This window comes from Pelmatolapia mariae, linkage group LG4, assembly GCF_036321145.2.
Source record: "Pelmatolapia mariae isolate MD_Pm_ZW linkage group LG4, Pm_UMD_F_2, whole genome shotgun sequence".
Classification (NCBI taxonomy): Eukaryota; Metazoa; Chordata; class Actinopteri; order Cichliformes; family Cichlidae; genus Pelmatolapia; species Pelmatolapia mariae.
Genome location: NC_086230.1, coordinates 9,346,147 through 9,477,500, shown reverse-complemented (window position 1 = coordinate 9,477,500; position 131,354 = coordinate 9,346,147). Strand labels below are relative to the sequence as shown.

The window sequence follows — 131,354 nt, the reverse complement described above, 5'->3', positions numbered from 1 at the left end:
TGCTTTCAAACACTCTCATTACACATCTAACCAGAAATAAACTGAATCCTGATCTGTTCTCAAAGTGCTTTTACTGGCACATGGGGAATAACTAGTTTACATGGACTGAAAATCAGCAAATGAAAACAACATTGTTTTCATTGTACCAATCTAGTATTCCTTGGGAAAGAAACAGAAACAAAGTTAAAGTTGGACGCATTGTGTAAAAGGTAATGAAGAAAAAGAAAAATCTTTATCATTTCTGGAGTAATGCATCTAGGATATAACTGTCAATAATGGAGAAAAAAATACAGAACAGTCAATCTTTTTAAAATCATTAGATAGAAAGGACCCTGTCATGATTAAACTGATTTTATTATACATACATATATAAAAGTAGAGAAGGAAAGCTCTTTCACATCAAGATGCTATTTATACCAGGTTTAATTCTCAGTGCACTCTTCCTTCTAAAGAATGGAGCGTAAAAACCACAGCTCTGTTGTGCAGTAAACAGACGTGACAGTTTAGACAATTGTATCTATTACTAACAACTGTTGCACTTGAAGCAACAAGATTAGGCTAGTTGCAGTCCAAGTCCAAGGTGACTTTTTTGTTGTGCCAGTGAATACAGGTCACCATGGTCATATCAATTTTTGTGGGCTATCTCCTATGCTATGCACAGTGGGAACAAAAGTTGAGGACACCCAAAAAGAGAATAAATTATAACTTTTGGTTTAAATACAGCTGTCAGTGTCTTTATGGTGCATCATCAGGGAATGATGTGGAGATGAGAAATAGAGAGACCTAATTACAGCTCTCTAACTTAACACTCAGAGGGGATGACTAGTGAGAAAAAAAAAGGAAAGGCGCAGGATCAGGAGGAGAGAGGAAAAACAAGAGAAAAAAAAAGTGTGACAAGAGAGACCAAGAGAGCAAAATAACTAGCTAGCAAGAAAGAGACGGAGAGGGAGAGAGAGCACTTTGAAGATTCACACTCCTTGTGATCAGCTTAGGAAAAGTCCTCAAGGGCAAATCACATAAAATGAGGCCATTTCTTTTTCAGAGCAGAGAGGCTATGTTTTCTTCTGCAAAGTGCACACGTTCTTTTTTATGTGGTACCCTGTGAATTCACTGAAGGCTGCATCCAAGGGTTTTTCAGAAATATCTGCGACAACATCTAACCTGCACCTGCTGTGCCACTGAAATGGTTGAGGGCATACAGAGAGAAAAAAAAAAAGATCAATTATATTATGTATTGTTAGGATAGAGTGATAAGGGTATTGATGAAGGCTTTTCCGTTTGTGGAGAAGGTGACATCAGTAATCAGTCAAGAGATTTGAGCTGGCTTCATTACTACTTTGGAAGACTGATTTAATGAGCCACACAGATTGCCTTTGCTGATTACTGAATGACTGAGCTAATGTGAGTCTATGATGGCCACATCTTTAGGGTATACGCACATTTCTTTTAGCAAATACAGACGTGTAAGGAGGAAGTACCTATATAAAGTAAGCATGGTCAACACTACTATGTCTTTATAAAGGGGACTTTTAGTTCACGGCTACAAACCGGAATGAGTGTCCATCCCCTGCACTATCAACCATTTTAATTTCAGTGCAGTTTACTTTAAAGGTCTGCCCTTTAATAGTTTTATAACAACTTACTTTAATTAGCCACTTTTGACAGCTTCAGATAAACCGTGTACTACTGTGCAATTTATTACATTTAATGATATAGTATTACATTTATGATTCCCTCCCCCCCCCAAAAAAGTTGCACTAACCTACTTTCTGCTTTCAATCACACAAAGCAAATGCCACGTGTCGCCACATTACGTGTTGTCTACTCAGTCCCAAATACTTTGTCAAGTAGCTGAACATCAGTTGTGAAAGTGTGACTGCTGCGTATGGTCTACAGATGGCTCTTAGCACAGACAATTTATTGCACTAACAAGTTACTATCAAGCAAGGCCACAGAGAAGAGGGAAGGAGAGTGCCAATACAAGAGAGCAGATTTCAACTCAAGTGTTAGCTGGAGGCATAAGAGACTAAGTACACCATGGTCATTTGGGCAGCCATCAGCTCAAAGTGTGTACTCGCTGGGTCAACTGTATGTGAACTGTTCAGACCTGCTGTTGTGTATTGACTCTGAACAATGACAAAGGAACAAGACAGGAAAAAGGCTAGTTCAAACACACTTTCCTCCATTACTAAGTTTAGGCAATATTTGCTCATATAGACCCCCCCCCCCCCCAGCCTTATCTCTATCCATTGGCACCAAACAAATGTGTGCTGTCACAAGAGGAAAGTGGTAACTAATGTTGACTCCCTCAAGCTGACCGCTGACCCTTTTTGACTGTTACATTATGTCATTCATGAATGCAGTAATGCGCCTCGCTCTTCCAATGACTTGAAGAATTTAATATTGGTTGAGCCTTAGCCTCTAGAATGCTTTGAATAAAATAACTTTACATTGCATAGATTATATTTTAATGTCACTAATGGGATTTTTGCTTTGCAGACACCAGTTACAAATTGTACTTTAAAGAAACAATGATAAATTGACTTAATCGACATAACATTATTGAGAACCATTTGAAATTGAACAAAGAACAGAAAGGCAGAGAACCAAATAAACATATTTATCCAATCATTCTCTACAGAAATTCAACACTTAATCAGAAAATAGCCTGCTCCTGCACAAATCTGATCTCAATACATGCAGTCTCTGAGACGACACAGAGATCCTACAAGTCTCTGGCAGTGTAAAAGTCGGATTTCTATTAAAACAGCATGAATTTATTGACCCTTAAGCTAGTCATTGTAAACCAGTGCTGAATTTGACTAAGATGGCCAAGAAATACACAGTAAAGCGCGGCCAAGCTAAACCTAATGATGGAAAATAAAATAAAAATAGTATTTGGATTCTGAGAAATCTTACAACAGCTCATCAGTTTTTAAGTTAGACTTATCATTTCAAAATATTCAAGCATTAAAAGATAGCACTGATATATTTTGTTCTCCATTTAGTGGTCAAGAGGACAAAAGGAAATCAATTCCCTAATTTGCGACGAGGGTGTCATTAAGCAGCAGAGACTGTAAGAAAGCAGTCAAGTAACTGGCTAAAAGCTCCATCTTCCTTAATTATGTAACTCCTAAAAGAAGAACAGGTTGTTACAGAGGGGTATTAATAGAGCAGTTTTTGAGAAAAAAAAAAAAAGAGCACAGGCAAATAATTTGACAACAATTCTACAGCGAGTATGGTGAGCACCTAGGTTTATCTATGTCAGAAAGGGCAACGCCTGTACTTTTCTTTGTAAACTCAGTGTTACAGTGTAATACATGCACACTGTGCTGCTGGAGTTTGCTGTGGAAACACAGGAAGTTGCTGGGGGTTGGAAGACACATCAAACAGGATGTGAAAACAGCTAAGCTTTAGTATTAACAAATCATATAGATGCATGGACATGCTAATAGGCCAGACTAGACAACTTTACCACAGACTAAGCCAAGTATGATTTAAAATAGGTTTGGGGCACTAGGACAAAGTGGGTGGGTGGTGACAATCCAGTTCTTTGAATAGAAAACCACCTTAATATTCAGATGACATCAAAACCAAATGTTGTGATCTAAATACACCCAAAATTTAGAACTTATGAGTAAACAATAGCTTAAAAATATTTAGAGAAGACCTTCATGTAGCTAGCGGAAACTGACCTGATAAGGGAAATATATGAAAATGTGGTGTGGAGTGTTCACTGACAAATGCCAAAACTAACTCATTCTATTCACAAAGTTTCTTTCTTTCAAAAGAAAGTTCAAACTGCAGCATATATCATCAACCCTACGTGTCAAAAAGTCTTTGAATGCACACTCTGTATTTGATTTCTCAGCATAATAAAATATTAGTCCTCTCTTTTGTTGGCAGATACAAGACATACAATTTAATTAATGCCTGAAATGTGATACTGACAGAGTAGCATAACTTGAACTCAGCTGCCTACAGATTTAAAACTTATTTAGTTATTTAAAGTGTTGTCAGAGCATATTTTGCAGTTGCAGTTCAAGGATATTTTAATGGGAGACAATTCTGCAAACTAGGAGGACGGGCAAGCTTTATTTATTTATTTACAGAAGAAATGAGAACAAGTGCGCAGTGCTCAGGGCAATGACCAGATCTGACTGTAGCCTCCTCATGCATGCTGCTTTGCCTCTAGATGTAATTTCTGACACAGAAAACTGACTAAAAGAATCCTGTGTGTGTGTGTGTTGAAAAAGTAAAGAACACCAACATCTGTAACTGAGACAAGAACCACAGTTAAAAATGACACAAAAATGCTGGAAATACAGTAAGCTGTCAGATATGGTATCTTCCCCTTTTTTGTCTATGCATGATGGGAAAATCACACTGTGAGACCAAGCTAGTCTGCACTATGCAAATTTGTCATGGGCCCACACACAGCACACTTGTACTGTGAGCCATTTTACAAATAAAATCATGCCAGAGAATTATGAATATCTGAAAACACCTAAGCATGGGTTTAAGTCTAAACGACTAACCTGTCTGTACGGTCAGATAAAGAAAAGTTGTAACGATGAATTGCAAGGCTAAAACAGGAAGGTTGTTGCCACAGCTTCGTCTGCCATTTGTTGATAAGGAGCAAATAATAATAAGAATAAAGAGTCACAGCCTTCACTTTAACAGACAGTAGTTTATAAAATGCATTTAATTTTAGGTTGCTTCTTTAAAAGAAAACTCTGTTTATTACAAATAAAACAAAAAAACCCCCTGCAAAACAAATGTTCTGTGAAGAAACACTGGAAGGGTAGACCATGTCTTATGTCACTCTATTTCCCAACTTACTTACCTAGAAAAATGAGACAACTCAATGTTGGTGTATGACTCCATGCTGCAAATTACTCAGAAGCCTAATAGGGAACCAGATGGGCTAAACACAGTGATCGCTAGTTGGCTGACAGTAATAGAATCTGACTCCTAAATATCTTTGTGACAGTGGACAAGATAAGACTCCTTTTAATGCGATTAATATTCTTAAATGGGTTGCTGTAACAGTATCAAGAATGCAAACAGAAATAGCCTAACAAGGGGCCAGCCAGTTTGTGCATTTAAAAAAAAAAAAAGTAGTATGACTGACCATAGTAAACCACACTAGCGAAAAATAATCATTCCTAATAAATTTGCATCAACACACAAAACTGAATAAGCTTTTTTTTTTTTTTGCTGTAGTATGGCATCATTCATCACAACTTTCATCTAGTTAGAAAACTTTAATTTGACAGACTGATTTGAAAATTAGCCATTGTGCCAATTGAGTTAAAAAGTCAGCACATGTGGTGGGTGTTCAGGCCAAAGCACCAAAGGTGCATTTAAAACCAGTGGAACAATTCCCAACACTGGGCTAAATGCTGCCTGGACAAAAGCTGGGAAATATTTTGAAGCTGATTTGATAAAGATAAAAGTCGTTTTATTCAAAAACTGATTTTGAGATTCTTTTTCCAAAGGCCACAATGTAAAAATACAGGCAAACCATCTCTGCAACACCATCATATTAGATGTGTATTAATGTTATAGCAGCTAGTACTAGAATTTACCAGTAACATTAAGTCAAACAGGCAATTCAGTAAAAGACTACAAATTTTTATTCCAAGTATATCTGGAAGTACTGCACCCAGAGCTCATACACCACTAGATGATTATTTTGACATTTGTGGTTAAGAATATTTCCTTAGATGAGACGCTGTTTAAAAACGCCAACGTGAGGCCACCATCTCCGAGTGATACTGAAAATGGTGTAAAGTTAAGGATGCTACATACAAGCAAAGCCTTAACACAGGGCTGCTCTCTCATGAGTGGGACCCTTTGTCCTTAGAGCAAAGCTGTTTAGTATTAGTATCAGCAGCCAGATAGCACTGGTGATGGAAGCAATGGAGCCCCAACTAATATAGTCCACCTCAGAAAGGCTCTCTTTATATGTATGAAGTATGCTGTGTTGCATCAGGCAAATCAATGTGTTTAACAGTTTAGACCCGCTTCTCTCTCTTTTTTTTTACAGTAATGTTACCAATTATGACGGGAATTTGGTATTAATGTTTAAATAACTGTTATGTAATCAAACTGTTTGACTCAAGGCTGAGAGTAAAGATCAGAGTGAGGTAGTCAGAAAGAGACAGACCAACTTGCGCATCTTCATTTCACTAAAATGACTGTAGCTAATGCAAAACAGTAGATAGTTTACAGACTGACATAAGGCTGGTTGGTCAGTTATGACTGCAAAGGCTGATCTTCAAGGACTTGGGACTATCCTACCTACACTTAAAAGACAATGACAATATGCACAACATCCTGCTCTTACAGGTTTAACATTGTGCCACTTGCATAAAACAAAAACAGAAAAAAATTTAGGACTGATTACTAGCTCAATTAGGGCTGTTTGATATAACGATATATATCGGATGACGATATAAAAACGTCAATCGTTTCATTTTACGCTATGGTTTGTTTCGTGGTGTCGCAAAATAAACTGTTTACGGCAATATTTTTTCATTATTTTGATGGTCACTGTAGTGGCTATATTAATTTCTTAAAGTTCTCTCTTTCTCTTATATTTAATATAACCACACTACAGACAGACAAGCGCTTATTTTTATGCGTTGTCGTTAGCAACAACGACGGTAAAACCACCGCGTGTCCGCTTGTTCCACATAAACCTTTCACAATAAAGCTCAAGATCCTGTTGAGACTTTTCAAAATAAACTGAATCACGTGAAAGATGCAGAGTGGTTACGGATGAGAAGCAAAAAAGAGCCGCCAGGTGCTAAAAAATAAACCTTAGACTCAAACGTTAGAACAGGCTTTTCCCCGCAGCACGCTGTGTAATAAATACTCACCAAGAAAACGCGGCCGTTACAACCTATGTCTAAAAATGTATAGTTTCATGCATCAGTTAAAACACTGAACCTCCAGGTACGCGACGCCCAGCTGGAAACACTTCACGCAAGTCGAGCTGCCCGAGATTCACAGAATTTACAGAAAATGTTACATTTTTGTGATTTATATCGTTATCGGACGATAGATGTCTTAACATCGGGATATGAGATTTTGGTCATATCGCACAGCCCTAAGCTCAATCACGAGTACAGGCTTAACTGACGGTTATCAACGGCAGCCACATAGTTACATCGTTAATATCCAGCAGGCTCTGGAGTGGAAAAATTAAATCTAATACTGGATTCTTGGACTAAAAGAGATTGTAGACAACTTAAAAGAAAAAAAAGATTTGAGGACACAAGCTGAGACCACTACCATTAGACTTCTGTTAGACTGACCCGGAGCAAGGCTTTAAGGCTGGAGCTGATGAACCGGATTTGCACAAACCAGTGACAGCTGCTCCACATCGAGACTGTGAAAGCACAAAAATGTGTCCAGTGTGACCCTGCTGAGTGCTACACAAATATCCTGAATTGACACTCGGCCAAACATGGACTGGGGTGTGGCCTCCACACCTAGAAGCCAAAGATGACGGCCTCTACAATTCAGTGGCAGGACAGGGCCTTTCCTTATCAGGAGAGGCCTGGAAAAACGTTCAGCTGACTATTGGAATTCTGTTGCCTAAAAACACCCACAGGGTCCACACAGAAGAGGATGGACAGGGGTGAAAAGCCAAAAGTATTACAGCTAGAGACCAGTATGACGACCTAATCATCTTTTTGTGACAAAGGCTAGTTCAGGCTGCAGACACTCTTTAAATCCAAGGGAACAGCATAAAGATGGATGAGTAGACAAAGCCTTTAAAAATGCTCAGTTGGTAACATCCTGCCACTGGATAACATCCAGGACTGCGGCATTCAAATTCCAACTTTCAAGGGCCAGGCCAAGGCAGCAACATGGACTGCGTGAAGGTGGTAAATCTCTCATCAAGTCCTGGACAGTTGAGAGGCTCATCCATCACTCTGAAAAATCCCAGTAAGCGGTACAGTGCACGATGAAGTTATTTTCACACTACAGCAGAGATGGTGAGGACAAAAGCGATGAGACAACCCAACCCTGAAAAATCCCCCCCATCATAAGAAGCCAGAACCCTGCTACAGAGATGACTGTGGTGAGGTCAAGTAAACAAGAAGGCAGTTCTCAGTTGAGAAAAAAAAAAAGAAGAAAAAAAAAGCAAAGAAGTTCAAACACTACGTGAAGCACCGGATCACCCACCTCTCACACTGTGACACAGTAAGAGAGGGAGGTCTAGTTGAGCTCCAGCAGTGCAATCAGTGCAGATTCTCTGAGGCTCTTTTCTCAGTTCTGTTGTGGCTCTCTGTCAAATTTCTGTAGTAAGTATGTCAGCTCACCATGACACTTAAGCTAAATTCTGCTAGTATATTTGGCTAAATTTGTTTGACAAAAGGGCTTGCAGCAACTGCAGCCCAAGTTACACAAGCATCAGATATTTTCCAAATGAAAACTAGGCAAATTAATGGGAACGATCTTGATGAGGACAGCATTCCAAAACAACCATGTAACATTTAAAAAGCGCTTTCAAAAGAGTTTACTCAGCACAGTCCACACTGAAATAAAGAAATGTGCTCAGTGACATGCTCCTCCACAGGTCACATAACTTAAGATTATATACAATCATTACTTAAATTCCCAGAGGTAATACCAATTAATCTCATTTCAGTAGTCATATATGCATTTTGAGATTCTGGGCTCACTAAAGCTTAACAAAGCAAGTAAGACATCAAATAAAGTGGAACATGCCTCCGCGTGTGCGAGGGTAATTCAGTGAATGACAGGAGTATGTTCCAACCCCTTTATCGCAAGTTTCCTGATGGGGAAACATTTAAAGCTGAGACTAATGTACAACTACTGAGGTGAGTCACAAAAGAGGAAAAAAAAAAAAACTGGATAAAAGAGGATGAAAGAAACTGTGTGTGGGGGGGTATCTACCAAAAATCATGCCAATTCATTCATTCAATTCCACAAAAATTAATAATTGGTCCTATGGGCAAAGCAGCCAACAAATGATTCAGATGAAATATGGACACTGCTAGGGGCAACATTCATCCTGACTTTCTGTCCGCATTTTACAGTCCTTTTCTGTTGAGACAAACTGTATTACGTTTATTTCTGTAGCCTTTATAGCTGTGCACTTACAGTATAGTACCCCATGGTCATCAACTAGTGTGGAACAATGAATGAGAACATGAATAGTTTTCTTTAAATTTCGAACCTGCATACCCCGTGGGCACAAACGTCAGACATTTTATATTCTTCAAAGATATAAATAACATATTTTATGCATTATGAGGAATGGAAAAGTAAAATCTAAGGTTTGAAAATTACAACAGAAAAAGGAAGAAGAGAAAACAAAAACCCCAAAATAAAATGTTGCCATATGTGTTTGATTTTTCTAAGTGTCTTTTACAGAAGTACGTGACTTTCCCAGTCACTAATGCATGTATTTAATGTTTAATTATGTAAACTGAAAGAAAAAAAAAAAAACATTTCCTATTAATTTCTTGGATGGAACTCATCCATCTGGTGAAAAGCTTGAGATTTCTTGACAAGACAGCTGGCAGTAGAAATTAGTGAAAAAGTTCAATAATTCCTCGTCTCATATGCAAATTTAATAGAACTTATATTTAGCTCAGTGTTTCCTAATCCGACTTTCTCTCTCCCTCTAGGCCTCTCCCCTCCTGCTGTGATAAGAAGTCTTTTCAAGACTCTCTGCTCAAATCTCTTTTTCAGGGAAAAACGGCACCCATTCCCCTGACAGAACCGTCAACTTGTCTGCCAAAGCTGACTGCAAAGTAAATCTAAATAATAAAACAACAAAATAAAAAAAAACTCAAACAAAACAACCCCCTACCCCCAATAATAAACTACAAAATTTGGCATGTTGCATGATATTGCCCCTAATTTCATTCCACCTATATCACAAAGCAAAGCAGACCTTGCCCACAAAAGCAATTTACTGTGATGAGGAAGACTTGACCACAGGTTTATATTACTAGTCCATAAAAGAAACCTTTACAGCTTTTATCTCTTATTGTGACTTCTCAAAAGTCACATTGATGATGTCCATTTACAATAATTGTCTCTTTGTTGGCGTTTTCTCTACCATTAGAGGGCTCTAACCTTACAATATAAAGTGCCTTAAAGCAACTGTTGCTGTGATTGGGTGCTATAGAAACACATTTAATTGAATAATTCATGATTTTAAAAATAGCAGAAACATTTAAGCATAAAGGTTATGCCATCAAATGTAATTACCAAGCATATAATCACATGATAGTGGTGAACTTTGGATATTGGGCTACATCCCAAACTACCTGATGTGTTAGATTTTGTTTCCTTCTATAATAGCCCACTACTGCCAAGATTTCGCTTTATCGGCACTTTTACTCAACAGTGCCAGTAATGGATAAAAACAAAACCTTAGGGCAAGAATACACCTTAGAGTTTCATAATTATGAGCAAAACAGACAAATCTTAACATTTAATGCTCAAATACTTGTCACTGACCTTGAGGACATCTCCACGCTTGAAACTAAGCTCATCATCAGCAGTAGCTTTGAAATCGTATTTGGCAATGGCCTCCATGGTCCTTATAGCGTGCTGTAAAACTGCTTATCTGCAGCCGTTTCAGTGACTGAAGAGAAAAAAAAAAACCTAAAAACACGTATCCAGGCTTCTGTGATCAAATGCTTTCTCTGCGTCTCTCCTCCTGTCAATGACCCGTTCCCTTAGGTTTGAGACCTCACATAAAGGTGGCAGAAAGGTACCTGCAAAAAAACACAAACCAAAAAAACCTAATGTGAAAAAATAAAACTAAACAGGCAAATGTTAACCCACGAAGCAAAATTAAAATGGTCTATATCGCATTTTTAGTCTTTAAATTTTCACTAAAAATGCATACTGGACATAAGATTCAACTTTATCCCCATTTGACTTCTGAACAGTCTCCAAAACACAGCACAATTTCATGACCAGTGGCAAAGCTCTAACCAGAAATTATCAGAGGATAAGGGAACAAAGTTCACTCTATCGAGTGTCAATTTCAACAGACCTTCCAGACAGCCAACCACCTGGCCGGATCAAAGATAAGACGGTGGTTACTTAAGCAGAGATGACAGTGATACGCTGGCTAAACCTACGGCTATTTAGTTAAACAGATAAAGTTAAGCTATCCAATTAAGTTGCTGCTAATATGCTACCATACAGCCCTGATGGGCTTTCGCTAATACAACCGTGTGTCTAATAAGGCCTTTAAACCTGACAGTCCACCAGATGACCACAGAGGAACACCAAACGGATGAAAAATCATTTTTTCCTCTTTTGAAAATCTGCATTCCCTTTTTACTTTAGAGAACCTAACTGTTAGGCAATAACAAACGACACATGACATATTTTTCTAGAGAAAACGAATTGCCGTCACGGGCTCATTAAGTCCAAAACGTTACTACATTCGCTTTCGTTTGTGTCTTTTTACAATAACAAAACGTCAAACAACTCATTGCCAGTCAGCGTTACCGAAAACAAAAGAACAAAAGGCATCGTCGCTGTCAGAGGTGGCATTAGGCTTAGTATTAAAAAGGGAAGCTTGAAGTCCAAAGGCAGATATAAACTGTAGCTAACCTTAAACATGACAACCTTCTCACACGCCCATATTATTGTGAAAATTATGTGGAATTTTTCCATTTCAAAAAGGGCATGAAGAGCAACAGAGTATGGTTTTATACAGCTTTTTTCGTTTTTTTAGTCGCGCTCGAGTGAATCGATTCCGTTCCAACCAACAGACTGCGCCCACTGTTCTAGAACGCTACAGCTAGCATGCCGGCTAACGGTCGGACAACAATAACTGCGATGCAGTATGGTTATCAAACCCGAACCTCAATTCTTCCGCACCGGACCATCTGACATCGACATCAATTAAAGCTCGTGGCTGGTCTGAAATAAGTGTGGGGTGTTTCTTAGCACCCGAGGCCTAGTTGCTAGTTTCACGCTAGCAAATGTGGAAAGGAAGAAAACATCTTTTTTTTTTTTTTTTTTAAACATAGCGCAAGCTGTTATTGCTACTGCTAGCCCAGCTAACGTTACTGAACTTCACTAAAACAGCGTCATGAAATAAAACAGTACACAACTTTTGTGTCGACAAAACGCGTACTGAAAACTCACCACTTTAGATATTCCGTTTCGATAGTGCCACTGTATAAAAAACCAGCAAAACTCTGTCGTGTAATTATCCACTCCCTGCTTCCTCTAGAGGCAACCAGCAAGGTACGTGTGGTGTCGCTTACACCCGTCCTAGAAGCCTAAAAAACTAGCCACTAGCATAAGGTTTATGACGCTCATTTCCGCTTCCTTCCAAAGAACTGGGAGGATCTGCCTCCGTGTACGTAAGCTCCTCCCTGCTAGTCTTTTTCAGTGTTAAGGAAAATTACTTTTCGCAGAGACATACTAATTGTTAAGATTCACTCACTCTAAATCGCTCAATTTCTTTTTTTTTTTTATCAACAGCTAAATATCACCTATTTGTACCACGTGACTAAGGCACTGAGATCAGTTTAGCCAAGATAACTTTTAAATAATCTGGCTTAACTAAACCTAACGTCAGCAATTACACCAGCTAATCACGTGAAAATGGCACTCTGAAAGGTTATCCAAGAGGCAGTGACACCACAGCATGGGCAGAACCAAACTGTTTTCATAATCCTCAAAAGAAGAACAAACTATAACACGGAGAGAAAAAGAGGAAATAAAATATGTAATCCGAGCTGAAAGAAACTCAGCTGCAACCAAAGAAAGGAAAGCTGGCAAAAGATGACAACTGTGCAAGCCAGTATTATCACTAACATCACTACCTGTGAACAGATCGGACTTAATGGATTCAGCCGCTTCTACTGAAAGAAAAGCTATAGGAAATGTCAGTAAACTTGTCCACAAGGAATCCATGTGACTACCTGATAGCCAGGCTGCAGTTTGTGAGATTAGGCAGAGCTTTGTCTGATTTGGTGACGGTATAGTAGCTCTACAGGAGACTCTGCTGTCTCCATTTCTGTGTAGTTTGTACACAGACGTTCAGTACAATTGCAGGTCATGGCATTTATAGAAATAATCTGATGACAATAATCTGATTCTGGTTGGGTGTATTAGTGATGAGCAGGAGAAAGAGGAGTATAGAGTACTATAGGATGATGTGGAGTGGTAGTAAGTGGTAATAAGACCAGACAGGTGATCGACTTCAGAAAGAAGAGGATGGCTACATGAATGTTGATGTGGTGGAGGTCTAAAAGTACCTGGGCATCCACACTGACAACAGGCTAAACAAAGAAGCTGTATAAAAGAAGAGGATGAGATGGCTCTTTCCTGTTGAAGCTGAGATCATTCAATGTATGCAGCAAAAATGATGACCACCTTCTCTAACACTGATTCAGCTCCACTGCCACATGCTATCACAATATATCTGACAGAGAGGCACCTACCAGATAATATTATCATCATCATTAATATATTATTATTCATCATCTCAGTTGTGTAACAAACGAATACTCCCAAAATGGGATAAAGATTTATCATCATCATCATGTCTTGTGGACTATATGTTTATCCTTATTCTTTGAGCTAAAATCTTGTGGTGTCTAATGATCGTGAGATGCCAAAAAATCATAATTGTGGTGAATAGAAGGCATTTAAGGTCAACAAGCCTGCAATACTTTAGGACTCTCATGTAGAATTGAAATGGTTATAAAAAGCTTACAGGCAGCAAAAAAATAAAACAAGCGATAAAGTCCCTTATTATTGATCCTAATGGAAAGCTAGAAATTTGAGACCATCTCACTGACAACTCATTGATCTGTGGGCTCTTCTGGGAATAACTACAGTGTTTTCAGAGAGACCTGATTGGTCAGTAGGCATTGGATTTGTAAGTGTTGATCTGTTATCTTGAACATAACCTGCTCCAATGAGTGAATTACCTTTATGGCCCTGAAAACTTGTGATGTTGTCTCATGTTGTCTTGAGTCTCTCTTTCAGTCACAGGCAAGCTGCAGGATGGCTATGCATTAATTCATTCACAGACTTTCATTGAGTTTTTCAGCTGTGTGTCCTGGCTTAACTTTATAGCTTGGTCATCTTCTAGTTTACTTTAAACTGCCTACCCGATTGTCAACACCATATCTGACAAGACAAAAGGACTGCCAAATATGTAAAGGCAGAGAAGTGAACATGTTCATTGTAAACTAAACATTTACCAACGCCACACCCTAGTTCGTTCCCCCTTGCCACAAAACTGTCACCCATATCTATCATTATCCTACAAACTACAATTAACTACTATCACTGTTAACTATAGTCACATACATAACACATTTCTCACTTAGATGCATTTATGTCCATCTGATTCAGTCTGAAATGGGAAATTAAGAACACAGATTCATCCATTTTAGCTGCAGTGTAATAAATTAGACTACTAGGTTAAAGTAGGACACATTAGAGAACGCAGGAATGCAAAGTTCTCAATATTATGTTCAAGGATCCATATGGCTTCTGGCATAAAATACGATATGTCTAAACGCCATCTCATAAAGCTTTACTTGGCTAATTGCTGGAATATTTGGTCTTCTGTTTTCCTGTTTTCATTTCTTGCACATCTGCTTTTAATCCTGGCCATTGACAGCAGAGGTATTAGAACCTTGACAATGCTGCCACCTAGTGGGAATAAACAAAAATGGGTTCTTTCTGTCTTTAACCACGCAAGGGTTACTACCAGAAGTACTTAGCCATATGTTAATACCGCACAGTTGAGATAAGAAATGTGCATATCTTTTCCAAATATTATACAGCAAACAATATGGAGAGTGGCACTGTTCAGTTGGACAATTAATTAGACTGTTTATAACAGATAACCTATCGTGTGACCTCCATCATAACGGCATTGTGAATGATAAAGCTATGTGGTCGGACGGCTAACGCTTTTTAAAAGAAAATAAGGTGGAATGAAGCGAGGAAATCGCCCATTAGGTATTCACTCAAGAATGACTTCCAGTATTACTCACACTGGCGGCGGAGAGTATAGCTCACAGCTGTTCAGTGGGTGACGACACAAAATTAGAAATAAGAATGATGATTTTTTTTAAGGGTCTCCGAGTTGCGGAGTACTTTATCTCGCTGTTACCAAATATCAGACTCAGAGCTGACGGGAGCGCGCGCGTTTTATTTGTCGCGTGCCCTGCTGAAGTGTCTTGGACAACAAAAACATGCGCGCGCGGCTGAACCTCTGCTATCAAAGCCATAAAGCAACAGTGTAAGCTGTATTTTTGTATGTATATGTATATTTAAAATATGCGTGTTTTCTCAAGCTCATCTATCTTCTTTGCCATAAACTGATATATAAGTTATTTTAGAGTATATTCGTATTATTCTTCGAGGCTGGATGGAGGACTACATTATGAATTCATCTTCTTCGTACCTCAGCTCACCTGACAATCTGGAAAAAGGTAGGATTTTCTTCTTCTCGTTTTTCTGTTGAATTGGGCACATGCATACAGATTTATCACCAGAGATTAAATATTATGTTGTTCATTTTCATGTAAAAAGTAGTTATTGAGACTTTGAAAACAAATGAATGAAAAAAAAAGTTATAAGGAAAGAAAGCTGATGGAGAACATTATGTTTTTGTCCTTTCTACCAGATCATGAGCAGTACAACAATGTGCTCATGCCCAGCATCTTTGGTGTTATTTGTTTCTTTGGGATCACTGGGAACTGCATTCTCATTTACACCATTGTGAAGAAGACCAAGTTCTGCTCTCATCCATCAGTGCCAGACATATTTATCTTCAGCTTGTCCATCGCAGACCTCCTCTTTCTCCTTGGCATGCCTTTTCTCATTCACCAGCTCGTGGGCAATGGCTCCTGGTGCTTCGGTGGCACCATGTGCACTGTCATCACAGCGCTTGATTCCAACAGCCAGATCGTCAGCACGTACATTCTGACTGTCATGACTCTGGACCGCTACTTGGCAACAGTCCACCCCATCCGCTTCAAACACGTTCGAACCCCCTTCGTGGCAGGGGCGGCAGTGGCGCTGGTGTGGGTGTTTTCTCTGGTCTCCATTACTCCGGTCTGGATGTACACTGGACTCATGGGTCTCAAGGACGGCTCGGTCGGCTGCGCCCTCCTGCTCCCAAACCCGGCCACAGATACATACTGGTTCACCCTGTACCAGTTCTTCTTGGGCTTTGCTCTCCCTTTAGTGGTCATCTGCAGTGTCTTCTTCAAGATTCTTCAAAATATGTCAGCCACAGTTGCTCCACTACCCCAGCGCAGCCTCAGGGTGCGTACAAGAAAGGTGACCCGCATGGCAGTGGCCATTTGCCTGGCCTTCTTCTTATGCTGGGCCCCTTATTATATCCTCCAGCTGGCCCACCTCGGAGTACAGCGGCCCAGCTTTGCTTTCCTGTATGTCTACAACATCGCCATCAGCCTGGGCTATGCCAATAGCTGCATCAACCCTTTCATCTACATTGTGTTGAGCGAAACATTCAAGAGGCAGTTCATTGTAGCTATTCGGCCACCCCACAGAGGCTTCAGAGTCGCCCCTGCTCAGGCTGAAGGCTTGAGTTTGAGGGTGGCGCCAGAGAGCTCTCATCCATCCCGCTCGCAGTCGTCGCGGGAACTGCTCCAAAACATGGTGCCCGTCACCGTGGCTGTGCACTGAGATTGACAGCTATCTGGTCACCCCTGACCACTGCTAACTACCACCCCCAGCAACGAGCCATCTGCCAGTACAGACGTCTCTCTTTTTTCCTTCCCTCCTCGGAAAGCACCCGCTGTTTACATCAACACGTGACAAGAGGAGGAATTTCTATGCCACACACACTGCATTAATGCGCCAAGTGGTGATATTACCGGTGAAGTTTGGAGACGTGTTTATGTTTGTTGTGAGGAATAAATGTATCAACTGTAGTCGCCATATTTTTAAAGAATGAGAATGAAAAAAGGAACAATAGGCAACTTGCAGCTGACATGTGCCATTTTTAAAAAAAAAAATCTGACTTTGTGTAAACTATTCTTGGTTCAGTATGGTATCTGTGTAAAGGTTTGATGTAAAGCCAACTTCATCACACAGCTGCGTTGTACTTAATGTGTCTTAAATTACTACATCGTGGTAGCAGAAAAGTGCAGATTTGTCACTGTTTTGTGTTGTGCACTGTAAGTTTATCAATGTTGTGGTGGAGAAGAAAAAGCATGTGAGCACATTTAACACATTTTAAAGGTCAAGCCAGCTGCACCATTAAAGGATAGCACACACGGCTGAGGGCAGATATGGCAACTAATGAGACAGTATGCAAAAAACCCCTCTAGCAACACTTGGAGGATGAGCTACTCCTCTCATGCAATCACCGACGACAGACTGCACGCCTTCACTGACAAAGAAAAAGGATTTGCAGACTTAATACTGATCTTCTCTTTGTGTGTGCTTGAATGTCATTATTCATGCATTTCCAAATGTCATTCTGCTATACCTTAGTGACTGTGTGACTTTTTTTTTGGAGGCATTTGTCTCCACGCTAGCTTTGGAGACTCTCACTGTGAATTGGCTGTTGCCATGTGCAGCCTGTCTTACTGTAACTGCTAACTCTTACCTGCTACTGGAAAACTGTGTTTACTGTGCTTAACTGTGAAAGCTCTTGTCTCACCCAGTGGGTGGGTTTGTTTTACTCTAATCAGTAATAAAATGAGTGTTTGAATTTATCAGTGTGTGATGGATTGTCTTCAAAGGCTCGCATTTTGCGCCGTAAGACCAGACGGGACATCTTGATTGCAGCTTTTTTTCTTTTAAACAGATCTTGCGATTTTCTAAATACAAGGGTGAGAGAAATGTGGATTTCAGTTTCAGTTTCTCACTTCAATGGTTTGAAACATCCTCTAATTATCAGTAGTGAAACATCCGAAGAAAAATGTCAGTTTTGATGAGATTTTTTCAGCCAAACTGTAGCTGAAATTAACAGAAACTGTAACAAAACATCTTTATTGTTTTGATCCTCGATGGCATAGGAAACAAAGTAATAAAGTAATATAAAAAAGTAAAAGAGTAAATGATTATGATAATATATACTCGGTGGACTCTTTACTAGGTACACCTTGCTAGTACCCTTTTTTGTCTTCAGAGCTAAATTCATTCCTGAGAGGTTTTGGTCCATCTCAACATGATGTGAATATCCCATTCTAACACATCCCAAAGGTGCTGGACTGGAATCCGGTGACTGTGGAGGCTATTTGAGTTCAGTACAAGTTCAAGAAACTGGTTTGCGATGATCTGAGCTTTTTTGACATTGAGTGTTATTTTCCTGGAAACAGCCATCAGATGATGGTCACACCGTGGCAGGGCTGGACTGGGACAAAGAATCAGCCCGGGCATTTTGACTAGTGACCCGCCCACCATGGTATTATAGGAAAAGCCATAAAGCCTTTATAATAAACTTAAACCTACACCATCCTCCCTATTCTGGTATTCTAAACAGTACTTAGCAAAAATATGAAAACAACCTAATTTATAATTACATATACCTCACTAATAGGGTTGCCAACTCCCAGCAAAAAAAGAAAAGAAAAAAAAATAGGGAACCACTCCCCCACCCTCTGCCTCAAGATGCTTAACTGACAAAACCGATTTTAATTTAATGCACGTATAAAACAAATGCACAGAAATCTATTATTTTTCTCCAGTAATTAAATAGATTCAACATTTTTCTTCAACAGAATTGCAGACTGCACAGATGGTACCTTAACAAAGGAAAGAATACTATAACTTACTCGGGTATATACTAGACTTAATATTTACTGAATACAATAATGGATTTCTATACATTATACATCAGATGAAAACTTTGGTTGTAAGATTCAGATAATTGTTTATTAAAAGCTAGACATTTTAAATAAGAATAAGAAAGAAAAGTATTTCTTTGTGCCCCCCTTTCCCTGTTAATGCCCTACCTGCCCCCCTGGCAAAACTTTGCTAGACCCGCCCCTGCACAGTTACCAGCTGTCAGCTACGTAAAAAAAGGATCCTGGTGTTATTTGTCTCTCAGAAACAGTTTATAACTTCCCTTCAACTCATTCATGTCACCTAAAAGGTAAACCTGTTTCTCCATCACCTGTTCAGCTCTGATGATTCAGTAAGGACATCTCCTGGTTTCATCTTCATGTTTCCCTCTCACCACATATACAAACGGTTATCATGACCAGCAGCTTTACAGCTGTGGCTCCAGCAAACATCAGCTGATACTAGAAAGTAATATTAAATAAATTCTAACAACAGCTGATCCACCTTAAACGTGCTGCTGTTTAGCGCGACCTCCGCTGGTTTCCTGTTTCTGGCGCAAAGTGGGCGATAAACAAACAAGAGAGAAAAGCCGATCAGCTGATCATTGATCAGTTTCATGATTGAATTAGCAACTTTCTAGCTGAAGTAGTACGGGACAAATCGCGTTCCTTTTCAACTCAACTTTAAAGTTCGACCTCCTCGGCTGTAATTGGTCCAGCCCAGAGTCGATCATGACCAACTGGCCAATCCACCACCATTCATTTATACCGTTAAAAAAAAGAAGAGAAATAAAACCCCATCGGCCCATAAAAACGAAAAATCACTAGCGGCCCACCGGGCAAATGCCCGGTATGCCCGATGGCCAGTCCAGCCCTGCACCGTGGTCATAAAGGTATCGACATGATTAGCAACAATACTCAGGTGGGCTGTGGAGTTCTCCATCTGAATGTCATAGCAGAAATGGAGACTCATCAGAACAGGAAACATTTTTGGTGAACATGCCTAAGCTGTAGCCTCTAGTTCCTGTTTCCCCTGCAATCTATCAGAGTTTGACCCGTTGTGCGTTCAGAAATGCCACGCTCAAAGTCACTTGAACACCTTTCTTCCTCATTCTGATGCTCAGTTTGAACTCCAGCAGGTCATCCTGACCATCTTTACAATCCTAACTTCAATGAGTTGCTACAATGTGATTAGGTGATTAGATATTTGTGTCAAAGAGGAAGTTGACCAGTATACCTAACAAACTGGTCATGACAGTGTTCCAAGTATTGGTAGCTGCATTCATTATCTTAAACCCCCGCCTGCAGAGTGGGATAAAGCTGTCATTACATCTCATTTAAATGGTAATTCCTTAATTATGAGACACACACACTTCATAATGAAATCTCAAGGCAGCCTATTTACTGTCAACACTACTGACAGATTACCTTTGACTATGGTTATAGCCCTGATGACAAAACTGCGTGGCACTGCTAATGAGTGTTTTTCTGCCCCTGCGCGTCTCACCTCCTAAGATCAGCTCCGCGTTTATCTTGCCATGTTGCAAGTGAACACGGCGGGGGCATTTTGAATTTAAATTTCAGTTAAAGTCTCCAGAGGGACTTAATTACATGAGCTGGCGTAATAACACTGGAGGGGCCCTAAATGAATTCATAGATTATCGAGCTTTAGAAAGAACTTCAGACTCTGATTGCAAGACTTTTGTCACACAGATCCACTGAACGGGAAAGCACACACAAGTCAAAGTAGTGTTTTGGTTTTTTTTTACTACAAAGGGTAATGTGAGGATGAGTGAATCTCCAAGGCTAAGGAGCATCGGGTTACTGGATTGACGGAGGGAGTCATTTCAGGAAGGGGCTTATCAGCAAACAAATTCTCAATAGCCAACTAGATGAAAGGATGCTTAAAGAGCAATACTGATAGAGAGAGAGAGTGCTGGGGCTACTCGAGCAGGGGCTCAAGTTCAGGCTGAACCAGAATGACAGAATCTGCAGGGGCTGCAGAGGGCAGCGTGATGTTTTTGCAAAAATATGTTATTTTCTCTGCTCTAACTCCTGTGAATGGCGGATTCAGACAGAACTGCCAATACTTGTAACTCTTGCTGTGCCAACCTGTGCGAAGCTCACGTCCTGCTCTGCATTCACTCAGACTCGATTAAATGTCAAAGTTAACGCTGTAAATGTAATGTTAGTGTGAAGAGATTGGTCACAAAGGGACAAAAACCAAAAAACACACAGAGATGTAAAGTGGTGGAAAATAATCCCATTGAGGTTGAAAAGAAACAGTAGGAAATTCAAAATGACAGAGAGAAAAATCAGATGGCTGTGTCCTCTTCCAGGGGCCTGTGATTTCATGTTTTCCATCTATAAGTGTATTTTTAGCTCAGCAAGTATGAAAATGGCATTGAGTCAAACAGAGCCATTGCTATGCTGCACAATGGATTGTTCATGAACACAATGTGGGATTGTTGTGCATGTATCCTCACACCCACTTTCACTGACTAGAAGTGCCTTCAGAAAATAATCAACTTTTATTTTCACTTCCTTGGTGATTGGTCGTTATTTAATTTAGGACAAATACAGGTCATCTTCAGTACAGGATAAAGGGTTTAATGTGGATTAAATGAATCACAGCGCGTTCCATGCTGAAGGGTTCATGCAGACAACTTTGTTTCCACAGATTTCGAATGTCTGGCTAATTGTAATTTCATGTTTCACTCGATATAACCTGCCTTTGAACCCATTCTAAACCAGGCACAATATGCACATTGTTGCTCACTCGCTATCTTGCCAGTGGCATTAGTCATCACCTTCAAGCCAAAGAGATGGAGGAGAGTGGCTAAAATGCACACAGCCCACATAGATTTCTATAAATGTGTCAGAAGTGGTACTAACCTGTCAGTGCAAATGTGGCAGATGGGATGATTTCGATGCTGAGAACACATGATCGTATGATGGAAGTAGATGCTGGAACATTGCTTAGGGGCTCCTGCGTGTGCCCACCTCCCTTTTGATTTACACTGACGCAATTTTATAAATTTCAAAAGCAGCTATAGCCACAGGAGAGTTAACCTCCCCCCAAATTTCTGCCTCAGCAACGGCAGCAATTACCCTCGTTATGATGAGTTTTGTCCACCTCCTGGCCTCAAACAGCCTTTTGATGCACCCTGTTTTATTATGCTCTGTATCAGAGCACAAGTGTGTCTTTGTAGCTATTAGGAAATTGATGTAATGCCATGCTATTTAGCCTAACAAATGACACGTGGATTGCAAAAAGAGGAATAAAAGACACGTTTTTTTGCACCCTGATCGTCCTCCTGGCAGGTGAACTTTCAGAGCTGTATTATTCCACGTCTGTTTGATGTGACACACTGACACGGGGCTGGATATCATCTGGTTTTAATGCAGCGTTATAATAACAAGTGTGCAGGATCTGGGTGTAAGTCTATATAGTAAACCTAGTCTTTTGAAATGAGCTTGTATAATATTGTTCGCTCTAAGTGACATTTTGGGAAAAACTTCTATTGGTATGTTTCATTTCAAGGGTTTAAAACTGGAAAAATGTCAAAAAATACTAAAATTCAACGAAAGAACCCAACTATAATGAAAGCAATGCCTTGTGAAGGTGTGAAAATGTCAGAGTCATAAAAAGCCATCACTATATGACTCATTTAGTATTAGAGCTGTATTGTTCCACCTTTCATGTAACACACTGGTGTGGAGCAGGAATTCGTTTGGAAGTCATTTTCACTCCAATATTGCAGCAACAGGTGAGCATGAGACTCTGAGCACAGCACACTGGCTCAAAGTCTTTTTAAAGCTGGTTCTTTAAGATGTGCTGATAAAAAAAAAATGCTTGGAATAAATTACAACTTTAATGAAAAACTTTTCAGGAATAATTTAACATTTGGGGAAGTATATTCTGTTTGGTATGCTTCATTTCAAGGCTTTCAAATAGGAATAAGTGCATAATTAAATGAAATAAATATGTATATAAGAATGAAGCACTTGCTTCTGTGAGTCTGATGAGAACATTGGTACCACTCTTTTTTATCTATATTTTTATTAGTTTATGGAGGATTTACATTAAAAAGCTAAAGAAAATAAAAGCAAACTTGTTTTCTTCATTGGGTTTATTGAGTTTGATATTTTGGGAGTATTGTTTAAATGACAGTATATTAAAGGCGAAGAAGCAGAGGGGGGACTGCTCGTCACACCTGATCAGAACTGTGCAGATTTTATGATTATTTGCAGGCATATGGTTAATATTAGCAGTACTCACCTTTTCCTGGGTGACTTCTCAGCAGGATGTGGATCAAAAAAGCAAAAGGAGCTCAGCACACGAGGTGTTTCTAATATATGTAACTGATTAACCCCTTAATGCCTACTGTATCATATTTGATACATATAGTTTTTTGTGAGTTTTTGAGGCATCTACATCATTGCTGTGATTTTCCCCCCCATTAAAAATCGAAATAAATTGCACAATACATTTTTAAGCAATTGTTACAAAAAAAGTCAGATGTAGCAAACACGATACAAATATGGAAATTAAAATTGAATTATTTTTTAAACTAATTTGTCAGATGGTTCATTAACTAGAATTTTATGGCAATTATTTTATATTTCAAGCTTTAAGGGTTTAAATCACAAATGTTATTGAATCATTTAGAGGAAGTTGTACAATTTAAATTTTTCTTTTCTTTGTATGATACTTTGGTTTGGTGTTACCTTGTGTGGATAATGCCCAGACTTTGTTTATGTATTTAAATCTGAAATTTTCTTTCTCTAAAAATCCAAAATTGTTTTGGGCTTCTTGTCACTTGTTTTATTTAAAAGCTTGAGTTGCTTCAGACTATTTATACAAACTATAATCACCATATAAAAATTATTATACAACAATGGAAATGAAGCTACCAACAACTTTGTAAAGTATTTACATAAAATATACTTTGCTGGCTGCAATATGATGCTTATTGCAGAAAAACCAAGAATACATAAATAAATGATAAGCCATGCTTTTTCTGATTTACCCATTGAGAGTACCATAAGGAGTCATGATTTATTCAAGCGCTGTGCTTCTGAACATCCATCAAGTCTTATTAAACACATGAGGAAACCCATCGCGATGCTGAGGTATAATACCCCATGCTAACCTATGTTGATGTAGGGTGTCTGCAGAGGTAGTTCAAACAGTTTGTCAGTCAGGCGCCACCACACTCAGGGTGATTCAAATCTGGTGACAAAATTCTGTTTCTTCTGAAATCACATGCTTGCTAGTGGAACAGAGCCAGATTTGAGGAGAAAAGAAGTCCTCATCTATCAGTCCCATTTCCCTTTGTATCCATCCTGGATAACTGCATTGCAAAGAATAACAGGAAAGTGATGCATTTGTGAAAAATGTGCTTGAGGAATAACAAGAAACAACAAGTACTTTGAAGTCTATGTTTTACACTTGTTAGTGAAGTGTTTCTGGAATCATTAAAAAAGAAAAGTTGGCATGTTCAGACATACAGCCGTGTTTTTCGCAGAGTTTACTGGGTTCTATCAGAGTGCTTGAGTGTGCATCAGGCTACAATCTTTTGATAACAAGAGTGAACATTGCAGTAACACACCAGACCCTGGCTTGTTTTCCTGCTGACATCAAAGAAAGCACCAGAGGCTGAATATGATGATTAATATTACTCCAGCACACCTCTTCTCTGTTAGCAACCATTTCCCTGAAAGGTCTTGTGGAAATGTCAAACAGTGAAAGCTGTTTTTATTTACATTTGATCAGCAGTTCTATTCAGTGTCGTGTTGGGCATCTGGCCCTCCTGCTGCAGAAGAGCATATAATTGTATAATTATAACAAGCAGAGCCTCCCTTATTTTGGTAACTTAGACATAGAAAACTTGTTAGCCTTGTTGGACAACACTGGGCATTATATTAGTCTGTGTATGTTAATAGGAATTTATTTGCACAGCAAGTCCTGTTAATGAAGTGGATGCTGTGAGAACATTTAAAGCATGTTGCTGCATACATTTGCAAAATAAGCTAATGTCTTTTTAAATGATCTTTGGTCATGGCACGAATAAGAAAGTTAATAAGAAACACAGGCCTCCTCATTTGAGATTCAGTCCATGATCCCTTTGTCTTGCAGTCTATAACCCTCACTGTTGTCCAGGGTATGCTGAACAAATGCCAAATATGCAGAGTGCAGAGAGGCTCCTGACTTTCCTAATTGGTTAATTGTTGATTCTAAATTGGCTCTAGGTGTGAACTTGAGCGTAAAAGGTTTGATTGGCGACCTTTTTGGGGTCTTGCTTGGCTTCTGGCTCTGTCACACCTGGGATAACCCCTTCACGCTACCTTCACGCTCACATAGCTGAATGTCAAAATCGTGTCAGGACAGACACAGTCTCTCTTCAATAACACAGTGAGTTTATTTACAAGGGAACAGTGCAACAATAGTCCAACACAAAGTCCACAGTAGTGATGATCCGGCTTCCTGAGTGTGCGTGAGTGTCCTCGCTAAGTCGCTCCACGGGAGCTCTCCCAGGCTCAGTTTGCCCCCTGCTTTTTCAGAGGGGTTTCTCCGCCGGTGTCTGCACACAGAAGACAACAGAAAGCCTTCCAAACAGATTACAGAGCCAGACAAGAAGCATGGAAGCCAGAGTCACTCTAACTGTGAGCTATTCAACAATATAGCGAAGACTGAAGCTCAGCAGCTCTATAATTAGTGGCTTTGACGAGGGCTCAGGAACAGGTGTGTGATGATCAGCAGGAAAATTGGAAAAGCTGTAAAACCTGTGAAAATGGAGAAAGAGCCAGGTGCTGCTAATCAAATACACCTGATTAATTGATCATCTGAAAGTGAATGCACCTCTACGAAAGGAGAATTTTTGTCAGTTTGCAGGTCTGGAACAATTGGGTCAGTGTTAATGCAATACCAACAAGGAAAGACGTCAGCTGCACATCAATCAGGGAAGGGTTATAAAGTCACGTCGAAACCATTTGAAGTCCATCATTCAGCAGTGAGAATGATTATTCACAAATGATTCAAGATATTTGGCAGTCTTCCCAGGAGTGGATGTCCCAGCAAATGCACTCCAAGGCCAGACCGTGCAATGCCTGTAGTAACTGCCAAAACCCCAAGAGCTACGTCTCAGACTCTACAGGACTCAGTTAGCAGGTTAAATGTTAAAGACCTTTTCCAAAACAGGACCTTAAAGCTTGCTGGGGTTTAAGGTCATTGCGGAAATGCTGGGGTGGGAACTTATAAGAGCTGTGCATGCATGAATGACTGCAAACCTCAATGAACCAAAGCAATATTGTAAAGAAGAGTGGGCCAAAATTCAACTTCTGTGGTTCTTATCAGGGTTGCAGGGGACTGGATCCTATCCCACCTACCATAGGGCGAGAGGCAGACTACACACTGGGCAGGCCACCAGTCTACCACAGAGGAACAGACAACCATTCGCACTCACATTCACACCTACGGACAATTTAGACTCAGGCAGAAAACTAATCTAATGACAGTCAAACCACATCTTACAGGAGAAGTAGTCAAATGTTGTCTTTACGGGATAACAAGTTAAACCCTGATTTATTCAGTCTGCATGTCGAAATGTCCTTACTGAACCCCAGATTGGCCCTGATGCATTCACTGCAGTGAGTGTTCATGCACAGTTAGCTAGAAACTGCTGAATGGCACAGAACAAAGAACTGGATGAATGTGTGTGAATGTAGCATGTGTAGAATGTGTTTTCTTTACAGGAGGATACTTGATTTTTTTTACTGATGCTTTCTCCTGATGCTTTAAGTTTTTACAGTAATACTGTAATTTCTAGAGTGTGTATATAGGGGCACTTAAGTTTTTACAGTAATAGTGTTATTTCTGCAGTAAGTTATTTTTCAAAATTATAATGTATTTGACAGAAAACAATGACCTCTTATTCATATCTAGAGATGAGTACAAGCTAATTGTGCAAATGTCCCAAATGTGTTGTAAAACAAACAATTTCTGGAAATAAAGAATTTTTATTTCATTTATAAGTTTTAGATGTAAAGACATATTAACAGACTCTCTTTAATAATTTGATCCTAATTGTGTTTCCCACAGAATTGCACTCGATTAGTGGCAGCAGTGTGTGCCCAAAAGAGGTGGCACACAAGCTTTTGCAAATATATTCATATATCATACTACAAATATTTTTAGGAAATAAATAGCAGAACAAAAATTGCCATTATTCTGAACTACAGTTAGTAATAACAATCCTTATTTCTCTCTATAGCCTCAGTCAGCTTGGCACAGAGCAAGATTTGAACCTGTTATCTACATATAACATGAGGAAACATGAGATGGGGACAGGTCAGCGGTAACTGTTTAGCATCGACTGAAATTTAACTGTAACAGAGGCGACCGCCACTTTCTTCACAGATTAAAAAATAAACATATAAATAACACATATGGATGTTGCTTTGGTGGCTTGTCTATATCTGAGATTGGGTAATTCTGATTCCAGCAGTGATTGGGAAATTGTAATGCTAGTATAGAGATTGAAAATGTGACGTCATTGAGGGGTAAAACCGCAAAGCATTGTGGGTATCCGTGGCAAGCGGTACTAGCGCAAGCAGGCTTTCAATTGAAATCAGTTACACAGCGATAAAAAGAAACAAAAAATGGCAAGAAGCTGTTGTATTATTAACTGCACAAGCCGGGCGAACGACAGCCGCGTGAAGCCGACGGGTAAAGCGATTGGTTTTTATCAGATTCCAGCGTGGAAGAGAAATTGTCCAAGCCATGTCTCCGAAGTCACGAAGAGGCGACGGATGGCCTGGACAGTAAATATTCAGCTTTGAATAAATAGTGAATTGTCCTGACAGAATATTGAGTTTCGCTTCTGTTATTACCATGGTACATTGACAAAAACATATACTTTTATTCACAGGATAAAACAGTTTTTTGTATCACTAATTGCCCAGTACGGTTACAACATACAATATTATTGTCACTGCTACATTTCTGTAATGCGTACCAGAAATTATTTCCACTACTAATTAATTCCCGTTGAGCTCAAAGTTCCTATTAATAAACGGTTAACGAATGTGTATTTATGAAGACGATTTGTGAGACTGGTAAACTTACCTTTGTTCTTACGATGGTCTTGTGTTCTACACAGTGCATTTCAAGGTCCTGTACCCATCCGTCGGTAAACTGTACCTGGGCTTGCTGCAGTGACCTGAAGTTACTAAAAACTTCATGAGTGTATGCACTCACTCCAAGAACTGTATAATTATAAATATGAGCGCGGTGAAAGTTGAGCAGCATGCTGACGTCTTTTGATCACTCTGTGTGCTCGTAAGGGTCTAACCCCTTCACTCCTTTGATTTTTTCCTCGTATCTTTTCTTTGCCTTTTCGTCGAGTCTGTCTTTGTACGGACCGGCATTGTTCTCCTTCGTTTTGTACATTCCTTTTTTGGGGAGCAAAGAAAAAGCAAGAAGGCATTGAAACCGGCAAATGAACGTTTTGCGGTGCTGCAAATGCGTGCATTTGATGCGGTACTTGGATTGTTTTGCCACCAGTTCCCGGCATGCAATGCGCGAAAGTCACGTGGTCTGTCAATCTCTATAGTCAGTATATTTGATGTAACAGTCAAATAAACTTCCACCAGCTCCCAGAATGCTTTGCTGTTTACACAATTGACTATGTGCACGTTAGCATATGCTACTTCCGGTGTGGAAACGCCTGTGGGGAGCTTTGTTTCCGGTGTCCTATTCACGCCTTGTTTACGGTCCAAAACAAGATAAGCAAATGAATGAATCAAGCGGTGATTTACATTTCTATAGATGTCTTGGGCATTTACCCAATATATCTGTAAATGATGTTCATCGACTTGTCGATATTTTCCCCCCGCGCCTCAGAGCAAAAGAGAAAAGGGATTCAAATGTTATATTTCTCAGTATCTGTAAACAGCGGTCCCTCGTTTATCGCGGGTGTTATGTTCTAAAAATAACCAGCGATAGGTGAAATCAAGTAGCCAATTTTATTTTTTGACGCGTGGACATCGTGGACATCGTGGACATCCAGTACTGCACTTCAGAGTCACACTGCTAGCGATCGATGCAGCGATTCTGTACTGTACAGGAGAGACGTCACGGAGGAGATCGTCTGCAGCCGATCAGGACGCAGGACACAATGTGATGTAAAAAAAAAAAAAGCATGCAAACTTGCACTAAAAAATCTGGGAAACAGTGAGGTGAAAGGTGAACTGCGTTATAGCGAGGGACCACTGTAATTCTGAAGGTAAGTCACAACATACCCTTCGTAAATACTAATGTATAGAAACCCTTACCTGCAATCATTCATTTTTTGTGTGGCTTTTTTTCACGGTTTGTTAACATGCTGTGTAGGTGTGTACTTGACTAGCTGATATCGACATAATGGGGAAACATCTGGTTTGACTATTGTTCACCTGTAGTTTGAATGCTGAACATTTACCTGTTTAAATCATAAGACCAGTCACTATACAGAGATGTGCTTCTGAATGTGGACGATGTGTCTTCTGATTCTGTAATGCAGTTCTGCTTGTGTTGAGTGATGTAAACAACTGATCGATCTAAACTCTTTAAACGTCAAAATTGATCATTAGATTTTTTATGACACAACAGTGATGAGTGTTCCCACCTTCTGCTCTTTCTAACTTAACGCGATCTTTCCGTTTTCGAGTTTTGGACATGATTTTGGAGTATATCTTCGCAGTAGCGATTGACCGCAAAATAAAGCTACCGGAAATGTACAACCCTACATCCGGTCTCAAACCAGGAAGTTAGCATTTTCTCGTGCACAGGGTCAATACTACTGGATTTTTGAAATACAGCCCGTTTACTGTAAAATCATGCTGCAGTTTTTACAGGAATTTGTTACAGTGTATTTATACATATAGCCTTCTTTGGTAAAAGGAGGAACTGCCAATAAGTTAGACTCCATTTCATTTTATTCTAATGCTGGTCAGTTTGAAAAACACCCTGAAAATATACATCTCCCAGTTAAAACTCAATGGAACTGATGCAACGATTTCTTCTTCTAGCACAGACTCCTTCAGGGTACAGATGTCCTGATATAGTTTTAGACATTTTTAGATTTTTAGGCTCTTTCAAAGAATATCTTGAGCATCTTGTGTATCTTTGCAACACCTAACCCAGTGAGGCTCTGTCAGTGTGCAAGAAACTACTATAACCTGGGAAACTAAAGAAAAAGAAGGCGTAGGCAGAAACAAAATGCTGCTGGTAACAGCTGTGGTGAGATGAGGCAACCTTGTAGTAATTCAAATAGTTCACCCAGCGCCATGTTGTATCAGTGTATAAAATGTTGTGTGAAGCACTTCATGGCACTTCCCTACAAGCTTTGAAATATGGCTCACACTTGGACATATTCACTCCATTCTTACTCCCCCGCAGCACACGGCATCGTGGCACAGCTGTGCTAAAAACATCCCCGCAAATCTTTTGGTACTTCAGTGTCACTTCAGTGTGAGAACAAGCGTTCATACGGTCCTCAGCGTACTTGTACTCTACATGTATTGTTGCTTAATTGGTTCGTTCAATAAGAGGAAGCACACCTGTATGAATGCTAAACCGCCATTTCCACTTTTCATGTTTGACTGTGACAGGGTTAAAATGTCCAACCTTCCACTTTATTTCTAAAGCACTTTAAAACAACATTACAGCTGACCAAAGAGCTGTACAAAAAAAAGAAAAAGAAAATAAAAATAAGAGAACAAGAATAAAACAATAAATCAGCTAGAAGTTAATACATAGGTGCTAAAGAACATTAAAAAAATAGCACAGGTACATACAAAGGGTAAAAGTTTAAGACAGATGACAACTCACACTGAGTTAAAAGCCAAAGAGAAAAGGTTTTAAAAACAGCAAAGGATATAGCCTGCCTGCTCCTGGGGGCGGCTCATTCCACATTTTAGGAGCCAAAACTGCAAAGGCTTTGTCTCCTCTGGTTTTATAAAATGTCTTTGGGACAGTCAAAAGCTGATCTAAGAGCACGTGATGGCATGTAAGGGCGAAGCAGCTCAGACAAATAAGAAGGGGCAAGATCATTAAGAGCCTTAAAAACAAATTAAATCATTTTAAAAGGGATTCAAAACTGAACAGGAAGCCAGTGAAGGGATGCTAAAACTGGGGTTATGTGCTCTTGTTTGCTTTCACCAGTTAAAAATCATGCAGCAGCATTTTGTACAAAGCGGTAGATGTGAGAGGGAAGCCTTGTGAATTCCACTTAAAAGACAATTATAATAATCCAGGCGAGAGCTGATAAATGTGTGGATCGGTGCCATCTAGACAGGATAGGCTTGGTTTTGCACTGCCGCCTCAAGTGGAAGGAGGCTGGGGTCCATCTTCACACCTAAATTGGTGATGCTGGATTTTTCATGTGAAGCCAAAGAGAAAAAGTCAAAGGCAGGGAAACAGCTGGAGCCACTGGATTTAAGAACTGTGACCTCAGTCTTTTCTTTCATTAAAATTAAGAAAATTCACCCCCTGATGTCTTTGAGACATTTAAGGAGAGGCTGAACAGAACCACTGTGTTTTAAAAGGAAATAGACTTGACAGCCATCAGCATATAAATGAAACACAATGCTTTCTAAAAATGGCACCAAGTGGTAGCAAATACAAAGAAAACAGTAGAGGACCAAGAATGGAACCCCAAGGTACCCCCCAGGGATGGGCAGCGGAAGTACAGGTAAAATCATCCATTATGACACAGAAAGTCCTTTCAGAGAAGTCGGACCTAAACCACTGCAGAGCTGGACCAGCGATGCCCACCCACTGCTACAGTCTGCTTTTACAGTCTGTCGGCTTGCAAAAGCAGGTGCGGTCTTTCAGCGGCTCCGGACGATCTGTTCGATCCCAAAGATCGATCTGGTGACGAAGATTCGTCTGCTCAACTCCATCGTTATACCTACCGCGATCTGTACTTGTGAGACGTGCAAAAATCAGCCAGAAGACTCAATGTGGCCCAACAGCGATGGCTAAGAGGGAACCTGGGGGTCTCTTACCGGGACCATGTCACTAATGAAGAAGTACACCGTCGGACTGCCACACGTCCCCTCCAGGACATTGTGACTGAGCGGCATGTGCGCTTTGCAGGTCACGTTCTACGCCAACCCCCACACCGACTGCCCAAGATTGCCATCATGTGGAACCCACCCCAACCAAGATGGAAACCAGGCCGCCCCTGTACAACATGGTGGAGGACTTTCATCGATGATTTACGCACCACAGACATTGCATGGGATGAGGGCGAAGCAGCTGCAGCTGATCGAGTACGTTGGCGTACATTTTACGCCCAATGCGCCAAATGGCGCAGGAGGACCTAACTAACTAACTAGAATAATAACCATTATGATATGACATCATCACACAGTTACTACAGATTTGTTGGCTGCACATCCATGATGTGACTCGCCCATTCCACCACATCCCAAAGATGCCCTATTGGTTTGAGATGTGATGACTATGGAGGCAAACTCATTGTCATGTTCAAGAAACCAGTGTGAGATGATATGAGCTTGACATGGTGTATCATCCTGGTGGAAGCATTAATACTCAGATAGGCTGTGGTGTTTATATGATGCTGAGTCGGTTCCAAGGTGTCTGAAGTGTGTCAATAATTTTTGTTTTTGCACCAAATTCTGACCCTGTCATCTGAATGTCAGAACAGAACTTGACACTCATCAGTGGAGGGAACAGTTTTCCAGTCTTCTGTTGTCCAATTTTGGTGAGCTTGTGCAAACTCTTCCTCAGTTTCCTCTTTACAGGTGATAGAAGTAGTGCCTGGTGTGGTCTTCTACCGCTGTAGCCCACCTGCTATTTGATATGTTGTGCATTCAGAGATGCTCTTCTGCATGCCTTGGTTGTAATGAGTGGTTGAGTTAATGTTGTCTTCCTATAAGCTCAAAGCAGTGCGGCCATTCTTTCACCCAGAGAACTGCCACATACTGGATATTTTCTATTTTTCAGACCATTGTCTGTAAACCTGAGGGACTGGTTGTGTGGGAAAATCTCAGTAGATTACCAGTTTCCGAAATATTCAGACCAGTTCATCTGGCAGCAACAACAAAGCACTTAATTTCACTTCCTATTTTGTTAGTTTGAACTCCAGCGGGTAGCCTTGAGCATGTCTACATACTTAAATGCATGTAGTTGCTGCCATGTGATTGGCTGATAACATAGTTGTGTTAACAAGCAGTTGAACAGGTGTAACTAACAAACTGGTCTCCGGAAAATGAATCTTGGTTATTATCTATAGACTGTTTTGTATGCATGAACATTTTTTTTAATTTTTAATTTAAAAATGTTATTATTCACACTTTGAGTTAAAAAAAAGAAGATTATTAAGTATGAATTAAGAGGAGCCATGCAATGCCTTTTTTTAAATAAAAGAAAAAACTCAGCTGTTTTTCATTTATTTTAAGCAATGTTGAGAAAAATGCACCACAAATAATTCTGCCACACTGACATCATTTGTGAGAAAAGCTGTGTTTAATTTGCAACCCATAAAACTCTCAGTACGTTACGCAGATGTTACAGACAGTCCGATTCAAGAACTTGCGTGTGTTGTGTCACATTCAAACCTACCAAACCTATTATTCTGTCCTTTCGTGGTAATCTGAAGCATACAGTTTTAATCTGGTACTTAAATTACATAATTACACATCAGGTACAAAATGTAGACTTTTAAAAAAGTTAATAAAATAGAATCTAGCCATTGTTCCCAAATAATGTATCAGACACATCCTTCATGTATGATCACTTAATTTGGTAAATAGTGATTTTAAACAGTGACGTCAAATGACAGAACATAAAACAGCGAGGACAGATACAGTGTGTGCAACTAACAGGGACTCTGAAAAGCATTAGTGACAAATTTAAAACACTGAAAACAGTTTATTGTAAATCAAAAGCTTATCGTCGAGTTTGAATAGAGAAAAAAAAAAAGTTATTTCTGGTTTTCTCATCCTTCCGCCCCATCGGAGAAAGCTATCACGGTGCAGCTCCAGAAATGGTGATTACTCTGAATTGAACAGACACTAAATATTCAGGAAGAGCTCCTGGTGGCTACTTTATACAATTTTCAGGGAATGCTTTGAAGCATGATTGCCATTAACACTCTGCCTATCTTCAAGTCTTCGATGAAAGAACAGCCTCGTGCACATGCGCACAGTTTGAATCCCATTATCAAGAAAACTGCCTCCAAGAAAGTGCCCCGACTCAATGTTTTTTCTTTCTTTCTTTTTTTTTTTTTTAAAATCAGTAAAATTTCAATCCAACTTGAGTGAAAAAGACATACAGTACACACTCACTCTCCCACACACTGGAGCAGCAGATGTGGAGATAAAATAAAAAATAAAAACATAAAAAAGCCCTCTCCTTTATTGCTGTGCAAGCCACTGAGGTGGTAAAAACATGTTTTCTGTGCTTTCTTAAAATTTCCTCATGATTTCCTCACAGAGCAAACCAACCACTGGAAAATGCACATTTGAGAAGAATGGGGTTTCACAGCTCCAACAACCCCCCCCCAGACCAAACCTTTAGTCATGAAAGTCCCCTTACATACTCTCCACCAGTCGAAGTACAGATGAGAACAAAATTATTATCACCTGCATGAAATTTCTAATTTTCCCTATTGCTTTTTTAACAGAGCAATCTTGATAATCCCAAAGCAAGGATATACAAAGTGGTCACAGCATTTCCAGGTGTCAAGAACTGGAGTGAGAAGTATCATCAAGAAATTAAAAGAGAGTCACAGAGTACAGAAGAAGCCTGGCAGAGGTAGGAAGCCAAAGATCTCAAAGACTGAGAGAGAATGACTTCGTCAAGTAGGGAATTGTAGTCTCAAAGACGACTATCACTTGAACCATGTACAGGAATAGACTGTGAGGTTGCAGAGCAAGAAAAACATCTGCAGAAGGGACAAGTATGCTACTGACAACTTGGAGAAATATTAAGCATACTGGAAGCATGTCCTTTGGTCAGATGAGATGAAACTAGAGCTCTTCGGCCACGGAGACACTGCTTACATTAGAGGCCTACAACCAAAGAACACCGTCCCCACAGTGAAACATGGTGGTGGGATTATTAGGCTGTGGGGATGCTTCAGTGTCTCTTGAACTGGGAATCTCATCAATGTGGAGGGAACTTTATCTTGCAACATGAAAACGACCCAAAACACACATCGGTCCTGGGGAAGAACTCCACTGAGAAGACCAAAGTGAACATTATCGACTGGCCTACACAAAACCCTACTTGGACTTGGATCCGACTGAAAATCTGTGGGGTGAACTGAAGACTAAGTGCCATGCCAGAAGGCCATCGAATCTGTAGGAGCTTGAGAGATTCACCAAAGGAGAACGGGCAGGTTGCTATCCAGCAAAAAGGATTCACATTTAACTTTTTACATCGACTGGGCTAATAATTTTGACCCTGATAGTTTTTGTGAAATAATTTTGATTTTGTGTGGAAAGTAAAATAACATAAGGATCCAAAATAAAACTAGGATGTTTGGAAAAGCTTTGTTAAAAATTGCCTGCTCTGTGTATCAGTACTTTGGAAATAGGGGAGGCTAATAACTCTGTCCTCATCTGTATCTGTTGGTTTTGCCCAATTTGTACAATGCAATGTTCCAAATGAGCTCTGGTCACTTTGGACAGATATGGAAAAGTGTACAAAAAAGAAAGTGCAACAAAATATAATATTTAACTGATAATACAGCTGGTTAACAGTGCTGTGTTAGTATAGTTTTTGCAGCGCTTTAGAACAATCTTACACATCATCGCCCATTAACTGTAAACTGTTCTTTAGTCAGTATATGCCACACTCCACAATGGACTAAAACTATGCAAATTCACCATATCAACCTCCACTTTCAAAAAAGTTGATCATAAACTCAAACATGTAGTGTAGTAACAGCAGACAGCAGTGTAAAAACAACACAAAAAGTGCAGGAAACAAATCACATTACAGCAGTATTTTCCCTTCGTAATTCATCTCTGCATAGATTTCATTTAAGACACACACAGGTGAGAACTTAGAACAGTACTATGAAGGGGAGAGAGAAGATGTACTTTGATTCGGCGATGCCTCCAGCTGTGGGCTTCTCCCGGTGCGTGGGTGTGGAGGAATCAGTAGAGAGCTCGGGTGTTCAGCAGTCATTCAAGGCTCTCACAGAGGCACTTATAATGGGAAAATAGAAGGAAACAATTAGTATTTGATAACCTGTCAAACAGGAAATCAGCATTAGCATTGGTAACAAAGAAAAAGCTGGCTTCAACTGAAATTTTGACATGTGTGGCTGCATTTGCTGGAATTTAATAGCTTACACCTGATCTGTCAATTGGAATTCATTCCACAGTTTCAATTAGTGCATTACAGCAGCAGGAATGTTTGGCCAATCCGCTTCCACTGTCATCACTTCTTTATTCATCAAAGGCAGTTTCTCATTTTAAAACCAAGCTGACATAAGAAGAAAAACATCAACCATGCTGACATTAGCTCTAATTTGTGCTTTTTGTTTTTTTAGACCAGACAAACTGAAAGGATTTGATTTACAATTCCACATAACATAATAATTAATTTCAGAGTGAAATGTGACCTTTAAAACAGGCCTCAGGGAAAGCTCCGTGCCTACCCAGTGAGGTGGTACTGTATCGCGTCCGCTGCAGAGTGGCATAGCCCGGCTTGTCCACCAGCAGGACGCGGTGAGCTGGAGGGATCGTGACTTCTCCGTTCCTCTGCAGGGAGGCGCACCTGCGAAATGTCAAATCTAGTTTCGTCTGGATGTTGCTGGAGCTGTGAGCGCGTTTGATGTCGACAGGGTCATGACTTCCAGCCTTTCCGTTGACCAGCTGGACTTTGCAGTTATGGCCATCGCAGTTGGGCCCACCGGCGCCTTTCCTCTCTTCTAGTGCTGCAGCGGTCAGAGTCCCGTTGGAGAGGGACAGCTTGGCTAAATTGCTACTCGCCAGCCTTCCCAGATCTTCATGGTCTTTCAGGCGCTTCTCTTGCCCCTTGACTGGTGACCTTGGAATGTCTTTCTTAAAGAAACCGGGCTTAAAAAAAGAGAAGAGACTTTCTTGGCTCCGACCTTCCTGTCCTCTTTGCACCCTCCTGTCCTCAGGCTGAAGGACCATCTGTAACAAGTCTTTTTGTGCCCTGGGAGTCGCCCCTATCTGGACCTTAGATCTTCTCAGTGTAGAATCTCTGCTCGGGGGTGCGCTGTGGCTGAGCTGACCGCCTAGAATGGCCCCTCTCTGTAGCTGGAACTCCAGGGTCCTGCCCTGGTCTGGCCTCGCTCTCTTAGATGATCTCCTTCTCAGAGAATCATCATCTCGAGCTTTCACATCTTTGCTGCCATTACTGCATCCATGGCCGATGTTTCTCTCTGCAAAAGTTCTGCTCTGTCCCTCTGGTATTTTGGGGGAGTAACAACTTTCAGAGCTAACTCTGTCTGTACAGCTGAGGCTGCTGCCGCTCGGTGAACTGCAGTCCTGCCCTGCTTCAAAGACTCTTCCATGGGCATTCCTTTGCGGCGGGGTAGCCACCAGCGTGATGATGGGGTCTTTGGTACATCTTGGGCGTCGGCCGGACTCGAGATACTCCACCAGCTCTCCAGATTGAGTCTGGGCAGAGTGCTTAATACGGTCTCTGGAACCAAAGGACCACCTCAGTGGGAGAACTTTGTTCAGGGTGTCCTTGGGCTTGGTTGGTGATCTCATGCTTACACTCCTGCCCTGGTACCCTCTGACAAACTGATTGTTTTCTGACCCATCTGTAGGAAAAAGCACGAGACACAGTTTAAAAAAGAAATTGACATGACGTGGATAGATTATTGTTATACCAGAATGCAAAAAATGCATACGCTTCCAAGGAGGAGGAGAGTTTAGGATGATATATTTGTAAAAATCTGGAAAAATGGACCTAGTGTGCTCATTTCCAGCTTCACACTTTTCATTTGTTTCTACTAGAGTGCCTTTGCATGATTCACAAATTCAAAATAGTCCTTATTTAAAGTTGGGGAAAAACTTATTTGTAGGTCTCCTGAGTTACACAAAAATGAACAATCTCTAATTTTCATAGTAGTTTCATTTTGATGGAGAGAGACAGAACATCAAAGAAAAATGCAGAAAAACACATCACATAAACATTATCTATTGATTTGCATGTCACTGAGTGAAATAAGTATTCAACAACCAAACCAGAGTCTGACTCTCAGAGAGTGGCTGTGTTAGATTGGTGTGTATACAGCACACAGAATACATTTCATCCATTCCAACCTCTCCACCACCAAACTTCTGTAACAATGTAACACTGTAAACTACAGAATGCACTTCTTGTGTTTTATACAACATATACAAACTACACACATTAGTCCAGATACCTACATGTTTCCACTGTTTTGGGGGGTTCATCTCTAAACACTGGCAACTCAGGAGACTCAGGGGCTTGTACGGCTCCCAGAGATCCCGGCACAGGTCCTCCTGACACCACACTGCCCCTCTTACTGCCCCCTGTCAGCCGGACCAGCCAGTGGTCAGAGGCGGACGAGCTGGTGGAACCTAAACAGAGGAATGAAATTAGTTTGTTTTGCTGCAGTCCAGTCCAATAATAAGCATGCACATTAAGAGAAAAAGACCAACTAAAGCTCCATTAGAAGAAGCAATCCTGCATCAAGATGGCAACAGATCTGTGATCGTGGGGTATTATCTATTGTCATCCATTAGGAAAAACAGACATAACGTAGAAACTATGAAAAAGAGCATCTCTGTGACTCATGTAAATAGAGACTGGCAGCAGGTCATCCTTTGTTGGCTATTAGCTACAACACAAGATGTAGCAGTGAAAATGAACACTGATAGGGCTAAAAATAGAGTTTTTTCCAGATAATGAGGGTGTGAGGTGCAATGACCCTCTCATGTTGCCTCCATTAGTTTTATATTATATGAATAAGGTGTAGCAGATTCCAGCCAACTAATAATAACAAGGCACTGTGCGGCATCTGAAAGGACTGACCTGTGACCGAGGAGCTGGCAGACCAGGGGGGGATAGTGTTTCTCCTCTGGTAGAAGAGGATGTAGGCTCCACGTGTGCACACCTCCGCCTCTGGAACTGGCTCAGCGCTGCTGTCATCATAACTGTACCACTGGCCGTCAACAGAGTTCCTGCAATAGGCTGAAATTACAATGGAAAAAGCAGGGAGACCAACTTTACACATTACTGATGTACCCAGGAGCTGCAGCGCATGTCAGTGTGGCATCATTTCTTTCAGCCGTATAAATGTCAAGGGGGATTTCTGGAAGAATGCATAGAGAGATAGTTTTATGATGTAGGAAAATCAGTTTTTCCTCAAAAATAAAATTGCAAAGAATTTGAAAATTTCACGATCTATGGTAGATATTACAATTCAAACATAGAAGTCTCTGTATGCAAATGTTTGTATCCGTACGAACAGCCACAGTTTTCAGAAAACAGCCAATTCTGCATTGAGCTGTGCTAACTCTCACTCTCTCTTGTAGTTGTGGTGTCAACAAACTCTTTGATTTCTGCTAGGCTCCGGCGAAAGGATGTCCCTGCAGTTGTTTCTTTATTTGACTAATTAATGAGTGAAAAAGTGGTACACAGATGGGTGTGTCTGTGGGAGTTTGCTCATAAACATACACAGGAAAATACACAATGCATGGGTAATTGGATCCTTAATTGTCTGTTCAGCTTTCTATTAATACCCATGCTCGGCTAATGACCAAGGCAGCTGATAATATGAATGCTTTTCTATGTCTTTGCCACAGGGTGTCCTCACTGGGCTTTTAAACAGATTGGGCTCTTGTATGGATCCTTTCTGAGACTTGGGATGGCTGAAACTGGAAGTTCTGGAACTGGTAGGAGATTTCTTTTACTGTAATTGAACTTCCTTCTTCACTACAGCTCATGTCTGGCAGCAAGTCAATTAAACTGTTTCTTCTCGCACTTGATGTAATTCTGTTTTACCAAAAGTCCTCTCAGTTAAATCCTTTGAGTTTCAATTTTTTTATTCTATTGCTTACTTGCAGTCATTTAGTTGTGAGCAGAGGAGCTGTTTAGTGCGGCATGAATCAGACTTACATCAATCAGCATGTCAGCTGGCGTCTAATGATGGTGGTGGTCATGCTGTTTGTTTCTGCTTCTCCAAGAAGATCATTTTCGGGGCTTACACTGTCAATTTTTATTTTGCGGAACACTTGCTGAGGTTAATTAAGATCCTTGGTGTCTTTTTTTATTTTGTTTAGAGTCACGCCGATGTGCAAGTTTGCCCAGACAGAGCCATTTAGCATGCACTGAAGATCTTTTTCTGTGAGGGCGATGTTATTGCAACTCCATGAGGGCTGTGTGGGAGAAATCGGTCCTGGCCTTGAAATCATTTTATTTCATCGCCTAGCTTGAGCTAGGCGATGATATATCATAAGGCTAATGCAGAAACCTGAGTTCTATCTATCCCAGGGCTTTTGCTGCTTGTCTTCCCCCGCTCTCTCTCCCAGCTTTCCTGTTCACTCTAAAAACTTCTGTCATAATAAATGTATCCTCACTTTTAAGGGAGAAAATGCTGCAGCCTTCTCTGGGCCTGAGGTAATTTAATACAGACTGAGGTTAAGTGGAAAAGTGCTCCATGGTTGTAAAAATCAAAATTTGAAATTCTTTTTGGAAGTCATGACACATCCTCTGAGTGAAAGAAAAGAAGGACCGTGCAGCTTCCTTTCAGCTCATGGTTCAAAAGCCACACACATTTCACAGGCTAATGTGTGAAGGCCCAGTTTATACTGAAAGATGTAGCCTAGGTATCATTATAACTTATAGTGCCAAAACTGCTTTTTCAGGGAAAGCCTTGCTTCTTTCAACAGATAGTGTCTGCGTTACAGCATCATGACTCTGTAGAAAAACAGTTTGGGTGAGGGGTCTGGTGTGCATGTTCCTATCAAAACTTTTTAAAAATGTGTTGCTGGCATGAAAGTCAAAGTGAGCAAATACACCGATTAGTCACAGCATTAAAACCTGGAGCTGGTGCAGAAAAAGACCGGTTTCTGGAATTTTCTTTTTTACTGATTTTCAGACTGACTTTATCTGCTACTGTCACTATCATCTGAGCACATGCCAGATTATTTTAAAGCAGCTCCTGTTAAAAAACAAACAAACATCCAGATATCCCACCAACAGTTACAGGCCCATTTGCAAACTCTCATTCATTTCTGAAATCCTTGAGAAAGCTGTTTAAGAGCATCTGGTAAGAACGTTGGTGTTATTTTTCACAAAATTTTTTAATTTTGAATCTCACATCCCAAAGCTCATCCAGTCTTCCTTCATTTGAAAAGCAACACAAATATCAGATGTTCATTGAAACCCAAATATATGGAACGTTAATTTTCTCCGGTCTTGATTATTGCAACTCAGTCAGTCTGTCTTCAGCTGGTCCAGAAGGCAGCGGCTAGACTGCTAACAAGACTTCGCAGAACCTAAAAAATCCCCATGGTGGTGTGATGTAAGAAGTAAGAAGGCCCTGAGTTCAAATCCACCATCTGGCTGGGGCCTTTCATCCCAATGCATGCACGTCACATGCACTTAGTGAAATTAGCTTAATTGGCGATTCCAAATTGCCCATAGATGTGAATGGTTGTCTGCCCTGTGACAAAGTAGTGACCTATCCAGAATCCCCGCCTCTTGCTCAGTGGCAGCTGGGATAGGCTCCAGCTCCAATAGGATAAAGTGGGGAAAAAATGGATGTATGGATAAAGCCCTACATGGTCAGGATCCTGCGTGTAAAGTAGAGCTACAGAGACCTTACAACTGCAGCTCTGATCAAGGTCTCCTAACGCTCTTATTTTAAAACCAGAGGTGATCACGCTTTTAGGGTTGTAGCGTCTAAACTAAACAGCTTCCCTCATCCTAAGAGGTCGACTGAACGTGTGATTTGTTTTTAAAAGAAGGTCAGCTTTTCTTAAATCATCTTTAATCCTTTTGCTGTGATCTGTGGCCTCTGCTTCTCCTAATACGTGTACAGGAGTTCGTATGCAGGAATGAATTTACATCTATAAATATGGTCACTTGGTTTTAACGTGTTTTTATCTAAACTGTGAGGCATTTTGTTACTGTACAAATAAAGTACAAACTTCTAAGTACATTTCTTAGAAGTTACTCAAACCTGTGTAATGTCCACCGTGCATGCCTCCGTGGTGGTTGCACACAGCATACAGATCATACAGATAGTCAGGAGGAGCCAGGTCAGGTCGTCTGCTCTGCTTCCAGCCCGGCTGCGGAGGGTGCTGATGGGCGCCGTGGCTGCGATGCACCACGTGCGGCGTCATGTCCAGGCCCACCAGGGGGAAATGCACGAATGTGGTGAGCTTGTTCCTTCGCTCACCCACCTGCCTGAAGCGCTTCAGATGGAGAATGAGGATGTCTGGCAGGGTCCACAGGCTCATCTTCACCATGCCCTGCTGCAGCTGCTTACAATGGGGGCACTTCCAGGCATCATCAGGTGCCAGCTGATTGGAAAAACAGAGAGGAAGGGAAGCAGAGACAAAACTGGCATTTAAACATTTGACAGTCTCTCAAAAATCCCTCTTCTGCTTCATATGTTTGCGAATCAGTTTTCCCCTCCTGTTTTATTACATTCTTATAACTCACACACTGGTGCAGCGAAAACCTGGAAATTCTTTCTTCCTTTGCTCGTGGAGCACTCAGCTCGACTTCGACCAACACGTACATGTAGAATCTGTTGCCATGGTTACTACTTGTGCACACTTTTCTCACTTCCCTATGTTTACCATCCTGAATACTGTGAAGTGATGAGCTGTTGCATTCAGCAAGGTCATGCACTCAAACTTTACAAAGAAGCGCTGAAGATTCTTGCTTTTCTTTTCTTTGTTTATCGCTTTGTTAATGTCACATGCGTCACGAGTAAAGCACAGCTGTTCTTTTGGCTGGCAGACAACAAAACAACCATCTGATTGCTTAAAAAACAATCTGTGAGGCGAAAAACCACCTCAAACATACGGAGAATCTCTGAAAAAACACATCCTCCGCTTGCCTTCTGTACCTTTGTAAATGTTTGCATTTGCTTTCTGGACTGCAGTGAAAAAAAAGATAATTATGATATTATGCTTTTATCTTGTTTTTATCAGGTTTAGAAAGGAATCAACACCTGCAATTTGTAAAAAGGAATTTATTTATACAGTGAAATATTGGTAAGTTGGCTCAATCAGAGGAACATTTACCGGCATAGATTGAACAGCGTCTCCCTCGAGACTGCAGCTCCACCAGCTGGTGACAAAATGCAACTGTAACAAAGTCACACAGACTAAAAAATGGATTCAGCTACTTCCTAATCTACGTCTACTCTTAATTATTCTAATAAAATGTAATAATAAATTACATTCATCTACGTCTCCATGCAAAAAACACAGAGGAAAAAAAACTATCTTCAGTGCCTTATGGATGTTTTACTGGGAAAAGAGACAGCGAGTTTTGTCTCTGGAGTGTTTGGCTGAATGCTCCACTGAAGCACATGGACAGTCATATGATTCTGACACTCCACATGATGGGAACAACCCACTTAAAAGCTGTCTAACACTGTCAGTTACTGCCCACAGAGGAGAGCACGAACAGACATTTGACATGTTGCAGTCGATAAAAATACTTCGCCTGCTTGTTTTTACCTCTTTACCACCTACCGATAGACGATAGACAAACATAACCTTTCAAAAACAAACATGTTTTTCCCGTTTCAGTCAGCGTCAGTGTGTTGTACGCTGGCATATCTACAAGCAACAGCAACTGTCTATTTTTGAACTACCTGATTACTTTCTGATTTAATACCAATACAAACACAATAACAAATTCACAAGAGAATTTAAAACATGTGGAACCGGTTCCACACTGCACTAGTTCAGTAGCAAAATGTACACTGCTCAGAAAAAGGAAAGGAACACTTTGACAACACATCAGATCTCAACTGGAAAAAACAAACTTAATGGATGTCTATACTGATATGGACTGAAATATGTGTTAGGATATAAAAACATGTCACATGGTGTGACGGAAATGAAAATGATCAAAAACACCACAAAGAGAAGAACTGACGAATAGTCCGTTTTGGCAAAATTTCATTGCAGCAACTCAAAATGTTACTCAGTACATGCTTGTATGCATGCCTGACGACATTGGGGAACGCTCCTAATGAGACTATAGATGGTGTTTTTGGGGATCTTGTCCCAGGTCTGCACCAGGATCTACCAATACTATGGCCAGTGCCAGTCATTAAGAGACATTCACATTAGTGTCCTGCTGGAGGTCATTTTGTCACTCTGGCAGTGCTCGTCCTCTTACTCCCTGTCTGTCCAGCTCTCCTAGAGTAACTGCCTGCTTCCTGTAATCTTCTTCATGCTCTTGAGACTGTGCAGGGAGACGCAGCAAACCTTCTGGCAGTGGCAGGTATTGATGTGCCATCCTGGAGGAGTTGGACTACCTGCGTGACCTCTGTAGGGTCAACGGTTATGGTTCCAGCACTTCGAGCATTAGATCTTGTTCTATTCGAGCTCTTGTCTCTTGTTACTGTTTTGTGCTTGTGGAGATTAGAAGCACTGCTGGTGCTTTGGCGTTGGTTTTGAATCCTTGGTTTTTATTCAGCCTCGGTTCCTATTCTGAGTTTGTTATTTATTTTTAGTTCCTTCAGTGTTTCCCCATCTGTTCCTCCATCTGTCACTGCAGTTTCAGCGCCTCCTCGTTTCAGTTATAGTGGCTCGTTCATTTCCTGTTTTTATTCTGTTAACTCATTTCCTCCGGTATCTTGTTTCTGGATTTTACTTCCTGTCTGTTGACTATCTTGTTTTTCTTCAGCTGAGCCTTGTCCCCCACCTGTCTCCACTTTATTGGTCAGCCCTCTGAGTATAAATAGTTCTGCCTTCTTCTTCCTCTTCGTCAGATTGTCTGTTGTACTTCCTGGTTTGCTTGTGTGGGTTTTCAATGCGGCTCCTCTCCCCTGCAAGTGCCGTCTGTTTATTTTGGATTGGTTTTGTCACTTTGGATTTGTTACCTCTGCTGGCCAAGCTATCAATTTTTAATAAAACTTGATTGTTTTTTTTAAATTCCTCATTCTGGTCTGAATTTGGGCCAAACTTTTAGTTGAATCTTGACACATACAAAACAACTTGCTAACTTCTATCCCATTGTTAGCTTCAAATGTTAAAGTGTTTTAATTGTATCTAAAGTCTTTGTCTTTCCCTGATGGGTATCAGTAAGAAACATAGATTAGATGGAAATGTATTCATTGATTGGTCTATCAACATTAATATTGTATTATATTAAGATATTAATATTTTCTTTTATTTTTGTGCACAAGTTTACCACTTTTTAAAAAAATAACAGAAATCAATTACACAGTTTAGGCCGCTGAACTAAAAGAGCATAAGCAGCAACACATCTGTGCTGTACTGTTGTTCCAAACTGTAAATCTCTATAACAGCACACAGTCTACCTGTTCCTCTTTGGTGTAGAGCTGGAAGCACTCATCCAAGGTGCAGCTGTACTGCTGTACATGCTGCTGTTGCTGATTCCTCACGCTCTCGGCATCCTTCACCACCTCCTCCTTAATGTTACCGAAGAGGCTGCGGGCACAGAGTTAGTTAAGGTTAGCGCGAATGCTAAAGTAATACTGAAACAACTGGATGCACAATGTACTGACCAGTCTTTGATTCTGTGTTCCCACTCGATAATGAGCTTCACATGTGGAGGACCTCCTGAGCCGCACAGCTTCAAAGCTCTAAAAGACATCAGGATCAAAGGTAGCTGTGAGGCATTGGTACAACGTGACATCGATCCTGTCAGCAGGACTACTTCATGTGTTTTATTTCCATCAGGCTTTTCTAACACTTGCTGCAGTTTCAAGTTATGACACATTTATCAATTTACTGGACTGTTTAAGTACATGTGCACTGATGCTTTCAAACCACTAGGTGTCAGCATCGTTGTTGTTTTTAGATGGGACATAAGCAGTTGCTGTATTGACTCCGAGAGAGATGAACAATGTATCCCCAATAAAATTAAACATAGGAGTGAATGTTTATCTGATCGAGATGTGCAATACAGATGAACATATTTGAAGTAGCTGATGTTGATTTCAGCTTGTGCTGTTAGACTGCTGTCATTCCATTAAGACAGAACCTTTAAATGTCTCCATTAAAAATCAACTTTAAGCATTTCTGAGGTGCTGTGGAAGCTGTCGAACAAAATCAAAGTTTCAAAAGAAAATTAATAGAAAGAACAGGAATCTACCAGCAGCTGTCATTTGGTTTTATGGCAATTGTGATATGTGTGACACTATGCATATTATTATTATAAGAAGAGCATTCTGTTGTCTGTACCTAGATAAAGAAGCCTTTGAGCTAAAGTCTTACATTAGGATGCTAAAACATGCTGATAGTAAGCAAGTGCAATACCTATAATTGACACCATCTAGCTAATTATGGCAGCATGCTAACATTCAATAGTTAAAGAGGCACCCACTAAAATAAGACTCAGGGGATGACTGAAGTCAGTAGGTGGTGCCAGTTCATCTGATAGTGGTTCAGTGATTTCACTCAGAACCAAAGTAGTTGCCATCCAATATTTACATCCATGCTTTAATGCTAACATGACCAAAAAGGTGCTAACAAGGCAATCTCTGTGAAAGCAGTAACCTGTGTGACATTACACACAAACACAAACAATTTACAGAGGCCAAAAGAAGTGAACAAAGTGTAGTGAAGCACTTGCACTAGCACACTCTTGCGCTACTTGATGTGGGCTGACTTGGGGACAGAACATATTTCTAAATCATTAGAGTTCAAACGCTATCATTACATGAGATTCTCGGATACAGTGTGCTGCTTTTGCATTTGCATTTCAAAAGATTTCAAAAGCATTTGCCCCCATCAGCACCATTCAGTGAGTGAATGAACTGTTCTTTGCAGCCACACAAATGGAAGTCCTTTAAAGACCTTGCCAAAATGGTCCTTTGAAACAGCAATTCACTTCTGCAACTGAAAGCCATCAGACATGCGCCTGTAAAAAAGGAGGAAATGTCTGCACATTTCAGTCACTGCTGTGAAAATCAAAGCCAATCTTTCCAGTAAATGTGATATACATAAAAAAGATGAAAGAAAAGCCAACTTTGCCTTCAGGACAGCATCAATCAGAGAATGCTAAACTTATTTTTAACCACACACATGGTGGTGTGCAGCATGTCAGCATGCTGCTTGTAGCTTTTATTTTCAAGAAACCTACTGGTTAGATCAGAGAGGAATTCATATCCATTCAAACTGATTAAATTAGACCTAATATGAGTTAGCTTATTGAAACAGGTTATTGAGGTGAGTTTGTTGGATTTCAAACATAATACCAGTCATTCCACAACTCAGGAGATATTTACAATGATCTAATAACTCTTTAGACCAATAAAATATGAATATATCTGTCAAGGTGTGTGCTGTAGTGGGCAGGATGAAGGACCCAAATGCAGGACCCGTACACGGAATGAAAACTTAAAGTGTCACCTTTTATTGCGGGGAAGACTTTCCATAAAAAATAAACTCACAAAAAAACCAACCAAACAAACAAACAACAGAAAAAACTTGATCATGAAAACTAGAAATTAAACTGGAAACTAGTAAACACAGACTAGGAAAACAAGCCAGGAACACAAAGGGAGAAAACAGCACGATGAGGATATCTGGATTCTTATCTGGAAAACACGGGGCTTTAATACACAAGGGAGTAATGAGGGAATGGAAACCAGGAGGGAAGCACAACTGGGCTAATCTGACATAACGAGACACAGGGACATAGGATATGGAATATCAAAGTAAAACAGGAAGCACAAGACAGTTTATAAAGACGCAGGCTAGACACTGAGACGTGGAAACATGACAGACTCTGGAACAGACAGAACATGAAGCACAGAGACAAAAGTAACTAGACGTGGAACACAGGGAAGACATAAAGACAGAAAACGAAGACTAAGCATACAACACGCGGGGACCAGAAACGGAGCAGAAACCTAGAAACCAGGAACAGTAAATATAATACGAAACAGAAAACCATAATTCAAAAAGTATAACTTAACCCAAAAACACAAAACACTGGGTCACCGACCCAGGACCATGACAATATCAGCCTTATAGTTTGCTAACTCAAACGAGAAGTGTCGCATTCAGTTTTATTTACATAGCTTCAATTTACAACAACAGTCACCTCAATGTGCTTTACATTGTAAGGTAAAGACCTTATAATAATAGAGAGGAAACCCCAACAATCAGAAGACCCCTATGAACAAGCACTTGGCGACAGCGGGAAGGAAAAACTCCCTTTTAACAGGAAGAAACCTCAGGGAGAACCAGGGTCAGGGACGGGCAGCCATCTGGACTGACTGGTTGATGGGAGGAAGACGGGACTTCACTTATCTGGTATAAACCCTTACCAGTTGGCTAGCTAAGCAAAACTAATAATTATCTCACAGTTCTGACTGCCCTTCCTATCCTTGATGTTCAGAAGCAGTCCTCAATGCTACCACCACCTCTTCTGTACTATTAGCATTTTCTAGATGATGGGCAGCACCTTGATTTTAAAAGACATAGTGCAAAGAGTTCAGTCCCAAACAGTTCAGTTGTATAGCTGCTCTGATGGAGTGCTGCTGGGATGGTGGTCCTTTCAGCAGGTTTTTCCAGTTCTACAGAGGACATCTGATGTCTTGTTCTTGATCACCTCTCTTAGCTGGGTTACACATTTTTGTAAAGCTCCTAGAAGACTCTGATCTCAGTCTCCTTGTATCTGACAGTGATTGAGGCCACTGCACTCCTGGGAAACCGCAAAGTTTCAGATGTGGATTTAGACCCTTCTGCCGATCTACGCCTCGCCTTAGTTTTATCACGGGAGCATACAGAGTTATTCTTGGATGTTCACAGCTTGATCTTTTTTGTGATGTGTGGAGTCAATTTCCGTACACTATACAGCCAGTCCCTGCAATTTTCCACTGGTGGACTCTAATCAAGTTTAAGTAGACACCTCAAGGGCCATAAAAGATAACAGGATGCATCTGACCACAATTTGAAGTGGTACAGAATAGCCTCTGTATTCTTTTGCGAAAGGGAGAGTTTAATTTTTGAGAAGTGATAAATTTGTAAAAAAAAATCTAATTATATAAAAATACTTTCCACACTGTCTATTCAGACATTAAAAAAAAAGTAAAGAGCTCAGGGAATACGTTCTGTGACCTTTCGCTTCATGCACGCTTTCAAATTTTTGTTTGGCATAAAAGTTGCTGCAACTGTGGGGGCTCCCCAGAGCTGCAGAGGAAGATTCAAGTTTCAACAGGAACTGCAATTAACACCCCAAAATAAGAAAAAGTCATTATGAGTGAATAAGTGATAATTGGAAGAACCAACACATAACATGGGGACTTGTTATTCCCTGATATACGCTAACTTATAAGATTCAAGTATTTTTGGCATCCTGACCTGTCGACAGCAGGGTGGTAGAGAGGCTGCCCGTCCTGAGGTGACAGGTAGCTGTAAAACACGGATCCCCCCACCACACGGATGTTGAACAGCACTCTGGTGTTCTGAAAGGGGAGCATAAAACACATGGTAAACACACGGACAGCATCAGGATACTTTATCATACAGCAGCACCTCCTGAATGTCTTTAACATCTCTCAGCGCCTCTCTATAGATACTGTAAGTGTTTTATACGTTCTGGCTCTCAGCAGTATTATTAGATAAATGCTTCTGCATGTGAAAGTCAGTGTTAGTTTGCTCCTTAAGACGTTCTCACATACACCATTTAAAAACGTAATGTGCTTTTATTTCTATGCAGTGTCAGGTAAACAAGTTAAAGCTCACATTTTCCCTCATGTTAGTGCTGTGTGGCTACATGGTTAATTCTTCATATTCAAATACACAACTCACTGATTAGCTGTTTAGCATAAATACCTGTGGCTAACAGAGGGTCGACCCTTTTGGCGTTTGGATTTCTCCACCTTTTTTCTAATAACCACACTGATGTTCACAATAGCTGCTAGTTTATTAGTTCTTTTACACTTCCTGCATACACTGCTTATTGCTTTTTATATGATTTATCACATTATTTAAAATCACTTGTTGAAGTTAAAGCATTGGACAGTATTCTCTTCTCTTATATTCACAATCTAGCACAAAGTACAGCCGGCCTCAAACAGCTGCTATTATCGCTGCAGACTTGTTGTCTGCATGTAACCACAACAACTACCGAAGCTCTGCTGCTTGGAGTTGAGTGTTATTATTCATCCAGTCAGGGTTTTGTGTACTGATCAGGCACAATGATGGCTCAGTTTGCCGAGCGCAGACCAAAAAATGTGGGATGAAATTATTTTATGAACCTAATACGTGAAAGACAGTCGACAGCTATCTTAAGGGCTTGTTAAAAAAAATCAGCTGGGATTATTTGCCAAGAGAAAAAAAAACAGGTTTGTGAAAACTTCATTTAGTCACATAAAAGCCTGTTATTTTTCAAAAAACACTTTACTGTCGCACCCTTTAACACTAAAACTATCTGGAAGGTCAAGCTTAACCACCTAGCCTCCCACCCACAGACATCACAAGTCAGAAAAAAAAGAATAGGAGGAAAAAGGGAGGTGCAGAAGTAGCAGTGTAAGAGAACAGAGACAGAGAGGGACTCAGTGCAGCTGGTAAACTATGGAAATGATCGCATGTCTAAAAACTGGGTGAGATGTCTGTTTTTGTGTCTGTTTTACCACACGGTGGGGTTAGGGGAGCAGGATTTTTGGAGGCCAACATCTGGTTGCCTAGTCACAAACAAGATACCTGAGCACTTCAGTATTGATTTTCCTCTTTGTAATCTTCTGGAGTTCTTTTGGACACCGACACATGAGTGCAGAATGTACAACAGCTTCTGTTTTCCCATCACACGATCAGTCAGTGCTTCATCTTGGCAAATAATTACTTCAGACATCACCCACTTCACCATCCCATTAGGTACATCCTTCCCCGCGGCTCACCAAAACATAGCCAGAACTTCTTAGGGAAGGAATGGTGCCTCTTTATATAAGGCGTCATTGAAGGCTAATGATGTAAATCAGTCTTTACAGGCAATTTGTTAAAAAAAAAAAAATTGAAAAAAAAATTGAAAAAAAAAACCCTGAGTGAAACTTCCCGCCTTGATATCTTTCAGACGGTGATTAGTTGCTGGCGCTTGCATGCTAAAAATGGTTCTTGGACAGCTGTTCCAAACTATTTAAAAATGCTGAAATGGAAATTAGTTTGGATAAAAAACAATGGCCTGTTTTTGTGTTATATTTAAGTTGGAGAAATGTGCTGTGTATGGGCTTGGGAGATACAAAAACAAAAATGGGCCATCGTGAAATATAGGCTGAGACCTGCACCTGACATTTTTAGCTCATGGCTTGAATCAGCATGGAGCATAGCAATTAAGTGTCTTTTTCTTAAATCCAAACCACAAACAGACTCAGACTTTTCTCTCATATGCTATTCAACCACGCTGGAAAACATGAGTTCAGGAGAAAAAAATAAAAGAGTGTTTCTTGTCCTCTGAAGCCCAAGTACATTACCCTGAGATCTGCCTTAGATCAGAGGTGCTTTAGGAATGAAGGAATGGAAAAATGAAATTGATTTCCTTTTGTTCTGGGGAAATCTGTTGCTGGCTGGCCTCAAACACAAACTCCCACACGAGGCTGAGAGGAAAAGCTCAGACCGGCAGGATCTTTCTGATGACCAGGAGCACAGTGGAGCAGACAGAACATTCCTGGAGAATATTGACGTGCTGAGCCCACCGGTGCACACGCACCCCTGGGGAAAGTTAAATGTTACTTTTGAATTACTGCCTCACAAATGCACACGCAGTACTATCCAGAATGTCAGCTAGCTGCTGAAATGCAGCAGTTAGCACTTATTGTTAGAAAGTAGCATTTTGAGGGCACACACACACACACACACACACACACACACACACACACACACACACACACACACACACACACACGTGTGTATTTATATCCTTGTGGGGACATTTCATTGACACAATGCTTTCCCTAGCCCCTTACCCTAACCCTAACCATCAAAAATGAATGCCTAACCCTGACCCTTACCCTAAACCTAACCATAACCTAATTGTAACCCTGACACTAAAACCACATTTTGAGGCTCAAAAATGCCTTCAAACTCGTGGGGACCGGGATTTTGGTCCCCACAAGGGCTGTTTGTCCCCACAAGTATAGTAAACTACCAATTTTTGGTCCCCATGAAGATGTTACACACACACACACACACACACACACACACATACATAGTAGTTTATAATGAAGCTATCTTCACTGTCTGTGGTCAGTGAAGGCATCAAACTTCCGTGTGGTGTCTAGGTGCTTTGGGCGGCCTTTCCAAAGAATTCAAAACCATTCCTGCCTGTTTATTTGGAATGCTAGATGACAAGTTTAAAACCAAAATGACTTTTTATTACAGCCTTGCCGGGCTTGTTGTGAGTTCCACTGCAAGGCTTGTGTGTACATGCAGAGCGACCACCCAATGAGTTCTTCCAACTCGAGATTCTCATGTCAAGAAGCAGAGAAAACGTCCTCTACAATAAGATACATGCACTTATATTTTTAAAGGCCCGTTTTTTTTTGACTCCTTCAACAACATCACCTCTCCTCGCACACATGAGATAATTCAGTCTGAACTCTGTCTTGAGCTGCAATTCTCCAGAGATGGCTTAGCATCCATAAGGAGTCGTGACAGAGCTGTCAAGCTTGAGATGTCTCTACATGATGTAGAGCTGTGAAAATACAAAGAGTCTGAACAGCACTACAATGCAAGATCAGTGCTGTTTTTCCCATATTCCCACGTTCCATAAGCATCATTAGTGGGCGAGGAGGGAAACTAGAGTTTTATTTCCCTAGGACATGCAGCTTTGAGCCCCAGTCTTTAAGCACAATATGGCATCAAGTTCTTCTTTAAGACCTTTAAAAAAATAGATCAAACTCTACTGTTAGAAGTTTGTTTCCTTCTGTCTATAAAGGATCCTTCCAAAGATGACTTTACCTTTTGATTGGTAGACTGTCACTTAAATTCGTAACTGTGTCAGAGCATAATCTTGACAAGTGACAAAAGTAGCATATTGGTCTGGTAACTGTTCTGTATGTGCTTATCTTCCTCCCAGCTTTAAGATGAATCTGTGAAGGCAACGCCAAAAACGAGGCAGAGCTAACAGACCATTGGTTGTGTGTCAGACAGTAAATATGAGATAAAAATGAGCTGAGAGATTCTCAGGTCAGTGTCGTAACCATAGAAGATTTGCATTCTCTGAGGAGCAAGCATGTTAATTAGACTGTGCAGGCGCCGGGCTGCAACAGGTGTGGCAACACTAGCCTGAGGACCACGCCCTACATAAGGGCCACTGTCTGGAGAGGATCGTTTGATTCCCTTTTCATTCAACCAGTCAGCTCAGCGATTGAGACTTGCTGCGTGCCTAGGAGGATAGAAGGAGTAAGTAGTAGTGAACTGCTGCTGGTATTCTGTAACTGTGTTCTCTTATTATAATAGGCTAAAAGTGTAAGCCCATGTTTTTTGTTACTTTCAGTCAGGTCTCTGAGTTTGTGTTGATGCATAGTTCTGCTAGATTGCTGTTTTCACTTTAGCTCATCCTGACAATTTTGTATTTCTGAAGTTGTGAATCTGCTGAATAATAAATACAATGTTTTTTTCACATAGCAGTTGTTTCTGCGTTTGCTTCGGTCTTAGAGAAGTAGATTTTCATGTTATGTCCTGCCCCTTAGGTTGGACGTTACCACAGTGAAACATAAATATAGTCATTCTGAGAAATATAATGTGATAAGGATATTAAAGGTATCTGAATATACATTTAAAGACAATTTTCAACAGCAAATGTGGTGAAGACGACGTGCTGAAGTTCAAACAATAAAGCATCAGAGTGAGGAAGAAAGGTAAAGTAACTTTGAAGCAGATGGGAAGACAACAGATACTCAAATATTCACTCGTTACAATCAAGGTGTGCAGAAGAGCATCTCTGAACACACAACACATTGAACCTTGAAGCACCAGCAGCAGCAGAAGACTGCCACTCCTGTCACCTAATATCAGGAAACTGAGGCTATGATTCATATGGGCTCTACAGAATTAGACAACAGACATTAGGACAACCAATACCAGGTTGTTGTTAGTTTTAATATCCAATCAACAACTGATGGGAACACGAAAAGATTCCAACTTTAGGCTTTTTTAAAAACTTTTAATATATTTAAAGTAATGAAATGGACAGTTACATGTTTTCCTGAATCCTGGATAGATGGTCATATGGGTCTACTTAGAAGGGCACGTGTCTCAACACTACGTCGTTAAGTGATGTCAGTAGCAGGAAAAATGGCAGAGAACGTGCTTTTTTTGTCTTTGCTAAAGCTAAAATTAGACAAAAGCGGAAAATATCCACTTGTGAGCATAATTCATTGACGCAAGAAAACCACATATTCTGCTGAGTTGAAAGATTTAGAGCAAACATCTGCTCTCAGCACTGCTCCCTCCTTGGCAAAGGTAGGCTTCCAGCAAACTGATCATATTCTATGAGCCTGGTTTTAATTAAACAGCTGACAGCATGGGGCGCAAAGGAGACTGCAGATCTCCAACAGAGGTACAGAAAACGCTGCACCTGACTCTTCTCTTCCATCTCTCTCCTGGCGCTTCTGAAAGAGTCTGCGCCTTTCTTGTGCCCTGTATGGCTGTTTATTGCAGCTGCATGGCACCTGCACCACGCGGGGAGAGGCACTGATTGAAAATCAGTTTAGCTGCACGATTAGCAACAGGCTTATGCACACAGTGATATGCTCAAGCACAGGAATGTGTTCAGTGCAATCATAGACTCTTTGTTTGGGGGTGTCTTGGTAGCAAAATTATTTACAAAGGTGAGTTGAGAGCTATGCAGTTATCTTTGTCCTTGTGTGCACAATACGACTGATAAATGTGTAGACAATTTTGTAAATGCATACTGAGATAACAATAGCTGAAAAGAGTGATTGTTCTTGTCCTTGTTGCTGAGGGTAACTAGCAACTGGTAACATGTAACCTGAGAGTGACATCCCGTTCTTAATCCATAGGGTTTAATGTGATGTCGTTCCACTCTTTGCAGCTACAACAGCTTCACTTCTTCTGTTTATGGGAAATTGAGGTCAGACTGATGATAAGAGACTTGCAGTCTCCGCTCTAATTCATCCCAAAGGTGTTCTTTCGAGTTGAGGTCAGGACTCTGTGCAGGCCAGTCAAGTTCTTCTTGCTCATCCGTCTTTATGTACCTTGCTTCGTGCATTGTTGTGCAGTCATGTTGGAACAGGAAGGGAGCATCGTCAAACTGTTCCCACAAAGTTGGTAGAATGAAATGATCTAATTGACTTACTAATCAGATTGGCAGACGGAGGAGTATTATTTATCATTCCAGAGAACATGTCTCCACTGCATCTGACGTCTTGTATTGGACTTGGTGATGTAAGGATGTCACAAACTTTTGGGAGATTATATAAATATATCACACAACTGTAAATTTACTAAGCTTTTGTGTGTGGAGTTTAACACTGGAAGAAAAATCACAGCTTGTTTTGTGTCTGATGTGGTTTTGACAGTTTGCATGTTTGGAGGGGAAGGTATCACCAGAACGAATGTATGATTGGCACGGGTGGACGCTCAATGCTGTGAACGAGGTGCGCAATGATTTGGTTCTGTCCTGTAACTCTCTGCTGCTGAGTGCAGAGCCGAGCACCACCTATTTCGGTTCCTCATTAACACCAGTATTTTGATGAAAGGGAGCAGAAGTGAACTGAATGTGGAGCGTCAGGGGAACGAGGAACCCGATGCCAAACAGGCAAGTTAGCTTTTTGTCTTTTTACACAATAAAAACATCTCGTATCTCGTGCGTGTCGTTTCTCAGCAGTGCAAATACAGAGCGACACAACAGATACTGAGACTCAGACACACCTGAAGTGTGTTGTCTTTTTAATGGTGCAGATCAGTTAGAACAAACTGTAACAGTTTGTAACAATGTAGCTCTCCTCTGAGTCAAATCGGCAATAAACCTGAGCTTTTTTAACCTAGAGAAGAAATTTGATGAGTTTGCCTTTATATTAAGAACACATTGATTCTCCTTCTTTTTGGGGCTGCTTCCAATCACATGGTCTGGACTGATCCCCGTGTCCTATACAGGGACGGATGCATCAATCGTCCGTGTGAAGGTTCAAAGATTACAAAAAAGTGCTGTTTGAATGAGAAAATGAGGCTTGTAGAAAGAAAGTGCTTTGAGTATGAACGGAGTAGAAAGTCAGTTTTAGATTGACCTCGGGTTGATCTAATATACCATTTTATTCCAATTTTTGTGTATTATTTTTATTTATTACATTGCTCTCCCCAGTCACATCCCATAAACAGCTCAGTGTGTATTAGTAAAGAATCCATATTCACCTCCTAAGAAATCCCAACATTTGCTCATAGAAAAGATAACACAGGGTGATTGAGACTGAGCAGGACCAGTAAATGTGATTGGCAAACAATAACGCTACACCGTAATGCATGAGTGGACAAAAGTAATGCTCCCAGCTCCACATGACTATATAAATGACTTATAAATGAGGCTCTGAGACAGAGGAAGCAATCTATTCATTCATCAGCACACAAAAAGAGGGAAACAAACAGCCTAGACGAGAGAACAGCTACGCTCATGCATCCCTTTAGGGAGCTAAACTCAAATAAATATTTATTTGCCTTAAATATATAAATTTGTTACATAAGTACGACATAAAAGGCTTTTTTTAATGAGTTGGTCAAATTCACCTGACTAGCATACATTCAGTTCATACCAAGCATATTTCCATTTAATGATTAGTTATTCAAATGCAGTAAATACACATTTTATTTTATATATTTCAATTGCATTTTACCCAAAATGATTGCTTCATGTTTTTCGAGGGCAAAGAATCTTTCTTTTTTCTTTTTTTTAAGGACACAAACCATCATTTGTCATACCAGTACACCTGACTCTACTTTGGTGTGCAGCGAGAGGACACCAGCTCGTCTCTGCTGCCTCCAGCTCTGAGCTCTGAGATCTCGCGGCTGTGAAACACAGTGTCACTGTGTTCACTGTGTGGGCATGCTTTGCTCTGTCTCGAGCCAATAAACCTGGCCTGGAACAGGTGCGCCAGCCGGCTCTGCAGGAACTCTAGCTGGTGCTTGAAACACACCCGCCTACGCACACTGCCATTAAATATAAGCTTTAAAAGCATCATAGGTGTCATAATGCGGGGGTACAGTACAATATCTTTTCTGTATTATTAATATTATTATTGTTATTATTATAATTATTACTGATTTATTGCACAGGGCTGTACTGTAGTTTCAGTTTAGTCTTTATGGGGCTTTACTATAGCTTTAGTTGTGCCTAATTAGTGTGTCTAATAATCAGTATTCGGTTTTTTTTTGGTTCCTAGACTGAATTGAACATCTCTGGCAGTTGGGTTTAACCAGGGGACATGAGTTCAAGCATCTGTTGTGCTAGAATTTCTCTACGTGAGTCTGTGAATCCCTAACCTGGCATGGATATCTCATTAGGACATGAGGAGAAGAAAAAACAAAACAAAATTTCCTTCAATCATTTAAAAAAAAAAAAAAATCTATCTTTGTATTACCTGTGCCTGAGCTCCGTTGATCATCAGGTAATAAAGCTTGCTGAGGATGCTCTGCTGCAGCTGATCCCAGGAAATAGACCGGTCCTCCCTCATGAGGAATGGAGGCCCGAACCTAAAACCAGCACAGAGGAAATTAGTGTCACGGGAGCTAAAAGATGATGAATTCAAAATGGCAACACCACCACTCAGCCATCCCATATTACCCCTTACTGACTCACCGCCTTCTTATCCTATTGTAATGTAAATAATTATTTATCATCATTATCAGTATTAGAGCAGAATTCTCATTACAGCCCATCTACAGAAGGGAGATAAGAAATGGAAAAGACCCTGTGACATGATAGATCACATGACGCATTTATTATAATACTCATTTAACTGAGGTCAACCCGCTATTGTATGTATTAGATTTATTAGCATGCACGTCCATAAAGAGACAAAATAAGAAGCAGATACACATCAGAATTGTAATGAATGAAAGAAAAGCTCTGGTGCATGTTTAAAGACACTTTGTTTTTTCATTTGCACATTTTTGCAGACACTGATGCAAAACAGTAGACATCGATCCTAAAGATTTTAACATATTGTGCCAGTGAAAGCTGGGTGAGGCCGTAGCCTCCTGCAACCCCTGAATTGGATAAGCAGTTAAGAAAATAGATGAATGGGTTTCTTAAAATAATCTGCAAAGTTCTCCACTCGACTCCACACCTAAAAAAAATCAAAAACAGTGCCTCATTCAAATGTGTCCAAATTTACCTGCACTGCTTCCAAAACACCAGCTAATTTTAGATGGCTTTGCAGGACTACCACTGAACTTGTGCCTGAGCCATGTGTGCTAAATTCCCTTCACTTTGTCGAAACAGTCACTCTTTAGCTTGAATTTTATTTTGGGTGAGAAAGCAAAGTCACAAGGAGGCAGATCAGGCAAGTAGGCACTGGTCAGTGGGTTAAGATTATGCCAGCACACTATATGCCATCATCTACAACAGGGGTCCCCAATCTCAGTCCATGAGGGCCGGTGTCCCTGCAGGTTTTAGATGTGTCCTTGATCCATCACAGCTGATTTAAATGGATAAATCACCTTCTCAACATGTCTTGAAGTTCTCCAGAGGCCTGGTAATGAGCTAATCATGTGATTCAGGTGTGTTGACCCAGGGTGAGATCTAAAACCTGCAGGGACACCGGCCCTCGTGGACTGAGATTGGGGACCCCTGATCTACAACAAGCATGCCCCTCTCCTGACGTGCTGTCTGCAGGTCTTTATGATGTGGACTCTTTCACTGAAAGCTGCTTTTCTGTTATTGCCAGCAGTATGAAATGTAATTGTCCTGCTCTATGGTTTGTGACAGACAGCCTTACCTTCAGAGATCCCAGTTTATTATTTCTTTCACACAATATTTTGGAAGTTTCATGAAAGAAATGTGAGAGTTGGGGTCATACAGAAATATCTATTATCTACTGATAGGTCTATATTTTATACTTGTGCCGACAGGTGTAAGAATTGGCATCTACAGGCAAAATGCAAAAGAACCAAATTGCTAATAGAAGTAACACATTTGGGTTTCCACACATAAAAATATCCCATCACAGTTCCAAGTTTTCACACTGGTGCTCAGAAATGTGTCTGTGGTGCTCGACTAAAAAGAGCGAAACAACTATGTGACTCCAATGTCATTTTCTTGGCGCTGCACAGTCCTCCAGCTGTCATCTGATGAGAACGAGATAGGTGGGTGGGTTGAGCAATGGCAGAGAGGCGTTTGAAGGAGAAACGGAGAGGCCGACCATATAGATTTGAGCGGACTTTCTCTCAGTCGCGTTGGCGAGCTCACCTATATTGATCTCTCTGGACTCTGTCACAGTGTCTGATGGATCTCTGTGTATAGCGCCAGATGTCAGAGTCCTCAGTCGTTTGATTTGAAACTCATCTCACTGAGTCACAGAGTGAAATGTGAGCCTTTTCTGTGACAGGGAGATAATCTGACCTTGAAGTGGTTCCCTAGAGGAAGGCTATGTATAAAACAAGTTTATTGAAGTTGATTAGGTTTAAAGGACAAAAGTGGCTACTTCCTGGATTCATTATTTCTATATATACAAAAAATATATATATAAAATAAAGAAAGGAAACATTTTAAATTCTAAAGTATGAGCCTGCATCTTATAGTATGGACAAACTGACGACACTGGCAAATGTAACATCCAATGGCAAGACACTTCCATGAGCTTAGAATTCCATTTTTCTAGTACCTCGGATAAAACAGGACGGATGAATGTTCAGCTTAAAGTGTAACCTCACAACATTAGGTTGAACAACCACTTGATGGCAGGACACCAATGGACTTATACTCTTGTATGCATTCACTTGTTAAATCTATGATAGTGTATGGAATTAAAGCTGCTTAGCCTGCCCAAAGATGCTCCTGCATCTGCAAGCTGCTTTGCAACCCGCCACCATCTCATTTCTTCCTCTGTTTTTTCCTGGGGTCTTACTTCTGCCATCCATCCGTCTATAAATCCATACACAACCACCAATTCACATTCACACCTACAACTGATTTAGGCCTGGTACCCTAACATGCATGTCACTGGGAGGAAGCTGGAGAACCCACATAGACATAAGGAGAGGGTGCAAACGCCACACATAAAGGCCCCGTCTCACTAGTGGGTTCGACCTCAGGAGCTTCTTGATTTCATGTGATCATCCTAAATGACTGGAGATGGAAATATCAGTGTTTTTAGACTACAGTGACCATGAATAAGCTACGTATGACCTGGCAAGGAGCAAATGTTGTGGAGCGTATAAAGTTAAAGTTGAGAGATGAAGTAGATGAACTCTGATACTTAAGGAAGTCATCTTCCAAACTCTTCCCATTGAGAGTATCACTCTTACTGGGACCCCAGGCATGCTCCCACACAGCGATCATTTGACAGGTCTGCTGCTGCTGCTTAGGTATGATGTCTAAGCTATTACAGAACAACTGCTGTGAGAGAGGTAGTTACAGTGAGCAGTCCATTGATGTAATTACCTAACCGCCTGCTGGCCGGCTCCTGCAGCGTTGCACACCAGCAGCAGAATTTTGACGGGGGCACCTTGGTTGAGGAACTCTGATGATAACGTCCCAGATGGGGGTAACCTCTGACCCTCAGGACCTGTGGCGTATGGGGATGATGGTAGGCTGTGATGGTACCCTGGAAGAGGATGGGGAACACAAGTCTGAGAAGTAGAGCGTGCTCAAAAGAGGCACTAAAATGAGTCAGCTTTTAACAACTTTGCATTTACAGCACCAAATATTTCACATGTTGCTCTTGAAAGGAAGCTGAACTGATTTCATGTGCCGAGAATGTGCTCACGAAACTTAACACCTCTACCGGGGAGTAAGGAGGAGAATTGAGATATATAAAGTGGCGAGACAGCAACTTTCTATTTGGGGAACAGTGATTCAGAGGGGAGAACAGATGGACCAATGGCTGCCTGCACTCTCAGCAGGAGGTATTATCTGATACAGCTTCTGTTCCACATCCCGTCCTGGTGGGGTGCCAAGAAGCGCCACTTCTCGCTCGGTCCCCTCGTGTCTGTACCAACACACAGAGGAGTGTGACCGAATGAGGGAAAAGCGGAGACTATAAGATTCCTGCTTGATGTGACGTCAGTGGAGCTGCTTCATCACACAGCTGACAACCTTCAGGCTTGGCACATAAGTAGGTGATTCAGAAATTCACAGCAATAAATCACATGTTAAATTACTTGCAGACGGTATTGATTGACCACAGCGGCTGTGTTCCCATACAACAATGTTTCATTAAACAATGCTGTTTACACCTAACACATGATTCATCAATGACAAAGCAAATGTCATGTTACTGAGACTGTTGTAAAGCAGCAAGCCTGTGCTGAAACGTGCCTCCTCTTACACATTTAATTCAACTCAGTTCAGTTTAATTCAATTTTATTCACATAAGACCAAATCACAACAGCAGTCACCTGAAGGCACTTTATTTTGTAAAATAAATTAATGCATTAATGCAGAGAAAACCTCGACAATCAGATGAGCCACTATGAACAAGCACTTGGTGACAATGGGAAGGAAAAACTCCCTTTTAACAGGAAGAAACCTCTATGAGAACCAGACACAGGGAGGGGAAGCCACCGCCCTTGACTGGTTGGGGGGGGCAAGAAGATTGGACAGCACACACACATACAGTTGAATGGTGAGGGCTTTAAGCTGTGCACTGTATGAAGGACAAGATCTCTTCAAAATGAGTCGGTCTACATTATGAACCACCACAGCTTAAACATTAAACTTCTGATTGCAGTGTCTTGACCTTGCGATTAAGCGCAATAAATATGCACAGCTTTTGATTTCCTAATGTTGCCCTAATCAAGCAAGCGGGCAATAAAACTTGTTCACTAGGAGCTTTCCATTTACATGAGGGGCGACCTCAGGGGAATGATTTATGGGTGAAAATCTCCTTTTAGATCCCCCATGAAACATGTCCGTGAAACAGCAGTGAAATTCATAAGCCATATTCTGGCTTGTCCCACTAAGATTTATGCAGGGGTGCTTGGGAGGAGACCTACCTGTCATTTGTCATTAAATCTGTTTTTTATGTTAAGCTGTCAAAAACTGAACTGTTTCGAGGCTTTTTTTAAAGCTCCTGTTGCTGCTCTCGTCATTTTTTTAAACCTTGTTTCCAGGATGAATAACAGTTCAGTGTGTGTCTATTTTACTGTGTTTTCATTCATGTAACCCGAACATGTCTATTGCCACAGGCATACTATAAAAAGGCAATTACAGTGCAGCCATGAGACATTTATAACACACAAATGTGCACCACACTAAACCACAAACCTGTTGATCCTGACCTTTTATCCTCAAAAAGCCTCTAACTAATTCTAAGAAACCGCAGGAGGCCGGCAAACTCTTCCTTCCCCTGCACTCTCAGGCTTCTTTCACTGTCAAAAAGATGAAGAGGTTGAGCCTCACTAAACACAGCCAGACTATGAGAACCCATAATTAAACACCTCTACGCCTAATGGGATATACTCTACCCACAGCAACAGCTATCCCTCCTTTTCCATTAGCAGTCTGCACAGTCGTGTCTTTGAACAGGAAAGGTAGTCAGACGTGAGCTTCAGTCAGGTAACAGATGCACATTTACAGCTTTGAATTTGTAGCAAAATATTACATAACAAGTATGTATTAATGACAAAAAATTTAAGCAATGAAAACATGATGCATAAGGAGGAAGATTGTCTGTGAAAGCTGTCAAAGAGCGATTTCAGACCTGCTTGGTGTTGTTGTCTGTCTCAGTGAACTGATGTCATTTAGGCGTAACCTTATCTTCCACAGTGATTTATTGTCACATTTAACAGATTTAATCATATAAACAAAGCAGTGAAAGGCAGTGATTTGGCTGGACAGATGTTACTCATAACGAATGCTCCATTCATTATTGGGAAACCTAATAATACCGCCAAATATTTGATTTGAGCTGAACTGTTTGTTCAACAAGACTGTAGGTCCACAGTTAGGTTAGTGCTTCTGGGTGACTGTTGTTAGTCATAACCACCATAAGGCAAATAATTACGATTCACTGCTTTGTTATACCTGCTCGCTCTCCACAGTAAACAGGGGATAAATTTAAGTGTGACATTTTCAAGCAAAGTTTAAACTAAATACATTAGTAGTAAAGCTTACTAATGTATTTAGCTTAGCTTAATTTCAAGTACATTATTGAAGTAGCTATTGACAGAAAATGGATCTACAAAGTTTTTTACTGTTCATTAAACTCATCAAAGATTTCTGTCACTGTTAATTATAGGATCTTTACCTTAGCATCTTGAGGCAACTATTTTGATTTGGCGCTGATCAATAAAACTGAATATTAAATAGAATTTTAGTTAAAACCACTAATACCAACAAACATGTGGTACAGCGGTCGAGTGGTTGAGGAAAAAAAATCATTACAGCATACTATTGTGACGTTTTGGATGGTAATGCCCTATTGATACAGGGACACTAAATAAATCATACTCTGGGAATGCTGTGAACAAGTTGGCTCATCTCACGCACCACCATCCTGAGATAAAATTAACCTTGCGTTAGCCTTATATTAAATTGACTCAAACCCCCAAAAACCATCCAACACTGGACACACTTAGCTTTGCAAACCTACCTCCTATTTATAGCCTGCATGGTTCGTTGGCATTCTGGGCAAGCAAGGCAGGCAGTGCTTGTCCAATAATATCCAAAACAGACATGAATTAAAACCAAAGTAAAAGCAATCTCATCTTAAACTGGTAGTCTTCTGTAATGTTAACTTTTTTTTATTACATGTTTGCAAAATCCTGTGAACTGCTGCCATGTTGTGGCTACAGTTGGCTAGTTGGACAGGCAATGTTAATAGAACAGGTAAGTCGAACAGCTTCAGACCACAAAAGTTCTTCCATATTTGCATCTCTAAGAAATCACTTGACAAAATGTAAAGTTGCCGTTTTGCCAATAAACCACCTTTATTTCTTATTAACATCCTTCATCCACCTGTAGATATTTACAACTAACCATGACACAGTGCTCAAGTGCTTTTTTACTAATAAGATATTTTAAAATAACTTTCTTTTTTCCTGAGCTCATTAAAAGCAGCTTATTTAGTGATACACACTCCTCACAGGACTACAAACGAATAATAGAATAAGAAGCTACATTTGGTTCTTCATTTAATCAAAGTGATTGCCACAGCGGGTAGCTCTGCATGCATTAATGTAGAGTTAACAGAACATAAAGTACTTAAAAAAAGCTCAGCCTTTAACATCTGCACCATTAAAATCAATCCATTTAACACTTGTTCTAGAAAATAATTACTTTACTTTGGGTACTTCATGTACAATGTTCCAAATATACATTTTTATGTCTAATAAGGTGTTTTGAGAGCATGTTATTCTAATTCTAATTCTAATTCTAATTCCCCAGCACTCGTCATTGTCAGCTAACATAAAACATTCTGTTTATAACCATAGAAGTAATGTGAAGATGTCCATGTAGAGTGCAGCAAGATGCACAAGGATGTTGGCTAATATAAAGGAATACAAGACAAGCAGCAGAAAATCAACATAAGGTACACTGTGGACCAAGGTGTGTTCATTAGCTCTTCTGTAAAACACTACATGCCACTGTCATGACTAGATCTGAAAGTCTACATGTTTTGAAAGCAGGAATTGTTAGAAAACTGATACCTTGGCAGATTTCATACTAGATCCTCTAAGTTTTGAGGATGTTCAGATTAAGAAAGCTCACATGATGATGTTAAATCAGTCTTTGCTGTAAAATGATGAGACATAAAACGGTAAAGAAAACGTTCAAACAAACTACAGTATGGGAGATGATGTCATCTTACCGAAACTTGGCAATAAATGAAAAAAGGCAGAAACTGTTCTATGTTTGTAACAAAAAGAAAAACGTGTGAGATGGATATATAACCGCGGAAGCCAAATATCTGTTTCCAAGTATTCTCTGGCAGGCGCTCCTTTATTCAAGTCTAACCCCTGGCAATAATCTTCCTGACAATGATATTGTGCTCATTATTTCTTGTCAGAGCACCATCAGATCCCAAACAGGAAAGACTCCTCTTCACTTAAATGTGTCAAGATTACATTTTTAATGTAAATCCAACCTAGTTGTTTACAAGTAACATTAAAGAATCTCAACATTAAGACTGATGAGACTGAAATGAATGAAACAGTATTCCAATAAATAAATCGTAATTAATAAAAGATGGTCCTAATTCTGTCATCCAGCATGAACATGTGAATCATTAGCGCAGGGTGCAATGGCGAATTTAGTATACAGGGCAGGTGATAAGCATCATGCGGGAATATGCTGCAAGAGATTAATTTTAAGACTGCAGCAGCGATGGTGGGAGTTCTGAGTGGAAAGGTCACATCATCATGGGTTTGACTTTGGTTTAATCCACAGCACACAATTTTTTCATTCATCACAGCTCTTTAGTGAGCACCTCATGCTGTCTCTAACAGCATTTCACATCTGCTGGATATAACGCTAACTTATGACTTTGAGTAGCTGTTACCATGATGTTCACTATATGAAAAAGTAAATATTAGTCAATCAAAAAACAGAAGTAACAGGGGCCACACATCAGTGCAACTGCATCAGTGCAACTGAGGATTATAAAACAAGGTTACATTTTTGGGGGAGTTTAACTGCACACCAGCTGTATTAGATCTGTTCTTAAAGTAAACACTTCAGGGTAAAATCCACACTGGTCCATGCACCGTTCATGACCACTGAGCGGAAAAATGTTTGGACTGAGTCTTTAATCAGACCCCTGGTGAGTGTTGGTTATCATATCATATAGTTAAACAACAAAATTAGTTTTGTTTTCCTTTTACCATTTATGAATAGTTAAATAAACGTCTCTCATGTATCAGACCTGTTAATGATTGCAGACTGTGCCAGATTGTGTAAAAGCATTAGAAATCACTGAAATCATTAAAAAGATAAAAGCAATAAAGTATTGTTTATTTAAACATAACACTATAGCACTAAAATAGCACAAAAATAAAAATAGCTCATACTTTGCTCATGACTTAATTTCATTTTTATTGCATTAGTAATAAGACAGAAAACATTTGTCTTCCTGGACTAAAATGAAATCAGAGATAAAATTTAACTGAGCAAAGTATCTTTACTTATGAATTGTGTACATAAGTAATTTAAACATAGAGGAGTGTACCTACATATGTTGGATATTTAATGAAAATCTGTAGATTAAACACTTCAAACAACTCATAACATGAGGTTATGCTAAAGACCTTTACACTCACCAGCCACTTTATTAGATACACTTGTTCAACTGCTTGTTAATACAAATATATCCAGCGAGCATCATTTATCTGGGGGAAAATACCTATTTGGTAACAGCAAGAAGAAGAAGAAGAAAGTGTGCAGAACAGCATGCGGCAGGTTGGCTGCAGCAGCAGAAGACCACACTGAGTGTTCCTCTTGTCAGCTATGAGCAGGAATCTGAGGCTACGATTCTTAAAGGCTCACCAAAATTAGACAGCAGAAGATTGAGAAAAATGAGTCAAGTCTTAAATTTCTGCTGCAGGGTCAGAATTTGGCATAAACAGCATAAAAGCACAGATTCATCCCGCCTTTCATACTAGCAAGAACTAGCAAAGTGTCTATGTATTGTGTTGCTGAGATGTCTACTAAAGCTAGCATGCTAACAAGCTAGTGATAGTAGCCTTGTATAATCAGGGGTGCACATAAGTGCGCAGGTGCGCATGCGCTGTCAAAATAAAAGACGACACCAGATAAGAAGTTGCAACACGCGTTTGTGTACATATAAAAGGCACTGTTTTTGTCCGCTAGAGTGGGATTTTCACGGCATATTCTGCACCACATCTCTGTGCGTTCATCATTTGTTTGAAGCCAGCTCACCTCCTGCAACCACTTTTCCGAGAATACGCGCTTCTTTTGCGGTTCGGACTCCTTCTGATATTTCTTTGGAGGCGGAGGAACACCAAAGTAATCGCTTAAAGGAGCTTGTTTCTTCGACATCTTTAAGAGTTCTAAACAAATGTCTGTCCTCCTCCAGAAAATCTTATGTACGCAAACGCGCGTTGCAATGTCTTATCTGATGCATGTCTTTTATTTTGACAGTGCATGCGCACCTGTGGACCACTTATGTGCACCCCTGTGTATAATATCCGTTTGCACCAATCAGGTTGAATGATAGGCAGTCATTGTATGAAACTCTGAATGCAAAGATGGATGAAGTCAGTCCTTCATCATCACTGAGTTAGTAGGCAGCCACTGAAGAGCAAGTAAGATGGGAGAGCTAGAGTTTGTTTTTAGCCTAACACTTAATTTTCCTGCACACTGCGTACAACATCCTCTATCTGCCCACTGCTTGCTGTTTTGTATCATTGACCCCTTTTAAAGTAAAGTATTTTTATATTTCAGCTTTGAGTAACAGAGCAAATAAAAACTTCTCTTCTGGTAGCCCATTACACTGGGTTTTGCCAGTTTTTTTCCCTCTTAGAAAAGCTGGCTAAACAGAGGCTGAGACATTACATAATATAATGTGAGATAATGTTTAGCAGAGAAGCTTTACTCAAATAACTTTATTATACCAAGGGGCCATTATTAGATGGATGCATCATTTAAAAGCAGGTTTTACTGTGACAGAGTGACACCATAATTGAAAATAAACATTACTAGCATTTTGGAAAAATAAGCAAAATATCAATTTTCTTTCATATTCCAGCAGCCTGTGCAAATGGAAAAACCTATTTTAATCAATGCGACTTCTACTGAGACTGTGTGTTTACTGGCACTACAGGTGCCTGACTACATCCTGTGCAAGCACAGACGGAGGGCCTAAGCTGCTCTGCTAGCACAGTACTCTTCACAGCCTGTGCAGACATTGTGTAAGTCAGGCAGCAAACAAACACATATCTTGCAATTTCCTTAAAACATAATAATATCTTACGTCTATTTTCACGGGGCAAACATTTCTCAGTGAATGATGGGACAGTCTCATGTGGGCAGAAAAGTGCTGAACGTCGATGTTGACTCAGCCAGTGAGAACTAAGAGATTTAGTCTGGAGACCAGACAGACTGTCACGTGGACCTCGTTTTAGGCAGCACTGCTCTGTACGGTCACTGACCGACATAAATTAAAGCACTAAAAGTCACATTTTTTCAAGGAGTCCTTCAGCGTTGACACAACTGGAACTTACAGCCCTGTAAGAGTGGACGACAGTGCAGAACCTATTTGTTTCCAACACAAATCAAAGAAACAAGGGGATACTGTGCACTAAAGGACTTCTGAGAACACATTTTACATCGCTAGCTGAGAAATAGATGAAATGAAGACATAAATCTGATAGCACAAGGGAAACCTGCACGGGGGATGTAATTCACTGCACTCTTTGTAAAGTTATATAGCTGTTAATGTGCTCCCTGAGGACCCCCTACAGGAAGGTGCATTCCCTAACGGTTTCATTAAGCAAAGTAAATTCATAAAATGAGCTTGTTTGCTTACAGACTTGTGTGCACTTGCACATTAATGTGTATAAATAATATCCATGCTGTACCACAAATTAGTTCTAATACTCAAAGACAGTGTGAGTGCTTTGTTGTGACTGAAAATAGCACGTTATATGTTTAAATCTAGATTAAAAACTGACTTGCTTCAGTCATACCTGAGATCCGTGCAGAGCCACCTCTGATGTACAGTGGGGGAGCCTGAAAGGCATAGATGACATCATTTTCAGCTATGCTAGTCAGGTCATCTTCATCAAAGAAGGAGCGTTGGAAACCAGTGGAGTAAACCTCTGTCAGGATCACCTGGAGACCAACAGATATGCACGCAAACACCAGTTGGTTCCTTGATGTACATCCTTTAACGTGGTGAAGGAAATGACTTTACTATTATTTACTTCATGTGTTGTAGCCAAGAGGAAATTCAAGCCAAAGGCGGAGTAAGAAAAGTACAATCACACCAGTTACAGTTGCTTTACTCTACCTGGTCTGGAGAAATTTTCCCCTCATCAGCCACCAACCTCCTCAGGAAGGCCACAGAGCCAAACAGCGGCACAGCCAGCCCGACCCGGAGATAGCGCTGTCCTTTGGTGCTGAACACCAGAACCACACACAAGGGCCTGCCACAGACAAAGACACACAATCAGTGACGGCGGGCAATGGGGTGGCTTCTATTTTGATTTCTGTGCCATTTCTACTGCAGCCTCCTCTACGGCCAAGAAGGGACAAAAGAAGACTTTCATGAATAAATCAATACATTTTAACATTAATAATAGATCATTAGGACTCAGTTTTATGTGTGCGAAATAATGGAATCTCTATTGCATTTTTAAAAACGGGGAGCACTCGGCTCTGACCTCTACGGAGGCAGCTTTGACATACGGTGCTGGGACATAATGGCTTCTGTGAATAACAGCTCACTGAGGAGGTACAAAAACTCTGTCAGGGACCTGTTTGAGTCTGTGGCCTGTGGGCAAGAGCAATTATGTTTAAGAATGAAAGGCTGATGACAGAATTTTCTCTAATCAAAAAAAAAAAAGATTAAAGCAAAAGAAATACAGCAAAATATTCACAATACAGATAAGAAACATTAGAAAAATCATCCTGGAGACTTAAAGAAATTGCAAGAAAGAAAAAAAAACTGTATGCACAATTAAAATGAACACAAGTTGGTCTAATACTAGAAAGTTTCTAGACACTAGGTTGATTTTTTAATGTGTTCAATAGCTTTCTGCTGAGGTTTATACTCCACTTCTGCTATCAGCATTTTGTAGATGCAAATTTAATCTATAAAATAACATTTAAGTCATTATATTTTAACCATGAAAAGAGAGCGCGTGGATGGATGGACGTCAGAGACAAGTGTTGATTTGTGACAGATGGATAGCAGCAAGAGTGAAAGGAGAGGTTTAGAAGATGGTAGTGAGAGCTGCTGTGACGCACGGCCTGGAGACCGTGGCACGAACAAAAGGACAGGAGGCCGAGCTGGAAGTGACAGTGTAGAGCTGAAGATGCTAAGATTTTAACTTGAATTAATTAAAAAATAAATTCATTTAAAAACGGAATCTAATTAAAAGCTGTGTACCTATGAATAAGCAGTAAAATAAAATAAAAAAAACATCATGGAAATTATAATTTGAAAGAATGGATGTTATTCATCCTGGTAGAGCTGAGCGATATAAGATTTTTTCATATCACGATATGTTTTTTTCATTTCAGGCGATAACGATATATATCACGATATAAGCCAAATAACTATATTTGTAAGATTTAAATGTGCCGTTGCTCACAAGTAAAATGTGAAATAATCAGCAGCTTGTTTTGATTTAAATATTTATTTCCCATAATAAGTTCAACAGGGTAGATGTACTTAAGGAACATGAGACTTTTTCAGGCAAATATTGCAAACTACACAAAAGGCAGCTGCTAAAGCGTTTAAGTTCCAAAATAGAACAAACAAAACAGACTACTAAATTGTCAATTCCACTTAGAAATAAAATATTAATTCTAAAAATAAATCTTAGTTCGTTTTACAGAAGAACAGACAAAATTGACTAACTTTTGTCAATATCAAATAAACTGAGAACTAAAAGGAAATTCTCAATCTCTCCTTGTTGTATAGCTTAGCTTTTCAAACAGTTTTAACAGTTACTTTAGTCTGACAAAAGCCGAATGACGAATTAGCGCTTTCAGGCAGAGATTGAGCATGCACCGGTTTATTGTATTTCCAGACTTGCTTTCGGCACAATTTACAGTGCGCGCTACTCTGTTTTTTGTCAGACTTGAAATAGCCAAAATACCTTCACACTACGGAACTTCTATGGCCCTTCCGTTCGACAATCTCTCCGGCATTGGAACCATCATCGGTTTTCTCTTCGGTAACCTTCGCTCACGCTCTCGGTTGATTTTTCTCTAGTCGGCACACTCATTTCCTCCATTACCCGGGCGGCACAGCGGCTGGCTGATTCCCAAACAAATACACATATGCGGCTTGGCACTTGTGCTGTACGTAACAAGTCACGTGACGTGGCGCTGCGGCTGTGATTGGTTCGGCTCTGCGCAACTTAATTTGGATTGGCTGTTCTTCTTTTTTTTAAGAGGACAAGAGAGATGAGGCCTATTGCAATAGTTTAATTTTTCTATCGAGAAAAAGTTATTTCGCAATACATATCGTTATCGTTCTATCGCCCAGCTCTACATCCTGGGGAGACCCTGAGGATGCCCATGTGTGCAATAATTTTGATACCAAATACAACTTCAGTACTGCAGATCTCCAATTTGCTTAGCGTACAGTGAAATAACAGCTTCACCAATCTGCATGTCAGTCCACTGCCCAGATACTTTGAGCCTCTGAAAATAGGAGATTATGTATTAAAATGTCTGTAATTCCTAAAATTTTAATACAATACCTTTATTAAACACCTCAATTTAAAGCTGAAAGTCTACACTCCAGTGACAAAATTTCAAAAATGTGTCATAGTCCAAAAACCTATGGACCTAACTGTATACGGTCGCGCATAATTTTCATCTTTGAAAAAAGTTTGTCTGCCTCCAGAATTGTTCCGATGCAGTTTTTCTGTCACAACACACTCAAGTTATTGTGAATTATTTATTTTGAACTGGACTTCATTAAGTTCTGGGACCACCGACTTTATGTTTTTGAGACCTCTAAGGGTCCTGCTGGCTTTATGTTTCCCAAGCATATCAAATAAATTGTGGCAATAAGTAATTAAGTGATGCATAAACTAGCAGCACTTTGAAGCTGGCTCAATAACTGGTGCTAGCATCAAGTTAAAGTTTCAACAACAGGACTTTTCTGGCTCTTGTTAGGTAAAAACAGTGTTGTTTTATCTATTTGCAACTAGTGAGCTGGTGCGTTTACTCCTGCTCTGCTGATTTGGACAGGAAATAGGAGACTTCAAACAAGCCACAGTCAAAGGAAGACTAATTTGTGCTAAAGACATTTCATGCCAGTATGAACAAAACCTAATTGCTATTAATGACTGCTGTACTGGGGACTGAAATGTGCTCTTCACTAACAGTTTTAATTTCTTTAAATAAAATTCAGTATGATGGAGGTTTCTTCTTTGGTTCTGCTTGGTCATGGGGTGTCTTCTGTTTGTTGGGGTTTTCTCTCCACCGTCGTAGGGTCTTTACCTTACAGTATAAAGTGCCTCGGGGCGACTGTTGTGATTTGGCACTACATAAATAAGACTGAATTGAACGGAGCACAGCGTGGTGGCACAGTGGTTAGCACTGCTGCCCCACAGTAAGAAGGTTCTGGCTTCAAAGACACCAGCTGGCATGGTATCGTCCTCTTTAGCAGAAATAACTACTAACTGTTGCATAACTGTCTGCCTCCTCTGAAATCAGCTGACTGAAAATCTTCACCACTTTTACATGTTAAGTTCATTTAGTTTCTAGATATTTGATGGTTTTCTTGAATGTTTCAAAGGCCTTTCAATATTTCCTGGGGATTCAAGTCTAGTTTCATAACTACATTTCTTCTTTCAAAGCAATTCCTTGGTGGACTTCTGTGGTGTTAGTATGCTTTAGTTTTTAAACTGATGTTCTTTTTGGATATCAAAGGATTTTCCCCCCAGCACGCCTTCAAGTATGTCAGATTTGTGCAATCTCTTTGTGATTGTAGATGCAGCTCTAAAAGTTACCTGTGGTCAAATGTTTTGATTCTGTTTGTTAAAATCTGACAATCTGACAATGGGCAGCAAGTCCTGGACAAACAGACATTAATATAAAACTTTGCTATGTGTGGATGATTTTTATTATAGCTGAATGATCTGTTTTAGCTCTTTGGATAATAATTTACCAGATTCATGTGTGACTCTCTGCCTGCAGGCCTTAGAGGTCACTCTAGTCACTGGCACCATTCTGAAATCTGTGCTTTTGAGTTTTCCAAGTTTTTCATTAAAATGATATTTTATATTTTATAATTTTTTACCAGATGAGTTTATGTTTAGATATATTAAAGAAAAAAAAAATCCAAGTTTCCATGAGATCTACTCGTATGTATAGTGTAAACAATAGCAAACAAGGACACGACTGCCAATGGATGAGTTTGGATCGTCAAGCCCAGCAAATGTTGGTTTGGTGACAAACAGTATGTGTTTATGGCTTACACACATGATCTGGGTGTGATTGTGCTGAACTTCTTCACACAGGGAAATATAAAATGAATTCTTTAAAAGCTAATCCATCTGTTTTCTCCTCTGTTTATTCCTTCTGATGTATTTTTTCTCTCAACCTATTTACTGCACGCCAAAAAGACAAGTTGGAAACACAGCACTCTCAACCTGGCGCACCACGAGAAATCAGCTCTTAAAAAACATTTTCCTAAATTAGAAGAGAGGTAGGCTGAACTTTTATGAACTATTTAAAAGAATGGATAATAAAAGGCAAATGTTTATTGATGAATCTACACTCACAGGATGTGATGTTTATTTTCAGGTCTCAACAAACGCTGTCAATCAGACACATGTCTTCATGTTAAACCAGTTTATTCTGCAGTTTGGGAAATGCATATATATAAATATATTCATTTTCTTGCTGAAGGTGAAATGGAAAAATTGATCAAACTCCCATTTCTGTCTTTTTATTATGTAGCCAGGTTAATGCTTGACTTTTGAAGTTTGGTATCAATCTGATACCAAATACAGATCCTGATACTTTTAACCTATAAAGGCAGCTTGTGTAGGGGAGAGCAGTGTGTCACGATTTATGAGATGAATCATCATCAATCTGCACATTCCGAACACATTTTAATGACCGCTAAATCACTGTGATTTTTACTTTCCATATAATTGATAGCAACAAAACACTCCTTTGAGCTTTTCGTGTATTTTGAAAGTGGGATTTTTGGTACCTGGGTCGACTTCTGATGTGTAAGGCTATAAATAAAATAGACAAAAAGGCTCGGACATTATTCATTGTGCATAATTCAGGTATATTTTTCATTTCCCAAAAAATAATGCATTTAACAGAATTCAGTGGACTATATACTGAACTTAGAGGAAAGGAACAAAGTATTGATCCTATCACCCTAGTATCGAACCGATACCAATATCAGCGTTGTAATTGATACTGTTTGGATATTTGGATCAATCCACCCACCTCTAGGCTTTAGCTAGCATGAAAGAACACAACTAGTCCGGCTCTTTAACAAAATCCAACTTTCACGGATCATTAAAGCTTAAATTAAATTAGCGCCTTATAGCTTGTTTGTTTTTAGCCACCATTAGGCAAAGTATAAAAATGACAGTTTGTTCCAGACTAAGGCTACGTCTACACTAATCCGGATACATTTGAAAACAGCGTTTTCGTCTAAAAACGCTCCGCGTCCACACGATCGTTTTCAATCGTTTCCAAACAGTTGTTCAACACTTACGTTACTGTATTGCGCATGCATGAAATGTAAGACGATTTGACCTTTCTTTCTGCCATTTATTTACTTTCCAGATTTTGAAACATCGCGGCAAAATGTTGAGGAAAAGCACTGAGTTTTTTAAATGGACTGACAATGAGGTGGAGCTGTTGCTGCAAATAACGCAAAGGTACAAAGTTGCAAAAGCGAGTGAGAATTAAAGAATTTGAAGAAAAGCTATCTGCAGCATGTACAAACTGATATTAATGTTCAATAGGGCTGTCAAAATTTCAATCAATTGAGAGCAAACAAAACAGCTGCTGTAATGCCCTCCGCCATCTTAGTTTAATTGGTCACATGACTGCATCATATGACTAAAATGCATCATCATTTTCGAAAACCTCCGTGTTTTCACAGTCCACACTGCGATGCAAAAACTGATTTTTCAAATTTATCCACTTTGGGGAGCATTTTCAAAAAGCTCAGGTCTCCTTGACCAAAAACACCATCTCAGTGTGGACGGAAGGCCAAAGCTGAGAGAAAAAGATACGTTTTCAAGCAAAAACGAATTAGTGTGGACATGGCCTTAGAAAAAGTCTGCCACGTAACACCCTTACAACTCTTCCCCGTAAAACTCTGAATTGCTAATTTTACATTTTAAAATGCCGTTTCTTGTACCCAAGTCTTAATGCTAAGCTAAGCTAACTGGCTCCTAGCTCTCGCTTTGTACCAAACACACACACCCACACAAACACACACATAGTTTTACCAGCAGCAAGCCTATTTCCCCAAATTCTTAACTGTGCTCTCGGGTTTAGAAACACGTTGTGCTGTTTCCTGTGGATACTGGGAAACACTCCAGGCTCCGTAGCTCACCTACCTTATTACAACTCATACCAGCTGTCTAAGCAAGAGCTTCACTATCTAAACTACTAACAGTCCACCTCCACAGGACAGGACATGAGAACAGGCAAGTTGTGGGAGACAAAATATTCCATGTTGTTTTTAGAAAACTATCAACATTACAGTAAAGATCAAAAGCAAGCACTTGGAGTGTGTTGTAAGTCCTTAAGAGCCAGATTTTTATCCAATTGCTAAAGACAGGTGATAAAATAAAATAAAAGTTTAAGTGCTGGATCACTGCGTGTTGCCAGAACAGCTTTAGTGTTCCCTGGCACTGGTTCTCCAAAGTCTTTACTGGAGGGATAGACACCATTCACCCAAAAGATATTCCCTCATTGGTTTATTGATGACGATGGTAGAGAGCACCATCTAACACGGTGGTTCAGACATCTGCAAGTGTTTACCTGGGTTGACCTGAGTGATTATGGTCAAAGTATATGATTCATATCATTTCATCCTGTAAGAGACCACTCCCAAAACTCTGTTTTTGCAGCGACCCATCTTAATCCATGCCAGCAAAAACTTTGTGAAAGTCTCTTAATTTGAAAGTCTTGGTCACCTATCTGTAGTTATGTACATGTGCATATCTGTGTTTTTGATAAGAAGGGGAAAAAGCCTGATGCATAAATAGAGAGGCACTGGCTGAAAAAAGGAGGAATGGGTTACCCCTCCCTGAAAATGTCAGGATTTCCTGAATGGGCTCAGGGCCTCGTTAATCTAACGTGGAGGAGAAGTGGTTGTTTTCATGTAAATTTGAATAACACATTGTTTTAATGCGGAGAAGGTTTCCCACTAGCTTTTCCTTTCTGATACCAGGCCCTTCAGCTCCACAATGACCTGTGTTCCTACTGTATGTAATGCATGAACAAAGCTGGGTGTTGTACATCCTATTTTCTAATTGTGTCTCGATTTGTTTGGTGTTTTATTGCCTGAAGTTTCAAGAGCACCTACCATGCTATTTCCTTATTTTCCATCACATACAGTATGTACTGTTACAGTAGTGGATTCACATATTAAACATGCACAAAGTTTCAAATAATGAGCTCTATGTATGCAAAAATAATCCCTATGAGCCAAAAGCTCAACATTTAAACTGCTCTAATTGCTCATTATCAGACAGTTTTCCTACTGTTGGAGCATTTTGATATGAAAGAGACTGGATGAGGGCTGTCACAATATCAAGTTCTCACTGTGGTCACAAAAATAGCTGTGTTTTGCAATATCTATATAGAATTACCAATATTGCTATTATTCAAAGTCTTCTGTGACTTTATAACAAAATATTCACAGCTCAAAAAAAAAGAACACATTCAAAAATCATTAGGTCTCAACAGGAAAAATAATCACGCTGATATGGAGTGGGTAGTGTGCTAAGAACTAAAGGATGCCACATCGTTTGATAGAGATGAAAATGATCAACGTACAGTGGGCTGAATTCAAAGATACCTTGAAAATCAAAGTGAGGATGCAGCAGACTAGTTCATTTTGGTGAAATTTAATTGCAGCAACTCATAATGGCGCTCACTCCTTTTTTTTGGCTCCCACATGCTTGTAGGCATGCCTGACAACATCAAGGAGTGTTAATAATGAGACAACGGACGGTGTGGTCCAAGATTCAGACTAGGATGTCACTGACTTCCTGAACAGTCTGAGGTGGAACCTGGTGGCGTCGGATGGACCCAAACATAATGTCCTGGAGGTCTTCTATTGGATTTAGATCAGTTGAGCATAGGGGCCAGTCAATGGTATCAATTCCTTCATCCTCTAGGAACTGCTTGGATGAATGAGGCTGTGGATTTCCATGCACCAGGAGGAATCCAGAAGCCACTGCACCAGGTAGTGTCAAGAATTTCATCCTGATAACTAATGGCAGTCAGGGTGCTGTTGCTTAGCCGGTCTGTGAGTCTTTCCATGGATATACCATCACTGACCCACCACCTAACTGGTCATGCTGAACAGTGTTATAGACAGCATAACAGTCTCCACGGCTTCTCCAGACCCTTTTATGTCTGTCACATGTGCTCAGGGTGAACCTGCTCTCATCTATGAAAAGCACAGGGTGCCAGTAGTGCATCCGCCATCTCTGGTATTCTATGGCATATGCAAATCTGGCTCGGCAAAATGGTGCTGGGCAGTGAGCACAAGGCCCCCTTGGGGATGTTGGTCCCTAGTGTACCCTCTGCCTTATTCAGTTAGTTCTCCGATTGTTTGGTCAGAGACATCCACATCAGTGTCCTGCCGGAGGTCATTCTGTGGCTCTGGCAGTGCTCATTCTATCCCTCCTTGCACAAAGGAGCAGATATTGATCCAGCTGTTGGGTTAAGGGCCTTTTGTGGCTCTGTCCAGCTCTCCCAGAGTAGCTGGAATCTTCTTCATGCTCTTGAGACAGTGCAAGGGAACATAGCGAACTTTCTGGTAATGGCACTTATTGATGTGCCAACCTCGAGGAGTTGGACTGCCTTTGAAACCTCGGTAGGGTCCAGAAGTGACAACATTAGGCACCCTAGTCCAATGCAAAACTAGTGAAAACAGTCAGAAATGATGAGGAGGAAAGAAACTTTTTTTTAACAGTGCTCACATGGAGGTGGCGGGGGCATTGGCATTAAACTATACAAAAAGAAGAACTACACAATACAATATAATTTATTAATAAGTCCATTATCAGAACCTTTCCAGAGTGAATATCCTTTAAATGACTCTCAGGAACAATCATCCACCTGTGAGCATAGAAGCCCTGCACATATGATGTTCAAAGCTTCTGTGAGGTGTAGCCAATCTGAAGAAAGTTAGCTTGAATGGAGATAAGCTAGCTTGTTTCAGACACAGGAAGAAATACAGAGCTCCACAAAATTGCAAATCATGCAAAGCTACTCTGGCAGAGCCCTGAAAAGAAAAATATGGAGATGAAGAATGAACATAACAATTTGACTTCAAAAGAAGTAACTATCAAACTATCAAGATTAACAATCAAAACATATGAATATTTATATAGATCACGTATTGTAAGATACCTATTTGCCAAATTGAACAGTGTAATGATCAGAGGTCCACATCATTATTGTGAATGAGTTTCTACTCGTCGTTCTGACTAGAAAAACCATTTCAGATAATAGACAGAAGTCTTTTTTGAAAATAACAGCACTGCTCACCTGGTCTGGCGAAGAGGAATCGGTAATGAGATGCAGAGGAAAGGGTCAAAGGTGTTGCTCTGTTTCAGGCAGTGTGGGCATGTCAGTGAAGATCTGCGGGGACGAAAGAACACAGTCACATTAGTCTCGAAAAAACAGCTGCACTGACTCGACACGGGCTTCCAATTAATCTCAAAGTCCTCCTGATTAAGTCTGGCAGGAAAGGAGATGGCTTAATCTTGTTACACAAGTGAACACCACAGTAAAAGTGTTCACAGTGCTCCATTCAGACGCCTTGATCTGATTGTGAGAAAGGAAAAGATGAGTGATGTAACTGGTGGGAATGAGAGAGAGAGAGTCGAGGGATGGGGGTGGGGGTTAGAGGTAGTTGAAGCAGCCCCCCTGGGATGATTGGCGCTATAAACGCAAAACAGCAAAAGCGGTTTCCACGCTGTTGCGTCACTTTCGCTGCTCATGTGATGCCATTAAAGGAGGCCCGAGCAAAGGAGGTAGGTGAATTTCCTAAGTGATGGTCTTTCTTCCTTTATGTCTGGATGCACAGAAAGGAGGGAGTGACTACAATAGCGATTTTTGATTCAGTCTCTTCTGTGGATGGCTTCACTTCTTGCAGTTAATCCCTCTTAATGTCATTGGAAGAAATAGCTTATTCCAGTGAGCTAATTGTCTCAACAATGAGTGAGGGAGCCCACAGAATTTAAAAGCAGGATTGCTGGAAGTGATTTTGTAAACCTCAATTCTCTGTAAACAGACCTAATTATGCGAATGTTCAATAAATTTGAAAAAAAAAAAAAAAAAAGCAGTACAGATTCAAAAACAGGCATACTCATACACACTCTTCTAAAGTTACCAATAGAAGACTGAGCCTGTCCATGGTTTTTATGGTTTACAGATGAAATGAATAAAATAATATATTCGCACAATGAGGCATCTGTACCACCTGCAGTATTTGCTCTATGTGCTGAAATTCAGGCTGTGGTTTTGCTCAGTATGTAGATCAGATTCCTTCAGATTCCTTCCAGTCCAGTTAAAAGTCCAAGTTGCTGGAAACATTCCTCAGAGATTTTGATCCATGACATGATAGCATCACACAATTAAAACCAGGTTGAAATGATTTGGGGTTTGTGACAAACAGAAGAAGAGTAGACTGTGGTCATAAAGGGATGGACATAGTCTGCAACAATACTCAGGTAAGCTAACCTATTTAAAGGATATTTAGTTGGTACTAAGTGGCCCAAAGTGTGCCAAAATTTCCAACACCGTTACACGACCAGCAGCAGCCTGAGCTATTGATCAGGATGGATCCATTCTTTCATATTGTTTACAATATACTTACATCAAATTCTGACCCTGTTATCCAAATCCTGCAACAGAAATCAAGACTCGGACCAGGCAGCATTTTTCCAATCCTATTTTGTCTAATACTGGTGAGCCCATGCGAGCTGTAGCCCCGGGTTTCCTGTTCTTAGCTAACAGAAGTAGTCCTCTGCTGCTGTAGATACCAGGTTCAGCACTTTGAGGTTCAATATCCTGTGCATTCAGAGATGTACATACCTTAGTCATAATTAATTATTTGAGTTTCTGTTGCATTCCTATCAGGTTGAAGCAGTCAGACTCTCCTCTGACTTTTCTCTGAAATACAACAACCACGTTCAAAACCACTCAAATCATCTTTTTTCCCCATCCTGATGCTAAGTTTAAACTTCAGCAGGTCTTCTTGTCCATGTCTGCATGCCTAAATGCACTGAGCTGCTGCCATGTGATTGGCTGATTAAACAATAATACATCATCACATCATATTATTTGCTCCTTATAAGATAAATCAAACATACTATATGTACAAAAATATATATTTATAAATATAAATGATAATGACCATCAGAATTTGTAACTTCCATAAACTGCACTCCTGTGCTCAATTCAATAGCTAATTAAAAACAACAGTTACAGTTGAGCTTCCCCTTTGGCTAACTGCTGTTAGCTCAAAAGTTTAATTTCCAGACTAGCTAGAAAAATTATTTTAGTGTAAAAATTACTAAAAAGTTTCTCAGGAGCACCGTTTGACTGTGTTAACATAAAAACGTGTGGTTGTACTTTGCAGGTGTTTGGTATGACTCTGTGTAACTGCTTAAGTGTGACGGATGGTTTTGATGGGAACATCTGTTCAGCTGTAAACATATTCCTGAGGGTTTTCCTTTCCCGCCAGCACAGGAACCTCACACCACACCGGTAGCGTGCACAGCATGTTTCAATGGAACTATAGTGTTGATCAGTCATTACTCTATCTTTTCATTTTTATTGCTTTAATATCAAAACAGAAATAAATCTGTTGAAATAGTGTGGAAAGCACCAGGGAGAACATTAACTAAGAGATTTGTGGGAAATACAGCTCATGCACAGCAATATGTAAGCGTAAGTAAGCTTTAAGACCTGAAGTTCACATCATGTCTTGATTGAACTGAGGTCACACTAACGACCTGTGAACCTTTTCCGACCTTAGCACACTCCATGAGAAAGACATAGATAAACTGATCAAATGTGTTTTCTTTACAGAAAGGCACCTGACAGACCCAGTGAGGGAGTAAAGGGAGGTGTGGGAGGCTGGTGAACAAAGCTCTATTCAAACAAGCCCAGCTGACATGGGCTCTTAGTGGATCTCTCCATTTTGGCAGAGTCGAATGGCTGCCCTACGGATGTCTTATTCTCGCCAGGAAACAGTGAGGGCAACCGCACTGCATGCATACAAATCACACTCAGCCTTAGCTAAAACATAGATGTGCCCAGCGCTGCTCTGAAACACTTAGAAAGAAAAAAGCAGCAAAGGAAGAGGTGATATTCTGGTGATGCTCTAATGGAGGAAGCGTGGAAAGGTTGAGAGGTATGTACCCCCTCGTCTGGGATGCAGCCATGCTGAAGAGACTCTTGGCTTGATGCTTTCCTACAGCACAGAGCTTTGAACCTTCCTGAATAACACTTAATTTACTTATCTGCTTCCACTTCATTTTCTTTTCTAAGCAGTTAGAAAGAAAACAACTTGGGTTGAAATGAAACGCACTGGCACCTAATTTTTCTCACTAAGCCTCGTTGCTATCCTCTGCTGGGAGCTGGGGAGCACTTTATTGACCACGTTAATGTTCTGAAATTGAAAAGGCATGAACCTTAATTTGTGTCTCATAATTCTCTAATTAAAAGTACAATTGAGACATGATAATACTAGAACGAGAGAGTAAGCGAGATCCCTCGGAAAAATTGGCGCCACAGTAAGACGAGCTCCACACTCCCACTGAAACTGCACCATATCTGTAATTTGAAACACTTGACTGACTGTCGTTCAGCCTTCATGCGGTGCACACTGCTGGAAAGTCAGTTTGCAATGACTTTCCAGCAGTGTGCTTTAGTGTTTTTACTAACTACAGCTACGGTAACTCACCCACATATAGTAAAAGATTACAATCTTTGATCTAATTTAGGCTTTACTTTATGTGGACCTATTATTTACATTTTCTGCCATATATATGCTGTTATAATATCAGATGCTCATATTCAACATGGCCAAAGTTTACAGTGTACACCGATCACACATAACATTATGACCAGCTGCATAATATTGTGTCGGTGAAGACCTCGACTGGTCTGCAGCTCTGCAGCCCCATACACAACAAACTGTGTTGCTCTGACAACTTTCTACCAGAACCAGCATTAACTTTACAGCAATTTGAGCTACATTAGCTTGTCTGTTGGACCAGACATCACCAGCCAGCCTTCACTCTGCCCATGACCCTGTCGCTGGTTCACCACGGTTCCTTCCTTGGACATTTTTTGATGGATCCTGACCACTGAAGACTGGGAAAACCCCATAAGATGCTCTGACTCCGTCATCTAACCATCACAGTTTGGTTCATGTCAAACTAGCTCAAATCCTTACACGTGCCCATTTTTCCTGCATCAACTTTAAGGACAAAATGTTCACTTGCTCCCTAATATCTTCCATCTACTGACAGGGCCATGATGAGATAATTAGTGTTATTCACTTCACCTGTCAGTGCTCATAATGTTATGCCTGAAGCTGTGGTTTCACTACAGCTAAACACTTGGAGCCTTATAGTTTTTTCTACTTCTGGCTTAGCGGGACGTCACTGCGAGCAGATTTCCCTGATATTGTCATGTCAAGCGTGCAGCTCTGGCTGTGAGTGCAGCAGCCTCGTCCAACTTCTGCTTTTTTGGCAGAGCCAATAAACCAAGAAGGAAACGAGTTAAATGGCTTCCTTTAGACACTGTACAAAGGCCCAGTATACGATTATTAAGGATTATATTAAACTTCATACAATGTAAAGATGTGATAATATAAAATACTGAGCTGGGTCCACTTTAGAGGGCCTAAAATTTTATGCATCAGTGAGTGAACCGAAGTAGAAATGAAACTAAAGTCATCACAAAACGAGCCTTTTGATCAGCTCCAGAATGTGATGACACATAACATAAATAAAGATCTAATAATTGTTGGCGCTGCTCGCTTGGACGGTGATTTAACTTGTTTGAACATGTATAATGGCCGTGATGATTGCATAGTGACAAACCGGGCTATTACAAGGATAATTCTCCGGTCTGTCAACTCTAGATGTTGTATTGCATTGGACACTGCATTGCAAAGTGCTACACGGGCAGTGACGGAGCCCCAGGACTCAGTTCCTTGGAAGCCAAAAGAGAGAGAGAGACAGGAGTCGGGAAATTTTTGTTCCAAGTCTAATTCCAGCAGTGCAATACATTCATAAGCAATTAAAAACTCAGTGTTTGGATGCTTGTCTGCAACTCTTGCACTGGTAAAGTAGACTGACAGTGTAATGTATATGCTGGAGTATCTGTGTAAAGGTTTTGCTAAGGAAAACTCAGCCTGTAGTATACACAGTATACAATAGAAATGAATACACGCATGTGCAGTAGCACTTTTAAGCAATCAAAACAAGTAAAGATTATATTATAAATAAAGGACCTGAAGTCAGAGTACACCGGTGTATACTTTAGCTTATTCATTCTCATTTGACCCCTTGCTGAGGTAAAAAAAAATACACAAACAAAGCAGAGGGTCAACAATAAATACATCTATCACCAAATTACCCATTTCCAAACACAGATACAATCTCTTTAAAAATTTACATTTAATAAAAATGTCTTTAGAGTTAAACAATGTCGTTATCTTATATGCATTTGGTCTCAGTCTAAAATAAACAGCAGATATATTTAATGATTATAAATAAATAATGAAATAATGATACTAATATCCAAGGTTTCCCAAGCTACAGAGTATGTGATTAACATATGTAACATAATAAAATCTGCCCCACCTACACCTCGCCAAATAACACCAAACCTAAACTACGCAAATTATTTTCCAGCTGGAACTGTCGCTTAAATAATCCAGAATGTATACAGATACATGGATACACTCATACCACTTTTAAAACATGCCAGATTTCCAATTTTGCCTCAGGGTATCAGATATGTTTATGTCAAGTGCTGCTTTTATGTACTTGCCATTTACCACTCCAGTCTGTCCCCATAAATAAGAAAGTCTTACATGATCAAATATTTGCTTTACCTTCACAGCCCAGTTTGATATCAAGTGGGCCGGACCAGTACACTCTGTTTTCCTGCAGTGTAAAGACGTTTAACTACACATTTAATCTCTGCTACATCTTAATGTGGTAAAAGCAGAGTAGTGCATCCATTTTTGGACTCCTTCACATTTTTCAAAGTAGTCCCCTGGGCCAGATTGGAGTCTTTATTGAGCTTATTCTGGCCCTCAGGCCTTATGTGTGACACCTCTGATCTACACCAAGATCCAAGAAAGTCCTTGGTAAAACTAAAAACGCAGCTGCAGCAGTATTAAGGATGTACAAAAGCAGGTAAAGCACCACTAAATACAACCACAATGGCTGTCCGTCTGCAGTGATGCCACTGACAGGGCACTGCTTTCAACATCTACCTCTTAAAAACAGACGATTCAGACCCGGCCGTGGGCTTGTCTGTAGGAATTTTTGTGACAGCTTGCTCTCAAATTTGCTGAAGAGCACGAACAGAAGCCTAACGAACACCGGGAGCATGCTAAGTGCTTCAGCTCAGAAGGGGTCCAGTATGTTTCTTGTGAATATGACCAATACATAACGCAGAGGTTGGAGCGTGATGATATGGACCTGGACGAGTGCAAAAGGGAGACAACATTTATAGGCGGCACAGAAGATGCCTGAATGCTGGCTGACAAGATGACTCCCGGTCTCCTAAAGCTTGGCAGAAGATGAATACTCCAGCATAAAAAGGATCCACAGAGCTCTGCCAGAATCACACAAGAGTTTCTAAAGAAGGAAAATGTAAAAAAAATAAAACCCAAAAAACTATCACTTGACCAAGCATTTCACCTGCCTTTAATCCAATAAAAAACCTTTGGGGTGTTTCAGAAAAAGGAAAGGTGAGGCAGCACATCCTCTCCATCAAAGACGAGCAGGAGGAAAAAAAGAGTCTCAGAAGAATGGCAGAACATTTCTTCAGAAATTTGCGCAATAGCAGCATCAAAAATAAAGGTGGACATAAGAAGTGTTGAAAAAAAAAACCCAGCTTCAGATCTGAGCTCCTTTTGTGGGCCGCGTCTTTTTACTGCGGTAAACCTAAAATGGTGGTTCTAATTTTCAATAAGAGCAATTACCCCGCTCTTCAAATTGGTGCAATTATTTTGAGGTGATAACATTTTCAATCTTTTGACATCTAAGTGCTACCGCAGAGCGATGCACTCGCTCCTGTTGTATACTGTGTACTCTCTCTGTACCGTCTCACCCACTCTCGCTGGCTAGGACACTATTTGAGTGGGAGAGAGGAACAAATCTTGCCTGCCGGGCTGCTACGGCTGCTGCTTCCTATGCAGACCCACCCAGTGTGTCACAGCTGAAACATTTGAGAGTGAGGGTGGCAATTAGGCGATGCGCTCTGACAGATGTAATACTAGCAGTCACACAGAGCTGCCAATTTTCCAAAGAATTAGCAGATGGAAGAAGGTACAGGCCACCGAGAGTATGCATCAGAGGCAGTTCAGCCTGGAAAGTCTGCACTTTTACGAAAAAGTCTTGTTTATAAAAAGATGAGATTTGAAATCATCAGCAGCAGCAACAACTGCTTAGATGTTAGGTTACAGTTTACTTCTATTATACCTAACTCAACTAACCAACGAGGTAAAGCCTTGAAAGCTAAACTGCGGCATAAACGTAGTTTCTAACGGACAAAATTAAAAATTATATTGAGATAAAGTCGACCTGTTCCACTCTCAGGAGGCTGCAGCTGACAGACGTGTACATCACGAGCTAACCGCCTCTTTATCTCCAGGATGACTGATCCGTGGGAGACATGAGGACATCCAGCTGCACCGAAATGTTAATAAGACAGTGTGCTAAGCGCTTTCCCCCTTTTTTCCCCTTAAAACCCACCTTCCAAAAAAACAGGAAGAAAAGTCTTTGATTGAAAAATATTCACAAAGCATTACAACAGAGAAAATACTCGACCATTGTGACATCCCTAATTGTTTCAGCACAAAAAGGAAAGCACTCCAAATAAGTACTTGTACTTAAGAGATTTCTGTTTTTCTAAGAGGCTCAGAGGTTAGAGAAGCAGGCCAGTTTTTCATTGGGCCTTTTCAGAATAACTGCCTCTGTCTGCCTGGTAATTAGTGCTGTGTGTGTGTTTGTTTGGGCGAAGATTTAAAGTCCTTCTAACCTGGCATGTGTGTCTCTGAGGGCTTCTCTGTAAAAGAAATAATGACATCTCCATTAAATCGGCCGTATTTAGCAATTACTCTGCAATCTGACCGGTGAACCCTGAACACCGTGTACTGTGAGCCTGTAAGTGGATTGTGTGATTTGACCCCCTCTCTTCACTGGTATTATACAGTAATATTTATGTCATTTATCTACACAGTGTGAGTCTGGACGAAACACAGGAGTGCCATGAGACAGACGTGTCCGCAGGAGCTATTTAAGTCGTGACCTTTCTCTTGCAGAGCAACCTGACATTTAGACCACTTGACAACATGGCAGTAGACCTTTGTGCAAACAAAACTCACAAGATGCTTGATATGGTATGTGCTGATTTCAGCCAAACAGAAAGAAATGTCTGCTGGCAAATAGTTTTTGGTTCAGACTTTTTTACAAAGTCACTTTTGTCTTGCTACAGTCATTCAATGGGAGAAACAGTTTGACAGGCCTTCTGTGTCTGGTAACTGTTAGACCAAGTTATAACCATAGTCTGTATATAAAAGATGGATGCAGCTGTTGAACTTCTGCAAAAATCCCTTAAACCCAATTCTTTCTACTGGGGTAGACTCCTTTGGATGCACAAAGGAATCTTTTTTTAGTACTTAGGGATGAGTTGATTCTTGTTCTGTATCTTACTGTAGGTAGTATTGTGATTTTCACTTAAATAGTCTATATGCTTTACTAAGTCTGAAAGGTGAAAAACAGGTTTTTAGTGCAAAATGATGTTTAAACTGTTGCTTTTATGTAATACATCTATATAAACACAGGTTTTTTTCTCCACTAACTTTCTATATTGTGTTCTTGTGTGCCCCCACTCCTTTGTTCTTGGTCTCCCTCTGTGACACACATTAAAATGCCACTTCAAGGAAGTTACCCGCATCTTTAAAATACAGTCTATTAATGACTCAGTCAAGGTTTCAGCAGTCACTTGTACCATTAACTCTTCATGTAATGATAGTAAGCCAGCAAGATGTGACAAACTGATAATTTGTTCTTAATGTTGACTTCATTTAAATCAAATTTTATCCTTAGAAACTCACTTGTATTGTGCCTGGAAATGTTCCTGGACAAAGCTGTGCTGGACTCTGGGCTGCTGTGACTGGGATGGATCAGGAGACGGCACTTCCTCAACTCCAACAGGGCCCTGCGGCACAAAGGACACATAAACACAGAAAGTCTATCCCATTCTCACATTTATTATATATATACTGCAAAGGTTGTTAGGCATTGTTAATGAGACAGCAAATGTGTACTTTAAAGGTAAATTGAGTAAAATATCACCAGTAGATTGCAGACAACCACCCACCGAATTCTGTTTTTTTTTTTACCCCTTCCTAATTCAAGTGTATAATCTTAGCTATGGGGGATGATGTAGGACAAACAACCTCGGTTGCCATCCATCTGTAGTGAACTGTTATGTGTCCATATCTATCTACTCTGGAAGAAGCTGTAAAACCTTGTGAAAGTAATCTGATAACAGTCAAAGAGCTAGTGAAGCTTAGTAGCAACAGCTAATGAAACTTTCTTTGAAGTGGATCCAACATTGTTGGATTTGGACGCTTAATAAATAAACTCTCATACGATGTGAGAGTGTAATCAACTTTTTTGAAGGAAAGTGTGATTTTCTTTCTGTTAGATAATAACCAGCTATTTGTTTTTTTAGCTAGCTTTGTGTCAGATGCCCGAAGACAGGATGGTTGCATGTCCAATTTTCTGAGTAACTGTAAAAATACCAGGAATAAATCAACATGTTTACGCACGTTTTTGTGTGCTAGAGCCCTGACTTCAGTTTAGGAGACGAGGCTTGAGGTAAGGAGGAAGTGGATGAGGTGGAAATGAAGGAGGAAACAGAGCAGCGTTAGAGGAATAGAAAGAAAAGACATAATAAGAAAGAAAATATACTGTACATGTACAAATATTAAACAGCCGATTAGGTGTTAATCGATGTCCATCTCGGTCACTGAACAAAGGCATTTGCATGTTTTTACTTTGCTTTTTAAAAAACCTTTAAAAGAGCGCTCCGTCCTAAATATAACCCCTTTAAGAAGCCTTTGTTTTTATTTTATCAAATTCTTACAAATGGGAGGAAGCTGGCCTTGGATGGAGATAAAAGTAGAAAAGTTTAAAAAAAGGAGTGAACAGCCAAAGAATTGCAAGGTCACACTAAATGTGTGGGATGAAACACGCTGGGAGGATCATAAGCAATGCTGACGACACAACTATGTGAACAACCTTCTGCATCAGTTTGCAGATGAATTCATGTTTTCCTAATTAAAAACCATAAGCAATAAACATTTGAATAATGTGCCTTTCACTTCATAATGCTGCCAAAATGTATAGATCTGTTTGGCTGTGTGTGTAAACCAAAGTTATGTAGCGGGCTGAGAAGAACACAGTAGTAGTGTTTGTTGTGCTTTAATGCCTAGTGCATCATATTCGATACACAGAAAGAGACTTCTGCATCATCAGTGTAATCCCCCCCATGAAAAACCTCAATAAATGACAAAATACATTAGAAAAAAAAGAAAATATGCAAATCATTTTTTAAAATTTGTCAGCAGGTTCAATAAAAACTCAGGACACTGAATTTTCTGGCAATTATTTGATGGTTTAGGCTTTAAAGGGTTAATAATGACACACTTTAACTAAAATTTAAAAGTGCTGAACGTTATGACACGTAGTCACACAGTGATATTTCTGTGCTGTATTGACTCATTCACACCTTTTCTGGTAGGGGAAAATAAAAGCTGGAAAACATTCTTTAAGTGGTTCTTCTTTAAAAGGGCATAATGTGGCATACAGACCTGCTGCTAGCATTCTTCTGCTCGCACGCTATCAGTCCCACAATAGCCTGGTGTAAAAAGTCAGGTACTTGAGACTGCATTAAGTCATCATATCATCTCGGTGCTTTTTACGCCAGGCTGGCAGAGCCAAATGGAAATGCACTCTCTGAGCCTTCTCTGTTGACCCACACTCTCGCTCTGTTTACTATTCCTCAGGTTTCTAGCTACTGGTCCCGTACTGGCTACCGCTGTTCCCAGGCTGGCAGCTCGACCATGACGTCCCCTCACAAAGTTAAAAAAGGGGGTTTTGAATTTCTAAAGGGGAGAGGGAGGTGGAGGGTGTGTGCGTTTGTTTGTCTGTGAGGTGCACGCAGAGTAACGGAAGACTCCTTTGCAGTTTGCCACCATTTCCAAATGCTGACTCTATTCTTCTGAAAGCATTTGAGCTCACAGAGACCAAGCCCCAGCCTGAAACCTGACCGCCTTGCTGCACTGTGCTTTAAGAGGAGCACAATGACAAACCTCTACCTCCTCTCTTTTCATGGAGTCGAGGAGCTTTCATATCTTCCTGTCACGGGAGGATTAACCAAAAGCGGAGGTTCAACACGGCTGATCTTCCAGTTACCGCTTTATGTACAACATGAAGCGAGAGCTCGAGAGTGCAGCCTGTCGTGCATTTGCATTTCGAGTCAGATGAGCTGACATCAAGCGCAGCATTTTACTCCCTCTTTTTCTTCCACATGCTTGCTAATGGATTCCACTGCTATCTTTATGTAGAGATAAAAAGCAACACCGAGGCCACAGAGTTCAAACACAGTTGGTCTTATCACCTCTCTGGAAACCCATGCCCTGCTCTGCCGTGTCAGTAGACTGCAAGGTGTTAGATGTGTGCTAACAGTAGCTGTTGACGGCGTGGACATTTAAACACAGTGAGAAAGTGGGGGCAGCTTATGTGCCTGCTGATATGGGGTTCTGAAGAGTTATCTAAATGATCGTGGTCAGATATCAGTTCCCACAGAGGAAGCTGCGACTGCTGCTGGTTTAAGAAATTGTTTTACAGGTTGGGAAATGACCCCAGCAGAACAGGGGGGCCATCTCAAGGGATGGCATGCACAAGTCTGAAATTGAGATGCTATCTTTGAAATTGCTTGTCAGAAAAATGTGCCATCTTTCAACCTGATAAAACTGTAACTAAACAGACAGGCAACAGAGAGAGAGAAAAATCCACCCAGCTATTTATAGAGCCACGAAGGAAAAGAGAGAAAAAAACGATATAAAATATCACTACTTTTCTGACACTTACCTTTCAGTATTTGAAGCAAACACACAGACAAATGTTCCCTACTCTTTACAAATATTTTCATTTTGCTTATGTCTCATTACGACATTTGTGACAAGCAGAGGCTCATCCAAGGGGAAACTGTTTTACCAGTCCAGTTTAATTTTATTTACACAGCTGCTTTATATTGTAAGGTAAAGACTCGACAATAATACAGAGAAAACCCCAACAATCTGATGACCCAAGCACTTGGTGACAGTGGGAAGGAAAAACTCTCTTTTAACAGGGAGAAGACTGCAGCAGTGATAAGGAGTCAGGCTAGCAGCATTATTGCTTTCATTTGTACATGTACAGTAGAATTACTGCTTTAAAGTCTCTTTTGGATTGGTTTTGTGTTTATACCTAAAAAAATATAAGAAAGATTACTTGTGTATTCTCATTGGGACAGGTATGTAGAACTGTAGCCTAAGGTTTATATAGCTATCAATTTAGAGTGTAATGTAAAATTAATGTAATGAATAGCATAACAAATTACTTTCTCCAGGGAGTATGTATGATAAAAAACTGCCTGCTTTTTTTATGACAAGTTATGCGTAATGTGTAATACATTACTTTTTAGAGTAATGACCCAAGACTGGGTCTAACCTAGTTGGGAAACTCAAAAGTAAAGTGTGGAACAATTCACACATTTAATGCTCAACTTGGTTGTGAACTGAGGACAGCTGTCTAATCTTCACCCTGCAGGAGGAGGGCACATCATCAGCACAGAAGGCACCTCTGCTAGCAAGCCAGCTAACAGCAACAGCTTTGTTAATGTCATGTCAAGGCAGACAGTGTGGAGTAGAAAGCAGTGGACCCAAATACAGATGAACGAAATGTGGAAACGTAACTGGATTATAACAAATGGCGTGCCTTTTATTGATGCCGAAAAACAGAAGATGAACCAAACATAAAAAACAGACAAATGAGAAACTAATCACAAAAACCTAAACTGGGAAAACTAAATACACAAAAACCAGGAACACTAGGAAACACAAATACCTGAGACATTGGGTGTTAGTGATGGATGATAAGCAGACAATCCACCAAAAAACAGAGGAAGACAAAGTGCTTAAATACACAGAGGAATAATGAGGGAATGAGACAGCAGGAGAGCACAGCTGGGAGTAATCACGTACAACACGACCGGGAGGAAGCAAAGCTGAAAACGCTAACATAGCACTTGAGACCGTCAAAGTAAAACAGGAAACATGAGACAGGCACAGAGACACGGACTTGACACTGAAACAATGAGAAGCACAGACATGAAAGCATAACTTGACTAAACGTGACAGAAGGAACACAGGGGAGACAGAAACCTAAAGACTAGAAATCACCATAAATTCTAAGGAATAACTAAAAGAGCCAGAAATACAACACAGTAAACCATGAGAAACCACTAAATCACAGAGCACTGGGTCACCAGACCCCAGACCATGACATGTCAGGCATTAATGTTCCACCATTAACGTTACTGTTAGTATTAAACTGTGGTCTTCAATAGAGAAAATATGTGTAGCTATAGTTTCTTTTTATTTGAAACAACATTGCTAAGAATTGAAGTCAGATTGAAGTCATTTCAATCTGGGCTGCCTTTTAACAGCAGGTTCCCTCGTGGGGCTAGTGCTGACCTATCACTGGTGGCAGTGCTTCTAACGTTACTGCATCCCTGTGGCTGTTAGGCTGCTGTTACACACTGGGTCTTCATAGTTTTACATGGTAACACAAGAAGGGTGGTATCACCCCACCCTTCTTGTTGCAACTGACCAGTCATATATCTGTGATATTGTAGCCTTGTAACTGTGTGGACAAATACAATAACATGGCTTGTCCCTAAGTAGAAGTAGGATGAAAAAAACACAGGGTCATGGCGGATAAGTGGGCCACACATGAGACTTTCACCCGGAAGAATGGAGCTTGTGTCCCGCGTCAAACTTGAGGTCAATGATAGTTGTTTTGTTTTTTCAGTTTGACTCAGTATAGCCACCAAAACTACCTGAATAGATTTTGAAAATAAAATCCTGGATGAAAATTTTCTTCTGTTTCTTTGATGTCCTGGGAATGAGAATGTGTTGGGAACACAATGTAGCATGTTTTTAATCCAGATCTGTTTGAACTGGTGAATTCTGATGCATTTTCATTGTGAAGACTGTTAATTTAGCTGGACCAAAGGAAAAGGAGAGTCTCAGAGTGCATATGGACTTTGTTATGGATACTTTAAAGAAAATTCTTTTGATTTTGGCACGCTAATCCAGTATTAAATTAATCTGGTAAGGGGAACTCCAAAGAACTGACCCCTCTGACTTATAGAGTCAGTCAGAAGAAGAACACTGCCAAGAACAAACTAAGTTGCTAAGCAGAGAAAAGACCCCAAAATGAAATCGAAATAAAAACCAAGGCCAGTCATATCTACAAAAGCAACACTGGGAAATGTAAGCACAAAAATGTGCAGCTGGCAATATCCGAGATATGTAAAGCCTGAGAATTGTCTACCTCTGCTTAATTCAATAAGCCTCAATGCCAGGAGAGGGGCATGTGCCAGTGCCTGAGGAGCAAGGAGAAAATTAAAACTCAAATCCCTCACCCTGGCACCTTGGAGTGCTGTAATTGATTTCTGGGATTTAGATAAATGACAAAGATACGGCACGCAACTGAGTGGTGGGTTGGAGGCTGGCCGCTAGCTCAGCACTGTCAGCAGGAGGCCAGAGTTCACAAAGTGTGATTTTTTAAGTCGGCTGAAAGAAGAACAGAGAGTGAGGCCACAATGATTGAGAGCGAGTCGTGATAAGCAAATTGTTGTGCGGTTGGCTGCTCAGCATCAGACAGCCGCCTGGAAAGGGTCAATTTCTAGAAAAATCAGAGAACACTAGCTGATTTAAAAGCAGAGGTCAGGTTTCTGGGTAGTTATTCATGCTGAAAACAAAAATATGTCATTGCCTTAATGTAAGTACATTACTGACTAGGATTGTGATGGTGTATTAAATGGATTCCAATCATTTGGTTTGGTAAATAAAAAAACATCTTCTTATTTTGCTATGCCCTTTAAGCCAAACATTTACAACATGCTGACAGCGCTGGCCCTAAGGCTGGCAGATTCATGTCTGAGTGACACGACAGGCACAAGTGACGTTCACTATATCTAAGTGATGATATAAAAGTCATGTTTCATGTCAGTTAATGATAAATGAAGTAAATACTGCAAAGCTTTAAAAGCTGCAGCAGCAGCCACCCTACATCCAGCATGCCAAAAGCTGAGCAGACACCCTGCCAATTTTAAGAAATGTGTAGAATGTGTTAACTCACACTACACACTGAGTTTATGCTATGCTCATGGTCTGAATTTGCAACATCACAGTGGCAATCATACAGAGCTCATATTCAGCAGAAATACCAAGGCTCTGCATTCTTATTGTTTTCTGTGCAATAATAATATACCTGTGATACAAAGGGTGATACCAAAAGAAGAACTTTATGTAATGTTACACCACTTGTAGAAGCTGCTTTTGGAAGTTTGCAGTTTGCCTATAGTCTTTTAGGCACCCTTGGCAAAAGCACTACATTTACTCACAATACGTTTCAGCAGTGCGGATGTAGACACCAATGACTAGCGCACTACCACATCTCTGTTAAAGACTGTTGACTGCTGGACATCTGTACTTCAGCACGAAAGCCTGAAATCACACAGATTAACAGTGCACTCTGTCCCATCGGAGAGGCTTTCAATAATTCACCCCCAAAAAAAGCGTTGCTGGGAGTGATTCATCTGTGAGTGGATCCACTGTAAAAGAACTCAGGCGCTTTTACTCCACTGTGGCGAAAACCCAGGAAATGTGGCACCCCTTCCATCCTAACAGACCACCCATCTCAACCTGATGGGGGGAGATGATCGTATAGGAGGGGGTGAGTGTTCTTAGTAATGGCCCTGATGTGAATAATTTAAACAAACCCTGGAAATGCACAGGAACGGACACTGGAGAAAGCACTATGAGGAAGTGATTGAGAACAAGCCACAACAGCACCTAAATCCCCATGGCGATCGTAACAGAGAGGGTCAGAAAAGGATAGACAGCGATATAGGGCAGCTGTAAAGACACACATATGCATGCATTTATTGATATAAGTAGTGAGTCAGTAGTGTACTCAGCTGACAAAAAGACTGCTGATAAATAATGGACGGTCTCTTTCAACACCACCTGCTGTTGCACGGTTATCTCTCTATAAATAGTCTCAATAACTGATTCTGGAAGCTTTTCTCTCTGACCCTTTTGGCCCATTACATCCTCCCCAGGCGATCGCTCGTTGTGGGGTACATTCATATTTATTTGCTCAGCGTCCAGACATGAGGGCTTGGACTCTAAGTGACCTCATGGTTGTAACTGGATGACGGCTATGTGCTGCACATCTTAACAGTATAATGGCTTCAGTCTGCTCTAGTTTTGACTGACTTTGATCTTCCACAGTTTCTACAAATCAGAAATGATCAAGACAGCCTGTGCTGCTAGGCAACAGCCACAGAAACATGTACACTGCTTAAAAAAAGTTAAAGAAAAACTTTGAAAACATCAGATCTCAATGGGGAAAAATTAAGCTGGACATCTATAAGGACTGGGTAAGGTGTAAGAAACAAAAGGATGCCACATTGTTTGATGGAAATGAAAATTATCAACTTCAGAAGGCTGAATTCAAAGGCAACTCAAAAATCAAAGTGCAAAAAATAATGGAGCAGGCTAGTCCAGTCTAACAGTGGGTCTAAGGATGTTATCCTGATACCTAATGGCACCTGTCTGCATCTTTTTCTTTCTCCCGCTCTCTCTCATTTATCTTGTCAATGACCCTCACCAATCTGTCCTCCCATCTGCCATCTGTTTGTGTAGCACCTTAGTCTTGCAGGTAATGGAGTGGAGGCGGGGTTTGTGGCAAACAGCAACACCTGGGCCCAGTGTACCACTGCCTCATGAAAGCCTTGGAGCTCAGTTGCAATAAGATGCTCATCCTTGAAACACCCTTTTGGATTTCAGTTACTACCACACCATCTTCACCACTTCTTCAATCATGCACCCACCTACACTATCAGAGACTCCACTCAGTGCTGTTAGTTAGAGATTTGTTCCTGTGCTTCTGAAATAATCAAGTAATCAATTGGCTTTGTTTTGCATCTCATATGTTGTCATGGCAATGACATCTCTTTATGGATGGATGAATTGATCAGTAGATAAAATAAAGCATTTGATAGCTGCTCTGGTCTGTGAGACTGAGAGATACAAATTTATAGATGATCATTTCTTTTTTCCCAGCTAAGGTGGGCTTGCATCACCGTGCATCAGGAGGACAAACCTCTCTACTACTTGAGCTGGAGCCACAACAATAGGCGTTCGCCCGACATAAGGCCAAGTTGTCAACTCTTTGCACTGAGGGGGAGGGGTTTCACATTACACTAACCAGTCACTGAACATCAACGTCCCCCTGCTTTACAACCATGGTGCTGCACTGCTAATCAATAGCATTCCCACAGCATTCACTGGACTGATTACTTTTCAGCAGAGAAAGCGCTGTTTCCTCTCACAATGCCACATGAATTACTCAACAGAGTGTGTACTGATTCAAAGTTCTGGACCAAGGCAGAATAGACAGATGATATGGATTCTAATATTTCTTCTTGTGTTGTGCTGTCAATGGGTTTTGCAATTTTCTTCACAGTCAGATCATCCTATCATTTTCCTGAGCTATCACCAATAACAGATCCACTGCTCCCACTCGCCACACAAACAGTGCAGAGTTGGGAGCATGAACCTGTGTGAGATATGGACATGTGGCACACTCTCCAGATGCTTCATTACGTACACCTTGCTAGCACTTGGTTGAGCCCCCTGACGCCTTCAGAGGTGCCCTAATTCTTCATGGCATAGATTCAACAAGGTGATGGAAACATTCCTCAGAGATTTTGGTTCATCTTGACCTGACAGCGTCACACAGCTACTGCAGACTTGTTGGCTGAGAATTTCCCAAAGGTGCTCTATTGGAGTGAGATCAGGTGACTGTGGAGGCCATTTGAGTTTGAACTCATCGTCATGTTCAGGAAGCAGGTTTGAGATGATTACTTTGTGACATTATCATTATTATCATTATCTTTAATCCAAATTCTGACCCTACCATCTGAATGTTGCAACAGAAATCAAGCCTGTGTGAACAGCTTCTTGTTGCTAGCTGACTGGAATAACACCTGTCATGGTCTTCCGCTGCTGTAGGCAGCATGTCTGATGGTTCAGGATTTGGCTTGTTGTGTGTTCAGAGATTCGTCCAATTATTACACGTACCACAGCTGTAATCCGTGATTATTTGAGCTACTGTTGCCTTTTAATCAGCTCAAAGCACTCTGGCCATTCTCTGGCCTCATCAAAAAGGTATTTTCAACCAGAGAACTGCTGTTGGATACTTCAAAGTTCAAAGTTAAGTTTTGCATTTACTTTAAAGGCAATTCACTAGCTGGGCCCACGTCCTCATTTTAGATTTAACAGTGTTGTAGTAGGTAAAGGTGATTGGCTTGGACATGAATTGAGCTGCAGTTTGGAGAAGGCCTCGAAGGGGACTGGCGGCGGCTCCCAGGCAGATCCTCATGTACTAAATAAATTTTAAATCATGCTTTTTATTTGTTTTTGTTTTTTAATGTCTCTGTAAAGCACTTTGAATCACCTTGCTGCTGAATTGTGCTATATAAATAAACTTGCCTTGCCTAAATAGGCACATCATCCGACATGCAAACAGCATAGTGAAGGACACTTTCCACCCCTCACATGCATTGTTTCCTTCCTCCCATCTGGTTTCGGTAGTATAGTACTGTATAGTATAGTATTGTATAGTTAGTAATTAGTACCTTTTCATCCCTTAATTTTACCGAAATTTAGCATGTTATTTATTTGTAATTCCTATTTTTATATCTTCTGGAGATATATCTTTTATATACACCATAGGGGGTTTGAGGTGAAACAACCTTGTAGTAAGCTGTATGCTGTCTATACTGTTGTATTGACAATAAAGCTCTTGAATCTTTAGAAGTGATGAAGTTAAACAAAAAGGGGAGGGAGGATGGGGCACGTAAATGAGAATGAACAGCTTGTAGAACTGGGGTAACCTATGTAGATGAGAACCAGAAGGAGCGTGTTTGCAGGCGTGGTCGCGCTCCTGAAATTCTCCAAAAAAACCAAAACGATGAACTACGTGTGAATAAAACTAGCAAATACGTGATAGTCTTTCTGATTTTGAAAGACTTCATGTAAAATTAAATATGATGGTTTTGACTGTTTACCATAGCAGTCACAGAGTCTGATCTTTGCAACCATCACGTGAAAATGAGTAATGCAAAGCCACTGTGAGGGAGCTTTGTGTACTTGCTCTGCTAGTCTAAGAACATCATGACAACAGAACACAGACCTATAAATGGATTTCATCATCATCATCATCATCATCATGATTATCATCATCATCCCCAGATGGTAGAGAACGGGCTTTCAGCAAAAGAAATGAAAGCGACAGAAGGAAAAAATGATGCATCAGACAGATACGGTGACACGAGAAGAAGCCAAGATGCAAAGCTGGTCAGAAAGCAGGCTATAATCATGTGGCCTAAAAAGTCTTGGTGTGGTGTAAACACGGTGTCTGAGTGACAGTATGGTGCAGCATATCCACTAACCACGCTGTGAAAGACTAGGTAGTGTTTCTATCTTTCTGTTTGTTTTGCTTTGTGTTTTTAACCATTCAGTGTCATATGAATGAGTCATATTTTTAAAGCAGGTCATAAGCTGACTGTTATGCGTAACACTGAATAGGACATCAGTTTTGACAAAGCAGGCCTTGCCCCAATAATTTGACCTCAGCGTGAGTCACAAAAACGAAGTACACTGACTAAGGGCTTCAAAAAGTAGAGCTTGATTAAATAAGTGATAAATGATGAGTCCTGGTTTCTCTCCATTTTTTTACTTTACTTTTTTTTTAGCTTTGTATTTGTGAGCTGAGCACTTTTTCTTCTCAGCAGTTGGTCACCTGTAAAAAGAATATCCCGCACTTTAGTATCTGCTGCTGGATTTCTCTGTCTGACTTTAAAGGCCCTGCTGGAACTATACTTTTTGTTTTTAACCAGGTAATGAACTGAAAGATCTGTGTGCCAGTGCCTTAAGACACTCACGGGCATAATGTGTCTTTGAGTGACTGTCTGCATTAACAGTGAACTTGATCAAGACTGATCCGCTGATTCAACACACACTTTGAAATTATTTAGTTAGTTTAGTTAGTTTATTTTCTTGCAGAGAGAAAGAAAAATGATGAATAGTATGTTCAGTAAAATGAAGGTAAAAATTACTGTACACCAGTGGATGTAATGTAATGTACGTTCATGTCATTGGAAAAAAAAGTGATTCATGTCTCTTTGAAGGTATTTCAAAAACTGTCATGGTCTCTGTGTCTCCTTGGTGGACCTAGGTTTCAGACTACGGCCGTTTATCAATGCCCAAGTACGCGAGTACGTGCTCGCGTTCTCGGTGAGTACGTACCCGCCGAGAACGCGAGCACGGACTCGTGGGCCGTCTCTCAATTCTCAAGTACGCGAGCACGGACTCGTGATTTGTACCAGCGTACGTGATGATGTCACAGGTCCGGAGTTTTTACTGCCGTCCCCTCCTAATTTAACTGTGAGTAACATGTTATGAAGCTTAACTTTAATCACAGCCAAACCGATTTACTCAGGAACAAATAAAACACTGAAATAAACCAAACATTAACATTTAGAAGTGATCTAAGTGACTTATATATCATTTTTAACCTCAGTAGTGAAACCTCTATTAATAAAAATAGTGTACATGTACATACGTGTACATACCTTAATACAAACAAGCAGGTGAGATGTTAGAACGCTTTTATTTCTATTCTAGTGGACACTCAATACTATAGACAGCTGCTGGAGTTTCTTTAACCTGAGTAGTGAGAAGTCCGCGAGCGGTTTGGGGGGGGGGGGTGGAAACGATGTGCTGGGAGTCCACTGTTGAGTTTTGGACGAAATGCATTCTGGGATATTTAGCTGTCCCAAGTCTACACCGATGCATGCTCGATAAAACGGGCGGATCGAGAACACATCCGGGACTTTTTCGCGTTCTCGGCGTGATGCGTACTTCGAATTGGAACAGTACTTGGTCTCCGACTGATGACGTATCACGAGTACACGAGAACGCAAGTACGCACAAGTACGCATATTGATAAACGGCCTACATGTTGTTTTTAGTTTGTGTCTCTCTCTCTCTCTCCCTCTCCTCTCTCTCACCTGTCTGCCTCTCTCACCAGCTCAGCTGGGCTCCCGCCCTTGGCCTACGCACCTGCCGTGAATTTACCTGATTACCTGGACTCCTGGGCTATTTAAGCTGAGGACTCAGAAGGCTTCTTCGCTGGATTGTTGAGTTACTCTCATGAGTATAGCCCTGATAAACCCTGTTTCTCGTGTGATTGCTCTGTTTATGCTAACCGCAGTTCTCTTGTGCTTAGGGTCTTGGACTCGTCTGGTACCCCTGATCTGTTTCCCTGGTGGCGTGGCGTGGAGTGAGAGTGAGTGTGCTGAAAACAAATATGAGAGGAGTGAATGAGCGGAGTGTGTTTTGGACTTTCTCCCCTTTTTCCCCTGGACCGTTGCATATCCTTGCCCTGTACACTGTATATACTTTCACGTGGTGTTTTGTAAATAAATTTACGACTGCTATTCTAGTTCAGCTGGGCAGTCCATTTTCGCCTGCGTGACAAAAACTGATTAATCAACGTGTTTTATATACTATTTATTTATTTATTTATTTATTTATTAGGAGGTTAGGTGCCAGTATGTTCTTGCTGACGCACTGCATCTTCCTGGGGTCCAGAGTAACCATTTTATTTATAAAGCACCAAAATACAAAAACAGACACCTCAGAGAAAACCACAGCAACCTGGTGACTGCCTATGAGCAAGAGTGGGAAGGAAAAACTCCCTTTTAATAGGATGAAAACTGCTTCCTGTCTACCTTCAAATTTTTGTCAAAGTGTGGTCTTCTAAAAATCTCATAAAGCACTATTTCCATGAAGTAGTGCTTGATAATTCACTGTGTATTTAAGAGAGATTAAAGTTGATTGTTAATGAACATTTACAATGAAGTGATGCGGAAACATGAAACGTGTAATGTTTCCAGAAGTTCCCTCCCTGTACTCTACCCACTCTGACAAAACACAATCATGTTGCTACAATTTAGCCTGAAGAACTTGGCGTGGTTGTGATATATTTGATTAGGTTTAAAACCCGACAAAGAGAAAATCTCAGGAATCAAGAGTGGTTACACCCTTTAATAGGACACTTAAAGCAAATGTAACGACTGAAAATACAGATAAAGTCGGTCCACTGATAAGACCCCCACTACTGTTTAAGAATAAACCTGCAGTTAAAGCTGCATGCTAGCTTAAACAGATCTCAATCTTGTTCATGTGGAGCGAGTGACAGAAAAAGGCTTATCCACATTTGGCGAACAGGGTTTACTTGATAACGTCAATAATTTTACAAGATATTAAAAAATCCCAGAAAATATAATATAGCGTTATTCATCTGAATATGAGCAACAAACATGTCACTGTTACTTTTGTTTAAGTGGAGAAGATAGGTACGTCAAGTCTTTTCTAAAGAGTTTATGGTGTCAATCACCAGTTTCAAGTCTTATTGACTACAACATGATGTTTCATTTGTTTATTTCGTTTGCTTCACCTCTTCTCACAGCTGTAAATTACTGTCCCATTTAGAGTCCAAAAGGCCAAATGGGTCAAGGATATGGTGCGACTGATGAGTCTCTATCATATGAGCATGCAGTTTAAGTCAGTTTCTCCAGACTTAAGGATGGGCCTCACTAACCAACAGATGATGTCACAGTCTCTGCATCCATCTTTTGTTTACAGTCTATAGCATGAACCCAATGGAGCCAATCGTCACTCACTCTGCCTCACAGCTTCGTTCCTCTCTAAAACAGGAAATGGGCATAAAACAGACAGATGTTAAATCTTAAAACATACGAACAAACCCTCTGGGTGAAAAGGGTTCTTAAGATGATTTCTTCCAACTTTAAGCCGGAGAAGCTGAGGGATAAATTAATTCTAATGAAGGAAGGTCGACCTCCTGAGCTGATGAGGTTTATTATTACCCTCCTGCTTCTGCGGCTGCTGCTGATGATGATGATTGTGGTGACACAGATGAGGATAAAATGACATGCGCATCAACAGAGCTACACAGGAGACTCTGGTACCCGTTTCATGGCCTTCAAAAACAGCATATACTGTGTTATAAAACAAGTAATGGAGCTTAACTCAATCACATTTTTATTTCTGGATCGACGTTCTTTCTCCAACGTGGCATATCTTGGTGAGGCTGGATTGATAATTACTGCTTTCCATTCATCTTTACAGGCAGCTTCAATTTAAATCAAGATAACACATTAAAAGTGGACCTGGCGTGACAGGCACACCTCCCTCCTTAAATTATTTCTATCAACAACTGTTTAAATCATTTCACTCAGCCTCTTTCAGGCAATTGAATTGACACACTCGCTGGAAAACCTCCACTCAGCAAATCTGAATCATTTAAATTGTTGGGGTCGGTGCTGTACGCCAATCAGACCCAGCAGGGTTGTGAATAATTTGTGTGCAAGTCAATCTCTTTATATTAAATAAAGAATCAGTGTGTTCATTTAACTAGATTTCTCTTCAGGTAAGATGAGGCGCTTCACTCGTGGCTCGTGTTTGTAGACCAATCTGTTAGAGTTCAAACAATGACTTTTAAAGCTTTAAATATTTTAGTTTGAACGTAATTAAACCCATCTAACCTCTCCGAGAACTCACAATGACACAAAAGCAAACACTAACCATGTTTCCTTTCATTTCAAAGCTCTCCACAACTTAATGAGAAAATGTCTTTCTGGGTTTGGCTGCATAGCATGAGAGCAGCTTTTATAGCAGTGCCCTTAAACTTTTATTCAAACCACCAGTGATACATTGTTTGGTCTGGAGATGTCAGACAGTTAGAGTTTAGCTGTGTGTCTGCTGCAGTGAGCAAGCTCATGCCTACAAAAGTGTCTCTTTTTGCAAGAATCCAGCCTCTAAAACTGACAGACCGACTACAGCTAGATCAGCTCCTGTGCTACTTCAGATATCAATCCCTTATCGTGCTATTCCTTCCTATGACATGCTCAGAACTTAGCTAAAAATTGTGGTTTCAGATATACATCATTGTTTTGGAATCATACTGACAGCTACAGTGCAACACAAGGGTTCAAAGATAAGGCCTGGGGGCCAGAATCAGCCCGGTGAGGACTCCACGCCAGGTTTCCTGCTGATAAATACCCCCATTGTAATTCATACTAAACCAAAGTAATTAAATAACAGATAAACAATTAAATGACAGTCCGTTTTTTAAAAACAAGGACATTTTCTATGACTTAACAAAAATTAAAGTAAAAAACTATCATAACTTTTTCTGCAATTTTACATCATGTAGTTTCATTGGTCCAGCCCACGTAGAAATGTGGATTACTAAACATTTTTTGTGTTTTTTTAGATCAATATATCATTGAGTGGAAAGTTTTGTTAGCAAAGATTTCTTAGATTTCATACTACATTAGACTGGCAATATACTGGAGTTGAGTGTGTTGTAGTGGTAGAGTTGGAGCAGCAAGGAAAAATGTATTTATTTTGCTCCTTAGCAGTTTAGAGCCACTCATGTATCACTGGCATTACACTGCAGTGCCGCAGCATGCTTAAAGTCTGATCAGTTCTAAGTGTATGGCTTCTTTAGCGAGTCATAAATGCACAACAGCTTTAGTACAGACTCAGACAACATAAACCTTTACTAATGTTTACATGCGCATTAGTTGGGTATGGGGTTGGTGGGGTTCCAAGTTGGAAGTCTGATTTAAGGGGGAGTTCTGACTTGGATCTTGGACATGGAATGCACCATAAGCCAATCAACACTGATGCGGGTCAAAGATGAGTGAGGAGCTCAGACACTTAGTGGTCATATTTGCACCCTAACCTCCAAGCTGCTCTTCCAGCTGGGTAGCTCTGAACCACAGGAAACCATTTCTGCTTGGCAGGGCAGACAGTATCAAAGGCTGAGCACAGAGGAAATGCATACATACACACACGCACCCACAGCACAAAACACACGGGATTCGCAACAAACCCATTCACATCCCAACCCTACCAGAGTGGAGAGCGGCACTGACCGCACACAGGCAACTACTTAGCTGTGGGTTTAACTGTGCACTGCTATAATAATTGAAAACAACCCAAGTTTGAAACTTGGGACCACTTCTCGGCTCCTGGCTGGATGTGTCTAATTTCAGTTCACGAGCACTGAGGACGAATAGCTGAACTACTGGGAATGCACTGAAAAATCAGCCGTATCAGGCTTGTTGACTGATTATGGCCCAGAAAACGCTGTTCTAGATTCTGCTTAAAACACCGTACAGATCATTTATTCTGTCATGACTAGATGAGCCTGTTTTTTTAAGCTCTCTTCAGAATCTCCTGTTTTTGTGTTTGCAGCTTTAAATTCACCTGGCTGCCACTGGCCACACACCCCTTTTATATCAGGGTAATGCCTTTTCCTAGGAGCGATTATTATAGTTCACCAGTATAGCAAGGAAAAAAAAAACACAGGAGGGTTTGATTCAAAACTGGACAAAGGCATCTTAGAGTTAGCGACAGCAGAAGCGGCTCTAGTGAGTAAATAAAAATAAAGAAAAGTGCAGCTGCTGGTTTGGAATTGATGAGCAGATCTGCTCCAGTTCATGTTGATTCAGACATAAGCTTCCTGATCTATGAAGAAAGGAAAGAAACACAGTCACTTCTCAGATTTTGTGGGTCTATAGACACAAATGAGTCACGCAAATTGGAAGCTGCTGAATATGTCCGACCACTGGCTGAAAAGTACGGTAACACAAGGGAGGTGGAGCACTGCAATTTTAGGTGACGCTATGACTTTGTGCGTCTATTTACTGTTTGTGCTCTATAACACTGCCATTATTGATTAACACTCAGGTGTATTAAATATATTGTTTTAATAAATTTGTAACATGCTCAATAATCATTTAAGATTATTTCCAGAGATTTGGTGCCACACTCTCTATGTTAGTTAGAGAATATTAGAAAATGGTGTCGGCAACATGTAAAATCTGAATTTGATGCCAGCCTCACGATTCGACAAAGCTGGTACAGGAGAAGGTTTACCACTGCATTGCATCACCTCTTCTTTTAAAAACTGAGGGAACAAGTTGCTGTCATTTTGAAAAGCAAATGTTTACTCAGTTCTTGCTCAATATTGGATTTCAGTTGTTACATAATACGTCAAATTATAGGCATTTGATAGTTTTGCACTGCAGCCAGCTACTTCAGAACCTGAACTGTTATGCATGTTGTTGTACATAACTCACTTTTTCAGAAAAAGGAATGTTTATACACTGATCAGGCATCACATTCTGACCACTGACAGGTGACGTGAATAACGCAATTTTTCTCTTCATCATGGCACCTGTTACTAGGTAGGATATATGAGGTAGCAAGCGAACATTGTGTCCTGAATGTTGGCGTGTTAGAAGAAAGAAAATTGGGCAAGCTTAAGGAAGTTAAATGAGTCTCACAAGCGCTAAACTGTGGAGTGGTCAGTGATGAACCAGCAACAGGACAATGGGCGGTCAAGGCTCACTAATGCACGTGGCGAGTGAAGGCTGGCACCTGCATTATGATTAAACAGACGAGCTACTGTAGCTCAAATTGCTGAAAAAGTTCATTCTGTTTCTGATAGAAAGGTGTCAGAATACACAGTGTATCACAGTTTGATGTGCATGGGGTGCATAGCTGCAGGACTATCCACGACTGAAAGCACCAACAATGAAGGTGGGCTGGTTTGATGAATAACAGTTTTCTTTTAATGTCACAGGGCTGTGTGTCATTTACCTGGAGAACACCTGGCACCAGGATGCATTATGGGAATAAGGCAAGCTGGTGAAGGCAGTGTGATGGTTTGGGCGATGTTCTACATGCAAACCTTGGGTCCTGTCATCCATGAGGATGTTACTTTGACACGCACCACCTACCTAAGCATTGTTACGGATCATATACACCCCATCATGGAAACGGTGCTCCCTGATGGCTGTTGCCACTTTCAGCAAGATAATGCACTCTGCCACAAAACAAGGAACACAACAACAAGTTTGAGGTGTTGACTCGGCCTCCAAATTCCCCAGATCTCAATCTAATCGAGCATCTGTGGGATGTGCTGGACAAACAAGTCCAATCCATGGAGGCTCCACCTCACAACTTACAGGACTTAAAGGATCTGTTGCTAACTTCTTAGTGCCAGATACCACAGCACAGGTTCACGGGTCGAGTGGAGTCCATGACTCGAAGGGTCACGGCTATTTTGGCAGCAAAAGAGGGAGCAACACAATATTAGGCTGGTGGTCATAATGAAATGCCTGATCGGTGTACATTGGTGGAACAGTGATGTGATGGATAGCATTGTTACCTCATAGGAGGGTACTGGGTTTATATAGAACATTGGGTCTTTTCTGTGTGGGTTCTCTGCAGGTACTCAGGTTTCCACTCACAGTCCAAATACATGCATTTTAATTGGTGGGTGACTCTAAACTGGCTGCAGGTATAAATTGCCCTGCCTCTCACCTATGACAGCTGGGTTAGGCACAAGGCACCCTGGCCCATGACCCTGAACTGGATAAGCTGAGGAAAATAAATGGGTAGATAGCTTTGCACATTCACTTTGTATTTATTTTCCTGATAATGACAATTCAGTCTTGGTTCAGTTCGGTCAGGCCTCGTTTAACTGTTTATGCAGACATTTTTTTTGTCTTGTAGAATTGAAGCAATTTCTCACTTCGTATCCACTGGCTGTCACCGTTCTTTGCCACACTGTTGCAAAGAACTCAGCCTCACCTCACAGGCTGCACAACAAGCGTTTCTTTCTTCCTTCTACTTACAAAGAGACACATTCATGGAGAGAGAGCAAGAGAGAGAGAGAGAGACAGAGAGAGAGGGAGAGAGAGGTAGGGAGGGAGGGAAGTTCACACTTGCACTGTGTTTCCTAAGAGATAAATGATCAACAAACTAAGAGCGAAAGTGTGTGCCTGAGTCAAAGCCATGGAAAGTCAACAGTGAATGTTAGTATGTGCATAGTTCAACTCTGATTGTGTGCATGGGGAGGACGTCGCCTTTGATTACAAATACAGAAACGCTCCGACTACAAAGCAAAACCAGCACAAGCAGGTCATCAGCAGAGAGGGATAGCGGGGGTTCCCTCGTCCTCTCTTTTCTTTTGGCTCTGGCTCTCCTTTGCTAAATGGTAACTAAGAACAGATGCTTAAAAACAATTAGAAAAAAAGCCCATGGGCTCCTTGATTTGCAGCAGGAGAGGACGGCGCTTGCAGACTCCTTGGCTGTGAGAAGGAACGTGCATGGACTGGTAAACTGATTGTGACCCTGGATGACTCTCAGCCAGCCACCAGAGCCACAGAAAGCTGACTGGGGAGAACATTAAACAGTGAGGTGAGGCAAACCTCCCCCACAAAAATCATAGACAGAATCATGATCCTGAGTGACTCTTTAAAGTTTTAAAAGAATGTGATTTACACTCTTTCTTGCAGCTGCACTTCTCAGAGTCAGCGAGGCCCTTTCTGCCCCTCACAAAGCTCCTCTGTGGGAGGGACAGTGATATCAAACTGCATACCACAGCTTTGCTACATATTGTACCTCCTACAGAGATACAATATGTAAGAGGTATGAAAGGACAAAAGACAAGATAAGGCAAAGAGTAGACTGATTCATAGGAAATAGAATTACTGGAATTTCCCTTTCTTTATGTGATACTAATCAAAGCATCTGACCACGTTTGCTTACCAGTAAAACTGAAATCCACGACAACCTTGATTTCTGCAAAAAGCCTGATAGTGGAAGGCCTGAACAAACAACTCTTAAGAGGTTTTCACCTCAGCGCAGAGGCCATAGTGCTGATTACTGCCTCTCTATTTTTCTCTTTCACCTCCAAGCATATAAATTCATATGCTGCATTTACTACTACAGCACTATACAGCTCTCAAATAATTACTGATAAAAACACGTCAGAGGAGCTTGTTCCAGAGTCTTACGTCTCTTAGCAGAGATTTTTTTTTTTTAAATTTTGCTTTTGAAAACAACAGAGATATCTATAGCTAACTGGGAAAAACCAACATAATTTTAAATGCATATTGCTTTTAATACTTGGATTTAAAAAAAATCCTTTGCAGTCAATAACTTCCTGATTTCTAGAACCCATGTGTCATGGTCCTGGGTCCTTTTGACCCAGTCCTTGTGTCTTGTTTCCCTCTTCTACGCCCATGTTCCCTTCCTTGTGTGTCATTCCATGTTCCCTCCCGCCCATCATCCTTATCCATGGATCCCCAGCCTGTCACGTCTCTCTCGTCTCCTCTCTCCTTCTCACTCTGTCTCTCATGTTCCCTCACTCCCCCCCGTCTGCCTGTGTCAAGCTCGTTTGATAGTCTTGCATTCCGTTGTTTCCTGTTTTATTGTGAAAGTCTTGCAACCCTTGTTCAGTGTGTTTAGTTTTGCTTCCCCGGCCTGGTTGTGTCTAATTCGCCTCAGCTGTGTCTCCCATGTGTTTTCTGTTCCCTCGTCATTCCCTCGGTATTTAAGCCTCTGTTTCCCTCAGTCCAGTATCGTGTTCTCCCTCATTCGTGGCTGTGTATTTCATCGTGTGTTTCTCCGTATGTTTAGGTTCCGGATTTGCAGTTTAGTTTAGTTTAATTTTGTATCACCTGCACACCAGCAATAAAGCTGTGTCCTATCCTAAGCTGTCCTATCTTGCCTGCTGCGCATAGCCAGCTCATGACACCATGGACATCATTAGCTGCTATGTCTCCTCCCCTGAAATGCAGCCACTATGATTTGCTGTTAATTTGTGGGTCTCTATGACTTCGGTTTTGTCTTTAGTAACTGAAAAGCTGCTCTACTGGGTAGAGCTGAGTTGACTGACATGGCCATTGCATTGAGAATCTCTTGAGTTGCTTCTGAAGTTTGCTTTGGGTCATCCGTGAAGAGCTGTCTGATCAGCTTTGCAGCATTTGGCTCATCTGAGCAGAGAGTACAGCCCCGTACACGTCACAATTCATTCAGCTACTTCTATCAGCCGTCACATCATCAATAAAGACTAAGACCAGGTTCCACTGGCAGCCACACATGCTCGTGCCATAACACTGCCTCCCCCATGTTTCACAGTTGATGTGGTGTTTTACCCACCATGTGTTGTTTCTCCATTCGTCCGCACTTTTCTCTTCCCATTCTGGTATAAGTTAATAAGTTAATCTTGGTTTCATCTGTTCAAATAGTTTTTTGTTTGTTTTTTTGTTTTACAAAACAATGCAGGGTTTTTTGTGTGTAATCTGACCTTTCTGTTCTCGATTGCAACCAGTAGTTTGCACCTTGTCGTAAACCCTCTATCTCTTATAGACTGTAGCCTCTATTAATGATAGGCCCACATTTTTTAAAGTTTTCCTGACTTAGTTCAATGTTGTAAAGTTGTTTTTCTTAACTATGGAAATAATTCTGGCATTATGCAATTTAATTGTCCTCAGTGGTCTTTCAGGCACTTTGGTGTTGTCGAGCTGGTCGATGCATTCATTCTTTTTAACTATCTCTTTGGGTCTCAGGTTTAAAATGACATTGAAAATCTATAAAACACATATTCAACACTTTGGACCAACTTCAGGTTCTTTTGCTATGAAATAATGAGGGAATAAGCATCACCACTACCTGGCCATGAAATGGGTTGTTAGTCAGTTTTCCAATTAGTTTTGAGGCTCTGGAAATGGGAGACTGTTTAAAAATGGCACTAATTCCTAACCTGCTGTTAATCCCCTTGAATTAAAGCTTAAAGTCTGCAGTTCAATCACATCTGCATTGTTTGATATAAAGTATCAAGTATTCAACAAGGTAAAACATTTTGGTTACAATATTAAAATAATTTAAGGATGAAGAAAAAACAAATGAGCTCCACATGCTGTTGCAATTTTTCTCTAACTGGATGTAAAGGTACGTGTTGAGCAGGAACACCCCAGTAAACATCCAGCTCCTTTGATCAAATGAATCCTGATGCTGACACCATCATATATCAGGATCAAGGAAAAAGTCAACATGCTTTTTTAAACCTTTATATCCTACACACCACACCAGCTGTGCTGAGCAAGGTGTGACAAAATTTTCCCGGTGGGTGCTGCAGGCGCGTGACATACCTTATCAGCAGCTCTCCAGTCCTAAGATCCTCTCATGTCCCTTGCACACCCAAGTTTACTCAAAGATACAGTCCAGACCCCCCCTCCTTTGGTCTAAAGCCTCACCCCATCTTTCACTATAACTCTGAGCTGAGGAGCCAGCTGAGATTACAGCAGGAGGTAAACTCCAGTTAAGAGACATCAGATGGGTCTTTGTGTGATGTAAAAAAAAATAGAAGAAAAAATAATTTAAGTGATTCATCGGGCTGGTCACACAAAAGGGCAAAGTGAACAGTGCTCCAAATTCTCAGAGCTACACTAGAGAGAAGACAGGAGAAATGCTATACTTTACAGTGTGGCTTTGGCCTTTTAATGACATGCTGACAGTGCACCTTCTGAAAACAAGGACTTTCCTCCTTTCTAACTGAGAACAAAAGACATCCCAATAAGTACTTGGAAGGTCACTTTGAAATATAATAGGCTACAGATGCTAGTTACCCTGTTAAAAATCAATGATATAACTTCGGTGATTACTTCATCAAAGCACTGTAAGTTGTTACCTTTAAATATTCTTTGATTATTTGTCTAGAAAACATATAAAAGACAAATCTAGTTGCAAAGAGATTAGACATAAAGATACCCAAATTTAGACTGTAACTGTGATTATTACTGCTGTAAAATTTGAAGCCAGTCTAAAGAGGGCATTTGAATTCGAAGGTTGCTACTTGGTTTTAAACTGGATTCTGATGTCGACTGCACTTTTATGTAAACATCTTTTACACTGTACACAAGAGCCATTTTCAGCTTTCGATATTGATGCATTTCCTGCACTGAAACATGTTCTTGGCCACTGCTTGGACAGCTGTTTGTTGTTAAAAGGCTGTTTAACCTCCTAAGGCCCAAATTTTTTCATGGCATGCATTTTTAATTTCTCTTTGCTATTTGGGCTTTACAGCTGAGTAATGATGTGCAAAACTCTTTATTTGGTGTCTGAACACAACAGCATTTTTCCTGAGTACAAAAACAAAATGAGAAACAACAGTTGTGCCGCTTAGAGCAATACGGCTCATTTGAAAGCCATTTGAAAGAGCAAAATTTAGTATTGTGGTCTAGACAACCCAAAATGTGATGACACCAGATCCTAGGAGGTTAAACTCAAACAAGAAAACCATTCAAAAACAACACTCAAAATTTAACCTGATGATCCAAAATCAGCAAAAGTTGACTAGATGTAGAAACAGCTACTCGTTAGCAAATCTAGTACTGATGGTGAAATTTGTCCAGATGACGTGTTCATACCAAAACAAAACAAAAATAAACAAGGATCAAAAGTCATATTCTACACAATCTTTTTACAGAGAATACATTTGGACTATAATCTCTAACATTTGCATTTTTAACTAACTTAAACCATATTTTTTCCAGGAAAACTTTGATTATGATTGCATATTTTGGGCTGTTTCGCTGTTTTACAAATAGTGACTTACTCCCCAACATGGGGAGTGTGGGTCATCTACGAATCGAAATTAGTAGATGAAATGTTTTTAATCTACAGTCAAAGTATCTTTGACGTGTGAGTGATCAAAGATAAAAAGCACTTAAGCACAGATAAAAGCGCTTTTGAATGTGTCTGTGTGTGACTGGGTGAATGAGACTTGCAATACAAAGTGCTTTGAGTGCTCAAATTGAGTAGAAAGAAACTATATAACTACCATTCATTAATGTATTATAACTCAATTATACGAAACTCATAGAAAAAGGCATATTTCATATCTAAAGCTAATTAACATATAACCTTGGGAGCGTCAGGCTTCTTTATCCCTATCTCACAATCACATGATGATGAAACAATACACTAAATAACTGCCTTGGGAAACGTGGGGCAGTGAGTTGAGTGGATTTATTTGCAATGACTCACCAACAGCACTTCTCATAAATTGGTTATCAGCCCAATAACACTTCAAATAAAGAGGTATATCTATTTCAGAAGTAAAAATATATTTTTAATAATGCATGAAAATTCTGCTTTAATGTCTCACGGCAGAGCAGTTCAAAGTTCTCTTCAAGGGGTATCTGGATGCATCATGCCTGCAGGCATGCCTTCAGGAGAAGACATGCTGAGAACAAATCAAACGCTAAATTGCCATACTTGTATTCCCTTTGTCCACTGGCAATGCATTAGACACAGGGCAATATTGCAAAGTGCAGATTGCCACATTACATCTGGTGACATGAAAAGCTGCTTTGCAAGACAAATTTTGAAGCTAACCTGTGAAGATGTGACTATGGCGATGTTATCTGTGGAATTATCAAAGCCAATCAGGACGTTATCAGTGAGGTTAGACTCGCTGGCTTCATAATAAACAACACAAACTTGGAGATATGAGCCACTGGGGGGGAGAGAAGCACATGAGATCTGAATGATGGATGCTAGCCCTCTCATTAGCTACACTGCTGCAGGCCATGAATACTATAGATGCATAAACAAAGACCAAATGTACAGTGGAGCATTTAGGCAACTTACACTACAAACACACTGATTCATAACGCTAATTACATAACTGTGGGTTAAGTTTGATTAACATTGACAAAATCATGACTCCTTAAATATTATTTAAGCTCATGAAATAACAATGGCTGTATAATATATCAAGCCAAAGAAGGAGAAACAGATTATTCATTAAATCACATGTTTAGTCATGTATTACTTCTGCATTAGTTAAGCAAGTAGATCATTTATATTAAATTATTACTGATGTGTCTGTAGAGCTGAGATCCAGATGTGACGTATTTTACATGGTTCATTATACTCTGTTATGACTTTATGAAGATCATTTCCAAGAGTACATATGTACAAGGGTATCTATGTAAATTTTGGAAATTAACTGCATACATGCTAACTGCTTGAGTCCTACCTTTCCAGGAGCTTTGGTCTTGTTGTTGTTATTGTGGGAGGCCAGAATGACGTCTTCGTGGACACGATCCAGAAGCCATAAGAGAAATTCCAGGGCATCGTGCTGGGAATTACCACGAAACTGTGATCCATACTTGGACACTGTAGCCTGGAGAAAAGAAAAGCAGACACAATTTAAGTCTCTTATTTTATTTATTTTTTCAACGGATGGATCGACTTCAGAGAGAAACCTTCATTAAATTATGTCTATTCCATTCACATACTCCCCCATTCTGTTTTGGTTGTTATTTGAGTTTTATAATTTGACAGCCTGTTAGATTTAAAGCAGTGTCAGGAGAACCCAAAAAAGTGCCTTGTTAAGATATCCTTTCTACACAAGTTACTCCCACAATATGCGAATCTCTTGGACTGCTTGTTTACTGGTTTTAACAGCCCCAGTGTGTTCGCTGGTATAACTGAGCCTCCTGAATGGGCAGATGTACCCTGGGCTTCTCCACAGAACGCTGATCAGAGGAATCCCAGAATTGCAAATTTGCACTAACGCACTTCACGCTTCCCTCGTCTCTGCCAAGCCCACGCTTTGACTTAAGAATGTGCAAAATCTGCCTTTTGTGTAATACTTAAAAAAAAAAGCTTTCTAGTAAAAGTTTAGCCAATCTGCATGTATCATCTACCCACCTTGTTGTCTAATTTAACTAAAATTTCAAGATTTTCATATCAAACAAGAGGTGCGAATAACATTTTGCTTAAAAGCAGGTCGAAGACTGCATCAACTCAAGTACAGTTTAATGTCACTTCACATGTGAATTGCACACAACTCAATTAGGCGAAGAATTTGCTTCGTGAACTGCAGCTGGCAGCCCGGAGAAGCAGAGGCTGTGATGAGAGATTATTGCAGAGGGAACAAAAGACTGACACTAATATGTGATATGCCTCTTAAAGCTATTACACCCCAACGTGATGTAGGGTGTCTGCCTAAGCTGGAGGATTGGGAGTCGAGAGCTACCATTTCAGTTCTTTAATAAATGGGTAGATATGCTGAATTAAAAAAAACAAAACAAAAAACAGCTAAACCAGCCCTGAAGTGTCCTTGTGCAAAAGCAAGTAAATGAATTTTGCTTCAACTCGCAATATAAAAGGTGCAGTTGTGCTGGGCAGCTGTCCAGCCTGACTGTGTGCAGCTGTTTGATAGGAGGATAGAGGGATAGATGTGGAGCTGGGACTGCCTCTTCAAAGTAATTACTGAAATGTGGACAGGAGCAAAAAGTGAACATAAAAATTCATAAACATAAAAAATGCTGGCATAGACTCAGCTGAGCAATAAGGTTCTCTAATCTTGTCTTCTGATCTTGTCATGAAAGTGAAGTTTCCCTTGCCTCGTGCATCTCGAGGAAGCAAAAAGTGACGAGTTTTGTCACCGCAATAGCTACAAGATACGGCAGTCAGAAGAGACACCACAGTTAATGAACACAGAGCTGCTATTTTTAGCTGAAACAACTGGAAATCCACGCCTCTGTTGACCAACATTTCCATTATTTTAACCCTTTAAGGACACTGACACTTTCAACAGTTTATGATTCACCCGGCCTCCTTCTGTGAAAATGCTCAGATAACATTAGCTCTATAGTACACAGTCTTCTTGGTAGCGTATATCAATATAATCTAAAAATATATAATATCAATCCATCCACTGTTATTCCATTTGCTATCCCACATCCGAGTCTGGATCACAGGACCAGCAGTCTGAAGTAGAGAAGCCAAGACCCATCTTAGGCCACCTCCTCAGCCTCTTATGGAGGGACACCGAGGCATTCTCAAGGTCAGCTGAGACAATGAAATCTCTCCTCATTTAGGAGGCGTCCTCGTCAGCTGACACAACAGTGTCAACTCGCTTCAAAGCCTATGCTGTCAGAACGTTATTGAGAATTTTTAGCTTTTAAAATTAATCTCCTACATCACGAGCCAAGTGTTTTGTGAGGTCATAAAACAATAAAACTGAAGCATCTGAACAGACTCTTTTTCAGAATCAGAATACTTTAATAATCCCTAAGGAAAATATATATGAAATTATGTATGTTTTTGCAAATATTGCAGGCCTCACTCACTATGTGTTTATACACCACACTTAAATTATTACTTGTTATTTTCTCTGGCTCTCTTCCACACTATGTCGCTTGTCTTGTGTTCCTCATCTCACCCCCCACCGGTCACGACAGATGGCTGCCGCCCCTGAGCCTGGTTCTTTCCGACGTTCCTTCCTGGAAAAAAGGGAGTTTTTCCTTCCCACTGTCACCAAGTGCTTGCTTACAGGGGGATTTCTCTGTGTTGTTGTAGGGTCTCTACCCTACAATACAAGGAGCCTTGAGGCGACTGCTGTTGTGAATTGATGCTATGTAAATAAAATGGAATTGAATTGAATTGAATTGAATTGAAGACCTGGAAGCTACTGTGTATGTGATATCACCATGTTCATGTTGCCACTGGAGCATCACACTAATTCCCTTCCAGGACTGTCATTAAGTACATTATAACTTTTGGACTTAGTGGTCTTATTCTACAAAAAGAAACCCCAAAACCAATTGCCAGTTGGGGTTTATTTTTGTTTAGGGAAGGATTGTGACTTTTTTTTTTTAAATTAGACCTTTCACACTGTTAATTGTGTATCAAAAACAGGAAGTCCTGAAGGCAAACTTCTTCCAAGTGTGGTCTTTTTTTTATCAGAGCTACAAAGCTATAGCCTAAAAAAAGAAAGAAAGTGATTTGTTGGTCCTGAAGCAGCTTTTATGATGCTGCTGCACGAACTATCAACATAATGTGAGATTGTGCAGAAGCTACATATTTTATTATGGTAGGACTTCTAATCAGAGCTATTTGCAGAGTCAGACCATGAACACTGGGTTATGAGTAAAGTGACACTGGCAGTGATGGCTTATTTTTACCAGTATAGATGGTGTACCTTTACTATGAAAAGTCTTAGGCATGTACCAGTGTTTAAAATAAACCCTCTGCAGTAAGATCTAAACAGACTTTACATTCGGTCCAACAGCCCAGCCTAGGATCGCAGTATCATACCTTACATTACAGATATTTCTGAATGAGACCAATCAGGGGAAAGTCAGTCTAGTACAGCAGTCGTTTACAGTCGGGGAACAAGCCTGAGGCATTCAGGCTCGTTTTGAAGAAATGCTTTGACATTAACTGTGAACCATGACCTGCGCTAACCTAAAGCTTTTGTGCAGCTAGTCATTACAGCAAAGTAATAACAGTAATTACCATCAGCCCTCTGAAGGTGGCAATTGTGTCAGTGATATAATTAAGGCTGTGGAAAAGGCCATGTTTTTGTTTTTTGTTGTTTTGGTGTCTTTGATATAATAATAACTAGCCACTGTATTTAGACAATGTTAAATATTTATGCAGTTCATCCATCATCAGTTAACTATTTACTTTATTTTTTAGTTCAGCTTTATATTTCATCCATTTCCACTTAGCTATTTAAACATTCAACCAATGATTTCAGGCGCTTGTTTAAATTATTATTGTTCCTTTTTAACCATTGGTGATATAACTCTAGGTGCTTACTTCCTTTATAGTTTTTTGCCCTCCAAATATTTATGAAGCAATAATTTTCAATAATATGCAACAAAAATATATAAAATCAAAGGTGTATTTATTCATATAATTAATCATTAACCGATTTAAAATATTCTTTTATATTCATATATATATATATATATATATATATATATATATATATATATATATATATATATATATATATATATATATATACATATATATATATATATATATATATATATATATATATATATATATACATATATATATATATATATATATATATATATCTATATATATATCTATATATATATATATATATATATATATATATATATACATATATATAGTAAGATTCCATTAAATTGAACATTTTGTACTTATGTAATAAAATTACATGGAAAACTTAAACATAATCAAATGAATTATTAAAATATTTTTTGTGTATTTTTGATTCAGTTAAAATAACAACAACGTCACAACACTATGACCATTATCACTATCACTGCAGTCTAATGTAGATCTCTTTGTGAGTCATGTTCTGCACCCTGCAGCATAGATAATTGTGCAAACCTTAACATGGAGCTGGTAATTACTCACACATACCTGTGACAAAGAGCCACTTTCACGGCAGCATATGCTTCCCAAACCGGCCTATCAATACACGCCGCGAGGAGGATTCCCGTCCAGCCGTCGCGCCTGCTCACCCTAACTCCCAAACTCCCTTCTTTCTCAGGCCTCTCATGTTATGGAAACCAGTAAACTGGCTGTTGAGTAATTGTTTGAGTTTCAGGCTCCGTTCCTATCTAGGCCCCTCTGTGCAAACACACCACCCCGTTGGGGGGGCGACGATGAACAGATCAAAACAACACATCTGCTCACAGGTTGAAGAAACTCGGCACCTCAGCCGCAATGTGAGAGACACGTCAGTGAGAGCCAAAGCCCTGGACACACTGGCAGTGCTGGCGTTATCACAAAGCAACCCAGAGGTACTTAATCTTTTTTTTTTTTTTTTTTTTTTTTTTGCAAATGCTTATAAAAGCTGCCTCCCTCCTGTATTGTCCTATAAGCCAGGTGGTACTGGAATGTAGCACAGAGCGTGTTTTTCCTCCACAGCAGGACTGGAACAGACCTCTGCTGAGTCATTAACTGTAAAGATCTGCTGATCAAACCAGGATGATTCGACATTTACAGCACCAACAGCATCATTACTTAAAATATAAAGTGCGGCACTGTAAATTCTACCTAGGGTCATTTTCAAAATGAGAACCCTTTCCAAGCCTGGCCTTTTATCATTTCTTATAAAAGTCAATTTGATATGAAGATGGGTACTGTGGTTAGTCCTCTTCTGACAAAGGACACAACTTTCAGAGACCAGTAAAGAAAGATAATCAACTTAAAAAACCCACTAGATTAATAGAGCTACTAAAGCAAAGCTTAGTCCTTTGTGGAGAATTGTTTATTATTGGTTTGTGCTGTCTGGAGTTCCTGCAACTGGGAGCTAATTTAGCCTCTTAGAAACAGGCCTCAGAGCTATCTGATCATTTTATAATGCCTCCCTTCAGGCGGCTGTGGTATTACTCAACAGGCAATTTCAGAAAACCCAGACAGCACGAACTCTGGACCTCCTATGGTCACAAACCACAGCCAAGAAATCCAGTGTGTGTGTGTGTGTGTGTGTGTGTGTGTGTGTGTGTGTGTGTGTGTGTGTTTATAGCAGGAAACATCTCATCACATATAAAGAAGAGGGTTTAGCGTTTTTTTTATTTTAATCTTGGCAAGATGTTTCCGTGCTCTCCTCTTATTGTTTTAGTAATAAAATGTGATATCAGAGTCTCCTGAGATCAGAAGGAAATGAAAGTGTGGGATCGAAAAATTATTGGCAGCATCAATTATGTTTGACGGGGGACTTTTTAGGAGAGCACAACAGATGGGACAGCAAAAGAGTCAAGACAAAAAAAATAGCCTCCGTGATGATCAACACTCCATTCATAGGCTGCGAAACCCTGATAATCTGGCTATCTGGCTTTCAGGTAAACCTTCAGCTTCTCTGTAACCACAATGAGGTGTGACAAAAAATCATGCACGTGTCTGTGCTGCAGGGGTCAAGATCTTCCAGCAGTCGTCCTCACAGAGTAATTAGCATTTCCAAGAATAGATCCACTGTGAGTCTCTTTGTTCGCCGCTCCAATATTATCTACTTCTTGCATTGAGCTAAGGCTCAGAGAAATCCAGAGCAAAGAAGAGCTTCAGGCAGATAAAGTACAGTTGCATTTCCCCTCCTATCTTCAGCGTGGGTAGAGTAGGAAAAGCCTGAGGGTCTCCTGATAGTGCTCACTGTCCCTGATCCTCAAGGAAGAAAGTCTCTTAAGTGTAAAGTAAATCATCTCTTTCTGGTGCTAACTTTGCATCACAACTTTTTCACCTACTATAAATAAATAAATACTATAATATAGAGGCGACCAAGTCAGGTAAATCTAAACGATTTCCCCCTAACCCAGTGCTCAAAAAAATAATGCGAGCAGAGTGAACCTTTTTAAAGTTTTAGTTAGTAGTATCCATCAAGTCTTCATGTGCAAACCCAGCAACAGCATGAGAGCCAGGCACCTGCTCACCTTGTGCCCTCAGACTGCTGTAACTCTGAGCACCAGTGTCATTATCACCTGTCAGGGAAACCCTGGAGTGTCAGGGCAAAGCACTGTGCCCTTGTTGTTGACCATGGCAGAGGAGTCGGTGCTATGCTATTATATAAAATGATAATCATCTGAACAGGACACTGAGAATAATCATAGTGGTGTTAAAGGCATACTGTCTGAATAACATGTGGTTATGTGTGTCTAAACAGAACACCTGTACTTACCAAGAAGCTAATAATGCAGTAACTAACTGGTTGCTACAGTGCCCTTTTTAATACTGTTTCCAGTACCTTTCATTTTGTGCCTATGTGTGCCTTTCACATTAGAGAACTCACAACCACCTGCAGACTAAATTCGGAGTACACGGGGGGTGGGTGGGGGCGTTACCTTGAAATCCACAGACAGCTGAGGGGTGTACTCCAGAGTCCAGAGGGCTCTGACAAGTGACGCCAAGTGCTCCGTGACTTCTCCCCTGACCAGCCTCGTCCCGTCGCTTTTCACCACCCCGTTCATTCTGGTTTGGCTCACGTCCATCTTGTATCGCTCCAGTCCCAGGTACTCCGCGAGCAGGTCGGTGTTGCTCAAACACTGGACCACGGCATTCATGAAACAGGTGTTGCCGTGGTTTTTCAGCCCTAGCACACCTGGGATTTTGTCTCCGTATTGGTAAAGCAGTTTCTCTCTGCCGGTGCACAGAGAAGACGACGTGCTCGAAGTGTTTTTCACTACCCGATCTCGAACTACTTGTACATCCTCTCTGATTATTCCTGAGCTGGCGCTGAGGGTGCAAGGTGCGCCATTCCTAAACCCTCCATCATCATCCTCCGCGTCCTGCGCGTCAGCGTCTCCAAAGTGGGTGAAAGTGCCCAAAGTTTTGATAATTCTGTTCATAAAACTCCCCACAGACTTTAACGATTTCTTGCGGAAAAGCTTCCCAGATTTCGGCTTCTTCTCTTTGCGCTTCTCCTCCTTCGATGTCAGCATTTCCTCCTTGTTGGCTCTGCTCTGTTTCTCCATGACAGTACCTCTACTCCCGTGCCGAGCTATTCTGAGACTGATAATTGTAGGAATTCCGATGCAGGTCTGTCACTCCTCTGCCAGCGTCCCTTGTCCGGATAGCAGAGGGGAAAGCGCACGGGGGTGCCACCATCGCGGAGCCAAGAGACACAACAGCACACTGTTATTCCACCGCGCTCTGACTGAAAACCTCCCTCGTCCATCCCAACACTTACTGAAGACGTTCATTATCATCCCGACACCGCTGTCACAAGCAGCATCTCGTCATGGCCGGGACAATGCGAGCCGCTGCGCCGTCCAGTTGCAGCACTGCGCGCTCCCCTCCCACTGCACCCAACTTCGCCTTCATAAGAAGGCTTATGATTGTGTAGCTGCCCCCTCCCACTTTCCCCACACATGAATGATCTAAGAGAGCCCTGTATATAGCTTGATTTGTGGTCATACAGGCCGGTCATTTAAAATTCTGAATACAAATAAAATATTATGGACGTGATGCACTTCTAAAGTCAAAACAAATTCGGTAGAAAATCACCCCAATGACGTTATAAGATTAATACAGTTGCACTGGAGTTGCTGGAGTTGGACCTACTACCTTATGAAGTGTATATACACACCGATAAGTTTAACCTATAAAAGCAGCTTAAGGCAGGGGAGAGCAGTGTGTCACGATTTCTGAGATGAATCATCATCAATCTTGCAAATTATGAACAAATCTTAATGACCGCTAAATCACTGTTTTACTTTCCACAATAATTAGCTAATACAACAAAACACACCTCTCAGCTTTTTCATGGATCCTGAAACAGTTTTTTGGAAAAACAGACCTGGAATGTGAATGTGTCCGTCTCTAAGGCACTTCCAGTCAGTTTCTGTTCTTTAAATGTGCTACAGGCTATAAATAACATATAATGATGTGACAGTCAACACAAAAAGGCTCAGACATTTTTCATAGTCCACAGTGGTTTTAGGTACATTTTTTCATTTCCAAAGAAAAAATAATTTAACACAATTCATTTGGATATATACTGAACACTGAGGGTAGAAACAAAGTATCGAACCTGTCACACTAGTATTGATCCAATATTAATAACAACATTGATATCGATACTATCAATTCTTGAATGAACTCACCCACTTCTACTCTTAAGACAGAGTGGGAGGTGCTCTAAAGAGTACATACCGTTAATGTTAGTTTTTCATTGAAAAGGAAAAACACCAGAGCATTTGGAGTAATGCGGCCTGGACAGACAAGTCAAAGATAAAAGACAGACATGTTTGGTACAAAATTAAGACAGCTTTTCAGTGGAGCAACCTCATACCAGCTGTGAAACACGAGGGTGGAAATTTTATGGTCTGGGGTTATCTTGAGCGCTTGGAAGCTTGTAGTCAAGTGAGTTATGCATCCTGTCTCAGGATGCTTAAAGATAATGAGGGACCATCTGCCTGAAAGTTTAAGTTGAACCATGAGTGGGTCTTTGCAACAAGGAATGGCTCAAAAGGGAGGGTCATGGAATAGCTATTTGAATCCTGTTGAAATTAGGGGGGATTTGAAATAGTCAGCATGTGTATTAAAAATAAAGATGTGGATGAATTTTGTATGAAAGAGTTGGTCACATTTTTAGGAAGACACTGTCAGAGAATGTTGAACAGTTATGAAAGAAAGTATTTCTAGTTTAGCATTGCTAGTTTCTCTTGCCATGACCCCCCCACCCCGCACAGAATAATTTTTTTATACTTGAGAATTCGGTTGAATAAAAAATTGAAAAAGCTTTTTTATCCTTGCGCTTATGTTCAAGAACTTTTCCATGTGTTTAGCAATTATATAAACATTTTACATCATATGAGTTTTAATGTAAAATCTTAGTTTATATCTGGCAGATAGAGTTTTGAACTGAACAATTCATTTTAATGTTTTTATTTATGTATCACCAAGTCAAAACAGTGATTTCAAGTCACTTTACATTGTAAAGACAGTGGGAAGAAAAACTCCCTTTAAGCAGGAAGAAACCTCCAACAGGACCAGGCTCAGGAAGGGGAGACCATCTGCTGTGACTGGTTGGGGGTGAGGGGAGGAAGACAAGACAAATGACAGTGTGGAAGAGAACCAGAGAGTAATAATAACTAATAATTAAATCTGGAGTGGCATGTAAACATCATGGAAAGCTGACAGCAGCCCAGACCTATTGCAGCATAACTAAGGAAGGGTTCAGGATCACCTGATCCATCCCTAACTGTAAGCTTTATCGATAAGGAAAGTTTTAAGTCTAATCTTAAAAGTAGAGAGGGTGTTTGTCTCCTGAATCCAAACTGGGAACTGGGTCTGCTGAAGTGCCTCCCATTCTACTTTTAAATACCCTATTAAAGGGAAATACTGTAATGAAGTAGAAAACCATTTAGACGTCAGCACAAAATCCGATGCAGCGTGAGGCTGTTTTATGAAGAAATCAATAATTCTATTCTAAAGTCATCACAAGTGTAAGATCTTCCATTTCACGTTTCCACATTCCACAGATCCTTTGGCTGAAGATAAATTTGAATCAGTGCATCTTTTATATGGAATCTCCTTTATTATTCCAGGTTTTACTGCCAGCATACCTCAACTTCTGTTATACAATGAATCGTTTTTTGCGAAGATGATATTACTTACGTGGGTAACGCTGTCAAAGCTCCCTGCAGTCAGCTCTCTCCCCTGAGGCCAATGCCAGTAAATTAAACTCTTGTTTATTGGCCTTTCACAGAGATATGACTGCTAATGAAACTGCTAGTCTAATGTCCTGAATTCTACCAGTTCTGAATAAAAAAGAAGGGGTGCATATCTTGAATGAACGTGTGTGTGCGTGCGTGTGTGTGTGTGTGTGTGTGTGTGTGCGCAAGTGACCCCAGTAGCCTCCAGCAGAAATTCATTAGCTAAGCCTTGGAAGCTTTTATCACAGGTTACAGTGTTCTGGATTATTACTATCATTACTGGGCCGTGAAGCATGGGAGAGCTTATCTCGTTTGCTCACCACATAGATATGTTTAATCACACTGGGCTGTCATTTATAATAACACTAAAAACTGCAGATTTATTGCAGCAAGCAAAAGCGTTATGACCAAAGCTCCTCCTGCCTTCTAATGCAACCTGATGAGTGAGACTGAGCCAAGTTTTCTCCGAGAGCCTCCTACTCTTCTTCCCTTCAGAGTGGCGTTGATGATGATATGAAATACCTGTCGGTAGGAAACAACAATCCCACCAGGAGGCTCAATTTGAAGGGAGAGAGAGAAAAATCATGCTCTAAGCTGAGAGCCTGAAAGAGCTGTCAGTGCATACAGCAGAAGGGCTTGCAGTCTGAATACTACACGCTGAGTCTGAAGGCCCGTACCCAACCAAGCAAAGCCGGAGGCCTACTTTCCAAGCAGCATCTGACTCAAAGAGGAAGTCTTTCTCTGTCTGTCATGCATCACTTCCCAAACACACCACCTTTTCACGTGAAGCCACAGAGGCAATGCAAAAAATAGTCAAGCAAATCTAACTTCCATGAAATTAAATCATGTTTAAATTGAAGTCGTGCTTCTGCACAGACTGTTTTTTTATGTTTTCTTAGTCACAGCAAATCCGAAACAGACAGATCTGCTCAGGATTTTTTTTTTAAGTCCAATGAAGCTACAAGGAAGTCTGCCAAAAGTCTTGGACCAAAATATTTGCTTCATTCACTATCCAACTTTTTAACTTCGGAAATAATGAGCCTTGGGCACCTTTGAGTGGCTACCATCTATCATTATAATGCTGAGCTGTCTGCGGCAAAGCCGTAATCACCTCTGTTTGGCAGTTGCCTCCTTCCTGTTTCAGCCTCCTCTTTTAGTTATTTGATGTTATTTTTAGAGAGATTCTCAAACCCCCGTCTCCCCTGGACAGGTCGCCAGTCTGTCGCAGAGCTAACATAGACAGACAAACATTCACACCTACAAGAAATTTAGAATCAACAGACACGGGAAGAACATACAAAAGCCACACAAACACCCCGCCTCATGGTGGATTCAAACCCAGGACTTTCTTGCTGCTGGTGTCTGTTCAGGGTGAGTGCCTCTAGCAGATCCCAGGAATGGCATCCAAGATTTTTGCTTAGGAGTGCAGTCCTAGGAGGGGCAATGATACCAGGCAGGACCCTCAAGCATCTAGGCCTCTCATAGAGGTCCTGAAAAGACTACACACAGGTGAAGAGGGGCGACTTTTCTTTATATCTAGATGATTCTGAGTCATCTCAGCCCCAGCAGCCTAGCCTTATTGCAGGCTGCTGAGGACTTCCCAAGATGTATTTCTTCTTCACTCACCTTTTCTCACTTACTATGTATTCACATAGTGGGAAATCATCCAATTTCCTTCGGGGTCAACCTTCAGGAACAATAAAGTTTTACTGAATTCAATTGAATTGATTTATATACCACTTTGCATTTGCATCAGTTATTATTAATCTCTGGCTCTCTTCTACTCTTTTGTTTTGTCTTCATCCCTATCACCCCCAACCAGGTGTAGCAGATGGCCCCTCCCTGAGCCTGATTCTGCTGGAGGTTTCTTCCTATTAAAATTGAGTTTTTCCTTCCCACTGTCACCAAGTGCTTGCTCATAGTGGGTCATCCAATCATTGGGGTTTTCTTTGGATTATTGTAGGGTCTCTACCTTAAAATACAAACTGCCTTGAGGTGACTATTGTTGCGATTTGGTGCTTTATGAATAGCATTGCATTGAAATTGAATTGAATTAAAAATGCTTTAAAGCAGATAGATATGTTCCTGCATGCACGGCCCATGCTTTATTGTCTTTGATGTGAGGAGGCTCTCACATAAAGCCGCAAGCCCTTAAAACATTAATGTAGTACCAACTCAAAGTTCTGATTATAAGGATAAAATACACAGCAGAGTGTTTTTCTTTCAGAGTGCTGCAGCATATATAATCAGTTCTGCAGCGTCTTGGCCCAGTAGTTAACTAATGTTATGCCTCTAAATGAAGCGCCGGTTTTCCTCTGTGACACTTTTACTGCAAAGAAGAAAATGTCATCCCTAAAGATGAAGTAGACAGCAGAGCCCATCTGGTTTCCTGAGTCACATATGCTGTATGCTGCAGGAACAAACACTGCCTTAACTGATAGAACAATGCACTATCACTGTCACGCTGCCCTGTTAGGGCTGCCTTGACACGATAAAATACAACCAGAGGCAAGAGCACACCAGTTTATAGTTTCTGAACATTTCTGAACTTCATCAAACGTAAAGGAGCACGAGGAAAGTTTTGTTTCATTTGACTTATGGTGTGGAAGCCCCACTGTGGTTCTTTCAGTAATAATGGGAGGTACAGTGGGGCAGTGCAGATCACCATTATTTGTGACCACCTGACAGACACGTAGAGGAAACAGCACACCCTGAGGAAAAAAGTATTTTTACAGGACGTTTTGCAAAAGTTTCTAAAAGTTTAATAAGGTAATGGCAAATATTAGGAACTAAAATAATTTCAATAATTTCTTTACATGAATGTGTTTCAGCAAAAAGAAAGCAGAAGGGGTTGAGTGGGCGAGTTCTGGCTTCAACCGGGTCCCAGATTATGCAGGCCCCATCTGAGCTGGCAATAACACATTCCTTGTCAATGCCTTTAATCTTAATGCATTTGGCAGAGGCCTTATGCTTTCTCATGGACTCCAGGAGCCTGTGAGTCCTGGGCAGGATCTCCCACACACGCACCTGGATGGAGAATAGACAGCCATCAGCTTAACAGCACACATGAGGCAACTAACACAGCACTCCCTCCAGAGACTGGTGCCCAGGCTACTGAGCTATTTCTATTCATGCCCTATTTCATCCACCACCAGTCCTATTTTCACTGTATCAGGACTGTTATCAGTAACAGCAAGAATTCAGCAAAGAACCAAACTGACTCACATTTAGCACTGTGGCAGGAATGCCTTTTATTCCTTTCGCTCAGCACCGTGCTTAGATCATGAATATTAAAGATGTATTTTTATTAAAGTCCCCTGGTGTGTTTTTATCTTTCCTCCCGATCCTCATTATTCTTTTGCTAGTTCAGGTGGTGGCATCAGCTGTCAATCCCAAGCTGTTTGCTGTGAGAACAGACACCATCCACTGTCCTCTCCTAAAAGTAAACACTTTTCTCGCCATTCCTGTCGAGAATAAGAAAAATATTTATATATATATTTTATATATATGTATATGAATGGAAGGAGAACGTTTGTTTTGTTTTGAAGCTGTTATAATTGTTGACATCTAGAAGAAAGAGGGGCATATATGACGGGAAGTATCTGCAAACTGAATAGAAAAGCGAGAGATGAACAGCAAAAAACACTAGATTTGGTTAAATGAAATCTGCTGGTTAATGATGCTTCTATCTGTCAGGAACTGTAGAACAGCAGGCACCCGTACTGGATGCTTTGCTGCAGTAAAGGGTTTATAATTGCCTGTAGTGCCCCAGAAGCAAACCCAAAAGAAAAACAACCATCATTTTTATAATTTCTATCATCTCTTTTAATAATTCAGAAATTTAATTTCTTCAGAAATAATAAACAAAACAAAACAAAAAAGCAGCCTTCTAGTCCATCTATCCAGAGGACTCACACAGGGCTTGTGCTGTAGCGCCCTCTACTGATGTTTTTTTTGAGTTTGTCTTGCAACAATTTCCATTTCAAAGCAGAGAGCAAAACAGAGACATAATAACAAATGAATATTTAACAGATGATGCTGTTACTGATGATGCTACCGGTGACAACAGGCCAGCGCTCACAGCAGTAGGACTGCCACAGTGCATGAGCATCTGTTACAAAGGGCTGCCCATATCGTTTGCACGGTGAGCTCTGAAGTCTGTGAGGGCGAAAGAGACCATTTGTGCTGCGTCAGCATATCTACGCACAGCCACCTGGTACTCTGACGGTGCACCTGCAGCCATAAAAATGCAATCTGCTACATTCTACGTAAGCCGTGTTGTACCACTGATATCACCAGAAAGGTGATGTCATGTTTGACCTCACGAGAACAGCAGGGGATCCACAACAAGAGGCACTCAGAACAGGAAGAAGAGAAGAAGAAGAAAAAGCAAGAGTGCAAACTCGCTCTCTGGGCAGGATTTACTTTTAAGAGAACGTAATTGCATTTAGCTCATTCATGATATATAGAATCCCCATACACCAGTATCATTTCCTAAATGTTGCCAATGCAAATAAAGGAAGCAGAATTTTGAGCAAAGTTTCAAAGATAAAAGACATTTTTATAAAAGCTTGACCTTATTTGACCTTTGTCCTGACTGTTTCTTTTTCATTCGCCTTTTTTACTCACTGCATGTATACACCATTCTGCATTTAATCAGTAGTTATTAGTTAATCTGTTGCTCTCTTCCACAGTGAGTTTTCTGTTCTGTCTCCTTCCCTTCACCAGCAACCGGTCACAGCTGGCTGCCCGTCTCTGAACCTGGTCGCTGGGAAGTTTCTTCCTGTAAAAAGGGAGTTTTTCCTTCCCACTGTCACCAAGTGCTAGTCTGATTGTTGGGGGTTTCTCTCTATTATTGCAGGGTCCTTACCTTAAAACACCTCGAGAAGACTGTTGTTGTGATTTGGCACTATTTAAATAAAAACTGAATTGAATTGAATTTGACCTAGAAGATGAGAGGTCCAAAGTAATGTGATGTTTAGAATCATGTGCCATTCACTATGTCTATATGTTGCCAATGCAAACAATGGGAGAAAAAAATATAGCTTCTTAGCTCTATATTAGTATTATCACTTTGACCTGGAAGGAGGGATCAGAGGTCAAATGTGGCATATTTTAAATCTTTATACGGTAGTTTCTATATGTACAATACACACCAAACTTTCTGTGTTATAAGGCTTGTTGTCAGTTTTTGACCAATATATCACTGAATTAGCCTTGAAGACCTGGAAGGCTTTGAACCCTTGAGGCAGATCTCTCATGTGTTTTCTTGCTAATAGACTTCACAGATTTTTCCTTGGTTTCTGTTTTAAAATATCTGATGAAATATGTCTCACTCTCCTCCACGTTGCCTGTAGTGACATCTAACGGTCTGTTGCCTCAAGAGGAGCTTTTTTTGAAGGAGGTACAGATCAGAATGTATTCTGGTGTTGTGGGATTTCCCCCTTTCTAACAGATCATTTTCTGTCATTGCATCATTCCTCAGCAAACTGGAGACCTCTGTCATATATTTGTGTTTTAGTACATCTTACCAAGGTGTACCAATGGATCCACCCTTCATGAAGATTATAACATCCAGTTATGTCCAAACAGATATTAATTTAAATGTCTGGACAAACTGCTGTAGTCACTAAGCTTCAACTGTGCAACTGCAGAAGTCTGATAATTTATTGTGTCAGTTTTAGCTAAATAGAACGAATAACCTTAACACAGCGTCACAGTTGCATCACAGTCTGCACAGTTTTCAGTTTGCTTATGTATTCAGTATTACAGTCATGGGATTTGGTTTTACCTTTTCGATGCTGTAAATTACCTTGATGAGACTAATTTCCTGATAAATAAGTAAACATGCTGCTGTTGACTGGCAGTAAATTTCAATGTGTCTTAGTAAGACATGAAAGCATGAATCATTGGCTAACCTTGCTAACTTTATGTCAAGCCCTCGATAATCTAGTGCTAGTGAATAAAAGTAATATTATACACCTGCACAAAAATGATCAGTATGAACCACCAGCCTGTGCCTCTGAGGAGACACATTACAAACACTGATGAAAAGTGTCTGATGTGTGCATTCTTCTTGTTCAGGACTCATTCATATACTGAATGAGTCCTGAACTGACACTCAACAACAAAACTTTGAGAATCCACTGATACAATGTTACAGGGAACCTGTGAACTAAATACTTGGAAGCCACATGGAATTTTCTATCATTCATTGAAACGCTTCTTATAGTCATGAATTAAAATTTCTAGTTCAGCAACAATAGTGTCAAAAAGGCCATCAGTTTCGTGTGTAAAAAATACATGGACCTGTTCATGTCAATGTTTGAGCTTTTGAGGAAAGATACAACAAGGTTTATCTAACACTAGCCACACATGGTTAGCAGTTTGGTAATGTAGTTCAGCGGTCCCCAACCCCTGGGCCTCGGACCGGTACCGGTCCGTGAGTTGTTTGGTACCAGGCCGCGAGAGTTAAGGCACGGGTGTGAAATGTATGGTTTTCAGGGTTTTTATTGGTTTTCAGCGTTATTTTGTTATCGTTTTTTATCGTTAACACAGTTTTCCTGGGTCTTTTCACGTGTGTTATGAATAAATCTTCTTTTTTTGGTACCGGTACTAGTTTTATTTTGTTGTATTTATCCGCGACACCTTAAAGGCCGGTCCGTGAAAATATTGTATAAACCGGTCCGTGGCGCAAAAAAGGTTGGGGACCGCTGATGTCTTGTCTTGTCTTTAAAAGAGGGTGACATAAAATATATTACCATTCTGTTACAACAGCATGCATACTCCTGCATCCTGTGTCATTGTCTCTTCTTCTGCTTCTTCAAATTTGGTGGCTGCAGACACTGGTAAAGAGAGAGGACAGGAGAAACTGGAAATCCATAAATTCACAAAAGATGACAAGATGACATAGTGAAAACATTTTATCACAAGAAAGTGATATTTTAAAAGAGAAAAATTCAAAATAAATAATTCTGAGGAAGAGATTTCAGCTTTCACTCGTTTATTCAATTCTCAGAGAGGAGCTGTTGCTGTCCTAGCGTAGTTTATTGATGTAGTCATATAGTCATCATTCATTCTCTGATGATACAGATACACTATATCAAGACTTACATTACCAAACTAATCTATACAACTTTATTTGACAGGAAGCTTCTGCAGTGGTGATTTGATGTGACGAGTTTGCACAATCCCACAGCAATAACGAGAACAAAAATATTATTTATGTTATTATGACTAATTTTACACTCAAAAGCACCATTGATGCATACCTCAAACTCATTTTCATTAAATTCAGAAGAAGAAACAGTTACAAGTAACTACTCTCCTCCATGTTGTAATAAATAATAATGTTAAAATGTCAAAATGGATGAATACATTAAGATACATTAGATTACCAGCATGAGATAACAATAAAAAAGGATATTCATGCCATGCTGTAGCACAATACTCCAGATCTGGAAATGCAGCAAATAAAACAGGTAAGTTGGTTATTGTGCTGTTTGTTTTTCACACAACATCTGAATAAACTAGTTTTAGAAATATGCATAAGTCATAAATATGTTTGTATCTCTAGTGCAACACTTTACTATATTTACAATGTATTGTTTTTTCACACTTTCAAAGTAAGTCAAGTATATAACACAAATTAAAGGATGTACTTTGCTTTTTTTTTTTGCATGATCAAATGGGATTTCCCTCCAGCTGCAGCTATCAAGACGAGGGTGAGCCCTTGAAAATGACCATGGCCCGTTCCATTAGGAATGGCAGTAAAACTCATTTTATGTCATGCCATAAAATCCAGATGATATCTTTGCAGTGCATTTTTAAGAGCAAACAGGGTTTTATTTGTTTCTTTGTTTTGCATAATGTGTCGTGAATCACTGCCCCCAGACACTTCAACAAAAGCGAGGTTCGCGGCAGAACAGGCGCCGTTTAGAGGCACAGAACTCTTTATTAGGGTCACACTCAGCTGGGTGGGCAGACCACCCAGATGTGTGGGTGGAGACGCATTCACGTCTACGTACCCTGAGCTTTGCCGCGATGACAAATGAGGAAAAAAAGTGTCATAATTCTCTCTTAGACATAAATGACCCATGACACCTTAAATCAAAGCGGCTTCAGTTGTCCTCTGCGGCTGACCTCCGGGGTGGCATCTGTGCAGGGTGAATTATGGCAAACATGAAAGGCGCATGAATGCCTTTAGAGCTCTCTGTATGTGACATTAATCCCCGAGTGGGTAGCATGACCAAAAAAACAGTCTTCCTTTATGCCAACATCGTTTCAAAAGTGGACTTGTTCCCACTTCTTGAGCCATGTCGCTTAAGTCCTGCAGAGGGCAGTATTCAGCAGAGAATGTGGCCAAGGGGTACTTCTGTTTTTCTGCAAGCACGTTGGAGAGTCCATGAGTGAAAACCACAGAGGTGGCCCAGAATAATTATGTCATAGATTTTGGCAGAGCACATCCTTTAATTATGAATGACATAAGTCGAATGATTGTAATATGTGCTGCTAGTCAGAGTCAGTCCAACGTGGTGGTTTCTCTTCAATTGCAGGGTGTTTTATTGACCACTTTGAGTCCCCTGCATCATTATGGTGCTATTTGAGTGCAAATTTTACAATCACAGTGGAAAGGACTGTTCACTTTCTTTGGTAATCAAGTTTTTTGGATTTTTTAAAAACATTTTTTCTTAGAAATTTTATCA

General features: G+C 40.4%; 3 protein-coding genes across 3 annotated transcripts in view; 1 reads left to right on the top strand and 2 right to left on the bottom strand.

The window, feature by feature from the left end:
• grb2b (growth factor receptor-bound protein 2b) overlaps nucleotides 1-12,331 on the bottom strand; it is a 26,060-nt gene extending 13,729 nt beyond the window's left edge. Inside the window, exons 1-2 of the mRNA XM_063471341.1 lie at nucleotides 12,169-12,331; nucleotides 10,516-10,775 (exon numbers count right to left, since the gene is read on the bottom strand). Of these exons, the coding sequence (XP_063327411.1) occupies nucleotides 10,516-10,593 (78 nt within the window). The 5' untranslated portion in view covers nucleotides 10,594-10,775; nucleotides 12,169-12,331. The remainder of the gene's footprint in view (nucleotides 1-10,515; nucleotides 10,776-12,168) is intronic.
• A 3,101-nt stretch (nucleotides 12,332-15,432) lies between these two features.
• Nucleotides 15,433-16,846, top strand: mchr1b (melanin-concentrating hormone receptor 1b). Its single transcript, XM_063470497.1, has 2 exons — nucleotides 15,433-15,488; nucleotides 15,683-16,846. Exons 1-2 carry the CDS (start codon nucleotides 15,440-15,442, stop codon nucleotides 16,708-16,710), a joined length of 1,077 nt encoding a protein of 358 aa, XP_063326567.1. The 5' UTR covers nucleotides 15,433-15,439; the 3' UTR covers nucleotides 16,711-16,846.
• A 16,492-nt stretch (nucleotides 16,847-33,338) lies between these two features.
• On the bottom strand, nucleotides 33,339-120,274 carry usp43b (ubiquitin specific peptidase 43b). The gene is made up of 16 exons (XM_063471339.1): nucleotides 119,335-120,274; nucleotides 112,737-112,883; nucleotides 87,443-87,546; nucleotides 78,613-78,705; nucleotides 69,167-69,302; nucleotides 68,844-68,988; nucleotides 60,640-60,802; nucleotides 57,617-57,728; nucleotides 49,386-49,489; nucleotides 45,578-45,655; nucleotides 45,371-45,500; nucleotides 42,038-42,380; nucleotides 38,884-39,042; nucleotides 38,256-38,429; nucleotides 36,503-37,642; nucleotides 33,339-36,047 (listed from the first exon to the last, which is right to left on the bottom strand). Exons 1-16 carry the CDS (start codon nucleotides 119,962-119,964, stop codon nucleotides 36,037-36,039), a joined length of 3,669 nt encoding a protein of 1,222 aa, XP_063327409.1. The 5' UTR covers nucleotides 119,965-120,274; the 3' UTR covers nucleotides 33,339-36,036.
• Nucleotides 120,275-131,354: the final 11,080 nt, after the last annotated feature.

Coding starts and splice junctions, on each gene's coding strand:
- usp43b (XM_063471339.1), bottom strand. CDS start 119,964: ATGGAGAAACAGAGCAGAGCCAACAAGGAGGAAATGCTGACATCGAAG. Junction 69,303..78,612: donor ATTCCTCTTCGCCAGACCAG/GTGAGCAGTGCT, acceptor TGTCTGTGGCAG/GCCCTTGTGTGTGGTTCTGG. Junction 57,729..60,639: donor GCCGGCCAGCAGGCGGTTAG/GTAATTACATCA, acceptor TGCTGGTTTTAG/GTTCGGGCCTCCATTCCTCA.
- mchr1b (XM_063470497.1), top strand. CDS start 15,440: ATGAATTCATCTTCTTCGTACCTCAGCTCACCTGACAATCTGGAAAAA. Junction 15,489..15,682: donor ACCTGACAATCTGGAAAAAG/GTAGGATTTTCT, acceptor CCTTTCTACCAG/ATCATGAGCAGTACAACAAT.